We start from the raw sequence: 144179 nt of genomic DNA on the forward strand, positions 1-144179 counted from the left end.
GTAAATAAAGAATGGGTTTTACAAGAATTAAACTTTTTTTTTTTTGTTCATGAGTGTTGACGCGCAACGATTTTAATCTTCCGATCAACAAAATAAATCACACAAAGAATATTCACAGAAAAATGAAGACGAGAGATTTTACGTGGTTCGGCAAGGTTGCCTACGTTCACGGAGCGTGCACCTGGAGAAAAATCCACTATGAAGCGATGGTAGTACAAGATCTGATCAGTCTCTCCCAGATCCCCTGTACACCCCTTCACCTTCAACCCGTTGAAGAAAAGTTCTTCTTAAAGAGAACCCCCCTCTAGCTCTCATTTCACAAATGACAAGCAATACCTATATTTTCTCATAACTTACAAACATATATATGACACCACACAACCATTGGATTTAGAGACGATCCAACAGTTGTGATAAAATCCACAATAAATAAATAAAAATAAACATATTTTTTTACAATATCCACCTTTTAATCATAGCCAAGCACAACTTTCCATCCCCACGCTCTGGGATGCTCTGTCAATAATCAACAAGAGACTACATTAACTAAGTCCAGACAAGCGCTTGAACTTAGCTAATGTAACAAGCTTCGTGAGCATATCTGCAGCATTTCCATCTGTGTGGATCTTCAATAACTAGAACTTACCACTTTCAACCCAACCTCTAACTGCATGGTACCGCACGTGCGTATGCTTTATGGGAGAGTGGTAGACCTAATTCCTTGGCATGTGGATCGCACTCTGACTATCATAGAATACGTGTAATCTATCTTGCATAACACCAAGTTCTTGAATCGGTCCAATTAACCACAAAGCCTCCTTACTTGTCTTTGCCAAAGCTATATATTCAGCTTCTGTAGTAGACAAAGTTGTAGTAGGTTGCAACAAAGCCTTCCAACTAATGGAACCACCAGTCATGGTAAAAATGAAGTCAGAAGTAGACCTCCTCTTATCCAAATCACCTGCATAATCGGAGTCCACATAACCATAAACATTACAATCATCAGTACTTTCAAACAGGATACCATAATCAGAAGTGTCATGCAAATATCTGAAAATCTATTTCACCACATTCCAATGCATTCTACATGGATTAGCCATATATTTTCTTACCAAACTAACTGCATATGACAAGTCTGGTCTACTACATACCATAGCATACACCAGACTCCCTATTGCACTGACATAAGGCACACTAGCCATACCCAAATTATCCTTATCAGTAGAAGGACACAATTTAGCAGACAATTGAAAATGAGCAGCTAGAGGTGTACTTACCGGTTTAGCCTTATCCATGTTAAACCTTTCCAACACCTTCCCAATATACTTACCTTATGACAACCACAACTTCTTCTGTTGTTTGTTCCTCCTTATTTCCATGTCAAGGATTTTTTTAGTTGCACCAAGATCCTTCATCTCAAATTCATCCTCTAACTTGGCTTTCAACATATTCAACTCATCAATAATGTTAGAGACAATCAACATGTCATCCATATATAGCATAAAGATCACATATACACCATTGTTGAGCAATCTGAAGTAAACATAACTGTCATAACTGCTTTTAACATACCTAATCCTCAACACACAAGAATCAAACCTCTTATACCATTACCTAGGGGATTGCTTTAAACCATAAAGAGACCTATTCAACTTACATACCAGGTGCTCTTTACCTTGTTCCACAAACCCCTCCAGTTGCTCCATAAAAATATCTTCCTCCAACTCACCATGAAGGAAAGTTGTCTTTGCATCCACCTGTTCCAAATCTAAATCATGCATGGCAACCAATGCTAACAAAGATCTAATAGAAGCATGCTTAACAATAGGAGAAAAGATTTCATTATAATCTATACCTTCTTCCTGTTTATATCCTTTTGCTATTAACTTGATCTTATATTTTATCCCTTCCGATTCTGAAGTAGGTTCTTTCTTTCTGAAAACCCACTTACAACCAATCAGCTTCCTGTCCTTGGGCTTCTGAACTAACACCCAAGTGTCATTCTTATAAAGAGACTCCATCTCCTCAACCATGGCTCCTAGCCAACTATCTCGTTTAGAACTTTGAATTGCTTCCTAAAAATCGGAAGGATCTCCACTACTAGTAATGAAAGAAAATGCAACTAAGTCCTAAAACCCATACCTGATCGGAGGCTTAACATTCCTCCTTTCTCTATTGGTGGCTAGCCTTGTAGGCTCATTTCTATTACCTTTCTGAGGAATTTCCTGAGGAACTGTTGCCTGTCTCACTGTATCCCGTGTAACAAAATCAACAACAGTAGTATGAGTATTACCCATATTTGAATTCTGAATGCTGTCCAGCTCCACCTAAATAGGTAATCCCGCTAAATTAGACTCCACCTTTTTATCAGCATTCTCCTTCAACATGGTTTCCTCATCAAAGACCACATCCCTGCTAATGATCACCTTCCATGCTATAGGGTCCCACAACCGGTATCCCTTCACTCCTTCTCGGAAACCAAAAAATACGCACGGTTTGGACTTAGAGTCCAACTTTGATCTATCCTGTTCCTGCACATGCACATACGATGGACAACCAAATATTCTCAACATAGAGTAATCTACTGGCTTACCTGTCCATACCTCCTCAGTAACCTTTGCGTCAATAGCTGCAGAAGGAGACCTGTTTACCAAGTAGCATGTCATACTCACTACTTCTGCCCAGAATGACTTAGGTAGATTAGCCTGAATCCTTATACACCTTGCCCTCTCTAGTAATGTTTTGTTCATCCTTTTAGCCACCCCATTCTGCTGTGGCCCATGTGGAACTGTATAATGCCTAGTGATCCCCTCTTCCTTATTCCTTATAGAAGTCAATGAACTAGCTGTTTTTGTACTCCAGTGCATTGTCAAATCTCAGAAACTTCACTTGTTTCCCTGTTCACTTATCTACTTGAGCTTTCCATTCCCTGAACTTACTGAATACCTCACTTCTGTGCTTCAGAAAATACACCCAGACTTTCCTAGAAAGATCATCAATAAATGAGACAAAATAAATAGCACCACTATGAGACTGTACCTATGCTGGACCCCATACATCTGAATGAATGTACTCCAGCACCTCCTTGCTCGTATGCTTTCCTGTTATGAAACTCACCCTGCGTTGTTTACCAAACAAACAGTATTTACAGAACTTAAGCTTACAACAAGAATTACCTCCCAGTAAGTTTTGCCTATGCAACTCCTGCAAACCATGCTCACTCATGTGACCCAGCCTCATATGCCATAGAGTAGTATCATCTGTATCTGTATCTGAAAAAGTACTAGCTGTAGCTCCACCTGTCACTATGCTACCCACTAGAGTGTACAAACTGTTCCTCAGATGACCCTTCATTACTACCTGTGAACCTCTAGCCACTTTCAGCACACCATCCCTAGTTGAAAAAGAGAAACCATTACTGTCCAAAGAGTCCAAGGAAATCATATTCTTTTTCAGATCTGGAACATGCCTCACATCCCTAATGGTTCTAATCACACCATCAAATATCTTGATTCTGACTGTTCCAATACCAAGAATACCTTAGGAAGCATCATTACCCATCAACACCATCCCTCTAGAGATTAGTTCATAGGAGTCAAACCAGTCCCTGTATAGACACATATGATATGAGCACGCCGAATCCAAAGTCCAGGTAATGATTAAGTAACTGGAGCCTGTCGTAACAGCCAAAAGATCCCCATCAAAAACTGATGAATTGCTCTCCATTACAGTAGCCTGCTCAATATTCTTCATATTCTTTTCCTCTAAATCTCTTTTCCTCCTTAGACAGTCCTTCTTCATATGCTTTTCTTTCCCACAATAAAAACAACCACTTCTCCAGTACCCACTTTTACCCCTCGACTTGGATCTAGATTTCCCTCAATTCCAATTACTCCTATTAGAACTCCTGCCCCGCTGTTGACTAGACTCACCCTTAGCCACCAACCCTTCTCTATGTCCTGGATAATCTGGTTTGTGAAAATTCTCACTCTCTAGAATGACAGCAGTCACCTCATCAACTGTAAGAGTCTCCTTACCTAGCAGTAGTGTGGTTTTCAAAATATCAAGTGAACTGGGAAGCAAATACAACAGAATCAGTGTTTTATCTTCCTCCTCAATTTTTACCTCAATACTCAGCAACTGCATAATTATCTTATTGAAATAATTGAGGTGGCCTCTGACTTCTGCGCCCTCAGTCATCCTCAACTGATACAACTGTTTCTTCAAATACAGTCTATTAACTAGGGACTTGGACATATAAATATTCTCCAATTTTTTCCAAAGCTCAGTTGGTGATGTTTCATTCAACACACTGTATTTAATTTCTAGAGCTAAACTTAAGCGAATGGTACTTACCGCTTTCATTTTTAGCTTCACCCACTGATCATATGACATGGTCTCTGACTTCTTGTCTTTCCCATACAGTGCCTTAATCAGTCCATGTTGGACCAACACATCCTTCACAGTGCTCTGCCACAAACTGAAATTATTTTTCCCATTAAAGGCTCCACCTCGAACTTGGCCATCGAAGTACTCGCCATTGAAAAAAAAATATTTTCTTCTCCTCTGACGTCGGCACCTGATAGGATGTCGTTAGCAATAGTGTTTGCATCAGCTTCTGCGTTAGTGTGACGTCAGTGCTCCGCAAGGAGGATCCGCGCCTCGACCCATGCTCCAACTCAACCTGATCCTGAATCCGGGCCTGTCACCAAATTCTGGCACTGTTCATCATGTTCTTCATTTGCGAAAATTTTTTTTTTCACTCCTTCAATTGTAAAATTCTGGAATAATTTTACGGCACCTAATCTGAATGTTTGCGTACCTCAATCCGATCTGAACGAACCGCTCTGATATTGAGCACTCACACGAAAAAACTTCAGATCCAAAAAATTTCTTTTGATATGATCTGATGTGATCTATCAAATCTACACCCAATCAAAACCGTGCTTTGATACCACTTGTTGATGCGCAACGATTTTAATCTTCCGATCAACAAAATAAATCACACAAAGAACATTCACAGAAAAATGGAGACAAGAGATTTTATGTGGTTCGGTAAGGTTGCCTACGTCCATGGGGCGTGCACCTGAAGAAAAATCTACTATGAAACGATGGCAGTACAAGATCTGATCAATCTCTCCCCGATCCCAGATCCCCTGTACACCTTTTCACCTTCAACCCGTTGAAGAAAAGTTCTTCTTGGAGAGAACCCTCCTCTAGCTCTCCTTGCACAAATGACTAGTAATACCTATATTTTCCCATGACTTACAAACATATATATGACACCACACAACCATTGAATTTAGAGACAATCCAACGGCTGTGATAAAAGTCATAATAAATAAATAAATAAATAAAAACATATTTTTTAACAATGAGTAAACTCTTGTTGTTGTCTTTGAAAAATAAAGAAAAATTAAAGAGAGAGATTATGGATAGATAAGATTTACATAATTCATTTGCACAATAACTACATAAACGGAGAATTTTTTGTATTGATAAATTTCATAAATTTAAAAAATGCTCTAAATTCTAACAATTAGTAACTAGAATTTGAAAATTTCATGACAAAAGTGTCAAATTTGATTTTTGAGAGGGGTGAAAAGTGATATGAGATAGGGATGAACCATCTCTCGAATGTTGTGTAGCTTAGGCCCAACGCGGACCTGCAATAGAAAAAAAAAAACATTTTCGAAAAAAAATGTCATCATTATAATAATAATAATAATAATAATAATAATAATAATAATGGCCAAGGCTAGCTAACATTGTTAAGACTCATTTATAGTTTGTTTTACAAGATAAGGTAAGATAGGATTGACTAAGGTTGCCTATCTTGGGTGTTGGGATGCTTAGACAACTTTACATCAGGTGCATAAAATAAAGACCCAACAGTAAAAACACCTAAGGCTCATGTCACTATGTTATTGACGATAGGAATAAAATTCAAAAAGATTAAAAAAAAATTCACTTATGCTTGGTGTAGAAAATTGTAGATGACACAAAAAATGAGACATAACAACTCATATTTAGTCTACTATTGTGAAATAATCATACTTTATAATTATAACAGATAGTAGATAAGTGCATATGTCAAGTCATTGAAGCTATCTAAGTAAGTACTTCTCTGCTCCATCCCTAAATGAGGTAAATCGTAAGATTGTCTTTGAAATTAACACAAAGATTTGACTATCGTTTCATGAAAGAATGTGGGGCTAGTTTGCTTAACCTGTTTGTGGGCCCATGTCCTCCAGGCCATCGGTGGGGCAAGTGAGGCGATGTAAAACTGAACACTCGAAGTAATTACTAATTAATTAATGACACCATTCATCCTCGAGGGAGACATTAGCCGTTCTTTTTTTTCTTTTTTCTTTTTTTTTTTTTACATTGGGGTTTTCTTAAATTTGATGTGTGCAGTTATTAATGGTTAATTTAATGCTAAATTTCACATAAATAGAAAAACACTTAAGAGGAGAGGGAGAGAGAGGGTGAGGTAGGGAAGAAAGGGGTTAATACACGTGTCTTCATCACTCGTCAGCAGGTTGTGGGGTCCAATGAGGAGTTGTCTCCAAGAGGACTATGCCACGACCTACAATTCAATAAGGGCACGCTGAATGAAAGTACCAAAATGCCCCCATGACTTCATAAATTACCAAAAATACTAGATTGGTGGGTTTTTTTTTTTTTTTTTTTTTTATTTAAAAAAAAAAAGTAATTTTGAGTACTGGCTACATATATGGAGTTAACCCTAACCCTAACCTAGTAGTCACCCACACACACACACACACACACACACACACATATATATATATATATATATAGGCTGAACCCTCATAGAAACCTTAAAAGAAATTAAGATAGAGATTTATATGTATGCATGTAAGCATGCATGTATTGATAAATGTTTTACAGTGCATCTATTCTGGATGATTTTGTTTTCTTGCTCTTTTTGGCTCAAGCTTATCTATCTAAATGCAGTACGTTACTAAGTGATACCTGCACTATTGACCCACAAACACACTCTCCCAACACTTAAAATCTTTCTTTTATATATATATATATATATATATATATCACCCCTACATAGCTCTCCTAATGAACCCCACACTTCTCCAATTTTTTCTCTCTTTTGAAATTAACTTACCATGCTTTTGAACAATTACCTAATTTTTTAAAATATTCTTTTCATTTAAAAAAACTTTCAAATTGTACTTATTTATTCAGAAAATAATTATGACACGTTGAGAACTCCCTACTTTCTCTTTAAATACCACTCTCTTGTTCTCCATCTAATTCACACTTCTTCACTCTTTCCTTCTTTTTCTTGTACCACTATTCAAACTAATCTCTCTCTCTCTCTCTCTCTCATTATCTCTGTCATCTCTCTCTCTCTCTCTCCCCCCCCCCCCCAAAAATTAGTTCTAATTGTTTTCTTATTTTCATCCTCTTTCTCTCTCTCTCTCTCTCTCTCTCTCTCTCTCTCTCTCTCTCTCTCTCTCTCTCTCATCCCTATTTCCTTTTTTATTGAAAACCTTAATCGATCCCATAGAAGAAAGTTAGAAATCTGAACGAGCACATAACAATGCAAAGCGATGGCGAAGCTAGTTCATTTGAAAGCACAGGGACATCCCCAGCAAGCGAGCGCAAAAGGTCTGCTAACGGGCCGAGCAAGCAGAAGCCCAACGCCAATGCAAAAGGATCCAACTCACTCTTCGCTTGCCCCGTTTGCTTCAAACTCTTCAGCTCCGGCCAGGCCCTCGGCGGCCACCAGAATGCCCACCGCTACGAGCGGAAACATCTTATCCGGGGCCCGCCTTTCCCAGCCGCCGAAGCTGCCATTGCCCGCCCCCCATCCCAGGCCCAGTGGACTACAAACATGCAGACTCCCGACCACAGGCCTATCCCCTTCGGGTGCGGGCTCGGGCCTAGTATCCACTTGGGCCAGTTTAGCCACGGGCCTCTCCAATATGGGCTCGCGGCAGACCAGCTAGGCAGCCCAAGTGCAAACTGCCATCATCCCTGTTTTCCCACAACATCTATGGTCCATAGGATGGGCCCCACTTATTATATTTGTGACCAATCTGGAAAGTCCTCAGAGAGGACTGCGTCTGATGCGTGCACAGGGCGGGGTCCTCACAAAGGTTATGATCCAATTGAAGTTAGCTCCAAGAATGGGGTTCTGGACTTAGAGTTGAGGCTTGGATCTGGGCTTTCTGGCTAGATTTGGGCCGACCCAATGATTAGTTTCTGGCCTATGAGTGGAGGCCCATTGGGCCTGAACAGCTCTCATAAAAAAAAAAAAGTTCTTTCCTTGTATGAGCAAGTATGTGTGCTACTTGCTAATGGTAGCTATCCTTGTTTGAATTCAATGTAGTCATTTTAGGTCTTGCATAAATTGCATTTTCTAGGGTTGCAGTAATAATGAAAACAAATTCCAAAAAAAAAAAAAAAATGGTCTATGTCAAATATATGATATTTATAAGTATAATATTTATGATATTTCGTTTAATTAATTGCCAGCTGTTGAATGATTATCTTACGCCAAGAAAAAAAGAATCATGCATCTTCAATATTTTAATTCGGTGTTTGGATCCAGTTATACTAAACGTTTTTCTAGAATCAATTTTTAGGATCTTATTTAAAAAATAAGAGCACTACTTAATGAAAATACTTTAAAACTTGGGTTGGTCTTACAAATAATCATGTTTGGCATAACATTGGTATTTTAATATTTGTTTAACTTGTTAAGCCTTGGTTAATATGTTTGGCCATATTAATTACTTATTAAAAGCTTACTATAAATACATTTGATTATTTTATTCCTTAGGTTTCCCATGTATTAATTAAACTAATAATTATTTTTCTACTTTTATTTGTTTAATTTATGCTATGTGCAAATTTTACATCAATTGATTGATTTTGGGTCATTAAATTTGAGTCGGTTTTGGGGACATCAAATGTTAGGGAAGAGCTCACTTATTATGAAAATGAATGAATCACCGACAGCCAACTTAATTGCACAAATGATTTGTTGAAAGAAAATAATAATAATTTTTATATATTACTTGCAAAATTATAGAATGTGTTGCCCGTAGAGTACCAATCTTCTTATTTTCCCACTATAAATGTGCTTTTAGGTTGGAAATCTATTTTCAAAATGGGTTGAAACTTTTAGGTTGGACCTTTGTTAATTAACAAAATCTATTTTCAAAATGGGTACTTAAATTTTAAAATCGAGAGATATATTCATTGAAAATTAACTCATAATTTAGGATTTTAAAAATAAAATTAGTCTATTAATTTCTTTCACTTTTATAGAAAAGATGAAAAATTACATAGATATTTTAGAAATTCAAAATTAAAATTAATTATTCGAGCCAACGCATACATATTTTAAAAATATTATTATTAAATGATAATTTGTGAAGTGATAAGTGTTTTTCTGTTTATGAAGAGGAGAATTGATGATTAAAAATAACTTTTATTCTCTTAATTAGGTGTGTGTGTGTGTATAAGCAAGGTGTTCTCAAAGAGAAAGAAAAGGAAAAATATTTAAGATAAGGCACAATATTCCTTCAAGTTAATTAACAAAATCATTTATTAAAGTTGGTGCAGAAATTTTTAATAATTTTTCGATATTGGGAAGACACTAAGTTTTAGGGGTATGCACCAAAGCTAATATGAAATTTTACAAATTAAAAGTTTCTCAAATTTCATCATCTTAAACTCAAAAGCAATTATGAAATTTCTAAGTTAGTCATTGAAAAGAAATTAAAGCAAATATTTGACTGTTTGAGTTCGACCAATAAATCAAGTTCTTGTGTGAAAGAATTAAAATCTCAAAATTATCAAATTTTATGAAGATAATTAAGTATTTTTTTTATGGGTATATGAATGAGAATATAATTTTTTAAAGAAAACAATCATTCCTTTAATTTCATTGAACTCGTTCATTCAAATTAAGAATGACACATGTTACGTTTGAAAATAATAATCCACTTCAATAAGGCAGAACTCCTAAACGAAGGTCTAATTTTTTCTTTTTCTTTTTTGTCTAAATTAACAATAATGGCAATTTTTTTTTCAAATTAAAGGAACAATAATTATAATTTTCAATTATTGTTAAAAGATAACCATCAATATAATAATTAAAGGATAAAAGACATGAATTTTTTTTTTTTAAGTTTGGTACAAAGACATGTAGCTTTCTTCAGGGTTTCAAAAATTTCACAAGCCTTCCATGACATTTTGACTCGTGAGACACTTATGCCATTATACTTCCTCCTTATGCTCGTCTCTTTGCTAAATATACAAAGAGACTCATGTCTTTTTACCAAATTTGAGGATAATTCTATACGATTTTTCAAAATTTAGGGGAGTCCTTCGTCTTTTCATGAAGTCTCAAAGGGGGAGTTAAGTTTTTAAATCTTAAGAGAAGGGATTGCCTTTTACCTATAATTAGAACTCTTAAAGTTAAAAAGACACTGTTGCGGGGTAAAATTTGCAGGGTTGCTCCTTCGACTTCCGTTGTCCTGAAAGGGAAGAGAAGAAAGGCTTGAAGGGCCCGGGGTGGACTCCGGGGGATCACTCCAATGCCTAAGTAAGGGGAATGCTTTTAAAGAGACTAAATGCAACAGTAGAATGAGTTGAATGACTTACCATGGCCTCTTCTCCAAATTCCTTCTTATAGGGGCTCGAGTTGACCGTAGGTTGGTTCGTCTTTATTGTGTGGGGGCGTGAATCGCTCCTTAGTCATAAAGTGCTTGCGCCTATTACTCGGTTATTTAAGCCGCTGACGTAGAACTCTCTTCTGCTTTATTGGGTTGGAGCTGATCACTCGTTAGAATGTCTGACTCGGATAAGGCGCGAGACAGGTGTTGACCTGTTCTCATTAGCTAGATTATTTTGGGCGTATCAGACACGAACGTCCCTTGAGGATTTTAAAATTTTCATATACCTCCTTAGATTGTCTTCGTTCCAAAGAGAGGAGGTCGACGTACAACACAATAAGCCTTAAGTCTCACTAGCTGGGGTCAATTACATGAATCCTTTTCCGACAATTACAACAATCGAAGTGTTAGCCAGTTCATTAAGTAACTACTGTAAAAATGGAGAAACAACACTGTGTAATTAGAGTTTTTGGCTCTAACGTCATCGAGGGCATTTTTCTATGCTAGATTAAGAGTTATTAAAGTTCTACTCTATGACAAGTTATTTTAAGTCTATCTCTCTCAAGTACTAGAAATAATAACTAACGCACTTCTCGCACTGCTTGATCCATGCTCAAGGAAAATTCATGGACTTTTTAAGTCTTTTGGATCGAGGATCAGCATCTTTCCATCAAACTAGAAGGAAAGTTTGTGAAAATTTTTAAGCTTTAGAGGAGACCCTTGTCTTCTCGTCAAACCTTGAGTGAGGTAAGAATCTTCTGCCTGTAATTTTTTTTTAAAAAAAAAAATTTATAAAAAAATTTACCATATGCTACTCTGTTTGTCTGAGTAAAAAGAAGTAACGGAGTATTAGTTTATTGTTAATTAATAGATGTAATTATTATTTGGTTAGGAAAAAGGGTTACCATGGCAGGGCTGTGGCAGTTACTTGTATGCACACTTCGCTGGAAAGCTTAATTACTTTGGATTCTCTGCTGCTGTTTATTTTTCATGTGGCAGGTTCAAAAATTACTACACATGTGCGTTGCATGTGCACATCCGGGCAGGTGGGCAGGGCCGCAGAATGTGCCCGCGGTCAGCCACATATGGTGATTGGTGAGGTTTTATTGCCAGCTTTCTGTTAAAGAGATTAGAGATACTCTCACTGCCAGCTTACGTAGGAGCGTTTTACTAACAGCCTGTAATTTGTTTTCCTTTCCATAAGAAGGGATCCCAATTTTTTCATCGGGTTCGGGTAGAGACCAAAGATCTTGAGCGACCGATCCTGATTTTGTTCGCCTCTCGTATGAAGTTTCATTGGTGAACGTGATTCATGTGAAAATCATATTTATTTGGTAGATGAAATTAAAAATAAGAATTATGATTAATTCTAAAGAGTCAAGTTATGTTTCTGATAATTTTAAAAATGAAGTTATTTCAATGGATAGCTATTATGCCGGATCAAATGAGTCATAAGTTTTTTCTTATTTAGTTCATAAGAATGGAATATAAATGAGGAGAATGTAATTGCATATACCACTTGTTGTACGTTTGGTATGTACAAATGGAATGAAATCGAGGGAAATGGAATCGAACTAATGACTAAATTTCATCATACTATTCGTTCAAAATTTTATTTCATTTCATTTTCTATTCCACTTCATTGTAGATATTCATTTTCTATTCCATTTTCTATAAATTATTTGCATAGAAAAGGAAATAAAGTGGCATATGTTTTGACTCGACAAGGTGTCATGGAGAGGAATAGTTTGTTTACAAATAGTAGTCAACTTCCTAAAGTTATCAAAGGCTTGTTCCGCGGAAGAGAGAAGAAAAGAAGTAGAAGAAGAAAGGAAAGTCTTCTTCCTTTCCTTTCCTTACCACCAAACATAAAAAAAGTATAAATTGAATAAGATAAGTACGACTTATATGAAGTATGTTTAGTTGGTTTCTTTTTGCTATTGGTATAGGTTTGTTTTCTTCTTTTGTTTGGTTTGATGTATTGAATGTTTTATTGGTTATTATGTAAGTCTCAAGTGTCATTTTATTTGCACGGTATTCCTTCATCATAAGTGAGAGTTATTAATAAACTTGGGACAGGACCGCTATGCGGGTAGCTTCCGACTCTTTTGAAAAAAAAAAATTTATTAAAAAAAAAAAAAGGTTAGATAGGATCAATAAATTTTTACTATTGAGTTTTTTAAATTCATTGGAGCCCTGGCATAACACAAGATGGTACATAATCTATGTGAAAATGGGATGGGAAATTCCTTGCCTAGGTAGTTATTGAGCAAACAGTGCTTTCGAGCACTGGACTCTTTTAGGATCGCCTCTATCTCGTTGCTCATCTGTGATTTTTTTCTCTGTTACCTCTCTTGTGGGAAGTTAACTGGGAGCACTTGATACTCATATCCCAAAAAGTATGATTCTCAGTGACCAATTTATATGGCTCTGGATGGTAGGAAAAATAGTTTTTCAATTTGAGGGAGGGGGGAAGAGCAAAACCCAAGGTACCAAATATTAAGGGATAGTCACTCAATCCATTTCCTCTTTGAAGAATTTTCTTCAATTATCGATGCCAAATAATATTGTAGAATTGAAAATATATATATATACGTCCAGGTCCATGTTTTGTTCTTTTCAATAATCCATAGTAGTTATAAAAATCTGTGGCTTTACAGATTCAGAAATGATTATCAATTTTAAATATCTATGATATATCCTTTTTATAAGACTAGAAGCACCTTGTCTCCGTATTATTAGGAAGTGTATTACAAGATACAGCAGCAGCAGCAGCTACATAATATCTCCTTCTTATTTATGCTATTCTTCTCTGCTGTAATTATTCTTTCTGTTGTAATTATTCTCTCTGTTATTCTTTTCTATCATGCGCTGTATATTCTTTCGTTGATGAGTGTACAGATTCGACTAGTTTGTTAGGCATAAGTTTATGTGTGTGTGTGTGTGTGTGTGGCCTCTCTCCTTGTAATTCATTACATATTTTTCTCGTTCAGTGAAATTATACTGAAATTCCTCCGTGCAAGCTCGTTAGCTCCTCTGTTTCTTCTCTTCTTCATTTCTTTGATTTCTTAGATGGTATCAGAGCAACGAGCACAATCATCCAAGGTGGATTCATCGACTGAGACTCACTCCTATTGCCGCACCTGGCAACCCCAACACCAACAACAATACAAACACCTCATCTTCAAATTTCTTAAACCTTGGAGATCCTGCCAATCCATACCAATTGGACAACGGCAATAACCCTGTCGTCAACCTTGTTACTAACCTTCTTACTACGGAGAATTATGCCACTTGGTCTCGTGCAATGCATCGAGCATTGAGAGCTAAAAACAAACTTGGATTCATCAATGGTGCGATTCAGAGGCCCGCTTATCCCTTTGACCCTTTATTGGAAATATGGGAACGCTGCAATGATATGGTTGTATCATGGATTCAAAACTCCATCAACAACACCATCAAGTCTGGTGTTGTCTCTGTGGATGATGCTAAGGAGATTTGGCAAGAGCTGCAAGATCGTTTTTCTCAACTGAACGGACCAAAAATTTTTCAGTTGAAGAAGACTTTGGCCAGCTTGCTGCAAGAACAAGACTCTGTGAGCATCTATTACGGTAAGCTCAAAACTCTCTGGGATGAACTTTCAATTTATGACCCGATTCCAGATTGTTGTGGACAGATATTATATGAATGCTATCAGAGGGACTGTGTCATCCAATTATTAATGGGTTTGAATGATAGTTATGCAAACATCAGAGATCAGAAATGCTCCTAGACCCTTTGCCACCTGTGAACAAGGTTTTTTCTTTGGTTCAACAACAGGGACGCCAACATCCACTTGCTGCTAGAAAATCCTTCATTCCCACTATGTTCACTTCAAAACCCGTGGCTCCTCAGAAAAGGGACAGACTATACTGCACTTATTGTAGGATTCAGGGGCATTCCATTGAGAATTGCTTCAAGGAAGGCAATGCAACAGCTCCGGTTTGTGGTCACTGCAACATCTCAGGACACACTGCAGACAAATGCTACAAGCTTCATGGTCACCGTCCAGGCCATAAGCTTCATAACAAAGCCAAGGTCCCTTGCTCGTTTGCAAACCAGTCAGTTCTCTCTGCGTCTTCTGAATCTGAGGAAGGAAGTGATGCTAGGATTGGTTTAACCAAAGCTCAATATCAGCAGCTTATGACCTTATTTCAGCACAAGGATCCTTCATTCAACTTGAACTCCCCTAATCAGGTTTAGTCCAATCTTATTACTGCCTCCACCGAGCCTGGCACTTCTAAAATGTCTGGTATACAGTTGAGCCTTTCCACTTACACACACAAAACACCTAACTCAGGAGATATACCTTGGATTATTGACACAGGTGCGACAGACCATATGGTATGCATCACCAATTTCTTTTCTATCATTACTTCAACTGTTTCATGCTCAGTAAAATTACCATATGGTAATCAAGTCCCAGTCACACATGTTGGAGTTGTTAATATTTCTAAGTCAATAACTCTCCAAGATGTTCTTTGTGTACCTTCTTTTTCCTTCAATTTACTTTCAACCAAGAAGCTTGCATCCTCACTGACTTGCTGCATTTTTTTTTTTTTTTTCTTATTCTTGCTTCATTCAGGACCTTTTATCTTGGACAACGATTGGGATGGGTGAAGTGAGGAATGGCTTGTACCACTTGCTGAGAACTGAAGTGCCTTCTTCAACCTTAGTAGCTGTGTTTTCAAAGCTCTTAAAAAGGGACATTTCCATTTCTGCTTCTGCTTTCAATACCATCACTGTTTCAGATCTATGGCATAGTCGCCTAGGTCGTGTTTCTTTTCCTAAACTAAGCTTGATTGAAGATCCTATTGTAAAAGAAAATGTTTTCGTAATTAATGAAAAGCCTTGCTATGTTTGTCCTATGGCCAAGCAACGTCGTCTTCCTTTTCCATTTAGTCAACATCATTCCTCTAAACCTTTTGAGTTAGTACATTGTAATCTTTGGGGCCCATGTTCAGTCACTGCCCATGATGGTTCAAGGTACTTCTTGACCATTGTTGATGACCATTCTAGAAGCACTTGGCTATATTTGCTTAAAACAAAGTCTGAAACCCGAAAATGCATCGAGTCCTTTTACAACTTGGTGGAAACCCAATTTGGTGTTAAAATTCAGATTTTATAAAGTGACAGTGGGGCTAAGTTTCAAATGACAGATTTCTTTCATCATAAAGAAATCATTCATCAAAGATCTTAAATAGAAACCCCTCAACAAAATGGCATAGCAGAAAGAAAACACCAACAACTCTTAAATGTGGCTCGGGCATTACGGTTTCAAGCTTCCATCCTTTTAAAGTATTGGAAGGATTGTGTTTTGACTGGAACTTACATAATTAATAGACTCCCTACACCTTCATTAAGCAACAAAAGTCCCTTTGAAGTGCTCTTTCATACAAAACCTACTTATTCCCATATGAGGATTTTTGGTTGCCTTTGTTTTGCCACCACCTTAGCTCATGGGAGGAAGAAATTTGATCCTAGGGGAAGGAGATGTGTTTTTCTTGGCTACCCTTTTGGAGTTAAAGGTTACAAACTTTTGGACCTTGACACCAATACCATTTTTCTATCAAGAGACATTGTATTCCACGAAGCTGTTTTTCCCTTTCACCCAGTTTTACAATCCTCTCGGCCCATCTTAGATACTAAAACACCTGTTTTTCTAACTCCCATTCCTGATAACATCAATTTTCCCTTGCCAGCTCTGCATCATTCCAATCCACCAGCTGCATTGGCTCCACCTTCTATAGACTCTTCCTCCACCATTCCAACTGCTGACCCTCTTTCTCTTACTAATCCACTCCCATCCACTGAACCAGGCACCTTAGATCAACCTCCTCTTTTGCCTCTCCGTAGATCCGTTAGATGTCGACGAGCACCTCAGTATTTGCAAGATTTTCATTGTCAACAGGTGAACCTCACTGCACCAGCTCAATGTTTGTCCAAGATATCTCCTCCCTCTTCAGGTAAACCTTCTCCTTTGCTTAACTCTTTGTCCTATCATAAATTCACCCCTGCGTTTCAAGCCTTTTCATCTTCTATCACAACACACACTAAACCCAGCACTTACAAACAGGCAACAAAGGATCCTAGCTGGTGCAAGACCACAGATGCTAAATTGGAAGCCTTGGAACTTAACAATACTTGGGAAGTCACTGACCTACCTTCGGGGAAAGAAGCTATTGATTGCAAATATGTCTACAAGGTAAAATTCAACTCGGATGGGACTGTTGAAAGGTTGAAGTCTAGCCTAGTTGCCAAAGGGTATACACAACAAGAAGCATTGATTACAATGAAACTCTCTCTCCAGTTGCAAAGCTTGTGACAGTGAGGTGTCTATTGACAGTTGTGGCAGCAAAAGGATGGTACTTACATCGATTCGATGTTAACAATGCCTTCCTCCATGGTGAATTTGAGGAAGAGATCTATATGAAAAGGCCGCCTGAATACACTAAAGGGAAGCCACATCAGGTCTGCAAACTTCTCTAGAGCCTTTATGGACTTAAACAAGCCTCTAGGCAATGGTACTCTTAAGTTCTCTTCATCCCTTGTTAAATTTGGTTTCACCCAATCCCGAGCTGATTATAGTCTCTTCACTATGCTTAATGGCGAGTCATTTATGACCCTCTTAGTCTATGTGGATGACATAATCGTGGCAAGCAACTCCAAAGACTCTATTGACTCACTCAAGACCTTTTTAGATGACAAATTCAAAATTAAGGACCTCGGGTGTTTAAGATACTTTCTTGGCCTTGAGGTTGCTAGAACTAATCAAGGAATTCATATATGCCAAAGAAAATATCCTTTGGACGTCCTTGCTGACTCAGGCACTCTCGGTTCTAAACCTTTCAAACTTCCTATGGATCAAAATTTGTGGTTAAGCAAAGAGGCAGGAACACCCCTGACTGATATGAGTACATATAGGAGACTCATTGGGCGCCTACTATACCTGACCATTACTAGGCCTGATATCAGCTATCCTGTCCAAAGTTTGAGCCAATTCATGGACAAACCCACTACAACGCACTTAACAGCAGCTCACCAAGTGCTGAGGTACATAAGGCAGCTCCGGGTCAAGGCATTTTTCTATCAGCCTCATCTCCCTTGCAACTCAGCGCATATTGTGACTCTGATTGGGGTTCTTGCCCTGATACTCGTCGGTCCATTACCGGTTACTGTGTATTATTGGGCAGCTCTCTCATTTCTTGGAAATCCAAGAAACAATCAATGGTTTCTCGTTCTTTAGCTGAAGCTGAGTATCGGCTTATGGCTACAACTTGTTCTGAACTTACTTGGCTACGTTATTTACTTGCCGATCTCCTCATTCCTCACCCTCAAGCTGCAATCCTCCACTGTGACAACTTAGCAGCACTTCATATTGCAGCTAAACCTGTGTTTCATGAAAGAACTAAACACATTAAGTTGGACTGCCATTTAATCCGAGACAAAATCCAGGAGGGCAGTTACAAACTGCCCATGTTCCCTCTCAATTGCAGCTTGCTGACATGTTCATCAAGTCCCTGCCATCATACCTTCTTCATTCTCACCTTTCCAAGATGGGAATAGTAAATCTCTATTCTCCATCTTGCGGGAGGGATATTATAAGATACAGCAGCAACAACTACATAATTTCTCTTTCTTATTTCCATTATTCTTCTCTGCTGTAATTATTCTCTCTGTTGTAATTATTCTCTATGTTATTCTTCTCTGCATATTCTTTCGTTGCTGAGTATACAGATTTGACTAATTTGTTAGGCATAAGCTTATATATATGTATAGCATCTCTCCTTGTAATTCATTACATATTTTTCTCGTTCAGTGAAATTATACAGAAATTCCCTCGTTAGCTCCCATGTTTCTTCTCTTCTTCACCACTCAGCTGATTACAATATTTTCTTCTTTGGCTATTTGCTTAGCTGAATTATCAAAATTGGACAAACAAACCCCAACCCCAACACCCCCCCCCCCCCCCCCCCCGCCACGCGGGAACACCAACACCACCAAAAATAAATAAATAAATAAATAAAAATCACCTAATTGAGAGTTAGCTTGAATCAAATTTATAGTATGCCTTGTTAACAAATTTTTTTTTTTATTAAAATTTTTTATTATTCTAGGAATTTAACCTAACCTCTTGCCAGCCATATGGCTAGCCATGCACATGTTTACGATGCCAGACATATGCGTGAAGTTACATACTTTTTAGCATATATTTTGATATTTTAGCACTACAAAATATATTTGACTTGTAAAGCAAGAATGAATACAAATTTTGCTTTTAAAGGAAACATATTTTAAAGTCAAAACAAACAATACCTAAGAAATCTGCGCAGCCCTGTACCTGCGTTGTCCTTGCTTTTCAATTATATGCCAGGATGTGAAGCCAAAATTTGCCTCTGGAATAAATGCTTCTAATAATAATGATAATAATAAAAACAAAACACAGAATGGGTGTACAGTGATCAGGAACCAATTCAAAAAGAAAAGGGGAAAAAAAGGCCAAACTTTAAATGCACAATAGGCCTCATTTGAAGTACACCAACAGCTCCCACTTACAATTCGCATCTTCTATTTACTTACTGAAATCCCACTGGATCACTGTTCCAAATGTCAAAATTATCAGCTCTCGGGGTGTCTCTTGTTGAAGCATCATCAGTCTCAGCTCCATGAGATTTTTTCAGTTTCGCGACAAGAACCCACATGTTGGCAAGTTCATTTTCAAGATAAGCTTCTCTCTGTTTGGATTCCTCTACCTTCCGATGAAGCTCAGCCTCCCTTTGATTATTTTCCAATAGAGCAGCTTCATATGAAAGTTCTCTCTCACGACTCAAGGCTAGCTCTCTCTTTATATCTGAGGGGGGCGGACCTTGCTCGTGCCGTTTTATGAAACCATCTCTCCGACCATTCCTTCCTGAACTGCTGCTTCTGCGTTGGGTGGGGGAGTTCTTTAGTGCCACCACCTCGGCAGATAATCTCTCATTGTGATTCATCAGTTTTGCAACTTCCTCCGATAATGCCTTCAGCTCAACCGCAGCAGCAGAGGCTAACCCTTTGGCATATGAACTCTCCTCAGCCAGTTTATGATTCCGGGACTCTAGCTGTTCCTTTGACTCTGTCAGCTCAGCCACTTTCTGCTTCAGTTCTTCAATCTCGGTTGCCTAATCAATTAACAAACAAAAGTTTGGTTCAATGGAAAGCTTTAATGGGAAATATTGATAAAATGCTGCAAGTCATCATACCATAATGTTTTGCACTTACTGCAGCTTATGCTATATCAAGACTAACAAAATATGGATGAGAAAAAATATATAGACATTATCATTTTGGAACCACTGATCCAAATGAAAGCCAACACTGCCTCAGAAAGCCTAACTCAATTAGCTAGCTCATTTCTAGTTCATTCTGACAGGTTACACTATTTATAATTTCTTTCAACATTTTTATGTTCCATAATCGTAGTGTGAATTACATAAACAGGTCATCCCCCAAAGACCTTAAATATGTGGAGTCATTCAGTCAGGGTCTTTCATTGCACTAGGTGCACTTAAGCGTCAGGAGCTCTGAGTCATGCTGCAACGTGCAGAGTGCAGGCACATGCTGCAAGTACACTCCAATAAAATGTACGATTATTTATATTGACAAAGATCCAACATTGAAGCAAGGGAGAAGAGATTCACTAGACACTTTACTGCAGCTTCTAGACACACCCCAGTGGGCATTTGGAGAGAGAGTGCTGGAACTGGGGATTTTTCAGCTGACCTCGCATGCAATGTACCATATTGGATGTCGGGTATTCCAGGCAGTCACAAACTTAACCATTTGGAAATTTTTATCATACCACATTAACTACATGTTACACAGTTATAGTGCACCTTCAAGAAATTAATAGAGGCCAGACAGTGTATAACCTGTGCTTGCACAAGAAACCCTTCATTTGAATTGCTCAACACCGTATTTTCTTTGTAAAAGCTAAGTTCTCCTTCCCTTGGGCCAAAATTTCTCGACTCTAGTGCATCAGATAGCTGCTGCTTCAAGGATGCAACTGATTCCTGCAATTCTTCACATTCACATATCTGAAGGAATGGGATGGCATGTTAGCACAAGCTCTCCATGGCGCAACTCATGAAATAAATAAATATTTACAGAAATCGTTTCTAAAGGGCACCTTTTGATTGAGCTGCTCTTGGATTATTCGATTATCAGCAACTTTAACCTAAATGATATTAACAATATAAAAACTCATCAGATAAAAATAGATATAATGGAGGATAACACTTCATTCTTTTGATTCCTCATTTTTACAAAGTTTCAAACGTTCAATACATAAAACATCAAAATTAACAAAGCAGAACCTCTAGAAAAATTTTGAGATGATTTCACCCTTGGGTCAGGAACGAATCAATTTGCACAAGGCATTTCAATATCCATGGAAATGAATAATTCCAGTGTTTTACAAGGCAGTTGAAAAATGAGTGCATTTGGATTTTGAAATTTCTCCATTCCACAATTAGTTCATCTACAATTACCATGTTCTCAAGATTTCTAGATAATGATATCATCTACACTTGATCCAGGTCTCTTAATTTACTGTACCCAGTTTATTTACAATGACTTCTTAGTCCAGCAACAGATTTATTCCAAAGTATTGATCTGTACAGTTGAGTACTCTTGGAAGGGAAAATTTTATTTCCTTTTGACTTGACATCAAGTCACTTTATCTGATAGTAAAGATCAGCAAAAGCACATTCTTGGGTCAAAAAGTATAAACGATTGCATCACCTCAAGTTCAAAAGACTTCTCATTCAATTGCCCCACCAATTCAGCAATAGACTGCAGCATGAAACAAAAAGATCAACTGTTGACAAGTAATAAGAGGGAAGTGCCACAAAAAAAATATATATATATATATATATATAAAAATAAATAAAGAGCAGCTTATGCCACTGCTAAGGAGCAGAACTCACTTGTGATATTTCCAACTTATCCATTTTGTTGTGGGAAGTAATGATGGAATCAGCAATTTGCTTTTCAAGTAAAGCAATTTGTTCGTTCTTACCCTTAATTTCATCACTCAACTTTCTCATCTCCACCTTAAAAATGCAAAGGGCATAAGAATGAATTTCACTAGCATATCAACAGAAGTTAAACAGAGAAAAAGAACCAAAATATTACATGGATTTGTTCCTTCTTGGGGTTCTTTGTAGCCTCTTCAGATAGCCGCTTTAAAGCACTTGTATGGAGTGCCACCTCTCCGGACAAAATCTTTTTCTGCTCCCTCAAAAGATCAATCTGATCAATTGTTTTTATGCTAGTCTGGCATCAAATAAGATGTAGAGATTAAACTCATGGATTATGCATCTCATAGTGCAAGTGTGAGAGTTCAATGCTTTAATGCTGTATGATGAGGAAATAAAATAAAAATACGAAGGTTTCAAATGAAGGCTCACTGGAGATAAATGGCAGAATAAATTAAATGTTACATAAACGTAAATGTGATTAGGGGTCAATATTTATTATTTAAGGTGCAAAAAACAATAATTTTCAAGACTTGCAACTCCCTTAGGCCAAAGTAAGGCAACTCCTAACTAGATTTTCTTCTTAACCTCCTTGTATACATTCCTGTATTATTTTTGTTGGCTTTTCCTTTGCTTTTAATAAAATTCATATTATTTAAACAGAGAAACACACAGAGTGAGAACCACAGAGGAATTTTTGCCAGCATGCCTACACAAAATAACACTAATTAATGAATATCTTAAATCTCAAAAATTAATAAAGGCTGATCTATGATCAATAATTAGCAATGTAGTATTTTGTAAATCAGATGGAATATGAAGATTAGAAAATACAGAATTTGAGATATCCCAGGCACTCTGAATGATGACATAGTTTTGTAAAGAAAAAACCCGAGTTTCAATACTGTCGTTGCATAGAAAAGAATCAGTGGCCAGTATTCTGCTCATTTGGCAATTGGAATTCACTCTCAAAAAAGTGAAAAACGAAAAAGTCTCATCTGTGTGTGTGCCCAAGTGCACGCATTACATGTGTGCATGCATGGGAGAGCAAGTGTTTCTTTTTCAGGTTGGTGATCAGCGGCCCAGCCTTCTACTAACATGATGTTGAAATAAAATAAAATAAAATCTGAAGATCACTATTTAATGTCTGAGACAAAACACAAATAGTTGACACCCTTGCTCGGGAACAAAACATATTTACATGATAACATTTTGAAAAAAAAAAACGGTAAAAACATACCATAGGAGTCTCTTGTCCCAAGATATTATCATCAGGAACCTCTCTTTCCTGTTGAGATTCAGATAAACGATCTGCAGATGGTGAGCTTTCTGCAAGCAAGGAATTGGAAAATCTGGATTCTGTATGAAAATATATGCTTTCTGCTTGAGGTGTTGAAGGTGTACTAGCAGATTTTATTGCACTTGACTTGTCACCAATGCTTGGCAAAGCACCCACACCACTATCTCGTTTCTGTTAAAAATGGTAATTTGAAAGTTTCAATGGGGGAAAAGAAATATAAAAGAATAAAATTCAAAAACACTTAAGCGGGCATTCGGTTCAAAACATCTTTCAACATTTCTAGGAATGTGATACCCATGGCATCATATTCACACGTTGGTATGGACACCGAAATCTGATCTGGCGCAAATCTTAATATTCCTAGGAGTGCCAAAAAACAAAGGCATCACATTTCCCCCATCCCCCATTTAAGTTTCATGGGAATCCTACTTCTAGGACCAAATTGCCCTCATTATTTGACATCAATGCCCCCATAATATAGTATTATTCCACGGGAATATTTTTATGCCATGGACCAAACGCCCCCTAAAAGCATTAAAAGGTGAGAAGAAATGTTTCCCTACTAAATTGATCACAAGCCAATCAATCATATATAAGTGAAAATGTGAAAAGGTTAAGAAACAATCATGAATGATTACAATGCAGAGGATAAAATCATGGTCCAAGAATAGAACAAGACGAGATCATTGACACATGCTATAACAACAAACAACAACAATAAACTAAGTCTTAAATCCCACTAGATGGGGTCGGCTACATGAATCCTTTTCCGCCAATTTATGCGATCATGGACACCTTCCACAAATTTAGGGATATTAAATCCTTACTATCTCATTCCAAGTTATTTTAGGTCTACCTTTATCTCTTCTATTGTTCCCCACAATAAGTAATTCACTCTTCCTAACTGGTGCACAATGTGGCCTACATTACATGTGCCCAAACTGTCTGAGTTGTCCCTCCCTTACGCCTAACTTACCACGAATATGTTCAATTCTTAATTTATCTTTTAACATCATATCACTCATCCATCTAAGCATTCTCATCTCGGTAACTTTTACTTTTTGGATATGCTGTTTCTTAGTCGACAAACATTCTGATTCACATGGCATAGTTGGTCTTACAACTATCGTATAAAACTTTCTTTTAATTTTAAGGGTATTCTATAGTCACAAAACACACTCGAACCCCTTCTCTATTTTACCAAACCTGCTTTAATTCTATGTATTATCTCTTCTTTAATCTCTCCTTCAACTTGCATAATAGATCCAAAGTGTCCAAATCTACTAGTGCTATTGATATCTTCATCATCAAGTTTGACTTTGTCTCTAATATTCTTCCTACTATTACTAAAATTACATTTCATATATTTTGTCTTATTTCTACTTATCCTAAAACCTATAAATTCTAAAGTTTCTCTCCATAATTCTAACTTAGATTCTACTCCACCCCTAATTTCATCAATCAAGACAATATCATCTCCAAACAACATTTACCATGGAATCTCATTTTGGATACTCCTAGTCAATTGATCCATCACTAAAGCAAAAAAGATAAGGGCTCAAAGCAGATCCTTGACATACGAACTATTATGTTTGGAAAATCTCTAGTCTCTCCATCTATAGCCCTAACACTAGTCATTACTCCATCATACATATCCTTAATGACATTAATATACTTATTATATACACTTTTTTTTTTTTTTTTCTGAAACCCACTGTGGAATTTTCATAGGTACCTTATCATACTCTTTCTCTAAGTCAATAAAACCATATGCAAGTCTCTCTTCTTTTCCCTAAAATTTTCTATTTATCTTCTAAAAAAATATATAGCTTCTGTATTAGATCTCCCAGGCGTAAAACCAAATTGAATTTTTGAAACCTTCGTTTCTGCCCTTAATCTTTGCTTAACTACCCTTTCTTATAGTTCTTTGTATAACTCATAAGTTTAATTCCATGATAGTTATTACAATTTTGAATATATCCTTTATTTTTGTATATAGGTATTAAAGTACTTTTCCTCCATTTGTCTGATATTTTCTCATTTTTCATAATTGTATTAATTAAATCAATTAACCATATAATTCCGTTATCACCTAAGCATCTCCAAACTTCAATTGGGATGTTATACGGTCTTATAAATTTTTCATTTTTCATTTTTTTTAGTGCAAACTTAACTTTATTAACTCTAATCTTGCAAATAAATCTCAATTTTTTAGTATTTTCCTCATTTGTCAATTCTAAGTTAAGTCTTCTACTTGGTTTTCATTAAATAGCTTACTGAAGTAACTTCGCCATCTTTCTTTTATGTCTTCTTCCTTAACTAAGACAATATCATCCTCACTTTTTCTACATTTTACATTACTCAAGTCCTTACCCTTTTTTTCTCTAACTCTAGCAAGTTTAAATAAGTCTTTTCTCCCTTCTTTTGTATCTAATCTAGCATAGAAATTATTAAATAATCTATATTTAGCTTTACTAACGGCCTTTTTGCATCTTTTCACTTCTATTTATACTTTCAAAGTTTTCCATGTTTCTACATTTTTGCCATGTTTTATACCAAATTCTTTTTGTCTTTACAACTTTTTGGACATCTTGATCCCATCACCAACTTTCTTTCCTATTTGAGAATCTTCCTCTTGATTCATCTAAAATATCTTTTGCTTTCTTTTTAATAGAGTTACCTATCCTACTCCGAGTGTTTGTGTCTACACTATCCTCTATAGTCCAATCGCCATCTTTGATCATTTTATCTTTAAATTTTATTATATTTTTTTCCTTTAAGTTCCACCATCTAGTTCTTTTACATTGGTTTATTTTATAATTTCTCTTCCATTTTTTAATATGTATATCTAACACTAAAACTCCATGTTGTATGGTTAAGCTTTCATATGACATAACTTTACAATCCTTACACAATAAACGATCTACCCTTTTAGTAAAGAAAAATCTATTTGACTTTTATTTTGCTCACTTTAGAAGGTTATTAAGTGTTCTTCTCTCTTCTTAAAGCAAGTATTCATTAATAAAATTACATGACATGGCAAAGTCTAAGATAATCTCCCTAGGCTCATTTTTGCCTCCAAATTCATATCCTCCATGTATCCTCTCATAACTTTTATTATCCCTTCCAACATGTTCATTTAGATCTGCTCCTATGAATATTTTTCACATTCCCTAATATGTCTTATATAATACTATCCATATCTTCCCAAAATTGTCTCTTAAGGTTTTCTGCTAAGCCTACTCAAGGAACATAAGCACTAATCACATTTATTATCTCTTGGAGTAAAACCATTTTGATTTTTATGATTCTATCCCCTACTCTTTTGACATTTACAACACTATCTTTCAAGTTTTTTTCTACAATAATCCCTATCTCATTCTTGTGTTCTTTTCCAGCATATTAGAATTTAAATCATGATCTTTCAATTTCTCTAGCTTTCTCCTCCACTCACTTAGTTCCTTGAAGCCAGATTAGATTAATTTTTCTCCTAATCATTGTGTCCACAATTTCCATGCGTTTACTCAAAAGTGTCCCTATATTCTAAGTTGCTAATATAATCCTAGTCTCCTGAACTAACTTCTTTACCCACCCACAGCCAAAATGATATAGGAATCCAGGCATACACTATACCTGTACCCGGGCTCCAACACGGTGTGCCACTTTGGGGTGACGACCTAACCCACCCTTGCCCATTTTTGCTACACCCATGTGGTATAAGTGCAACACATTGCAAATAGGGGATGCTCCAACCAATATTGGTAAAGATTCATATTATAATGATCTGACAAGTTTTACGCTAGTTGTCAGCTAACTCAACCCTCCTCTTTACCTGGGTTTGGGACCATGTGTGTAAAAAGATTAGTACATTAAGTGCATCATAGGTGGAATTAACATCGACACATGCTATATTAAATTAAAATTGACCAAATCATTAACTCCTACTTTGATAGGGTCTCCCAAGGAGCAATTATCAAAGACAACCACAATATATTCAATGAGAGAAGGTTGCCACACAATATTGACTCGTTATTTTTAATATACCCTAAATTTTATGTTCACAATCTTTTAAATATAATTCCTAGAAAACTGTTATTATTCAGGACCTTGATTAAAAGTCCAACATCTCTACTATTTGAGTTAGTGAAAAAATGGTAAGCTGAAACTGAATTTTGGACAAACTCATACACATCTGAAAAATTAACACAAATGACAACAATACTTATTCAATGTACCCGTAGCTTTAACCAGTTCAGCAGTCCATGCTTCCGGGCTTTTTTCTCCTCCTTAAATGTGTCATCTGCAGGCTCCGCATTCCCTTCAAGAGAAACATACAAGTCAACGTTTTCATCATCCAAGATCAGGTCCCGCCTTTTGAATGGGAGGTATGCAAGCTGTACATTTAACATAAGCAACTGCAATCAGTTTATCAAACAATTTTTATTTTAAAACATAAAATAAAAAAGTGAACTGCAGATTAGTCATCAAACAGAAAAGTATCTTGTAAGATGTAATTAAGGAAAATATAGTTCCAACATAATAACATTAATAAAAAACTGAAAAATAATTGGACCTCTTCTTCTCCAAAGGAATGTCTTCTCCTTGGACCAGGGCGCTGGGGTAATCTTGATGATTGAGAAGTTTTTGTGGACACCAAAATTAATTTGGTCAGCCTCTGTATCCTGCTCAATAAAGCAGCTTTGGCCTCTTCTTCTTGTTCCAATCTCGATTGCAGCTTGACTTGACCATCTTCTAGCTTTACAAATCACATCACAAAAAGGAATGGATCAATTAAAAAGATAATCACCATGCAGAGAAATTAATTCATCCAGTGATGGACTCCTGTCCCTTGGTGTTCCGAGAGAGAACAACAGAGTTAACTGGGGATAAATGTAATTTTGGTATTTTTTATTGTTGCAAAGTATTGGATATGTTAAGCAATATTCTATAAACTTTTCGGCTTTTCTTCATTATATACTCAATTTAGAATTTAGATTAAAAAATATTATTTCAAAAACTTGCCTATCATTTCTATGAAAATAGCTGAAATGCTTCTTCTAAGTTCAACAAGGGAAGGGTGTTTAAGAAGACCAGATGGTCTGGACACCTGCACTGTAGATCAATTTGCTCACCAATGAGAGGCAGAGATTTGAATGGCATTTGAGGCAATAAGAGGTATAGGTAGACCTAGAAAATCTTTGATTGAAGTTGTATGAAAAGATTTATGACCCTCCAAGTCTTAGAGGATCATATGGTAGATTGAGCAAAGGCACAAATTTAAAAAAAAAAAAATCAATTCATCATAGTTTTATAAATCAGTATGAACGGCTGTATTGACCACTACCATGGTTTTATATTGCAGTAGCGGGTGGCGTAACGTAATGGTAACGGGTGTAATAGGAAGTGGGAGTAGCGGATGTTACATAACGGGAAGCGGGTGTAACGGCCGTGAATTTTTTTGAAACATGCACACCCTTGTGCATATTAGCGTTCTTGCATGTTTTAAGCTTTTAGCCCATCTTAGAAAGAGTTTTAGTGCATGCTGACAAATTTTCTGAAAACGCCTAAACTGGAATTTAAGCCCTGTTAGTGCATTTGTTTGAAACTATTTTTCCCCATACTAAAGCTTAGAAACTCAATTTGAAGTTTTATTATTATTATTATTATTATTATTATTATTATTATAAGAAAAGAAATTGTATTAAGAAGGGTGAAGAGTCACAAACTAAGAGGACAATAAATCCTCAAGAAAAAAATGAAATAATAAAAGAATTAAGTTTTTTTATTTCAACTAATGGTTGTTTTTAAAATTTTCATCTTTAGGTTAAGTTACTTTATATCAGTATGCATTTCTCTCATAACCTGCTTTGGATTTATAAATATTTGTTTTTATCTGTTAGTTTTTAAAACATATTTTTCTCACACATAAATTGGAGATAGAAAGACATTCCATAGCTCTGCATATGAACATCTATGTTTTATGCCTTGTTTCTCACTTTAATTTCCGTTTGTAAAGTAGCAAAAAGCAGTACATACAGGTTTTTTTTCTCTTTCGCAAGAAGTCACTAAAGAAACAAAGATAACATTAAATATTTTTTCAATGTGTTAATGTTAGATTGATTGAACATTTGAACTTTACTAAAAATAGTTTTAAATCATTAGTATGTAGGATTTTGAGATCAAACATGTGAACCCATATGCTGCTTAAATATTAAAAAAAAAAAAAAAAACAACACTGAATGCTCACATGTGGTATTTGTTACCTGCTAACGTTTGCGACAGGTGCAACCACTACCATATTGCAGATTGTTACTGCTTTTTAAAACCATGGCATTCATATAGACATTGTTGTTACGATGCATTACAAATCTTATAATCATTGGCCATATTAACTTTATTTGGCATCTTATGTTCTAAATAAGAAATTCTAACAAATCTTTTATTCTTTCTTCTTGAGCTGATTGCAGACTTAGGTTTTTGGATGGTTTAGGGTGTTTTCTTGCGATTCTTTTTTCAATCATTTAACTAGTGATGCTAATGGTTCTCATTTTCCCTTACACTCCCTGATCTGGAAAGCCAAAACTTCATTTAGATTCAGTCATTCTTGACATGGTTAATAGTTAATACAGATGATTGGCGACTTTTGAAAGCTTTTCTGTCTCTAGATGTTTGCTTCCTTTGTTTTCATCATAGTAGAATGAACGACCATTTATTTTTGTGTTGCCCTTTTTCTTGAGGCATTTGGCGCAGGCTTTTTATGTGTCTAAGGAGTTTTGAGTGTCCCTCTGTTAAGATTTGATTAAAATGAAAGACCTAACTTGAAGATAGGCCTCTCCCTCTATTTATAATACAAATTAAATATATTCTAATAACAATAATACCCTTACTAACACTCATTAATTAACATTAACATACTAACATACTAAATAATAATAATAATAATAATACTAAAAGAAATAAATAACTTCAAACACTCCACCTCAAGTAGGAGCATAAATGTCATATGCTCCTAACTTGTTACAAATAAATTTAACGCGAGCACATCCCAACGCTTTGGTAGACAAATTAACACACTGCATATTTGACTTCACATAAGCGATAGTAATGAGCTTTTGTACAAGTTTCTCCCAAACAAAGCAGCAATCGACTTCAATGTGCTTCATCCGCTCATGAAAGACCGAGTTGGAGGCAATATGAAGAGCAGCTTGATTGTCACACATCAACTTCATAGGATGAGAATGAGAAATACCTAATTCTTCCAACACGTTCTTCAACCAGACAAGTTCAAAAGCCACATGAGTCATATCTCTATATTTAGATTCAGCACTTGACCTTACCACCACAGTTTGTTTCTTACTCTTCCAAGAAACCAAATTACCACCAACCAAGATACAGCACACGGTTGTGAATCTCCAGTCAGAAGGCGACCCAACCCAATCTACATATGTATATCCATGGATATAAGTGTGACCCTGATCATGATATAAAACCTCCTCGAGTGTACCTTCAAGATATCTCAAGATACGAATTACTACATCCCAATGATTTGTCCTTGGAGAATCTAGGAAATCGATTCACAAAACATGCTGCAAAAGATATATTCAGCACAGCGACTGTGAGATAATTCAACTTTCCAACAAGTCTCCAGTATTGTCCAAGATTAGGTAGCAAATCACCCATATTCAGCACTAACTTGCTGTTTGGATCCATGGGTGTATCAACCGGTTTAGATCCCAACAATTCAGTTTCATCCAATAGATCAAAAACACACTTCCTTTGTGACAAAACAGTTCTCATACGAGATCTAGATACTTCTATACCCAAAAAGTATTTCAACGGTCCCAAATCTTTGGTCTAAAACTTATTTTGTTAAGAAAGTTTGAGATTGCGAATACCTTTATCATCATCACCTATAATAACAATATCATCCACATAAACAACAAGAAGGATCCTACTCGATAAAGTATGACAATAAAACACGGAATGATCCACAAAACACCTTCGAAGACAAAACTCAAGTACTACAGCACTAAAACAACCAAACCACAAAACCCAGGTGGTTGGTCCATATAAACCTCCTCAAGATCACCATGCAAGATGGCATTTTTCACATCTACATGATGTAGAAGCGAGTGACAAGTAGTAGCCAAGGAAATGAACAGACATATTGATGTAAGTTTGGAAACTAGAGAAAAAGTATCAGAATAATCCAAACCATACACCTAAGTATATCCCTTAGCAACAACACGGGCCTTTAGACGAGCCATAGAACAATTAGGGTTGACTTTCACAGTGTAAACCCAACGACATCCAACCACAAACTTGTCAGGAGGAAAAGATACCAAGTCCCAAGTATCATTGTCACGTAAAGCATTCATCTCTTCAACCATAGCATCCCTTCACCCCGAATGGACTAAGGCTTTCGAAACAAATTTAGGAAGGGTGATAGATGATAGAGCAGTAACAGAAAAATAATAGGAGGGTGATAAGGAGTCATAACAAACATAGTTGGAAATGGGATGTTGAGTACATGTGTGTTTACCTTTCCAAACAGCAATAGAAGGATCAACATCATGAGGAGTATGATTATCAAACGAAGAAATCAAAGGCATGGTAGTAGAAGACTCTCTTCCTTGGAGCTGCGGTCGTGGATACACATGCAAATCAGGATGATCAAGAAGATGAGAAGGACTTGAACTACATGGAGATTCGGATGGTTGGTTGGGCAAGGGCAATAAAGTAGAATCTGGAAGATTAAGCAAAGAAAGAGACTCACTGAGATCAGAGCACTCAGTGATTGGGTATAGTAAGGTGCAGACTCAAAGAAGGTAATATCGGCAGAAACAAAGAAGTGATGCAGCACAGGACTATAACAACGATATCCCTTTTAAGTGTATGAGTAGCCCTAGAAGACACATTTTATAGCACGAGGATCCAACATATCCACCCCAGGAGTTCGTTGGTGAACAAAGGACACACGCCCAAATATACGAGGAGGTAGAGAAAATAAAGGTGAATTAGTAAAGAGAATGGAGTAGGGAATTTTACCACTAAGAATAGAGGATGACATTCAATTGATCAGATAACAAGCAAGAAGTACAACATCACTTCAAAGCACTTTAGATACATGCATTTGATAAAGTAAGGTGCAAGTGTTTTCAAGATGTCTATTATTCCTCTCTGCAACTCCATTTTGTTGACGAGTGTGGGCATAGGATGATTGATGAACAATACCAAACTAAGTCATATAAGCAGTAAATTGTGCACTAAAATACTCTTTAGCATTATCACTTCGGAGTATTCATATTGACAAACCAAATTGAGTCTTTATTTCTAAACAAAAGGCTAAAATACATGAAACAACTCGGAACGATCTTTTATTAAATACAACCAAGTCATTCTTGAATAATTATCCACAAAGGTTACAAATTACCAAAAACCCAACTTGGACACAACCCTACTAGGACCCCAAACATCAAAATGAACTAGCATAAACACACTTGCAGCCCATTTATCGACTCAAGAAGCGAAAAGAACGCAATGGTGCTTTCCCAACTGACAAGACTCACAATCATGACTAGACACAGAACTGAAACTAGGAACAAGACATTTTAATTTTTCCAATGAAGGATGACCAAGGCAACAATGAATTTGGAAAGGTGTGGCAACAACAATGCAGACAATAGAAGGAGACAGCAGCTTAAAGTGATAAGAGTCCACCAGCTTCACGCTCTCCACCAATCATCCTCCTTATCTTCAAATCTTGAATAACCACAGAATCAAGGAAGAATGTCGCTGAACAATTCATGGATTTAGTAATTTTGCTAACAAACATAAGATTGAAAGGAAATTTGGGAATATATAAAATCAAAGGAAGAGGAATATAAGAAGTGGAATTTACAGTCTCAATTCCTTTGACTGCATTGGTGGATCCATCAGCAAGAGTAACAAAAGGTCAATTTGTAAGATATTGAAGAGTGGAGAAGAAGCTAGGTATACCTGTGATATGATCAGTGGTAACGGGGTCTATGACCCAAGCACTAGGACAAGAAGTACTGGATGCCAGGCATACTATGGGATTACCTATTTGGGCAAAAGATGCAAAGGGAAGAGAAGCTTGTTGTGACGCTTGATACTACTAAAACTTGGAAGTTGGGAATACTTCTCCTCTGACATGGATACATTATGTTGCCCCCCATTTGGCCCCAAAGATGAGGAGTCAGTGATGACTGCATTGGCTGCCCCCAAAGGTGTGAAGTTGGTGGTGGTTGCATTGGCAACACGTGAAGGTTTACGGTGAGAATCCCAACACTGCTCAATGGTATGATTAATCCATCCACAATGAGTGCACTTGCGAGGAGTACCTCTACCTCATCCATCTCTACCACTACGACCACTCAAACCACCTTAATAACTTTTGTGGTTGTCTTGTAGAGAACTAGAATCACCCTGTATAACAAAGGCTATCCTCTCAGAACTAAATGCAAGAGTAGGAGAATGCGTACTAAAAGAAGCACAAAGAACACAAGAACAAACATCGGCAAATGATGGCCGGCACTACTAAGTATCTAGGACCAAATTGCCTCAAACTTGGGTCTCAAGGCTGCTAGAACACAAAGAATTGTCATATGCTCCCATCTGCATATGCATCTCACAACTCCGGCAGTTATAGTTTGCACGATGTTAAGCTCTTCATGAATACGCTTCATCTCTCCAAAATAATCTGCAATACTCTTTATCTCCTTGTTATAACTGAAAGTACTCCTCGGATAAATGAAACATACGTGCAATGTTACTAGAGTGTAGAAGTTTGACATAATCCCAAATCTCCTTGCACGTATCTAAATGCATACACATCCGTGCAATCTATGACTCCATCAAATTCCATAAGAGGGAAACAATCAAGGCATCTTCTTGAATCCACACGTCTTTTCTCTCCTCATCAGAAGGATCAGATTGCAGCAAATCATCAGATTTTCTTAATCCTACTATATAAACCCGAACAACTTTAGACCATTGAACATAGTTCTTTCCATCCAACTTTTGAGTCGTTATTTGAGGCAATGATGTAGGAAACAAATTTTTGGGATGGATACTCACAAATCAACAACCAGTCCAATGTCAAACAAGAAGAACAATCAAAACTAATTGGGGCAATCACAAACTATGTGAAGCACTGACACAACCACGAACAAGGTGAATGACTCACAGACGGATATAACACTGCCATAGCCTCACAACTGAACATACGAACCCAGCCACTGCTCCAAAAAATTCAGAAAGAAGCCTTCACAAATCCTGAAGAGAGATTAACAGAATACCACAAGTGCATGATCGAAAAAGGTTGAATTTTTGAGCAAAAAATAGGCCTAACAGCTTGATAATGTTGTTTAGAGAAGGAATCAGAACATGGCAAAGGAAAAAAAAAACGGAAAAGGTGACCAGAAATTCACTCACGTGCCGGCGCATGAGGTCGGCACTACCAGCATTTGGCCGGAATGTGGGGGCTCCTCCGGCGATGGGGTTTTGTGGGTTAAGGCTTCAGGGGGTTCTGTTTCTGGGTGTATGGTTAGTTTTGTGAAATAATGTGGGGTGGAGGTGGATCTAGGAAGGACAACCACGGGAATGGTGTTTTCTGGTGATGGTTGAGGGAAATAGGGCTTAGGTTGGATCACGCTCTAATACCATGTTAAGATTTGATAAAAATGAATAACCTAACTTGAAGATAGGTCTCTCCCTCTATTTATAACACAAATTAAATGCATTCTAATGACAATAATACCCTTACTAACTCTCACTAACTAACGTACTAACACACTTAATAGTAATAAGAGATGTGCTACTTTGCCTATTGTGTGGTATAGTTGGCATGATTCTATGATTTCTAAGGAGAGGGGGGTGGATCTAGAGTTGGCAAGGAGTAGGGTTCTTTTCTGGCTACTTTACATTGCTTTGCTTTCAGTTTGTTTCTGGGGGCATAGCTAATTGATGCATAATGAAACTGGCGGGGCTTGCTTTTTTAGATTGTTTTTATTTTATTGATGTCTCAGGACTGCTTGACCTCTGGTATCATAATTTCCTTCTTTCCTAATACAATATCTTCCTTTGTCTAAGAATGATAAGAAATTCTAACAGTGAGGACTAGAAACTACCCCTATAAAATTATCTTGTACAAAAAGGATTAGTATCACATATTCATTCTTTCTTTCTTTTTTATCCTTGGTAGAATGGGCTGAAATTTTTAGTTTCAACTACAAGGGAGCCATGCCTTCGCAAGACATGATTTAGAAAGTCATGCTTCCAGAATTTGGCTAGAAGGAAAGTGTTTGTTGATTTCCAGTAGAGGGGTCATTGGGTAAATGCCAGAAAAGTATTAACACTTTTTCTTTGTGTGTCTTGGGGCAAGGAGCATTTCTGACAACCATAAAGGAAGCAAAACTTTTCAATTGCAAAATGAATTGAACTTTACCTTTAAACATACAAAAAGAATCCTTCTTTTACAATTTTCTATTTCTTATTACCCAACCGACAAAATATGGTTTTTCTTGAGGGCAAAGGTGTTGGGGGAGGGAAGGAGGTTTACCCATTCATTATACAACTACAAACATTTAATGCAAAAGACATAAAGTATGAATAATGGTGGCTCCATCTGAAATTAAATGACAGAAGTAGAGGTGCATAAGCTCACAATTAACATGTTAATAGTGTACCTTTTGTCTTAGGAGCACAATATTGTCTTTTTCTCCAGTCTCTTTCATTTGAGGAACTGTAACAATACCCCTTTTTAATTGATCCAACTCCTCCTTTAAACTGCGAATCTCGTTTTGGTATTTCTTGATAAGTGATTTCTCATCAATTATCTGCAGGTTCAGATGTTTGCTTCCAGCAATTATCAAAACAGGTATTTCACAAAGTTGACTTTTCAAAATACTTTATTTATTATATGTAGACCTTGTTTTGTGCTGCTTGGATTTCAATGTGCTTTGCACGGTGGGCAAACTTCAATGTGTTGTGTGTCTCTTCTGAATTGCTTGATGAAGGAGTAACAGTGCAGATGAGCTGCAAATGCAAACAATAAAGATGAATATACACAACCAAACCCTCAATTGCAAGTAATACTAGTTTTACAAAAAATGCACCACATATATGCTCAATTTATTTTTTTATTTTTTTATTTTTTTATTTTTTTATTTTTTTTTACAAATTTTATGCATATTTGAACAAAAAGTCCAGAAAAGCTTACAGAAACACGTCCATGACCACTTAATGAAGACTGCAGGAGCCTGGTCAATTTAGAGTCCCTGTATGGTACATGAGAAGCTCTTCCATCTGTCAACTTTGATATAACCTGTGTCAATCACCAGTTACGACATTCAGTTTGTCTTGTGCAGTAAACCCACTTGGAGTTGAAAATAGAACTTTACCCTAGACAAGACCAAAAGAAGCTTGAAGAAAAATCTTTGGTAGAAGAATGAAATAAGACCTTGTATATCAGCACAAAATCTGAAGTGGTGATACTAATTTCAAGGAACTGAGATTAGGCTGTTTTCTATCTTTTTTACCAGAAAATTATATTTTACTCATATAGGCAGAAAGTGCACCTGTATAAAGGGAGAGATAATTACAAAACAAAGAACCCATATCCTACGTAGTAATATCTCTGTTTTTTCCTCAATATATTTCTTTTTTATCATCTAAAAAAAAAAGAAAAAAGAAAAACCAAGCTATAACCTCAAATTTTCTGTCCTTTCTCAATCCTTGGGAGTTCGGAACCATTATAAAAGATTAGAGAACTACGCAAGAAACAGGTAACTAAGATAGGTACACCAATTATAATGTCGAACAGCTAAAAATGTGCTGCCCATAGGCAGCAAAAATTGGAATAGGCCCACAAGTTCTTTGCCATTTTCCTTTCAATATTCACTATATATGATCCATCATCCACATAACCTGTGCTTGTGAGCTGAATAATATATATTTTCATGAACACTGAATAAAATCAAATATGACAATTAGTAAGCACAAAACTCTGCATGCAGAGGGGGGAAAACAGTAAAGACGTGATGCCTTGCTCATTTGGTGCAGAATGCCAGATTGCAAAATTTTCATTTACACTATTTAATGAGTCAAAATAAAAAAGGAAGCACTCCAGGAGATCAATGCAGACAAACCATCTTTTTTTTCTGTTGTGCTGATTGATTTATATATCCAAACAAGTTAGTAAGTCAACAGGATGGCTACTTCCACGTCTAACATTCCCACCCCAGTGCTTTTACATCCTTAAATCAAGATAATATATTACCAAAACACATTATCAGCTCAACAAATTACCTTTTCCATACTCAAATTTGTCTCTGGTTTATGTCCCTCATGTTGCAGCACAAAAGCACAAAGTCATGGAGTGCCAAACAGTAGAAAAAAAATCTACAGGAAAATGTTCTCATGTAGTAGTTCATATGGTTCAAAGGTTCTTCATATGCTCTACAAACTAGAGACTAAATATGATATACTGCTTTCTCAACACACCCTACTCCTCATCCCCCCCCCCCCACCCAAAAAAAAAAAAAAAGAGGAAAATGAAAACCAACCCTTCTTCTATAATAGGTTTGCAATGAAATCAGCAACTAGCTTGACTATTAAGAGATGAAGTACTCAACACAAACCCTTACACATCAAATACCAGCATTGTTTGAACATTAGCAGTGTTTCCATTTCTTTTGCCTATTAAAAAGAACAGTATTCGAGTCCTCACAGTTCCAAGGGTTAGCAGGCTTTTATTAATATAAGATCCTTCTTTTCGTCGCAGACCAGTAGTTTCAGCCTTGGAGCTCTCAGAACCTGCCAGATCGATGAGGTTCTGCAGGTATAAGTAACATGGAGTTATAAAGAATCCATTACTTAGTTTCATTACAAGACACAGAAAAGATAAACTGTCATTAAATCAATAATAATAGAAAAAGGAAGCTGAGGACGTAAGGTGGTCAAGAGTTTGAAACTAAAGAAGATGTAAATCAACCAACACAAAAGTAGTTCATACCAGCTGTGACAAATTAACAGCTTCCCCATCATTGCTTTCACCACATGGACTACTTTCTATTGTCTGTTAACATGGGGTCAAAGCAAAAACAGAATTAGAAGGTAATGTAAACCAAGAAACAAAGATTTAGACAAGGAAACCATCATTAAAGGATTGTAATATATTACCTCAAGTAGGAAGAGAGAGAGAGAGAGAGAGAGAGAGAGAGAGAGGGAAGACAATTATTAATACTTGAAACTGAATCTAACGATGACCAGTTAGATTTCATCTTGCAAAGGTAGAAAAAGTATCATGTAAGAATAGTAACTTAATACCATAAACATTCAAAAACTATAATGCCGTCAGGTGTATGTTGACATGGTGGGGACGAGAAATTAAAAATGACAATCAAAATGTAGCTAAACCTTTATTCCAACTATTTGGGGTCTGTTCTTCCTTCCATTCAGCTCAATTCAGGGCTCTCTCTTCTAATGACTGAACCTTTATCTAAATTACCTGGATTTCGTTACCTAATCTTTTTCTCCATCCAACTCAATTCATGCATGTCTTCTTTTAGATTTTATTAAATCTTTTCCCACAGCATCAACCCATGTTTTTCTTAGTCTTCTTGTCTACTGAAGACTTACAGAGGAAATTCCACTTGTGAGAGTTGTTTGACACCTTGAAAGAGCTCCGAGATCTAATGGCTTGAGCTTAGCTTTTGGGTCAAGTTGGTGCTTATCCAAAAGCTCACAAAAGTACTTCCCAAAGGTCAACAGAACAGACAAACTGTAACTCCGAGTGAGTTACAACACAAGTTGAGGTACAAGAGCTAATTATGCTGATGTGCTAAGAGATGGGTGAACAGACAACAATAACCAACTAGACTAGGTAGATGGGTCCAATGGGATCCAAGCATGGAAGGTAGAATTTTTTCTAAAGGAACATGAAATGCAATCTATGGCATGTAAGATGTGGGGCTAAGGCCCACTTGAGCAATTTGTGGAAAATTGGGATTGATCCTACAAGAGACACACAAGTTAGGATAGGTTGTTGGAAATTCCATTAGTGAGAGTTGTCTCATATCAAAAAAGAGATCGAAGGACAAGTGGCTTATATACACAGATGAACCCAAGTCTAAATATTTTAAGCTTTTGGGTCAAGTTAGTACTCACTCATACCACCCACACACCCCTCCCTCCAAGCATGTGAAGCAGGCCAATTGTCTGCAAGAGCTTAAGCTTTTAGGTAAGTGGTTGCTTAACATGGTATCATGGCCATGGTTGGCACAGGGCTTTTGGTTCTAGTCTTATCGCCTAAATTTATTGTACAATTGTTAAAAATAATCTTATTCCCTATAATGGTTTTTTCAACGTTTGCTTACACCCACAATTGGCTTGTTAAGGCTTGGTATACATTGTTGATCCAAAACCATGGTCCTAAATTTCAGAATTTAGAATAAATTTCGTATTTCAGGAGGCTTGAAATGAAAACAGGATTCCATTTTGCTTTTTCCAGAAGTTTCAAATACACTGGTTCAATTTTTTTGGAAATTCAAATTTAAAACTGAATAAAAACAAGTAAATTTTGATTTATTTTTAAAAATAGTGTTTTTAATTTATTCACAATAATCTATTTTAATATTCTCCACATATTTATTCATACAACAACAACAACAACAAAACCAAGCCTTAGTCCCACTAAGTAGGGTCAGTTATATGAATCTTTTTCCGCCAATTTATGCGATCATGGACCATTTCTTTTAATAGATTCAAGGATATTAAATCCTTACTCACTATCTCCTCTCAAGTTATTTTAGGTCTACCCTTACCCCTTCTACTGCCCCCCACAGTAACTAAGTCACTCTTCCTCACAGGTGCACTATAAGGCCTACGTTGCAAGTGTCCATACCATCTGAGTCATCCCTCCCTTATCTTATCTTCTATAGGAGCTACACCTAACTTACCACGAATATGTTCATTCCTTAATTTATTTCAATGTTATACCACTCATCCATCTAAGCACCCTCATCTCGGCAACTTTTACTTTTTGGATATTATGTTTCTCCGTCGCCCAACATTCCGATCCATATAGCATAGCTGGTCTTATAGCTGTCCTATAAAACTTCCCTTTCAATTTTAAGGGTATTCTACGATCACATTAGCACACTTGAAGCACTTCTCCATTTTACCCAACCTACTTTAATTCTATGCATTACATCATCTTCAATTTCTGCTTCAGCTTGCATAATATATCCAAGATATCGAAATCTACAAGTGCTATTTATTTCTTCATCATCAAGTTTAACTTTGTCTCCAATATTCCTCCTATCATTACTAAAATTACATTTCATATATTCTGTTTTATTTATACTTATCCTAAAGCCTCTAGATTCCAAAGCTTCTCCCCATAATTCTAACTCAGCCTCTACTTCATCCCTAATTTTGTCAATTAATACAATATCATCTGCAAACAACATACACCATGGAACCTCCTTTTGAATACTCTTAGTCAATTGGTCCAACATATTTATTCATAATTTCTATAATTTACTATTAAGTTTTTGGCATTTCTTTAAATCAAAATTGAAGCTCAGTCAATATCTCCACAAACTGAGACCCTCGAAATTTCCATTGAAATTGACTTTTTAGTCCTTGCCCACAACCAAACTACTTAAGTTTATTTTGGTGAAGTTGTTGCTTAAAATTTTCATTAAAATGCTTTTAATTAGTTAAGTCATTCACATTGGCAGTGCATCAATAGGAAAACACTATACCTATCACTCCTCGGACATTAATTAATTAAAGTAACCTATATGTTTAAATAATACTATTTGTTAGTGTAAATTGTTATTTTAGTCATTTAGCATTATTAGTGTGTTAGTGTTATCATGTAATGTCAATAACTGAGAGTTAGAAAGGGTATTATGGTCATTGGCATGTACTTGACATATTATAAATGGAGGGAGAGACCTATCATTGAGATTAGGTCTTCCATTTTACCCAATTATTCAACATGGTATCAAAGCAATATCTGACTTAAATCCTAAGCGCATACCAAAATCAAACCCTAACCCTACACCTCAAACCTGCAGCTGTAGAGGGATTATTTGCACCACCAAAAATGTTGGACACTACTGCCCCCTCAAAATCTAAAAGAAATCCTTCATAGTTTACAAAAATAACCAAATAGACACGCATAGAACCTGCCGATCTACTAATTTTTGAAATTTTATAGCCAGAAAGTGCCCTAGGTGCAGCCATGCACTGGCTGGAAGCCAGAAGTTCCAACTCCACGTGCCGGCACATGAGAGTATTTTAGCAAATTATCAGCTCTGATTTTTTCAGAATGCTTTGATTTCCTTCATAGACCATAATATCCAGTTGTTAGTCATGTTTTTTGTTCAAAGATTCAACCTTTTTCATTATTCACTTGTGGCAATTCATTAGTTGATCTTCGGTATTATTAAGGTCATCGGTTGGTGCCTTGTGGCAGTGGCAGTGGCAGTGAAAGTAGGCTAATTTTTGTGGGGCTGTGGCAGTGCTATGTCCGATGATGACTTGATCATGGTTGAATCAGTGATTTGACTCATTTGTGGTTTCAATTGGTCCAAAAGTTCACTCTTGGAATTCCAAGAGCATTTGTTCACTGTGTATTTCTGATTTGCTGCTACATCGAGGTTGTGTGTGCGTTGGTGGATTGTGTCCCCAAATCCCAAAAGTGTGCTTTCCTCATCAGGCACTTGTTTGAATGAAAAACGTACTATAAATGTCTCAAAGGAAGAGAATTCAAAGTGCTTACAGTATCAGGCATCCCAACAAGCATCTCATCACATTGCATCTTTTGCTTAGAAGGGTAATCCTCCAGTTTGCATGTCATCTGGTATCTCTCTCAATAGTCTCTAGGTTATCAACTCTGCTACTATAGGCCATAAGACAGGTGTCACCAATGTCTTTTCTACCCTCTAGTATTCCAAAAATCTGCCAAAAGTTATCCTTGCTGATGAGTCCACTACTACAATTAAGGGCATAGGAACAATAAACCCTACTCCTCCATCTCTCTTTCTTCTAGTTGGCACATTCCTAAATCCCCCTTCAATCTCATGTCTGTTAGTAAAATTAAAAAGTCACTTAATTTCTCCATAACCTTCTTTTATAATTATGTTGTTATTCACGATCTAAATACGAGGAAGACAATTGGCACAGACATGTGAGGCTAGTGGACTTTACTACTTTGAGTCGCCATCTCCTCCTAATGCCTGTAGTGTTGCCGCTGCACTCCATCAAATATATTGTCGCCTTGGTCATCCATCATTGAACAAGTTAAAACAACTAGTTACTACTATGAGTTCCGTGGCTAACCTTGAATATGGGTCTTGTCAATCAGGAAAGCATCATTGTGTTCCCTTTGCTTCCCAAGTCAATAAAAGAGTTGTTAGCCCTTTCATGTTAGTCCATTCTAATGTTGGGAGCCCTAGTTGTGTCACATCAAAGTTGGAGTTTTAGTACTTTGTTACATTTATCGATGACTGCTCCAAAATGACTTGGTTGTATTTAATGAAAGACCTTTTTGAGTTGTTTAATATCTTTTGGTTGCCTTTTGTTCTAAAATAAAGACTCAGTTTGATATGCCAGTCCGGGTACTTCATAGTAATAATGCTAAGGAGTACATCAGTACTTAATTTACTACTTATATGACTAACTCTAGCATGATCTAAGTATTCTTATGCCAACACTCCACAACAAAAACGAATTGCAAAGCAAAAAAAACAGACATTCTTTAAGTCACTCAAACCCTATTGTATCAAATGAATATCCCTAAAGTTTTTTAGAGTGATCTCATTGCTTTCTCTCTTATCAATAAATGCCATTTTTGTCCTTCGTGGTAAAATCCCATATTAAATTATCTTCCCTAAGGATCCTTTGATCTCCCTTCCTCCTCATATATTTAGCCATGTCCTTCGTCCATCAATTAAATCTAGGAATAGATAAGTTGGATCCTCAAGCTATCCATTGTATTTTTATGGGTTATTCCTATACTCCAAAAACGATATCGATGTTATAGCCATGCTTTACATCGATTCTTTGTCTCAGTTGATGTCACCTTCTTTGAGTTTACACCATACGATTTAGATTCCTTGAATTTTGTTGACCATCATTAGTCCCTTCCTCTGCTTAGCATTCTTGATCCTAGCCTATTTTCTCCACCAATCCGCCTACATCTTCATCCAATTTGAGTCCTTGTCTCTTGGATCATCCCAATTTGCAAGTGTACACAGAGACTCAAGGGAGGTGAGCCTCCACCATCTTCCATTTCTACGCCTTTAGTTCCCTTGCCAGATGATCCTATTTCCCAAGTGGTTGATTCTCCAATTTTTGCTCGTAAAGGTAAACGGACTTGTACAGAACATTCAATCCATGGTTCTAAATCGCAATAGCCTAGTGTAACGCAATGGTAATCAATGTAGCAAGAAAAGGGAGTCCCGGACGACAACAACAACAACAAAACCATGCCTTAAGTCCTAGTAGGTGGAGTCGGCTACATAAATCCTTTTCCACCAATTTATGTGATCATGGACAATTTCTTTCAACAAATTCAGGGCTATTAAATCCTTACTCACTATCTCATTCTAAGTTATTTTAGGTCCACCCCTACCCCTTCTACTGCCCCTCACAATAACTAACTCGCTCTTCCTCACTGGCACATTATATGGCCTATGTAGCAAGTGCCCAAACCATCTGAATCGTCTCTTCCTTATCTTATCTTCTACAAGAGTTACACCTAACTTATTGCAAATATATTCATTTCTTAATTCATCTTTCAATGTTATACCACTCATCCATCTAAGCATTCTCAACTCGGAAACTTTTACTTTTTGGATGTGTTGTTTCTTAGTCGCCCAGCATTCTGATCCATATAACATAAATGGTCTTATAAAGCGAGAGTAGTGGGCAGCGGGTGTAATGGCCGAGAATTTTTTCCAAGCATGCACAACCTTATGCATATTAGTATATTTGCATGTTTCAAACTTTTAACCCTTCTTAGAAAGAGTTTGATTATTTTGGATCTTTTAGTTCAACTAAATTGTTTGTTAAGGGCAAGAAATTTTCATTTGTTTTACAACACCATTGACACAAATTATGTGTTTGTTTTTACTTTTTACTTTTTACTTTTTACTTTTTCATTAATCTTATGTGTGATAAGTTATTTAATAAAACAAAATATATTATACACCCCATCAATCTATTAGACACATAAAACGTACGAATAATACAAATATACAATAACTAGAAAAGAAAAGGTTGAAATTGAAAAATATAGAACATAAATATCATACTAAAATTATCAAAATAAAATACTTTCTTAACAAATTAGTATTATCATTGTTAATGCATTCCCTATTAGAATTAAATATATATATATACATATATATATATATATATAGCAAATTTCGTATCATTATCATCCTCACTATAATCTTCTTCCCCTACATAGTATATTGAGAATGATTTATGAAAGGGGGAAAAACAAAAGTGAGAAGAAAAATTAAAAGAAAAAAATATATAGATATATATATATATATATATATTTGGTGTAACAGTCCTATAGCGGTTACACGTAACGGTCGTGGTTTGTAACGGCCGCTACAATCGTGATTTTTGTTTCCACCAATTTTGCGGTGTGTAATGGTATTGAGAACCCAAAATACCATCACGAAACAGCGTTACGTAATCGTTGCAGCTGCTATTTAAAACCATGACTATTCCAATCTCTCATTTTGTTTGTTATGATTTTTTGTCGCCCTCATACAACTATTTTGTTAGTACTCTACATTTTTCTCCAATATTTCTAAGGCCTTGTCCCATTATAGGCGAAGAAAAGCAATGATTGAAGAGATGTGTGCGTTACAAGTTAATGATATTTGGGAGTTTGTACCTCTTCCTCCAAATAAGTCCATGATTTGATTGTCGCTAGATGTACACAATTGAGGGTCAATCCAAATGGTTTTGTGACTTGATTGAAGGTCTGCCTTGTTACTAAGGGATATACTCAGGTGTATGGTTTGTATTATTTAGACACATTCTCCCCTGTCATCAAACTTGCCTTAGTACATTTGTTCATCGCCTTAGCCACCACCTATTACTGGCCTCTACATTAGTTAGATGTGAAGAATGTTTTACCACATGGTGATCTTTAAGAGAAGGTCCATATGGATCAAACACCTAGATTAATTGCTCAAGGGGAGTTAGGCTTAGTGTGTCACATCAAGAGGTCATAAAACTGCTTAAAACAGTCTCCCAGAGCATGGTTTGGTCGATTTAGTTTTGTAGTACTTGAGTTTGGCCTTCAATAATGTGTAGTGGATTATTCTGTATTTTATAGTCATACTCCATCCAACAAGATTCTGCTTATTATGAATGTGGATGATATTGTAATTACTAGTGATGATGATCAAGGTATCTAGGGCCTAAAGCATTTCTTACAAACTAAGGGTCAAACCAAAGATTTGGGACCATTGAAGTACTTCTTAGGAATTGAAGTATCAATATCTCATACAAGAACCTCTTGTCACAAAGGAAGTATGTTCTGATCTTTTAGATGAGAGTGGATACACCTATGGATCCTAATAGCAATCTATTGTCAGATATGAGTGATTTGTTACCCAACCCAAGATGATACCAAAGATTTGTCGGAAAGTTGAATTGTCTTAAAGTCACTCGACTGAATATATCTTTTACAAAAAGTGTTGAGAATCGGTTTCTTGACTCTCCGAGAACAAGTCATTACGTATGCAATAGTTCACATCTTGAGATATCTCAAAGGTGCACCTAGGAGAGATCTCTTACATTATGATCGGGATCACACACATATTCAGGGATATACTCGTGCAAATTGAGTTGGAATTGGATCACCTTTCAATAGAGGATCCACAACCAGGTATTGTATCATTGTTGGAGGTAATTTGGTTTCTTGGAGGAGCAAGAAACAAATTACGGTGTCTAGGTCAAGTGTTGAGTCAAAGTATAGGGTAATGGCTCACACTACATGTGAATATATTTCATTGAAGAATATGTTGGAAGAACTAGGTTTCCCACATCTCAACCTAAGGAGTTGATGTGTGATAATCGAGTTGTCATTCGCATTGCCTCCAAACCAGTCTTCTTTGGGTAGACAAAACACACTGAAGTTGATTGCCACTTTATTCAAGATGCTTGTGCAGAAGCTCATTACCTCCACTCCCGTGAAGTCAGATTTGCAGCTTGCTAATTCATTTACTAAAGCCTTGAGAGTACTTGTGTTAAATTTATTTGTAACTAGGAGCATATGATATATATGCTCCAGCTTGAGGGGGCGTGTTAATGGTTATTTTAGTCATTTAGCATTATTAGTGTGTTAGTATTATGTTAGAGCCTATTTGGTATCATTGTTGTTTTCTATTTTCTATTTTCTATTTTTGTTTCTCCACAGTGAAAAAACATATTATAAAAACTCATTCGTTTTTTTTGTCAGTTTTCTATTTCTGTTGTTAGTTTTCAGCTGTTTGCCAAAAAAATGAAAACCAGATTTTATGGTTTTCAGTTGTTTTGACAACCTGTTGCTAGAAATTCTAATATCTAGAACTAGTTTTTTTTTGGATGAAATGATTCATTTTATACACTTTTAAATTAAAATAAAAATTAAATGATTATATGAATTTAAATATAATTAAAAGGAAAATATACATGAATTCTAAAATATAATAACAAAGCCAACTACAAAATGCTTTTACTATTTTTCAATTGTCATATCCAATAAAATTTTTATTGTAAAGTAAATTTGAAAGTAGAACAATTAAGTAAAATAATTATAATAAATTTTATTTTTACTCTAGTAATTTTTTAATGTGTATTGTTTGTAATTTTATTATTTTAATCTATTTTTATAATATTCTGATTTAAAGATGAAAATGAGTTTTTTTTTTAATTAAGTTCTCAATTTTTATTAGTTTTATAAATGTTAACCAAATAGGTTGTTGGTTTCAAATTTTTAGTTTCTATTTCTGGTTATTGATTTTCATTTCTGGTTTTCATTTCTCTAATTTTTGACAATGATACCAAGTGGCCCCTTAATAAGTGAAAGTTAGTAAGGGGTATTATGGTGTACTTGACATATATTATAAATGGAGGGATTAGGGCTTCCATTTTACCCAATTATTCAAAAGTGTATATATCGACACTTCTACACTATATAATCAATATTCTAGCAATTTTTTTTACAAGATATATGATTGAAAATAGGGGAATGCTTGATAAGGCCATAATTATTAATTAAAACTTTCAACACGTACTTATACACAGATGCATGCTCTTAACTTTTAAGCATATTCACATAAACAGGTGAAACTATAATTTGATAGAAATGGTGAACTCAATGGAAAATATTAAACAATCAAAAACAAGAAGTTTAAAAATGAGATGTTTAACTGGGTGAGATAATACTGTTATGTTAAAACTAAATTGGGTTATATTAAATAAATATTTCCTTAAGAACCCTCAGGATTTCTTTATTCTTATGAAAAGAGAAAATGAAAGAATTAACATGGGTCTGTGGAATCAGCCCTAGAATGGAATTGAAATTCAGTCTTTGATAATCATGTGGCATATGATTTGTGGAATCAGGGCTGGAATGGGATCGAAATTCAGAATTTGATTTCCATTCCAATGTTTGGTAATATGAAATACAATTCCAAACACAATCATAATTCCTACAATTGGTAGAAAAGTAATCCAGACCAAAAGAGTTCGAATTGCGACTAATTCCAATGTAATTTTTCCAGAATTTTTTAGTTTTCCAAAATACACTTAAAATAATTTGTTAGATCTCAATGCAACCCTTCCAGTCATGCCTTTAGCCATGATCTTCCCTTTGCTGTGGCCCGCGATCTTCGAATCGCCATGGCCATGGCTTTCCAAATAATAAAAATTATTCAATACGGGTGGATGCAGGTCATCCTTAACAGCAATTGCTGCTGAACACCGACCCTCATTCATGCTGTGCTTGTTCAATCTTCCCATTAGCTCCTTCCAGAAGGCAGACGGCCATGGCCAGAAAGCATTATAGGCCTCTTTTTCTCCCCAAGTTCGTTAGATAATGTTAAAGTGCAAGGATGGTAGAAGCATACTGAACCATCAACTGACCTGGGAGTGAGTATATGTCCATGTTTATAATATTCTGTCAAGGTAATATTCCAGAGAGGTCAATGTATTAATTTTACAAGTCAATGTTCATCATAATGTTTCTTTGGTAAGGAAAAAAATGATGGCTCAATAGTAACTTGCTCTACTTTATAAATACATTTTATATTAGATAATTATTATATTATTTGATACTCTTCAAACTTTAAAGGGTTTTTTCTGGAATAGGAAGATTAATCATTCCATTCCAACAATTATAGCACGTGAATCCAAATGTAATAATTATATTCTGACCTAAATTCCATTTCTAGTTTGACTTAACTCATGCTTTGATTTCATTCTCTTCTAATTCTCTTCCACAAAACAAACATAGTGCAAGACTTCTGTCTTCCAATGAACAAAAGAAGAAGAGGACTTGGAAGTGGTAGCAGGTAGGATCTAGCCATCTAGGAGCATGGCCTCAACCCCCAATGCCCCAAAGCACAAAAAATTAATTAAATATTTTTAAAAAAAAGCATCTGTTACTTCTCTATTGGAGAGCCAATATAAAATATTAATGAACACAAGTTTGCCTTCTTAAAACACTATCTAGAGGCTATCAAGTCTATTTCCTTGGGAGCTCGGGCTGTCACAGATTAAATGAAACAGGTGGTTGAGGCACTTTACCACCATAAATAAGCTGACCAACAATAATAGGAGCCCACTTAGGCATGAAAACAGAGACAAACTGGTAACCAGTCCAAACAGCAAGGCTTGTTTGGGCCTTGCAGCACATGATAATATCATCTTAGAGGCAGTCATACAGAACACCATGTGCATGCAGATGCAGTAGACAGTACTGCATCCATCATGCACATCATTCCAATATTAGTTTATGTTTGTTTCTGTGCGCACATGCACAACATATAAGAATGGCGTCTAGTATAAAACAAAGAAAAACTCCAAAAAAAAATCATCAGAAACAGAAATGCAACAATGAAAAGTTAAATATATATTTCATGTAAGAAAAATAAGAGTGCAGAAGTCCTGAATGTGCCCATATTAGGAGTTTAAGAATTATGTTGCACATTATTAAAGAGGTAAAAACTGAATGATTTCATAGCAATGGCAGAACTACCAAAAGCAACAAGTGAAACGTAACATCTATAATGGTATAAAATTACCAGGGTAAATATTGTATGGCTTCTGCTGCTAAGTAGGTTGAAATTTGTGGATCCAACATGTCTGTGCTCTGTTAAGGATTAAAACTAGTTAAAAGTGTGAAGAGAATTAGTCGAATAAGTACAAAAAGTGCAGAACAGTCCAATGACCAAACAAACATCCACAACACAAAGAATCTAGATATGTTCAGTCTGTTAACAACACTACTATATATGAATGCTATGTTATATGTTTTTTTCATTTTGAAACGTATAACCAAAACTGCTAAAATTAGCTGTAGTGAAAATTGTATTGCAGAACATGATTTCAGAAGTTGACCAAAAAAGCTGTTCCGTATATAAAGTATTTACTGAGAAATATTGTGAGTGAAGAAATTTATTCAGAAACAAGAAGTGCAAAAGAAGGAATGCAAAATCCTACAATCATAAAACAACATGTACAAACCAAGCCTTAAGTCCCATAGGTAATGTTGGCTACATATGTCATTCTCTGCCAGTTTAAAAAAGTGGGCAAGGGTAAGCTAGGCCGTTGCCCTCGAAGTGACGCGCCGTGTTGGCGCCTGGGTACGGTGTCAAATATGTGAGGGTTCCTGCATCATTCTGGGCGTGGGTAGGTAAAGATGGTAGTTCAGGAAACTAGGATTAGATTAGCAACTTGGAATATAGGGACACTTGCGGGTAAAAACATGGAAATTGTGGACACAATGACCAAAAGTAAAATTAATATAATTTGCCTTCAAGAAACTAAGTGGGTAGGGGAGAAAACTAGAGAAATTGATAAATCAGGATTTAAACTTAAGTACACTGGAAAAGTAAAACATAAGAATGGAGTAAGAATTATTATAGACAAAAACTTAAAAGATAGCGTTGTTGATGTAAATAGAGTAGGTGATACAATTATAAAAATCAAGATGGTATTAGGACAAGAGGTAATAAAAATCATTAGTGCTTATGTTCCTCAAGTCGGCTTAGCAGAAAATATTAAAAGACAATTTTGGGAAGATATGGAAAGGATTATACAAGGCATACCAGTGACTGAGAAAATATTTATAGGAGGAGATCTAAATGGACATGTTGGAAGGCATAATAAAAATTATGAGAGGATACATAGAGGATATGGATATGGAGACAAAAATGAGCATGAGGAGATGATCTTAGACTTCGCTATGTCATATGATTTTAGTATAATGAATACTTGTTTTAAGAAAAGAGAAGAACACTCAATAACCTTTAAAAGTGGACAAAATATAAGTCAAATAGATTTTTTTTTTTTTTTTTTAACTAGGAGGGTAGATCATTTATCATGCAAGGATTGTAAAGTTATTCCAGGTGAAAGACTAACCACACAACATAGAGTCTTAGTGTCAGATATATGCATTAAAAAATGGAAGAAAAATGATAAAATAAATCAGTGCAAGAGAACTAGGTGGGGGAACCTAACAGGAGTAAATATAATAAGATTTAAAGATAAAATGATCAGAGTTGGAGATTGGACTATAGCGGATGGGATAGACACAAATACTCTTTGGAATAGATTAGCTAGCTCTATTAAAAAGATAACAAAAGAGATTTTCGGGGAACCAAGGGGAAGATTTTCCAATAGCAAAGAAAGTTGGTGGTGCGATAAAGATGTACACAAAGCCTTAAAGACAAAAAGAATTTGGTATAAAATATGGCAAAAATGTAGAAACATGGATAACTTTGAAAAGTATAAGGAGGCGAGAAAAGATACAAAAAAGGTCGTTAGAGAAGCAAAATACAGATCATTTAAAAGTTTGTATGATAGATTAGATACAAAAGAAGGGGAAAAAGATATTTTTAAACTTGCTAAAGCTAGGAGGCGAGAAAAAATACAAAAAAGGTCGTTAGAGAAGCAAAATATAGATCATTTAATAGTTTGTATGATAGATTAGATACAAAAGAAGGGGAAAAAGATATTTTTAAACTTGCTAAAGCTAGAGAAAGGAAGAGTAAGGACTTGGGAAATGTAAAATGTATAAAAAGTGAGGATGATATTGTCTTGGTTAAGGGCAAAGACATTAAAGAAAGATGGTGAAGTTGCTTTAATAAGTTGTTTAATGAAAAACAAATAAAAGGCTTAAACTTAGAATTGTCAAATGAGGAAAAGACTAAAACTATGAGATTTATTCGCAAAATTAGAATTAAGGAAGTTAAGTTTGCACTGAAAAAGATGAAAAATGGGAAGCTATGGGACTAGGTAACATCCCAATTGAAGTTTGGAAATGCTTAGGTGATAATGGAATTATATGGTTAACTAATTTATTTAATACAATTATAAAAACTAAGAAAATGTCAGATGAATGAAGGAAAAGCACTTTAATACCTATATACAAAAAATAAAGGAAATATTCAAAATTGTAATAACTATCGTGGAATTAAACTTATGAGTCATACGATGAAACTATGGGAAAGGGTAGTTGAACAAAGATTAAGGCTAGAAACGAAGGTCTCAGAAAATCAATTTGATTTTATGCCTGGGAGATCTACCACAAAAGCTATATATCTTTTAATAAGATTAATGGAAAATTTTAGGGAAAAGAAGAAGGACTTGCATATGATATTTATTGACCTTGAGAAAGTATATGATATGATACCTAGGGAAGTTCTATGAGGGGTTTTAGAAAAAAAGCATTAAGGATATATACGATGGAGTAATGACTAGTGTCACTATAGATGGAGAAACTAGAAAATTTTCAATCACCATAGGTGTACATCAAGGATCTACTTTGAGTCCTTATCTTTTTGCTTTAGTGATGGACCAACTGACTAAGAGTGTTCAAAAGGAGGTTCCATGGTGTATGTTGTTTGCAGATGATATTGTATTAATTGATGAAACTAGGGACGGAATAGAGGCTAAGTTAGAATTATGGAGAGAAGCTTTGGAATCTAGAGGCTTTAGGATAAGCAGAAATAAGACAAAATATATGAAATGTAATTTTAGTAATGATAGGAGGAATATTGGAGAAAATGTTAAACTTGATGATGAAGAAATAAATAGCACTTGTAGATTTCGATACCTTGGATCTATTATGCAAGTTGAAGGAGAAATTGAAGATGATGTAATGCATAGAGTTAAAGCAGGTTGGGTAAAATGGAGAAATGCTTGAAGTGTGCTCTGTGATCGAAGGATACCCTTAAAATTAAAAGGGAAGTTTTATAGGACAGCTATAAGACCAGCTATGCTATATGGATCGGAAATGTTGGGTGATGAAGAAACATAATATCCAAAAAGTAAAAGTTGTCAAGATGAGAATGATTAGATGAATGAGTGGTATAACATTGAAAGATAAATTAAGGAATGAACATATTCGCAATAGGTTAGGTGTAGCTCCTATAGACAATATAAATAAGGGAGGGACGACTCAGATGGTATGAATACTTGCAACGAAGGTCACACATAGTACACCAATGAGGAAAAGTAAGTTAGTTACTGTGGGGGGTAGTAGAAGGGGTAGAGGTAGACCTAAAATAACTTGGGAAGAGATAGTGATTAGGGATTTAATATCCCTGAATATGTCAAAAGAAATAGTCCATGATTGCATAAATTGGCGGAAAAGGATTCATATAGCTGACTCCACCTTGTGGGAATTAAGGCTTGGTTTTGTTGTTTGTTGTTGTGTAGATGCCCAAACCATTTAAATCCCCCCCCCCCCCCCAAAAAAAAAAATCTTATCTTGTACAAGCGCTACGCCGACTTATCACAAATATGTTTCCTTGATTTCTCTTTTAATATCATACCACTCATCCACCTTAGCATTCTCAATTTCAACAACTTTCACAATAATGCCCAAAAAGGCTACAAACATCATTAGTTCTTAACTTGCATAGTTGAGACAAATGTGTAGCAAGAAAAAAGCAATAGATTCAAAAATTGCTGCGTGAGAACTTAGAGGTGGCAACATGGGTGTTACTGGGCGAGGGAGTTGACATGTGATGAACAGTGAGAAAAGAAACACGTGAAAATATATGGCCCTAGATAGGGCCAAGAAGTAAAAAAAAAAAATACTTGTCTGCACCTGTGTTACCACAATTTGTGTATAAATTAATAATCCACGCTTGAAAGATCTTAGATGTGAGACCCTCATTCCTGAAATTTCGTGACTAAAAAGTTTATTCTTGAATGAATAACTCTTTTGTGTCCCCTCCTTGTCTCCAATTCTGCCCCCCTCCCCCCAAAAAAATAAAAAATAAAATAAATAATCACAGATCCAACCTAATAGTATATAGAAAGTTGAGGTAGGAAGGCAACAACCGAATCACTAGGGCTGCAACTCAGGTGACTTAGATGAGTTTGGAGAATCCAGAGCTCAACCCAAGATACAGAAAGTTGAGGTAGAAAGGCAACAACAGAATCACTAGGGCTGCAACTCGGATGGGCTAGATGAGTTTGGAGAATCCAGAGCTCAACCCAAGATAGAGAATCTTGATTCTTGAGCTTAAGCTCACCCTAACCTGAATTTTAACCCAGGGTCTCCAATCCAAGGTCATTCTCTTGAGCTTGAGTTACATCAGGTTGGGTTGCGATCAAGCTGAGACTTAAAAAATATGAATACATTTTCAGCACAATCCGTACCTTTTTCCCAGGTGAAATAACTCATTTTGTAATCGATGTTAGTTTTCGAAAATATATCATCATAATCCATCACCATCATTTCTCTCACACACACATACATGGCACATTCATAAATATTTAAATCAACCATATGACCTAGCTAACCTCAATGGAATTCTAAAGAAAGATAAACAAAGAGGGATAGTAGTAAAGAAAGCCCAAATGAGAGTAATACAACCCCCTAGAGAGACAGAGGATATGAATTACACAATTGTTTAGCTGCAAAATTATCCATTGCAGCGACATTACGTACCAAGCAATACATAAATTTTTATTTGAGTGCAATAGAATTAATGCCCAAATCAAAATCCCCGGATGGAAAACAAACCTTATCCCACTTCACAAGTTTATCAAGCCTCTCTCAATTCCTTGCCAAATGGAACCTTATACACTAGACAACAGCATGAGATTGCAGAACTCTAAACTTCACTAACCAATATGAGTAAAAGGTCATGAGCAGAAGATAATGCAAAGAAGTTAACAGTAATTGATTACCAATGGCCACAATGTCACAAAATTGTAGTCACCAAGAACTTGAGGAAGAAATTTTATCTAGAAACAAATGCATGGTATGTACCCTATCAATTTGCAGATGGATTCACATTCACGGAGATTAAGAAATCACTGCAAGGTATCAAAATATTTGGAGCGCGTTTTTACCTTCTCCAGCGGCTATAAGGGAAAGAGCATGAGCAGGTGATAATACAACTTCTTCCTTTATTCCTTCAACAAAAGTGCCCTACAATCATCAATCATACAAAATAAATACAACTTTCCTAACATCAATAAAAATGAACTTTTAAATATTATGTCCAACTTTATCATCCATTGAACAACTAGAATTCTATTATAAAGATTTCATCACATTCAACTATGTTCTGAGTCATGAGTGAGGGTGCAAGAGGGAAGGATATGACACTTAGCTTGGTATATGTTATCAGTATGTAGGCTTCGTCTTGGTTTTCCATTTTTGATGGTGATGTGCTTTGGGGAAGATTACACTAATTATAAAAATATTGCTTACTTTCTCCAATTCTATCACTAATATCTTTTTTCAAAAAAAAATAATATATTTCATTAACAGAAAAAAGAGATACAGAGTGGAGGACAACATATCCTACCAAGAAACAGGGGGGAAAAAAAAAGAGATACCACAGGAAAGAAAGTATATAAACAGGAGCAACATCAAATCAACTGTGCCTGGCAATCTCACAGAAAATCTGCAGAATAAGTCCCCTTGAGACATCTGCAGAGAAAGGTCCAAAGAGAAGCAAAGGAACAGATTCCACTTCAAAACAACGGAAAAACCAGCGGGCAACTATTAAAAATGCGTGCATTCCTCTCATACCAAAAACCTCAAACAGACAAACCAATCAGTTTCACAAATTTCAAGCTACTGAACAGTGCAACAAAAGGTGGTAGTTGGTCTCAGCACTATCATAACAAATAATACAAACATCACAAGGTAAAGCCTTAGCCTCCTACTTTACAACAGATGGTGTAAACTATATTAAGGATGGATAACCAAATTAAAGCATTGACCATAGAAGGGGCTATACCTTTTAAAAAAGATCAACCAAATCAAATGATCAAGAAAAGGTTTACAAGAAAAAAGGGAACAAAAGAAAATAGCAGAAAAGGAAATAAAACAAATCAAAAACTAACAATCGCTAAATGAGAAAACCCCTCTTCAAGCCCTTCCCTTCCTAATAGACAGAGCTCTATAATCTTGCTAATTCACGCTGTCCTTTGTTTTCTATTCTATTAACATCATCCGTGGAACTCCGTTCCCTCCAGGATCAACCAGCCACAATTTCATTTCATCCAGATGTTTTTGAGAATCAAAACCCTGCAAACTAAACTCCTCCACAGGGGAAGGTAAGTCTATCCTTACACTGGTTATTCACTCTGTAACCAAGCCCCCATCCTCAAAAGTAAGATACATCCTGCAAACCTTCAAGCAGAGAAGGAGGCACATAAGAAATATACCAAAGTGCATCATAGGAGTTACCAATTGTTTGCAAATCCCATCCAACAAAAGACCACTGTCGCATGCAAAATCCCTATCATACTCACTGTCCTCCAAGATATCCTCCCCACCCCCCACCCCCCCAAATTCTTTTCCTTGTCAAAATGATTTCCTCCTTTATCCTTCTCTAAGACACAGCAGTTCTGAAACTCCTCAACATAAAAATTTCCAGCATCATCAATTTTTAAAAATTTGCTTGCCCCCATGTTTTTAGTTCATACAATTATTTACGAGCAAAATTTCTCTTACCTTTCCCCTCCTTCCACGCTGATCGAAGCTCATTCACCTTCATATCCACGGCCTCATTACATTCCTTGCCATCCTGGATTTCCCCAAAATACTCTGCACTTCTGAGCAAAAACAATACCTGAACTCCCCTCAACCTGACCTCTATCTAGTTCCTGCTCTCCAGGGAACTCCCCCACTTTTCATCTTCAACAGAGAGTTCTCCTATCAATCCGTAACCCCAAGGCGATCCACTACCGATATCCACTTCTTTGTCCGTAGAAAATGTCTCCTCACCATTTGAGACATTAAGAGAGCAGCACTGCTCCTCAGTGCTTAACGCTTATCCCTTGAGCCTTGGATCTTGCAATGAGAAAGTTTTTGAGCCTCTCTATTACTTGAATTCCCACAAATAGAACCCATCTAACCCTTATTAGAATGCTGATCAGATCCATGGGATATTGCAGTTGCCTCCTGGGCCATGTCAGCAACATTCAGATTATGGGCCCCTTCATTTAAGTAGCCCAACTCAAAAGAAAATGACCCCTGCCAGTGTCAGCCCGAATATGGGCCTGGTCAATTGGTTGGCCCACCTTATCACCTCATCCTCCCCAAGAGAAACACTACCCATTTCTTCCACCCTCGCAACCCCTACCATACCCCCTGTGCTGCCTTGTCTGTGGGAGTCATCGAGGCTTCTGGAAATGAATGCCCAGGTTCCTTCAATTGCACCTCACCACCACAAGGTGCACATATCAGACTTTCCCTGCCAATACAACCTGGCTCCATGACAGATCACCTTGCTTACTCCCTTCACTTGCACCATTCTTCTCTGCTGGCACCACCTGACTCCACGATCTATGAACTCGCCCACTTCCTTCATCGTTGCCATCAGCACCAGGTCAGGGATCCTTAACCAACTTGCAAAATTCATCTACAGAACATTGCCCACCCATCACCTTTCAAACCACCGGGAATGAACACCAAGAAACTCTTCCCTTTCCACCCCAACCCTACTCTAGAAACTTCCCCAACTTCGTTAAATGAATTGACATCCCATAATTTACACTAACCATATGTTTGCCTCAAAAACCCCTTCAACCAGAGCAAAAATTGACAAACCATCAGAAAACCAAGAACTGTAGGAAATCTTACCCACCAATTCCCAAATATTCTTTAATATACTCTGCATGACTACTTTTTTATTTTCATAAAAAGGGTGTCCCTGGGCCATAAGGCTCCCTGCTTGCGAGGGTAGGGGGAGGGTCGTCACAGTGTACGCAACCTTACCCCTGCTTTTATGCAAAGAGGCTGTTTCCTTGGACTCAAACCAGTGACCAACCGGTCACAATGGAGCAACTTTACCATTGATCCAAGGCCCACCCTCACAAATTTTTAATTTTCGTGATAAAAAAAAAAAAAAAGGCAGCCTAGTACATGAAGCTCCTGCATATGCAGGGTCTGGGGAAGGAAATAAAATAAAATAAAATAGGTCAATTTTGTAGGATGACAGTAAATGCAATGCTCTTTTTCAGCACTTTTTTTGTTTGAGCTTAACATCTTTTGCCTAGTTTCCACATCCTAGCCAAGGTTACGAGCCAATTCATGCCTCTTTCCTGCTATTCATTGTGTCAAACCTGCAAAGAAGTCATTCTACCAAAAACCTCAGGAATTTTTTTGGGTTACCTGACACTAAACATTTTAGAAACTGCCTCTACTCTTCAAATTTTGTACTTGAATCACAATATGATTCAAAAAAATTTCCACCACTCAACCCTTGCTTGAAGCTTATGTAGATCTAGTTTTGATTTTCCATTTTTTGTTATAGAAAAACAAAGTGGGAGAGAAAGAAAACAATTCAAGAATAGGAGGTTGGACCCATCTTCAAGCTCTAAGCATATGCTGCAGCACCTTTATTTATTTTTTTTTTAATAGGAAAATTTATGTGACTCCAAACGATCACTTTTTTCTTTCATGAAAAACAAAAGTTATTGAGAGAAGAACTACAAGACCCAGTCCCTCCTCTTCCTCCTTAGACTTGCAAACAACTTCCCAACTCACTAAATGGTCCCTCTTCTCACACCCAATAAAAGAATCTCTATCATCACCTGCTGCAAATTAGAAGGTACCTTTATAGGAATATTAAACAATGACTGAGAGAGAGAGAGAGAGAGAGAGAGAGAGAGAGAAATGGAGAAGGAGAAACCTGAATCAAATTAATATGCCCACCCAGAAGAAAAGGCACCCTTCCACATATCAAAGACATTTAGAAACCTTAGCAACTACCAGATCCCAAAAGCCAAAAGACCAAGAATGGTCCAGAAGAACCCCTAAATATTTCATAGGCCAGAGCAAAATACCACAGCCCATTAGAGAAGAAAAACTGGAAAAAAAAATCACATTTGAACTCAAACTAACAGCCCCTAATTAACAGTCTTACCCATATTAATTATTAATCCAAAACTCTCTCAAATGCCGCCAAAAAGGTCAGAATATAAAGAAAGATGGCCTATCATTAGACAACAAGAAAATGGTTCCATCAGCAAATTGCAGAGGGCAGATGACATCACCATTCCCTGTCCATAGTAAGACCCTGAACTAAACCCCAATCAACAACCCTCTCAATCATCCTACACAAAACATCTGTGCCCTGCTACCAGAATGAGAGAGAGAAAAAAAGACAGAGAATTGATCTATTAGCTACACTATCCTATAAGCTAAAAATAATGTCTCAGGCTCCCCATTAATAATTAATAATCATAGAAAAAGACTCACAACAAAAGAACCCCTAATCTAACCTCTCTATCTCAAACCGAAACCCCTTTAATACAATACCCTACCCAAGGAACTCCAATTCAATGTATCATATGCTTTCTCAAAATCCAACTTAAAAAAGGGCCTTTTTCCATTCCTCCTAGCCCTCAACAACCTCATGGGCCACCAAAACAGCATCCAAAATCTGTCAACCACAAGCAATAGTAGATTGTGAATTAGAAATAGTATAATCCAAAACCTCACACTACCTTTCAATGAGAACCTTAGAAATAATCTTATATAAATTAATGCTCAGACTAAAAGGTCTAAAATAATTTAATATTGCTGAATAATCTTTTATTTGTCAACCCCTATTCTTAAAATTCTTTAAATTTTGTACAAAAGACAGCTTCTGGATAATCTGGATGACAGCTTAGAATTTATTTCAGGCATGCCAGAAAAGATGGAGCCTAGTGATGTTTTTAGCATTGTTATGTTTTTCTGAAGATGATGTTTTCAAAGGGGTTTATCTTTGATTGATTTGCAGAAGGATTGCAAGAAATAAAGCTCTCTATACTACTTTGTCCAATGGACATAAATATAGAAGATAAGGCAACTAAAAAGAGGATTATTAAATGATAGTAAATCACCTGAGCATCCTCTCTGATTCTTAAATTCTGTCCTGCTGGATTCAACAAGTCATTAACAACCTGAAATGAAAAAAACCTTAAAAGGATAGTAATGTCACAGCAGAGATAAAAGCAGCATTTAAGGCAGTTCACACTAAATACTGCAACCAGAAAACAAAAATTTGGGGTAGCAGTGCAAACAATATGATGACCAAGAAGCATATGCATCAAAGCTGATATGAGTGGAACAACTGAGTAATAAAATGAAATGAATGCCAAGATACAAAAGGAAGAGCACTGAAATAACAACATAAATGCGTGAAGGATGACTGAAGAAAACAGAACATGGTGAAAGAGTGAGAATTTTCCTACCCCAAGCATAATTTCATTTGTTTGAATTTTCTTCAGAAAAGAAATTCATACGGTTACAGTTTTTTAAGCAGAAGTAAACAAAATGTACATTAAAAAAAAAAAAGCAGTCAAAATATTTTAAGGCCTAGTTAGAAGTTACCAAAAAGAGAAAAAAAATCCTGCAATTCCATTTGAATTGCAATTAAAACCCAAACTTTCAATGGTTGCAATTTAAGGCCTCGATCATGAATACTGCAACAAAGTGACACAAAAAATGACTCAAAGTAAAAACCAAGCATGACGAAGATGCTTAAAAATTATCTCTATGTGTTTAGATAATCACTTGATCTGTATGCTGACTTGCTTACCGATGGAGGAACATCAACAGAGAATTTTTAGACACTGCTATGCTGCTTTGATGTTGTGTATTTGTGTTATGCTGGGGTTTACTCATAATAATGAGCTTTAATTAACAGTAGGGTATAAATGCTTTGGTAACTGTCTCTTTCATACAGTTATCAAATTTGAATTAGGAACTGTTTTTCTTCCCTCTCCCTCTAGGTACCACCCTCCTCCTCTTCTTCCTCCTCCTAGTTCTTCCTTACTCCTTCATCTTTCTTCTTCTTCTTCCCTTCTCTTATCTTCTCTTCTCTTTTTATTTCTCTCTCCTTCCCTGTATTCCCCTACAATATTACATCAGTTTGGTATCAAAGCCAGGTTGATTCCATTCCACAATCCTACATCTGAATAAAGACCTTTTGGTAAGGCTGCATGGACTCGACAAAATTTGATTTAATGATACTTATCTAATTGGTACCCATGTGAATTTGCATTGGCCCATTTTAAGAGGTACATAAGCCTATCATTCTTATAAGGAACAAATTGTGGACAATCAACTTAAATTTAGAGACCTCATGTATTGATCCGTTCTTAGCGAGGACCCTAGAGTGCTGATTTTTAAACACCCACCGCTCTATTTGAAGCTTATCAATTACCACATGGCATTGCAAGCTGAGAGATATTTTCTGCAGCCGCCCAACCATAACAGCACTTCAATTTTAAAGAGTTTCATCAGCCTAGATAAGTTTCAATTTTCTCAAGAGAGAAAACTCAAACTATGAGTGTGAGTATGCACATGTGTAGGATAGAAAAAGGAGTTTTATTGAAGAGGAAAGAATGTAACCAAAAAAGAGCATACGAAATCCTCCTTATAAGAGAAAAAGGCCTAAAAGAAAAAAATACATATCAAAACAGTACAGCCATGGAATCACACAGAAAATCTGACAAAAGACAGCTTAAAACAACCAGCTGAAAAAGCCCAGAGTGAGGCCATATACTGAATCATATCCCAAATAAAACAAGACATCTTCTCCCATGAAAGTATGAGCATTCCTCTCCAACCAAATACCACACAGGCCAGCAAAAAACCTGCAACTCCAATGGCAAACCATCCCTGCTCCCAAAGCCTTTAAATGAGATGGACAATCAAATATTAGGAGTGCACTGGTGCTCAGTGCTCATGCAAATTGTTACACAATTGAGTCTTACAACTGCATAAATGATCTGCATATTAATGTCAGGGCACAATTTTCTAAGTCTTTAGTGCACTTGAGTCATGAGTATCCTTATCAAGATAGGGCCTTGGACTTCTCTTTAGAGACCCTAGACATTGTTGATGCTTTTAGGCAATAGATGGATCTTAACTTGTCACCAAGCTTGGTAGGAAAGACGTGCAATGAGCTTCAAGATGAGTTGCCAACTAGTAGGAGATACAAACGCAGCTTCTAGAGGGATAGGAAATTTTTGTTTCAGTTGTAATATCCCCACCTCCCGTCAGACTGGATATTCCCAGCCTTTTAGTCATTGGGCATCAACTGGCTAGTGTCATACTTGTCAAACTGAGATTCAAATCATGAACCAAAATTCCAATTGTGGGGAACAAGAATCAAGAATTGATTTGAATCGTAAGATTCAGTACAAATTTCCAAAAATCAAATCTAAATGACATGCACATATTGATATATGAACAAGAAGCAAAACAGTAAAATATAGTTAAATATTGAAAATTAAAATATCATATTTTATGTGTACACTTTCCTTAAGCTAGTGAAAAGGGGATAAGTCAAGAAATATTAATAAAAAAATTGAGCTTTATGCTATTTAAGGGAAGGAATCAAGAAAAAAATAATAAAAAATTGAATTTTTAGTGTTTATCAACCATTAAAAAAAATATTTCTTGCATATTTTCTTTGGATTTAAAAAAAAAAAGTAAATTTAGAAAATGATAATAATTGAACAAACTACTAAAAACACCAACTTCTACCTCTTGACACAATGAAAGACGAGTACCACCTTAGTCAATAGTGTTCTAACCCTTCTTCTTAACAGCAGAACAATATAAGCCTCCTAGAGTGAAGAATGGCTTAGAGAAGGAAACACAAGACCTGGAGTTCTATTTTCTCCTCTTTTTTTTCACAAAACTGATGTAGACAAGGAATGGAAGATATAAAAATAAAAGCAATAAAAAAAATATGCTTTTGGGTTTTTAAACCAGTTTGGTCTCTCATGATATGATAGAGTCTACAATCATGTGAATCGATGCATTTGGATCAATTTGCTAGGTTCACAAGATGAATCAATGATTAATTATTTTTAGATTCTTTAGTAAGATTATAATCAATTTGGTGTGAAATTAATACAAATTGTATGAATCAAATCATAAGGTTCTAACAATTATGGTTGGGGTTATGGTCTGGTGAACCAAACCCTAGATGTAGTAGTATGTCACATGACGAACCAAGTTACCAAAAGATGTTTGTTGCTATGGTACTGCTATGGTACTTCAAACCTCAATTTTCCATCTCTATTAGTTGCTCATAGAAAAAAATCAGATTTGTGGTACACCCTCTCTGGCAAGTGCAGTCAGTGCAAGCAAGCAACACATGATTTTCTCTAGCAGCCGAGAGATGGGAAAAGCAATGTTTAGAAGATTAATGAGCTTACCAGAGGGGTTTCTATGGAGGATGGATGTCAAGAGGTACAAGTGGAGGATAATGGTATCGCTACTCACATCCAAAATCAAGATGGTGTAAGTTCTAGTAACAAGAAGGAGAGGATGAAAAATCAAAGTCAACAATACCACACTTCTAAATTTGTTGGGGGCAGAGTAGGAAAAAAGGGATGAATATTTAGAAGAAATTCAAGGTAGAGGGGAGGCCAGTTGAGTTCTTGAAAAGACGCAATGATGGCAGTTTTTACATTGATGTAAAAATATATGGTATTAGGACAAAAGATAATAAATATCATTAGTGCTCATGCTCCTCAAGTCGGCTTAGTAGAAAATCTTAAGAGACAATTTTGGAAAGATATGGATAGTATTATACAAGGCACACCAGGGACGGAAAAAATATTTATAGGAGGAGATCTGAATGGACATGTAGGAAGGGATAATAAAAATTATGAGAGGATACATGGAGGATATGGATATGGAGACAAAAATGAATCTGGGGAGATGATCTTAGATTTCGCTATGTCATATGATTTTAGTATAATAACCTTTAAAAGTGGACAAAATAGAAGTCAAATAAATTTTTTTTAACTAGGAGGGTAGATCATTTATCATGCAAGGATTGTAAAGTTATTCTAGGTGAAAGTCTAACCACACAACATAGAGTGTGAGTGTTAGATATATGTATTAAAAAATAGAAGAAAAAGGATAAAATAAACCAGTGTAAGAGAACTAGGTGGTGGAACCTAAAAAGAGTAAATATAATAAAATTTAAAGATAAAATTATCAAAGATGAGGATTGGGCTATAGAGGATGGGATAGATACAAATACTCTTTGGAATAGATTAGCTAGCTCTATTAAAAAGATAACAAAAGAGATTTTCGGGGAACCAAGGGGAAGATTCTCGAATAGCAAAGAAAGTTGGTGGTGCGATAAAGATATACACAAAGCCTCAAAGACAAAAAGAATTTCGTATAAAATATGGCAAAAATGTAGAAACATGGATAACTTTGAAAAGTATAAGGAGGCGAGAAAAGATACAAAAAAGGTCGTTAGAGAAGCAAAATACAGATCATTTAATAGTTTGTATGATAGATTAGATACAAAAGAAGGGGAAAAAGATACATTTAAACTTGCTAAAGCTAGAGAAAGGAAGAGTAAGGACTTAGGAAATGTAAAATGCATAAAAAGTGAGGATGATATTGTCTTGGTTAAGGACGAAGAAATTAAATAAAGATGGCGAAGTTAGTTTAGTAAGTTGTTTTATGAAAACCAAATAGAATGCTTAAACTTAGAATTGTCAAATGAGAAAAAGACTAAAAATATGAGATTTATTCGCAAAATTAGAATTAACGAAATTAAGTTTGCACTAAAAAGGATGAAAAATAGGAAAGCTATAGGACCAGATAACATCCCAATTGAAGTTTGGAAATGCTTAGGTGATAACGGAATTATATGGTTAACTAATTTATTTAATTCAATTATAAAAATTAAGAAAATGCCAAATGAATGGAGGAAAAGCACTTTATTACCTACATGTGAAAATAACGAGATATTCAAAATTATAATAACTATCGTGGAATTAAACTTATGAGTTATACAATGAAACTATGGAAAAGGGTTGTTGAACAAAGATTAAGGTAAGAAATGAAGGTCTCAGATACCAATTTGGTTTTATGCCTGGGAGATCTACCATAGAAGCTATATATCTTTTAAGAAGATTAATGGAAAAGTCTAGGGAAAAAAACATGGACTTACATATGATATTTATTGACCTAGAGAAAGCATATGATAGGATACCTAGAGAAGTTCTACTGTGGGTTTTAGAAAAAAAGGTGTATGTAGTAGGTATATTGATGTCATTAAGGAAATGTACAATGGAGTAATGACTAGTATAAGGACTATATATGGAGAAACTAGAGAATTTCCAATCACCATAGGTGTACATCAAGAATCTTCTTTGAGCCTTTATCATTTTACTTTAGTGATGGACCAACTGACTAAGAGTATTCAAAAGGAAGTTCCATGGTGTATGTTGTTTGCAGATGATATTGTATTAATTGATGAAACTAAGGACGGAGTAGAGGCTGAATTACAATTATGGAGAGAAGCTTTGGAATCTAGAGGCTTTAGGATAAGTAGAAATAAGGCAGAATATATGAAATGTAATTTTAGTAATGGTAGGAGGGATATTGGAGACAAAGTTAAACTTGATGATTAAGAAATAAATAGCACTTGTAGATTTCGATACCTTGGATCTATTATGCAAGCTAAAGGAGAAATTGAAGATGATGTAATGTATAGAGTTAAAGCAGGTTGGGTAAAATGGAGAAGTGCTTCAAGTGCGCTCTGTGATCATATACCCTTAAAATTAAAAGGGAAGTTTTATAGGACAGATATAAGACCAGCTATGCTATATGGATCAGAATGTTGGGCAACAAAGAAACAAAATATCCAAAAAGTAAAAGTTTCCGAGATGAAAATGCTTCATTGGATGAGTAATATAAGATTGAAAGATAAATTAAGGAACATATTCATGGTAAGTTAGGTGTAGCTCCTATAGAAGATAAGATAAGGGAGGGATGACTCAGATGGTATGGACACTAGCAACGTAAGCCACATAGTACGCCAATGAAAAAGAATGAGTTAGTTACTGTGAGGGGCAGTAAAAGGGGTGGGGGTAGACCTAAAATAACTTGGGAGTAGATAGTGAATAAGGATTTAATATCCTTGAATCTGTCAAAAGAAATGGTCCATGATCGCTTAAATTGGCGAAAAAGGATTCATATAGCCAACCCCACCTAGTGGAACTTAAGGTTTGGTTTTTTTGTTGTTGTTGTCGTTATTGTTTTGTCCCAAGCCAATACAAATCCAAATCAAAGCCTCTCCAAACATAGGGTGAGGAATTTTCAACAAGGTAGAAGACAGCTTTAGAAAAGAAGGATAGTGACAAAATTCAATTCCTACTACGAAGAAGAAGTGGGGTGATATATTAGACAAGAAGGGTGATTTGGATTAGTGATATTGGTTACGATGGAGGTCAACTTACAGATGAGGCTTTAGAACAACTTGGTCCTAGATCAATTAGATCAGACTATTCAGATTTTAAGGGTATTCCTTCCTGGCAATCTCCTTCTCCAACGGATGATTAGAGGGATGTTAAAGCTTGATATACATTGTCGGCCCACAACCTAACAGCTTAAGCTTTTAAGTGACAATCTAACATGGTATCAGAGCTGGTTACCAGGAGGTCCTAGGTTCTGGTACTGTTGCCCATGTTTATTTTGTGCTGTTAAAAAAATTATTGTATTCCTTGTAATGTGTGTAATTTATCATATGCTATCTCTCCACGTGCTATTGGGCTGCACATGCAAGGGAGTGTTAAGGTTGATATACATTGTTGGCCCACAACCTAACAGCTTAAGCTTTTAGGTGATGTGGTAATCTAACAAGGGAGATCCTAGTTTGGGGAAAGAGATGAAAAGGAAGACAAAATTAAACAGAATGAAACCAGTTTTCTGCCTTCTTCTCTCATTTTCAGCATTTGTTAGATAAAAGGGTCATACGGTTAGCCAATCTAGAGGGAAAGGAAGTCCGCTTGTATGGTGGTAAAATTAAGGCTAGGACGAGACAATGGGAATTGGCTAATTGGCAGTGCTCTATTAACCATGATGGAAGGGGATTGAAAAGGGGTTTTCTTAGGTAGTGTTTTGCTTTAGGCTTTTTGGGAGGTGGGCAGTTGTGGCTTAAGGGGTCTATTTTTAGTTATCTTCATTGAGGATTTCTTGTCCTATTTTGCTTAATTAAAAGATGGAGTTCGGGTTCCTGGTTCATGGATGTTGAAACAGATAAGGAAAAAGAAAAAATTTGAGCAAAAAACCAGTTTTTTGCTTTCTTTGTCTCGTTTTCAGCATTGAGACAAAAAGATTGTATGGCTAGCTAATCCAGAGGGAAATGAAGTATGCTTGTATGGCGGTAAAATTGAGGCAAGGAAGGGACAATGGGAATTGGATAATTTGCAGTGCTCTATTAACTATGATGGGAAGGGATTGAAAAGGGGTTTTCTTAGGTAGTGTTTTGTTTTAGGCTTTTTTGAGAGGTGGGGGTAGTAGATTTTGGGCTGTTTTTAGTTTTCTTCATTGAGGATTTCTTGTCCTCTTTTGCTTGTTTTATCTTTCTCTCAATATATCTCCTTTTATTATCTAAAAAAAGAAAAATCAGTTGCTCTATATTTCGTTTAGTCATAGAATCTGCAGTTGAAAACCCCCTTTAGATGATTTCTCCTTCATCCCTCTCCCTAGCCTCTTCTCCCTCCACATGTTTTTTAACCAAATCAAGTGAAACATTTTTCATCATTCTAGAGCATGGACCTAAAGCATGCTTGTTTGAGTTGTCATAGATTTGGTATATTCAATTGATTTCTTGTTTGGGGGACTAGTTATTTTACTGGAGGACATTGGAGCCCTCTACGCTGTCTGCAGTTGGAGGATCATTTTGCTACTCTCCCACGGTGTTTTGAGGATGCAGTGCAGTTAGGGCCACCTCCTTATATTACTGCATGTTGTACTTTTTGCTTCAGTTTTGGAATTGCTTTTACTGCATCCTTTTGGAACTCAAGGTCGAGTTTTCTGTACCATGGGGAGTTCGGCAAAGGACCACCAATGGAGAATTTTTAAGCACCTCTAATTGTTTTGGTGTTGCCTATTTTTGTGATATGCTGAAGCTCATTAAATTATGGAGTTGTGTATTTTGTGTTTTCAGTGCTACCTTCATTAGCCTAATGGGAAAGTGATACAAACAAATCAAGTTCTTACACTTTACGCCTTACATCCTGCTTTAAAGAAAGAGGTTATATAGATTTGGGCTTCATAATTATCTGTTTTACCCTCTTCTTTTTCTTCTTCCCTTCTCTTCCATCTTTTTCTCTTCATCTGTATTCCCCTATCTTTTTACATCACATACTAAGCCATGAATATTAGTAAAGTTTAAGTAGGAACTTCCAGAAAAGCCAGACGGCAGTAGGCACTGAAAACAAAATAAATTACTTATTAAGCATCAGAGAGAAAAAGAAAGAAGAAAATCCAAATTATGAGAGCCATGGAACCATAATCTATCCATACGCATAATATAGCACCCTCTCAATATAGTGGAAGAAGGCAATAAAATGCAAAGAAGCTCACCTCGTTATAAATTTCCAAATATGAAACACGGAGAAGAAATTCTCGGGTTGGAGTCTGAGGAGCGAGAAATGTTAGGATTAGCAATTTCTGCAACGAGTGATATATTCAAAGAAGGTTATTTGTATGGGTTAATATCTCAGTTGAAGTACCTCTTGGATGATACTGAAAGCATCCTTCACAGCCAGTGGTATGATTCCAGGGGATCTCTGATTGCCCTGCCATTTGTGTTTCCAATATAAGCATACAGAAACACTTCTAAATCCAAATTAACTGCTGTTCTTTCATTATAACATACTTTTCATGCTTAGCACATAATATAGGTTACTGTATGGCATATGGAGACTGCAAAAAATCTCAGTGAAGGAATAGCATCATCACCTCACCTTAAGATCACATTTTTTAAAATTGTGAAATACATATGCAACAAAATAAATAAAAAAATAGAACAGACAAGCAAGCATGTGCCATTTAGGTCTTGATTAAATAACTCTTCCATGCAGTAGCATATGCAGAAATTGGACATAAAAATAGCATACTTATATGCTAGGCCATACAATAAGAGCAAGAAAAGTTCTACCACAACACCAATATATAACACAGCTCATAATAAAAAAAAGGTAAATGAATGAATGATCTCACATGCATCGTGTGAGTCTTCCCACTGCTCGTCACGCCATATGCAAAAATAGTGCCTGTGGTTCAAAGAAAAGAAAAATAAATAGAAGCAGCCACAGACAACAACCAAATCAACAATTTCCATGTAAAGGGGTTTAAAACCAGGAACTTACTGTATCATTAAGGTGTTTCCTTGCCTAACAACTTAGTTTAATTAGGTTGGACAAGGCATAACTTTAAAATGTTCCTTCTGGACTTAAATTAAAATTATTCCTAAAAACAAAATTAGTCCTCGCAATTCAATAGATAGTGTTTGGAAATGCAAATCTAAGCTTTTAAAGCATAATGCTTTATGCTCTAACCTTTGAAAGTAGTTGAAAAATAGAATTTGAGAAAAAGGGTCAGTTGAGGAGCAGTAGAACTACTTAGGGATAAGTAGTTTGCCACTTTCACCATCTCATGGGAGGTTGCCTGCATGAGCATCCACTTTTAGCCATTGCCTGGGGTAAGAAATTGCTTTGGTACAAATTTGTATTCTCAATTCCACCTAGTCAGCTTCCAAAAAATTTCCTTCCTGCAAATTTTTTTTTTTTCTTTTTTTTTTTTTGGATAGAAAAAGAAAGTTCTATCAATAGGGGAAGAATTTACAAGAGGGAGAATAAGAATCTCCCAAGAAAGATATGGGACAAACCAGAAATAAACAACTAAGAACAACAAAGAAAATGTCAACAATCCAGCATGTTCCTCCAATCTCTTTGTAACTCCTGAAAACTAGCCCCTCTGAAAAATCCAAAACCGACCACACCACAAAGAGGCTAGATACTGAAGCTTATCCCAGACCAACACCCAATTTAATCTTTCCCCAGCAAAATTCCATGCATTAAGCTCCAACCATATTCCCCATAAAACTGCAAAAATTGCCACACTTCCATAATGCTGCACTATCCTTCCTACTAGCAAAGCTGCAAAAGAAGTGACTAACAACTCTTCCACCGAAGGAGGGCATACCCAGCTCTCTCCCATAATACTAAAAAGTTTATTCCAAATCCTCAAAGCAAATTTACAGTACAAAAGAAGATGAGAAGCTGTCTCAGAGTTCTTATAACAGAGCACAAATACATTTGGGGAGAGAGCCTTCAAACATCTGCTGATTTGCAGCAAGTTATTAGTATGTATTTTGTTAAGTGCAACCAGCCAAATGAAAGCCTTAATTTTTGGAGGACCTTTGGCCTTTCATATAATAGAATAGAGCAGAAATGAAAATTTGGAACGAATCAAAAATTCAAAAAAAAATAAATAAATAAATTGCAAGATACACTCCCCCAACTGATCTAAAGACCAAGAATGAACATCCCTCCCTGAAGAAAGGTTACCCCCATTCAATAAGGATTAAAAAAAAATGACAACTCCATCACCTCCCTATCATAAAAGGTCTCCTGAAATTGATATTCCAGGAAACCAAAGGACTGCTCAAATCACCGACAAAGAAAGATAGGACTCCATTTTCTCAACACTGAAATGAAACAGATGAGGGAAAGAAGTCGATTAAAAAAAAAAACATTCCCTAGCCATGGGTCTTTCCAAAAACAGAATCATGAACCCCCTCCCCACCTCAAGTTAGCAAGCAGGGTGAATAAAGGATAAATTTGAGAAATGGACCTCCAGACTCCCTAAAGTACATCTTAAATTAGCATTGGTATCCCACCCATTCTCATCCAACCCAAACTTCTTATTACTCTATGCCAAAGGGAAGAATCTTCTAGAGGGAAGCATCATAACCATTTATCTAAAAGAGCAGCGTTTTAAGGCATCAACTTTCCCAGACCCAGCTCCCCCTCCTTTTTAGACCTACAAACCTCTTCCCAGCCCACTAAGTGGTACCTATGACACCCCACAACAGACCACAAAAAGTCTCTCATAATTCTCTCAAGCTTGCTAGCATTCCGCTCCAGACATAGGGCTGCAAACGAACCAAGCCACTCATGAGCAGCTCAGGAGCTCGGCTCGAAAAGGGCTCATTTAGGCTCATTAATTATCTTAATGAGCGATTATCAAGCCCAATTTTCAGGCTCGATTCATAAACGAGCTGAGCGTGAACAAACAGGCTCGACTCATTTCGGCTCGTGAGCAGCTCGCTTACAGGCCAGATTAAGCTCGTTAAGAGGCTCAGTAGTGGGCTCGTAAATAGGCTTGATTACAACTCACTATTAAATTTTGTTATATTTATGACTATAGTTGGCTAAGCCCAACCAAGGCCAAGGGCCAAGACTAGCTGAAGCCCAACCTGCAAGTGCATACAAGGCTATACAAGTCCAATAGATCCAACTGTCCAAAACCAAAAGCCAATACTAAAAGCCAAGCCCAGCCCAGCCTAATTGTGATTTGTGAACAACCATGAAGCTAAAAGAATAAACCCTAAATCTTATTTGCCCTTCACAGCTTCACTTCACACTTTAGCAGTCGCCTCTCAAGTCTCAGCTCCGCCCCTCTGTGACTCCGCTGATTGCTTGCACTTCGCACTTCGCCTCTCTCCATCTCTCATCATCCGTAGCCCGTAGGAGTCTAGCAGCAGCCACAGACGCAGGCACGCAGCCCCTCAGCCACATTATTGAGGTAACTTCTCCTCCAATATCTGCATTAGAATTAGTTTGGCCTCAATCTCCTCTCCCAATCTCCTCTCCCAATCTCCTCGTCCATGCTCTTAAACATAAATTTTACAACTGATCATTCTGCTGTATACAGAATCTGTTTAATTTTTTTTTGAGCTGGAAGGCATGATACTCCCCAAGTTTGAACATATGCTCATCAAGTTCCACATGATTTCATGATGCCTTCTCTATGATTTTTTTTAAGTTAGCTAGCTTTAATATTTTGTCGATCATGAGCTCAATGGTTTTCCCCCTCTTAATTAATTTTAAGGGGAATAAAAAGAGTGAAGAGAATCTAATCGCAGGTTTATACTAGATTTTGTTGTGGTCGTGTCCTACTATTTACCATAAATAAATCTAGAAACATGTATAACATGTGCCATGCCTTTTGTTTTTTTATTTTTTTAATGGAAGCTTAAGGACTTCCATTTCCATTTTCAATGATTTTGACATTGGCTGCTCCCTTATATTAGAGCAAGAAGACTTTAGTGGCTGTTAATTGCCAGTTTAGAAGGCTTTTTTCAAAGAGGAAGGACCTCAAGCATGGGAAAACCCTTTTGCTGTTTTCATTTGCGTCCAGCATGGAGTGCTTACCTAGAAAATTAAGATATTTTTCATTTCTTTCATGATATTTTATGTCTTGTTACTTATTAGCTCCAGGGAAAAATCTATTATGGGGTTAGTGATAATGAATTAATGATATTTGTTATTTGATTACATAAAATAGGCGGATTGAAATGTTATTTTTATTGGTAACATATGAAATTTGAGCCCGAACTCGAGCCGGAGCCTAAGCCCAAGCCCTCCGAACTCGCAAAATGAGCCAAGCTCGAGCCTGAGCGAGCCCAAGCCAAAAATTTTAGTCCCGAGCTGAGCTCAAGCACAACTTCCTGAGCTCGAACCAAGCCAAGCCCAAGGCCGACGCCAAGCCAAGCTTGAACATGCTGAAGCTCGGCTTGGCTCGCCTATCCAGACAGACAAGAAATATAATGGAATGCTAGAAAAGCAAGCCTGAATCAGAATGTAACTTCATCACCCATTCCACTGCAACTTCAATTTTACCCTTCACAATGGGCCTTGAAAAGAACTGCACCAGCCATTCTATTCCCCATGCTCCAACTTAAAAGACCAGAATAAGAAGGCATCCTAAGAAGGAATCAAGGGGCTAACTTAACAATCTACTCTAAATTGAAGCCTTGCTATATGACCATTTTATGTACAAAAGGGTTCAAAAAAGACCTCTAATAAGTAAAAATAAAATTAGTAGTCTTTAAATATCATTTAAAGCCTTTTTGAGATCTATTTTAGTATTCCCCTCCAATGTTTAGCAATTCCCATTAGCAAGGGCAGAGCCTCCTGCTCGTGATGTTACCAATCTTACCTCGTATCAAATACGAAAGATGATCTAAGCATTTAACTAATAAGATTTGGGGTAAAGGGATTGATACCCCATCTAAATCCTCCAGACGTGGGCCTTCATCCTTACAGCATAAAACCAACCAGTGTCCTAGGGTAGACTGGTAGAACCTTAAGATTTTCCATCATGCTTGGTAAAAGATTCTAAACATAGTAAGCAATATAGCCCTCCTGATTATGTATGGGAATACATCCTTGAACCACACCGTTTAATCCAATTTTCTCATGCTGGCATTAGTAATGTTCAATATAAAATCTGGAAAAAGAAAAGGTAAGCACATTGTTCAGCACATGTCCTTAATTGCACAAAATCCATCTAAAATGCAAAACAAAAATTGTGTAAATTAGGAATTGCACAGGAAAAGGAAAAAAAAAAAAAGCAGTCTAGAATACTAATGCGTGAAAAATACAACAGTTCTCAATCTGTTTGCTACAAAACAAATATCATGTCTATCAGCCAATTCAATATCATCAGAATAAAACATTTCCAGTGGAATGACACCTATGCATTTCCACCAGTAAAGAGTAAAACATTTATGCAGCCTGAAAATTATGTAAATTGTAAAATTTGACCTAAAGAAGTCAAAGGATGTTCATTGTTACCATTGATGCCTTCCATCGCACCATTGACAACATGTTGAGCAGCAACATCATAGACATGACGTGTGGTGGTTGTAGGGCCAAAAACCCGATCTAAAAACATGCAAATAAAAAATCAATCACAATACAAAATGCAGATTCAGAAGATTGATTAAAGCAAGTTCTGCATTTGCTAAACTATTGGCCTGAATAAAATAAAGATAACCTTCATAAAAATAAAAATAAAAAACAAATAAAACAAAACAAAACAAGTGAAACATCAATAACAACAACTAAACCTCCATCCCAAATATTTGGAGTTACCTATTATGATTGGAAATTCCCTAGACTCTCCTTCTTTAGTCCTAATGCTAATCATTAATCTATCATACATATCCTTAATGACATCTGTATATTTACTGCATGCTCTTTCTAAAACCCACCAAAGAATTTCCCTAGTACTCTATCATAAGCTTCCACTAGGTCAATAAAAACCATATGCAAGCCCCTCTTCTTTTCCCTAAACTTTTCTAGTAACCTTCTCAAAAGATTAAAAACCAAAATGATTCTCTAAGACCGTTGTTTCTAATCTTATTCTTTGTTCAATTTTCCTTTCCACAGTTTCATCGTATCACTCATAACTTTGATTCCGCGATGGATATTAAAGTTTTGAATATCACCTTTATTTTTGTATTATAGGCATTAATGTGCTTTTCCTCCATTCCTCTAGCATTTTCTTGGTTTTTATAATAGTGTTGAATAAATTAATTAACCATATACTTCCATTATTCCCTAAACATTTCCAAACTTCAATTGGGTTGTAATTTGGTCCTATAGATATCCCACTTTTCACCTTTTTTTAAAGCCATCTTCGCTTTAGTAACTCTAATTTTTGCCCTCATATTTTTTGTCTTTTCCCTATTTGTCACTTCTAAGTTCAAACTTTCAATTTGGATTTCATTAAACAACTCATTAAAGTATCTCCGCCACCTTTCTTTAATGTCTTCTTCTTTAACCTAGACATTACCATTCTCATCTTTTATACATTTTACATTACCTATACCTTTGCACCTTCTTTCTCTAGCTCTTACAAGTTTATTATGTCTCTTTCCCCTTCTCTTGTATCTAGTCTAGCATATAAATTATCATAAGCTCTATATTTAACTTCACTAATGACCTTTCTTACAACTTTTCCTGCCTCTTTGTACTTTTCAAGGTTTTCTATGTTGTGCAATTTTGCCATGTTTAATATCAAATTTTTGTGTTTATGGCTTTTTGGACATCTTGATCGCACCACCAACTTTCTTTACTGCCTAATAATCTTACTCTAGATTTGCCTAAAATTTCTTTCTGCTATCTTTTTAATAGAGTTAGTCATCCTATTCCCTAAGTGCTAGCATCTACCTCATCTCTTATTGTCCAATCACCCTCTTTGATCATTTTTTTTAAAAATTTTACTATATTTTCTCCCTTCAACCCCCACCACCTAATCCTCTTGCATTGATTTATGTTGCTCCTTCTCTTCCATTTTTTAATACAAAATAAAAACAACAACATAATTATGAATATTATAAATATAAATAAATGAACATAAATATAAATATATAATAATACAACTATAATTTAGTTTTTTACTTCAACATAAAATGTTAATTAATGGTACACGTGACACAAATACTACTAAGATGATCTAGAAAATAACAAAGGAAAATTTGGACAAGTTTAAAATCATAATAGGTGCAATAATTAAGGCCATGTTTTTTCTTCTGTCAAACAAATGACAGGAGTTATACATGAAACACTTTATATGTATGCCATTTGCTAGCAATATTGTTTTGTATGATAAAACCAAAGTTAAGCTAAAGCCACAACCAAGAAGTTGAAACTTTGGAGGGATCCTTAGCTCAAAATATTTGGGGCAAGCAAGGGTACAAGTACAATCAAACCTCTAATAATAGTCATGAAAAAGAAACAAATTATCAATTGATAAAAAGTTCAACTATTGCATTCTCGCTACTTCATTACCATTCACTAAAGGAAAACCCTATGCGCATCTACCCAAACATATTTTTCAATCTTTCCAAATACTATTCTACGTAAATAAAAAAGTAATAACTCCTAAATCAAAAAAAAAAAAAAAGTGCCAAAATATACTTGTCCATGTTAGACATGGACCCCTAAGGGCACACTCCATCATCAACAGATCAAAATGCTGCAAACTAGCAGTGACTCTCCCCCCCCCCCCCTCCTCCCTTTTTTTTCTCCCCATAAATCTCACCATGTTAATATACCACCCACCGAGGGGAACAAAACCTAAAAATGAAATAAAGCTCATCCTAGAACACACTCCTGAGAGTAGGCCTGGGTGGACTCTACTGAAACCCACCATTGAAATATCCACTTTAGAAATAGACTGAGAGTCTGACATTATAAGAACACCACCTGAAGCACCACGAGATGGTAAGAAGTTCCACTCCCTATACCAACCACCCTAAATACTCCTAATGATTCCTTGATCAATCATTTCCAGTTTATTTTCCTAAATCAAGACAATGTCCAAAGAGTACTAAGACAACACTTCCTTTATAAAACTCCTCTTCCTAACTCCCCCTTAACCTCTCACAGACCAGCTAATAATCTTCATAATTTAACACGCTTACCACCCTTCCTGAGCCCTTTACCACCCTCATAATTAATAGATGAGACCAATTTTTTAAATTATTTCTTAACTTTTTCTTTCTCTCGTGGGTTCTATGACTCACCCAACCTCACCTCCTCTTACCTAAGGAATGCACAAGTTTCAAGCCTAAAACTTCTAGGAATTTTTGAGTCTTGTAAGTCTCTCTCACCTTCCTTGCAGCTAAGCCCACAGTCCTCTCCCCTACAAGGAACCTCCCTTAGGCCTAACATATTAGACACAAGAGCAGTCTAAGTGGGAAGGCAAAACTAGGATCCCCTAAAGAAGCATCTATCTTTTCAAAAATATCCCCCCCCCCCCCCCGACATCCAAAGAAAAAAATTCAAATTACCAATAATAAGAGAATCAAGCTCAAGATTGGACGGAAAAGAATCCTATTCATTTAAGGCAATCAAATGGTCTGAAAAGTGATTATCAAAATCTTTACCTTCCTATGTACACTTAGGACTCCGATGTTGACATTCTAACTCCATTTGCTATGAGGCATTACCGCTGATCTCAGTCTGTCCCAATCCATTCAAATCAACATTTCCAAACTCTCCATCAAAAAAGTTGAAATAAATCACTCTCCTCAGCAAGATCGAACTCAAGCTCTTAGCTGACCCTAAAAGTTCCTTCACAAATTTGCGAATGCTGCTCAAATCATCCTCCTCGTCATACAATTCAAAATTAGTCTTATGAATCTCCTTTGACACTAATTTTTCACGAGAAGGTTGAAGATTCGAATTATGATTGGGTTCCTGCAAATCAGTCTAAGAGTTTCTAATCGAGTGAGTTGTCCTCCCTACTATGAGAGGTACCAACAATCTATGAACAATTCCCATTTAACACATCTTCCTTTTGTTTGTTTCATCCTTTTGCCCAGCGTTTCAGACCAGCCCATCAAGCCCCTGCATGTCTTTCTCTCCATCCTCACATTTAGTAAACTTCAAGTTGTCAGCTGAAGCACACATGTCGGCCTCATTAGGAGGAGAGGCCCACATTTTCTCAAGCTACATTAAAGTTGACTTATTAGGCCCACCTAGCTTGGGCCTTTGGGTATTAGGCCTACTCATTTTCAACCCTTTAAACACATTCTTGATTCGCTTCCTTAGTATCCTTCTTCATCAGAGCAGCCTTGACAAAGTTGGCAAAAGAGGGGCTTGCCGGAGTTCCATCCAACTTCTTGTCTTGTTCCCCTTCCCTTCTTATGTTCCACAACTCACAATCTATGCATCACAGTCTCCCCTCAAAGCTATTTCTTTCGGTTTTGCTCCAATTTTATCAACCTTGTGCTTAGGAAATCTAGATCTATTAAGGTAGAGGACTTTAGACCTATTAGTATAGTTTCTAGTGTCTATAATGTCATCTCCAAAGTTCTAGCTAATAGGCTAAGTGTGATACAAGACAAGTCTATTTCTACAACTCAGAGTGCCTTTGTGAGGGGAAGACAGATTGTGAATGCTATTTTGTTGGCTAATGAGGTAGTGGAGGAAATTTGTAGGAGGAAGAAGAAGGGTTTCACTTTTAAATTGGATTTTGAGAAGGCCTATGATAGAATTAGCTGGTGTTTTATGGATAAATTTTTTGTGAGAAAGGGTTTTGGAAAGTGTCGGCGGCGCAAGTCATTATGGGGTTGTTTGTCTAATGTGTGGTTCTCAGTAATAGTGAATTGGGAACCTAAGTCCCAGTTCAGAGTTTTGAGAGGCTAGACAGGGTGATCCACATTCTCCTTTTATGTTCGTCTTAATAGCCGATGTGTTGAGTAGAATGGTGGATCAGGTCGTGGATAGGGGGATAGTGAGAGAGTTGGAAGTGAGGAGAGAAGGAGAGATGGTCTCTCATCTTTAGTTTGTAGATGATACCATTTTCATTTTAGAAGATCACAACCCATCTTTCAGCTGTGTTATAGATATCCTCAAAGTCTGAGAGAATTTCAGGGCTTAAAATAAATATGGGGGAAGGTGGTTTAGCAAATACTAATGTGCTTGTTGATTTGAGTCAGGGAGCAGTCTTGTGGTAATTTGGAGTGGCCTCTAACTTATCTAGGGTTCCCTTTGGTTGGAAATCCTAGGTGTGTGGATTTTTGGAATTCGATAGTGGAGAGATAGGCTAAGAGGCTTGATGGTTGGAAGGGGGCTCTTTTTCCTTAAGGGGTAGAATAACCCTCATCCAAGCCTGCTTATCTAGTATCCCATTATATTATTGTCTGTCTTTGGGATCCCAGTAGGGATTGATAAGAAGATTAGGAAAATCATAAGGGATGTCTTGTGGTCCGAAGTCGGGGATTTTAGGAATCATTTAGTAAGGTGGGGTAGGTTTGCAATTCTAAATTGGAGGGAGGGTTAGGTCTTCAAAATTTGGTGTCTAAAAACATCGCTCTTTTAACTAAGTGGTTATGGCATTTTCCCAGAAGATCACTCCCTCTGACATAGAGCGATGTGAAACAAGCATGGGGTGGGCGAGAATGGGTGAGGTACCATCATTAGTTTCTGAGAAAGCCCATGGAGATCCATTTCTCAAATTTATCCCTTGTTTAGGCCTCATATTAAATTTGTGTTGGGGATGGGTTCTCGGATTTGATTTTGGAAAGATCCGTGGTTAGGGAATGATATTCTAGCCACATCATTTCCTCATCTATTTAGTTAGAGCTCAGGGCAAGATAGTATGATCTCTTTATTTGCAGTTGATTCAAGTGCCCTCTAGTTTCATAGAACTTTCATTTTAGAAGGTCTATTAACGATAGAGAATTGTTGGTGGAACTTTCCTCTTTATTTTGCTATTGAACAACTATCATTTTTCTTCAGCAATGGATACTTGGTCTTATGTTTTGGATCATTCAAGGGTGTATTCTTGTAACTCTTTTTTTGAGTTTTTGACTCATTCCAATTCTTGTTTTTCCTTATATTCATTGATTTGGAAGGCAAAAAAAAAAAAAAAAAAGCGCCCCCAAAAATTAAGGCTTTCATATGGCTGATTGTGCTTAACAAAATCAACACTAATAACTTGTTGCCGATTAGAAGACCTTTGAAGGCCTTACCACCAAATGTTCACGTGCTATGCTATTTGAATCCTGAAACAGCACCTTATCTATTTTTACATTGTGACAATGCTTGGAGAATCTGGAATAATTTATTTGGTGTGATGGGAGAATCTTGGGTCTGCCCGGGATGCTCGGTGGAGGAATTTTTATCAATTTCTTCTGAGGGGTTTGATAGAAGGAAGGAGAGGGTTGCACTTTGGAAATGCGGTATTTTTGCAGTGTTTTTTTGGGGATTATGGTTGGAGCATAATGCATGGATTTTTTCAGGGAGAAAATTGAATTGGCAGCAGGTTTGGAAGAAGGTTCACTACCTGGCTTTTTTATTGTGTGTTGGTTATGGTTGCTTTAAGGGAGTTTTTCAGAGGTTCAGCAAGTGGAGGAATATTCCACCCTGATTATTATGTTTTGCCACTTTTTTTTTTATTAGTTTATTGCTTCTGGATTTTCCAGAATTTTAACAGGAGAAGACATTTTCTCCTTTGTGTACTTTCCTACACCCAAATTAGAAATTTACCCTCAACTTGACAGTGAATAAGACTTCTAACATTTTCCTTCAAATTTACATATGCATGAAAACCCACAAATTCAAACTTTCATCGCAGCAGTTCTTCACCATATGCCACAAATGTTTTATTTATTAGTATTACTTTTTTTTGTATGTTTATGAATTTGCATTTCAATTCTAACAATTTATACCAAAAATAGTTATCCAAATTTTATTTTTATTTGAAAAAATAAAATAAAAAATACCCTACTCCACTCAAAATCTGAATCCATCACCCTCCCCTTAAAAATTCTAAAATTATGCTCCAACTAAATACCCCATAAAACAAAAAGAGTAGCACATCTTCAGAGTATTTTTGCTTCCTTATGAGTACCAAATCCCTTATTCTTTAAGTAAAAAAAGGTTCATAGAAGCAGGGTACACCCAATGCTCCCCAAATACACCAAAAAGCCTACCCATAATGCCCAAGGAAAAGAACAATGCAAAATAAATTAGCATTCATTTCAATACTCTGAAAACAAAGGGAGCATATATCCAGAGACAAAGCTTTTTGAATGCCTTCTAACCTAAAGCCAACCATTAGTATAAGTACTGACAAAAATAGAAGATCAAATAAAAGCCTAATTTTTTAGAGACAGCTTTAGATTTCCATATAAAGATCAGAGAAGTATAAAGGGAAAATGAGAACCACTGGCATCACGAGTTAAGTCATCAAAAAAAAAGATTTGCAAGAAGACGCCCTCAACCCATCCCAAACCCAAACTCAAAAATTAGAACAAGAAGATGGAATAAAAGAATCTATGCCCCAATAGTTGGTCCAATGCCCCAGTTTCCCTCTCACCCAAAAGCCTCCTGAAGAAATAAATGACAAAGTACAATTACTCTCCCCAAGCGCCAGAAACTGAAATTGGAGCATTATGCCAATTTGAAAGACTAGAGATGCAGAAACACAAACAAACAAAAGAACCTAACCTATCAGAAAGGAAGACAAACAGTATCATTAATGAACTGTAAGTCAGGAACAATTACATCGTTAAATATTAATTATCATGGGATCAACAGTACATGTATGGAATGTAATCATTGGAACTGATGAGTATCTAAGATTGACAGACAATTTCTTTATTTCTTTATATATTCTGCCTGACAAAGACGCAAAAGTTGTCAATGAGAGAAATTAATTTTGGGCAATGCATAATCCATCCTAAGCTTTCATAAGATTTCTGTATGTGTCGATACTCAATCCCGGAAGATTTCTTGAAACATCAACACTAGAACTCCAGAACATCAGAATTACATCAAAAATGTCATCCTCACTCCTAAATTATCACGTAATGCAGACATATGACATAATGTAAAGTGGCACATTTCCAATTTACCATATGCATACGCTATTGACGGGTTGTGCTCGTTTCGCAAAATTGTTTCTCCGTCCGCATACCACGCAATTTCCTCCCCTTGACGAATCTCCCTCGGACTACTCCAAGCACAACACAGAGACTCAGAAACACTCCAAATTTCTTCAGAGATAGAAAGAGAAACAAAACACTAAAGCAGCAAAAACATTTCAGAGAAGTCAAAGCACTACCTGAGAGGTCGGAAACGGACGGTGACGGTTACATTCTCTTTGGATCTCTCAGAGTCCAAATTCAAACTCTCCGAGTAAAAGTACTGCGCCTTGCTTCGAGCCGACGAAGACGCAGGCGAGCTCTGGCCGTCAACAGACGTTTCCAGAAACTGTTTGGAAGACGAAGTCGTCGTCGACGAAAGTGAATGTGCAGCTTTCGAGCTGCTCAAATTCGATTTCTTCGATCTTGATCCATGCTTCGACGCCATTACAGCTCCTGTCCACCGTCACTTCGCCAAATTGAGAGCAAAATCAAGCTGAAATATACAGTCAAATTCAATTCGCACCCTCAACAAACTGAAAACCAAACCACACGGCAAAAATCGAACTTGAAAGTGTCGACAAGTGCTATGGAGGGCGAAATTTGGAAGTCCATTGTCATAGGAATTGAAATTTATAGGTAGATCGTCATGGAATTGAAGTCAAGAGGTCAGACACAGTGTAGCAGAAGGCGAAGAAGAACATCATCATCGGTCAGAGAGAGAAACGTTGTGCCTTTTTTAGGGTTTTTCTAAGCCTTTATTGCTTGCCTTGGAAGCGATGCCCACCGTGAAAGGCAAACCGCATTTCCAATCTCCTTTGTAGAGAGAGAGAGAGAGAGAGCGCACTGAGGAGAGAGGAAGTGTGGAGAGAGAGAGAGAGAGAATTGTATAGTGAGAAAGAAACTGAAAACAGTAAGTGCGCGCAGTCGATACAGGTCACAGACTCGCAGGAGTCGCGTCCGAAACTACGACGACGCTTTCGCGGTCTAAACGATATGAGTAATAATGTGGCCAATCAGAGCTCGCTACGTGTCGGCAGCGGAGAGTTTATCTCCATTTTGTCCCATGGCGGACGCCGAAGAGAAATGCTACTCTGTGTGCGCCCTTAATGTTGTTACTGTGTTCCCATTTTGCGAACCTGTTTGACGTGTAAAGATACTACACAAAATACTAGTTAGTGTGTGCTTGACTTTTTGAAATTTATTATTATACTTAGAGAATGATAAGAAGTTAAGAATATTTATTTAAATATTAAATATATGCCTTTTTTAATATTCTTATTTTTAGAGATAATGGGATGGTTAAAATATGGTAGAAATTATTTTAAAAATTTTTGGAATACTAAAAATTACTTCTATATTCTTAAGTTTTACAATATTATAAATTGATTGTATTTTCAAGAGATGATTGAAAATAGATTCCCTTACTTAATATTAGAGATAATAAAACAATTATTATACAAAAATGTAATCATTTTTAAAACTTTAATTGTGTAAACAAATTTATTACCCATTTAATATGAAATATTCTAAGAATAAAAAATATTTTTTTTCTTTTTTATGAATTTATAAAATTTTTGTTTAGGCTTTTGGTTCATGATAACGATATTATTTACGCAACTACAGAAATAAGAAACTATTTTCGACATTCGATTCTGTTGTTTTAATATTGATATATAATTTTTAGAAGATTATATTTATCGGTAAACATTATTACAATTTGTCACATAAATTTAGTCATACTGCCCGCATATTTAAAGGATGTAAATTTTTTTTCACTAAGAAGCTTCAAGTAGAAAATTAATTATTATTTTTAGTCAACATTGTTTTGTTCATATATGAGACACTATCTCATTCACTTGTCCAATTTAATAAATAAGTTTAAAAATAACAATAAACACCCTCACTGGCATGAACAATCATAGTCAAATTAAAAATATTTAAATAATATTATTTTCCGAACAAGAGCATGAGAGTTATTTACTTTCAAACACGTATCAAACATGTCATATGAAGACAATGGCTAAGCGGTAGAAATTTATTTTCCTCGTGCAAATTAAAGGATAAGAGATCATAAATTCAAACGTCAAAGGACAAATGAAATAAACTAAATTTTACTCATAACAATTCAACATTTGACTTAATTTAATTAAACTGATAGATAAGGCTAGGGTTAGCTATGGTTCAATCCTTTTTAAGAAAATGTAGAATATCGTCGACTCCCACAGAAAGATTATTTTATGTGATTATATTCATCAAAATTCACTGTAATTTGAGAATTCAATAAACATTATTCTTTATATGGTTGTACTCGTAAAAACAACAAACAACCAATAGTCCCTTCTAATTTTTTTTTAAGTCCATTGAAATATGTATAGGGTTTAGATTACATGACAGAGGGGTGAAGTTCTTGATTACGACACAGTTCTTAGAGTTTATTATATAAATCAACTTTCTCTTTTATAAAGTTTCGTCATTCTAAACATTTGTTGGCATCTTATTCCTAAACACCTATCTTATATTTAGAGAAATTTTAGATTTGCATCTGTGTTGGATTTTAATGAAATGTAATAAAAAATTTTATTGAAATTTGTCTAAATCCACCTACATTCAAATTCAATATCCAAAATTCATGCTCCTAAATGCAACATTATCATCAATTTTTTCTTTCATATAGTTATTTTAAATATGTTTATAATAGCCTGAATTAGTTTTTTTCTTCCACTATGCCTTATGTTAGCTTCAAAATGAAATCTCTGAGAAACAAAATGTTCATATGATAATTATACAATATTTCTTGTGAAAAAGCTACCAAGAATTAACTCTCTAAGAGCATGATGGGTCTATTAGATTACATGACATAAAATATTCCATCCTCAAAATGAGTTTGCATCGGTCACACTTTCTATCTTCTAAATTTTGTATTTCCCAAAAGAAACAAGTGTAAAATGACAATCGAATTGAATTGAGCTGATTTTAAATGGTCAATTCATTAATAAATGAGCTTTAAAGTAAAACTCAAGCATGATACTTAATTGAATAAACTAATCTCACTCTTATTTATGTTCATCTTATTTATTAAAGCAATCACGAGCCATTTCTAGCCCTGTTCAAATTTATATCTTTTATTAATGATCATTAAATTAACTAAAAATTGCTCATTAACATAAACAAACAAACAATTTTGTTCATTTGCAACCGTATTCACAAACTTGCTCAAACAAGTTTTAATTGTTTTAGCAATAAATTATCTAATACTTTAACTAGTTGAACAAGCTAACTTGTGATGTCAATCAAAGTATCACTTAACAAGCTGAAGTTTGACTTTTTAATTAGTTTTTGAGTTGTAAAACAAGCTTGAGCTCCGTTCATTTATCTTAACAAATAAGTTGCAATGAGTTATTATAGAATCAAACAAAACTTATAAACATCTCGACTCATTTACGACATTAAACGTGGATGAAGGAATTTGTTGATTGTCTAAGTCTTATGAGAGTTGCCAAATCCCTTTTCTCGACAAAAAAATTATCTCGTCCCAAATTTCGACCTCAACTTTCTAAAAACTTATATTTTGAAGCATTTATGTATTTTAAATCAAGTTGGTACTAACTCATATCTATCAAGTCCATTTATAAAAACTCATTGGTGCAACACTTTAATTTGTTAAAGCTTGATAAAAATTGTTAATCCACAACTTAACAACTTAAACTTTTAGGTAAAGTGGTATCCTAATATGATACCAAAACTGAATTCCAAAAGGTCCAGAGTCATAATCTTGTTATGCATGTACGATGCGTAGTGTTTAAAAAACTATTGTGTTCCCCTATTATGGGTTTTATTTATCATATGTTCATATCTCTACATGCTATTGGAATGCACATGCAAGGGAGACTTCTAGTTAAATAAATATTATTAGCTCACAACCTAACAGTTGAAACTTTTACATAAAGCAGTATTCTAACAACTTCAAACATAAATATCTAATGTAAAATTATTTCCCAAAAAATTTCCTCGTCATTTTTATAATACAAAAAGTCTTTGCGTTATGCAAAATAAAAGGAAAATGCTTAATAACACAAGTTAGTGTTGACATAAGCTCACATGACCGTACCTGACTAGATTTTGTCGTGTGGGTCGGGTGTGGCAATGTGCACCCACATTACAAAATCTAGTTGGATGCTGTCACATGAGACTCACACTGTAAAATCGAATCAAACATTTTTTATATGGGCTGCTGTCATTATTATGGGTCTGCTCTGTTGAGCACGATTAAAAATAAAATTAAAACTAAGAGCACCTACCATGATATATAAGTGAATCAATATTCTTAAAATGTGTGTGGGGGGGAGGCTTTTCGTACATGCATATGTTGCCTAGTTAAAAAACACAGAGGTGGGGTGGCGTAGGGAACATTACCTGCGACCTTTGATGCATACGTATCGGGCTGTGCACGTGGGAGTCACGTGACAATCGTACCGCAGGTTGACCACCCCTCGTGCTTGAGCTGGCTAAAAGGACGACCAACCAAATTTTACCATCATTCATCATTGATGATATGGTTATTTATAGCATTTAGTCAAAATAAGATTTTGGATTCTCCGATCTCCCTAAATTCATGAGTTTAAAGCTTTTATAGTTAGTGATTTTGATTGGAAATTTCGAATTGAGAATTATAAGTTTTAAATTGAGATTCAATTTTAATTTTTATGTAAGAGTGAACATGTTATTTCAATGGATTAATCAAGAGTTTATTAAAAAATAAATTTGATTTTTAAAAATTTGTTCAAATCAAATCTTAAATGGAACATTTAGTTTTAAGTGAGATAGGCTCAATATCTAAATAAAATAATCAGTGTTTGAAAATTTTAAAACACATTATACGACTCACTTACCAAAAGAAACTTTGCCCTTCGAGAGAATATGGCGAGTTAAAGTTAATTTAATTAATAATTAGAGGTCAATTTGGGGTCATTGCTATTTTCTATTTATGCATCTCCATGGTAAAAAAAATAGATTATAAAAATGCTTTTATTTTTATTGTTTGTTTTCAGTTATTTGCAAAAAAATTGAAAGTCAAATTTTATGATTTATAATTGTTTTGGCGACCTGCTGTCATCAATTTTAATATTCAAAAATTTTTATTAAAATTATTTATTTTATACACTTTTAAATCAAAATAAAATTTAAATAATCTTATGAATTTAAATATAATAAAAAGAAAAGTATGCATAAATTTTTAAAAATAATAATAAAGCCTATTACAAAATACTTTTACTATTTTTCAATTTTCATGTCCAATAAAATTTGTATTATAAAGTAAAAATTGTAAGATAAAATTTGAAAGTTGAACAATTAAGTAAAATAATTAAAATAAATTTTATTTTTATTATAGCAAATTTTTATTGTGTTTCATTTGTGATTTATTATTTTAATCATATTTATGATATTTTGTTTTAAAAAATTATTATTTTTTTAATTAAGTTTTAAATTTGTATTAGTTTTATAAATGTAAATCAAATAGATTATTAGTTTCTAGTGTTTATGTTTTTTGGTTATGGTTTCTAATTTTCCCTCCTCTAATTTTTGACAATAATATCAAACAACCTCTAAGCCTATCCATCTTTGTTGAAGTATTTTGTTATAACAATATAAGATCGGGTTGGACACTTCTCAATTGTATACAATGACCTTTTTTGTAAATGACCCGAACCCGAAATTGGGATCCGAAGTGTTATTTAAAAATAAATCTCTGATACCAAATAGTTACACAGCAGGAGATAGCAATATTCATACACCAGAGTACTAAAAACTTTTTATTACAATAATATCTCCAATAATAAATTTAATACATCATTGAAAATTCTAAGATAAATCACAAATAACAAATTTAACAATTAATCTAAATCTCTCTATCTAATCTCACTCACGCTTCCACTGCACTACTCTGATTCATGTTTCACTCCATAAGGCATCTGAAAAATAATTGATCATGATGGGGTGAGACACTTCTCAGTAAGACGGAATAAATTATCATCAGTGGGTGACCAATAAGTTTAGTGTATACAAAATATAATCATACGTTAATCAACAACTACAACTATTAATACATTTATAGACTATACTCACACATATATCATTATTAATAAGCGAGAATTCCCGAGAATTTGGGAGATTACAAGTTTATAACATGTAGCGCTCATTTGCTTTGATACCTTATATAACCTTACCCATTTAACTTGGGCATGGCTAAAACTAATACCTATCAATGTACTCGCTTTACTCAGCAAGCCCTTGGGCGAAAAGTTTACCTCGCCCCAATTACATGTAATATCACAATATAAATACATTTAATACTTTACTATAAATAATGTTCACATACAAACTATAACTCACACCCATACAGTTGGAAATACACATTTTTTTCGCAATATAATCAGTTCAGTAAATAATATCATTTACATAAATTTACATATATGCATAGAAGAAATCCCCTTTTGGACATACAACATCATCATGCATAAACCCTCCTGATCGGGTTATGTGGTTCGAAGACTAGACCGAACCCTGGTTGGCCCACCAGGATAAATCAAACCTCATGTCTGCAAGTCCGATTTGCCTACCCAGCCTGGTCTAAACTTTTGGGGGGGTACACAACCCTTCCGTGACCAAATTGACTTTTTATTACCAATACTTCTATCCAGAATAGTGTGGTTGCATTACCTCGAAAACTAGTTACAGAACCGTGCTCTCATCACATCTGGCCATCAGGGTTCTTGAACCATATAATGCAATTTAAATAATAAAAACTATTATACAACTCATTTCGTAATTCAGTATAAAACATGTTGTATCAAAACCCGGCATACAACCGTCACATCAAAACCCGGCATACAACCGTTATATCAAACCTCGGCATATAGTCGTCATATCAAACCCGACATACAGTCGTCATATCAAACCCGACATACAGTCGTCATATCAAACCCGACATTCAGCTATCGTTTCACAATTTTCACCACATTTCCAGTATTTTCATCAAATAGTTCAAATTCCATTTTCACGATATAATATTACAAAATACTCAAATTCATTTATGCAGTAAAATATGAATAATCTCATGCCACACAATTGTTAAACTAATAATCCATAGTATACCCAACTGCCTGGGAAAATATATTTGCAATGAAAGTAAGGTCTGATCTTCTCCACCATTTATTTAATTAAAAATATGTATTCAAAGGAAAAACGGAGATAACCAACCCTACTCACTTTAATTTTTTACAAAATACGTATAATAAATAAACCCAATAATTTTAAACGGTCAAATCATTTAGAAAATCTATAAATCAAATATTTTAATTCAATTGGTTCAACTTTAAAATAACAATTATTATAAAATCCCTAGGCTCACAAACACAAATTTATTAACTCATAATAATAATAATAATAATAATAATAATAAATCTAATTTCCATATGCCATAATATTCAGAAAAACGTGTATATAATTCTTGTAATCTCATATTACAATTTAATCGGTTAAATTATAAAAATTATTGATATAATTTATCCCCTCTACCTTATCCCAAAAGAAGTGCCTATGATCCCCAAATCACGAATCTGCTCCGATTAAAATAACGATGATCGAAGCTAGGATCCTATGGCGGTGTCTGATCATCAATTTGACTACAAATTTGAGAGAAATTGAGGAGAGAGAGAGAGAGAAAGAGAAAGAGAGAGAGTTTACCTTATCCCATGAGTGGTGCCTATGACGTCCTAATCACGAATCCACTCGGTTAAAATGTTGGTGGTCGAGAATGGAACCCAGTGGTATTTTATATTCTTTAATATGTCGAGAATTCGCAGAAAAAATGAGGAGAGAGAGAGAGAGAGAGAGAGAGAGAGAGAGAGAGAGAGAGAGAGAGAGAGAGAGAGAAGACATGAGGAGAGGGAGAAGTGAGAGAGAGAGTGCCTGAGAACTCTCAGGATTGCAATTTTCTTCCCGAAGGATTGATTTTTCAGGATACTTTACTTATGTTATAATATATTATATTATATTAATATATTATATTATATTATATTATTTAATTAATAATAATAATTAATTTTAAATTTTAATTTTAATTTTAATTTTAAATTTTAAAATTTTTTTGAATCACTACATTTTTTAGCACTTCTCCTACATAAAAAAAATATTTTATTACATTACAATCATCTTGTAATTTCAATTTGTGATTGTTTATATATATATATATACTAATTATTGCAGTCTAGTATATGTTTTGTTTATTCTTATAAAATTAGTTAATTTTTTATATTTATTTTATATTTTTGCACTGCAAGAAAATTATTTTTATGTGTAAATTTGTTATTCTAATATTGTATTTTTTATTGTTTAACAAATATTTATAGAAGAGTGTTTTAATAAATAAAAACTATTTGATGTTTTACGTATTCTGTAGACATTATAACTAACTAGCCATGGACACGCACTATCTGTGTGCCTCAGGCTCTCAAATTTTTAGATTTTTAAAAAAAAAATTTTTTTTTTAAAAATGAATAGTATAAAGGTATTTTGGAATAATCGTAATTAGTTATAGGGGTATTTTGTGGTAATTATGAGTAGTTATGTAGAAAATTTTGACATAATTATAAAGGTATTTTGAAATAGTTATGAATAGTTAAAGCAAATTTTGAAATAATTATTAGTAGTTATAGGGGTAAATTTGATATTTTTAAAAGAAGACAAGGGAATCTCCTTTATAGTATTAGAGATATATAACACATAACTAGTAAAATTTAATTTTGCTCATAATTAATCAATAACTAAATATGATTCTCCTCACAACATCTTCTTTTGACATCTAAAAATATCAATGATCACCCTTTACAAAATAAAATTAAATAATAAAAAATTAAAAAAATACAAATAAAAAATAATTAATTTCCTGAACAAAATAAGTAAAGACATTTTACATAAGTGCCACATCAGAATTTGAAATTTAAGTTTCAAATATAGTATAAAACCACCATTTTTTTCCAAATTTATAAAATAACCAAATTTAAGTTTCGAACACCATAATACCAATCCCCCCCTACATACACACACTCACACGAGTCACACGCATATTTGGTTCATCATATTAAGGAAATTGTGTCATTTTCCAGCAAACTGTTGACGGTTTCAATAAACCTCGACGAAGGTTGTTTCGACGCTTGGAGACAAAATGTTTGTTGTGAGAAAACCATTGACGGTTATGTTTGTTGCTGAATTGTCGAGAATCGTAATAATTGAAGATATGAGATTTTTCAATTGTATTCTTGAATATTTGTTTATATTTGATAATTTAAAATCTCTTTGATTTAGTATTTAGATGCTTTTGAATTTGTAATAACTATACCTTACACAAATCCCATCTATAAGACATCTCTACATTAATGAAAGTATCCTACATTTTCTATATATTAGATGTTCCAATTAGGGTTAGGTTATACAGTAAAAGGTAATCCATATATACGTACCCCGATCTCCTATTTTGGAATTCGTCCATCTTTCAAAAAATCTGAACTCATACTTCCATATCGATTTTTATATTCTCTTAAAGCACATGCGCAAAATAAGTTACACAGGGGTAACAAAGGAATAATAATATAATAATAACCTAAAGTGACTCTCTCTCATCAAAGGAGTAAGAAGTTTCTTGTTCTCGACTTGTCACCACATAGTGTGGGTGGGTAGGGGACCCAACCCAACTACTAAGGTGGCTTTTTGAACTGCAAAAAGAATAGTGTGCAGATAAGCGATATCCCAGCTGTGATGGGCCAAGCCACACAGGGTGTACCATAAAGTCATTAACACATTAATCTATATTAGTTTCATTAATTTATTGAGTAAATTAAAAATTAATGTATATTACGATTTACATGCTCCTTCAAATGGGTAATGCATGACAATTAAGAGTGTATAGTGTGAAAAAAAAATTATCTCATTGAGAGATTTTGGATTTGAATGAGATTTAATATAAAATTGTATTAAAATTTATCCAAATCCATTAAAATTGAAATCTAAAGTCCAAAATTAATGTTTCTAAACACTGCCTTGTAATATTTAAATAATGTTCTTACCGTTAGGTATTGTTAATATTATAATATTTTTACTTTAAATTATCGGGTCTTTAGTTTTACACTTTTAAACTAAAACGAAAATAAATGTAGTACAATATAAATAAATACCATAAATTTTTCGGATGATACATTTGTTGTGTCGGGCACCTCACTTGTGCCAAACACCAATACTACAACTAATGCTATTAAATATATAAAAAACTAAAGTAATGTAAAAACTAATAATAAATGACGGTAAAAAAAGAAGAAGAATTTAACGAGGTTCGGTACATAATTACCTACGTACTTGGGCGCTGACGATGAATCTAGTACTTGTTGACAAAGTACAATTTTGAGATATGTTTTACAAATGGAGAGTTGAACTATTTCTATAGGTTCAACCTCAAGTCCACAAAACACTTCTCACCAATGTGAGACAAACAAAGAAAAAATTCAAAACAACTTTTCTGTCGATGTAGGACAAAAAAACACAACATTGACTAACTTCATTGATTGAAATTAATAAAGTATTCACATTTTTATAGTACTTTTTACGGGTTCTTTTAAAAAATGAGAAAAAGAAAATGATAAAATGATTATTGTGGCATGATTAGTTTTAGGGGACATCATTATGCTACCAATTATATTAGTTTAATAATTTCAAATATTATGAGCACATTTAAACTTTAAAGATATATACAAATTTCAAATCTCAAGCTAAATGGTTGTAGATATGTATCAAGCATTATTTTTAACCTAAAAATTATATAACCTTTTTAAGTTTAAAAAAAAAATATCAAGAATCATTTTATATAGTTAATGTACTTTAAAAAATATTGTAACTTTTTTTTTTCTTCAAAAATTGCATATATTCAAATTTGGGGAATTTATAAGGGTAAGTGAAGGGAAAGTAATTTTGTTATTGATATTTATGTTAGAGTTAAAAATATTAAAATAACTAATTAATGATTATATATTTAACCGAACGTGTGGGTATATGCATGCACAATTCGTGCTTGATTGCGTGATGTCTACTATCATGCCCTATATTACGGGAGAGATGTGCTTTCTGAAAATTAGCTTATACCCTTTTATAAATTATTCATTTTTCATATATAATAAAGTCAAATGTGTTGTAGTCATATCTCATTATCGCATTTGACATCCTCGAATGGAAAAAATTTTAACACTACTAACTTTTCAAAAAGAGACTTAAGGCTTGAACTATACTTGGAAAAAAAAAATATTAACTCTATATTTGAAGAGATCTTAAATTTAGATTTACATTTGTTAGATTACCACTTTACCTAAAAGATTAAATTGTTAGGTTGTGGGCCAATAATGTATATCAAGCTTTAACACTCCCCCGCACGTGCAGCCCGATAACATGTGGAGAGATAAACAGATGACAAATAATGTCACAAAATAAAGACAGGCAACAAAATTAGAATCCAAGATAACCAGAGCTCTGATACCATGTTAGATTATCACTTTACCTAAAAACTTAAACTGTTGGATTGTGGGCCAACAATGTATATCAAGTTTTAACAACATTGAATTTAGATAAATTGTACTATAAGATTGTATTGAATTTTGTCTAAATTCATTCAAATCAAATCCAAATCAACAGTTTGAAATCTGTATTTCCAAACGGAGCATAAAAAAAATATTCCAAGACATTCTCTATTTTCAGTAGGTATTTGTTTTATGATATTTCCAATACATGTGTTGGTCTATCTACTCACAGTGTATGAATGTAAAAAGTATGCCTACCAACCACTCCTTTGTAACTAGAAGGATTCCTTTTGTCTTGGGGCAGCTACTATTTCCCTTTTGTTTTTGTGTTTGGTTTTGTTTAGTGGGTCGGAATCCAATGCAGGTGTGTTTCCCTTGCTCTCAGAATTTTGAACAAAGATGTATTGTTATTTTGAATTTATTTATTTATTCAGCAATTGATTTTCATGGCATCTTCTTCTTCTTTTATTTTTTTCCTAGGGAGCCAAACAGAGCATAAAGGACTGTTTGGCTGTGAAAAATTCACACCAAACCAAAAAGGAGATGGAAAAATATGAACATACACGTATTCATGGGATCACAGCCACTAACTAAATCTGGATTATTAAAATAAGTAAAATATGATTAGGTCAACCAATCACCTAAGCAACAATATTACATGCCTCAGATAAAAGGCTATTTTTTAAAACTAAAATGACGATTTGAACAAAAAATAAAATAAAATAATAACTAATAGTAGGCAAGCAATTGAATGACTACATAGCTAATAATGAAATGTGTAACTTATTGAAGGTAAATAATAATATATGAAACTCTGTGAATTTATGATAGTCCCTAAGTTTTTTAATCGTGCAATGTTTTCTTAGTATGGAATTTTCGTTTTCAACGTAAAATTTTTAATGTTGTTTTTTATGAAACTTCCATTTCTTTAGAAAATGATAATTTTGAATTGGTCTTTCATTTTTGATCAATTAGTCATTGTAGTATTAGCTATAACTCTATATTTGCAAACATGAGTTTCGAGCCTTAAATTTATATTTGTGTAAACTCAAACAAAATGTAATATAATATCATATTGAATTTCTTTGGAGTTTAGATAAATCCAACCTAAGACTTGAAATTTGTGCTCCTAATATTACCTAAGGTTATTGTTAAGCTCGGGGCAAGTCTTGTCTTTTGCCCAGAATTTTATGTTTTATTTCCTTAAACATACAATGGATAGGTATAAACTTTGTCTTAGTGAAATTTTAAGGAATAATTAACCTTTTTCTATTCTATATCATAAACTAATATATATATGCATTGTGATTTGCTTTATAATGATGATATTTTTTTTTTTTTCCTAAGATATAAAATTCTTATATCATGACCATTCTATTATTAAGAATAGACCTTTTATGAACCAAACAATAAGCTTATGGTTAGTGATTTTATTATTCATAATAGGCAATAGAATTTTAGAATTGAAGTTTAATTTGATTATTATTGGGCTTCTTATTAATACAATCAATTTCGTTCCTATAGGTCTCTTAAGGAACATGCCAATGATTAAAGTTGCGAAATTTCATGTTAGAGATTTTAAATTCAAATCTTAGATTCCTGGGAGTATAAGAAAGAATAAGAAACTAGTTATTGTGCAACCAAAGCCCAAAGCCCACCAATGTAAGCCTCTAGTGGACCCCAAAAAAAAAAAAAAAACTGCTCCAAGAGAAAGATTCTATAACTTAATGGGGTGGTTATTTCACTATTAAATCAGTTAATGATTGTAGAGCATGAGATTGAATTCTCCTGTACTTTCTTCCTTTGTTTAATGTCTCACACACTCTCATCGTCTCTACTAGAATCGTATTTGGTGAACATTTTGATTGTTGTCGTGAGACTCAATGAGTCAATAGCAAGGCACGGTATAGACCACGGTCACACCCAACAATCTCTGCTCAAGAAAAGCTAACTAGTTTGAACTCTAATGGAAAGATTTTGAACTTGATCAAACTTTGATTCTTAGAATCAAGGTCATGATTGCTTTTACAATCTCAATTACAAAAAGAGCGATGATGGCGACCATCAAGAATAATAAGTGGATTTGAGGATTTGGTAGTGGAGGGTGATCTAAAGCAATTTTGTACAAGGGTGTTCCAAGTGGTGTTGCTATTTAGCGACTTATTCTTAACAATATTAAAGGGCTAATGGCTCATACTAAACTTTTCAGAGGAAGATGAGATTAGTGGTATCAAAACTACAGTAATATTGAATAAAATCCTAACAAATTCCAAGCACAAAATAAAGAAAAAAAATAGTAATTTTAGTCACGATCTTTGAATTTTCTTGAAGGATCCTCCCCTTTAATGTTTTTTCTATGCGATTTGGGTATTTTATCGTTTCATTTATAAATATTACTATTTTTGTTTTTTTTAGGAGTATTTTTGTCTTTTCAATGGCTAGCTACTTGTTATCTTCTAGTCTTTTAAAGACAATAAATCAAACACAGGATGGAATAATTTTTATACTTTAGTCGATTCAATTCACTTCTGTCCTGTCCATCTTAGTTGCCAAATTAAAAAACTCCTAAATTTTCATAATTAGACTAGTTCAAGCCTCTTTTCAAAAATCTCATCAAAACTAAAATTAAACTTTAAAATCAAATTATCCCAGTTTAAACTTCAATAAATGAGCACAATTCAATCATATAGCAAAGATTTAGTGGTACAATCTACCAAAAAAAAAAAAAAAACTTCTTTTGGGATTCCTTGTGTTCCATAATTACTTATCAATTGTCAATTTTGAGCCATTGAGATTTGATTGGTTTGATCGGATTCATGTATCTTGTTTTACATGTGAACTTTGAAAAAGGTACACAATAAATTTTGATCCTTACTATTTTCCAAATCTCTCCCAAAAACTTCTGATTGACTTTTTTAATTAAAAATTTTGTATATGTGATGATGATGTTTGTGCTCCAATAGTTAATGAATTTAATTAACAGCTTACCTACATTGATTGATCACCCTTTGAACCTCTCATAACTAAGATTAATTTTGATGGTTCTGTTCACTCTTCTGATTCTATCTTAATTCAATGTGTATTAAGGGTATGGAAATTGTTCTTAATCAAATGCATGTAAGAAACTTCAAACTTGTGCCAGATTATTTGATAAACAAATGCGAAAGACTTCAAACTTGTGCCAAATTATTTGGTAAATAAATGCAAAATTTCAAGCCTATAACAAAGATATTAGATAGTTATTATATTAATCTCAAATCGTGCATATTAATTATATTTTTATAGAGATTAATATGGCGACTAATTGCTTAAGAAATATGAGTAACTAAGTTATTAAGTAAATGCGAAGTTTGGTGTGTGCCAAATTATTTTTGTAACTAATTGATATTATTGTTGTTTTCTGTTTTTTGTTTATGCTTTTCCACAATGAAGAGATCGACTATGAAAATGCGATTATTTATATTGTCAGTTTTCTATCTCTATTACTAGTTTTCAGTTGTTTGTTAAAAAACTGAAAATCAGACTTTATGATTTTTAGTTATTTTGACACCTGTTGCCAAAACTTTCAATATCCAAAAATAATTTTTTTAAAAATTAAATTATTCATTTTATACACTTTTAAATTAAAATAAAAATTAAATAATCATATGAATTTAAAAATAATTAAAAGAAAAACATATATAAATTTCAAAAAATAATAATAAAGTCAATTATGAAAATACTTTTACTATTTTTCAATTATCATGTTTATTATAATTTTTGTTGTAAAGTAAAATTTAAAAATAGAACAATTAAATAAAATAATTATAATAGATTTTTATTACAATAATTTTTTTAATGTGTATTGTTTGTAATTTTATTATTTTAATCATATTTTTATAATATTATTTGTTTTGAAGATGAAAATGAGCATTTTTTAACTAAAATTTTAATTTGTATTAGTTTTATAAATATTAAGTAAATAGGTTACATGTGTAGAGTTTTTAGTTTCTATTTCTAATTTTTGATTTTCCTTTATCTAATTTTTTACAGTGATACCAAATGACTCCTAAGTTATTTAGTACTTCTTTTAGATTACTATTTTCATTCAATCTTCCATTTTTTGTCATTCCAATGTTATTACTTGTGCCAGATTATTTGATAAATAAATGCAAAGTTTCAAGCCTACATCAAAGATATTAGATAGTTATTATGTTAATCTCAAATTGTGCATATTAATCATATTTTTATGGAAATTAATATGTTGACTACTTGATTAAGAAATATGAGTAACCAAGTTATTGAGAACAACTTTTAGAGTACTATTTTCATTCAATCTTTTCATTTTTTTGTCATTCACATGTTATTACTCGTGCCAGATTCATAGATAAAAAATGCATAGTTTCAAGCCCATATCAAAGATATTAGATAGTTATTATGTTAATCTCAACTCAGACATATTAATAATATTTTCATAGAGATTAACCGAGCTACCAATATTTTATAAAATCCAAGTATCTAAGTTATTATTGAGTACAACTTTTAGAATACTAATTTCATTCAATTTTTCATTTTCTCTCGTTCCCATGTTATTCTATTTCATAAATCGAAACGCAACACAAACAATGATTTATTTATTGTTTATCTTCTTGCAATATATATATATATAAGCTCTATATAGTTTTACATAATATTTTATTTAAATATTCATAAATTCTAATTTAAAGTCTGAATTTTCATCTCTAAATATTTAAGCAATGCTATGCTCCCACCAACTCCACCTCCACTAGCACAACTACCATGATTGCATAAGCTAACCCCATACTCAACTAATTGCATCAAGTTGTGTAATACACTACTATGTGTGCCCTCTAGCACTAGTAATATTTTTGTATTTTCTTTCTTCCCCACCCACCAAAAAACATTCATTAGTAACCTTTTTAACATGATCCAATTATTGCTACTACCCCACCTCTCTCTTTTTTTTTTTTTTTTTCGATTTTTTAAATGGAAATTCTCCAACTCCATAGTGAAGCCTACTCCACCTAGATAGTATTAGGTCAAGATGTTGGTGCCTACTTTGTCTTATAACCTCTTTTATAGATTTTAAAGATAAAACTAACCAAGGCCTTTGAACTAGTATGAATGCAGAACTATTCAAGACCATATAAAAGGAAACGCATTGGTAATCAAACTGCAGAGACTAATTGCACATCTCATATTCTTGACTAAGAATTATCTCTAATACTACAATCCCATATCAGAAAATTTTAAATTTGAAGGCCGAAGGTTGGGTTTGCATGCCTGAATTTTGATAAAATGCAACACAAAATAATATTATTTTTCATCTAAATCAACATAACTTCAAATCCTAGCTACGATATGTGCCCTTACACATAACATAAAGGGAAATTTTCTTTTAGCGTTACCTCTTAATATTAGTTTTAAAAACTTAAAAATACTCTTAAGTGTATTTTCTAAATTACTAAAAGGATATAGTAGTAAAATAATATAATCATTTAAAAAAAATTAAAAATACGAAAAAAAGAGCCGCGAGCTCGCGATTAGTTCATACAAAAACCATGTTCTATTTCGAAAAATGAAAACCAAGTAAATGATTCACTGAATGAAACGCAAAAATATGTACAGAAACGGATAACCTCAGGAACCACCCCCCACTCCAAAGAAATAAATGCTAAATGTAGCAAAAGAGAAAAAGAAAATGCCGCTGCTAAAAAGGAAAAAGGGACACCTCTAATCCATCAATGGCTGATAAATATAATTAGAGAAGCAAATAAGTTCGCTTTGTTTAATTGATATCTTAACATGTAATTCATCATCCTCAACATACTGCTCAATCCTTGTCACTACTGAATTGGTTCAACAGATAAACCACATTGCTTAAAAATTAGCATTAACGGGTCAGTAGTTGGCTGCGATTATGCAAAGCAATTATTTTCTCTCTCACTCTCTGTGTTCTAGTATGGCGCAGAGGATTATAATAATATCATCTATTTTTTCAAATAATTTTAATGTTTGAGCAATAAAAAATTACAAAAATAAAAAAGCAGCAGTAACAGTGAACATAATTGTCTATTTGCTTTGGTCGTGGCACCGTTGAGTGCTCACAATACAATTGCATGATCTATTATAAAAGTAAGAAGATATTGATATTTACTAAGATTTGACAAGAAAAATGAGAATCTCCCTGGGATTTTAAAAATCTATTTCAAAAATCTTTCATACCTCTAAATAATTTGTTAAAATGACACAAATCTTCATTTATATTTAACAAAAAAAAAAAAAAAAAATTTAGAGATACAAGTGATTTGAAGATCAAATGTTGAAACTTTTAAAATGAGAACAATGGAATTTTTGAAACTTTGATTTTTTTTTGGATCCCTTTACTAAACTTTAAAGAAGGTTAGTGTGTTTTGTCCCGATAATAATGACGCAAAAGAGCTGCTAAAAATACAAACTCATAAAATGAGACAGGCTCAATCAGGAATAGAGCTGACACTGGATCTAGTTTTGCATAAAAAAAATTAAATTTATAAAAGTCTGTCAAAATGGATCGCACCAGGATTGGCATCTTATATGTGTATATGGTGAAAGAAATATAAGAAACTGATATGTTCAATTTTAGATAATATTTACACGTAAACAATCAACACCAAATCAATAAATAATAAAAAAAAGTAGTTGAATAGGTCGAGGTCGATTCCAAAAGTAGATATGAATAATGACAAGTGAGGCAAGAAGCTAACAGAGATGCAAGCTGGGAAGTCTGAACTTCAGGGCTTTTGGTCAGTCTTCATTGGGTGGAGCCAACAGGCAACCACCACAATTATGTCATACACAAGTAGCTCTCTCTCTCTCTCTCTCTCATCGCATTCAAAGACCCGCCATCAGTTCAAAATTTTTTTTGGAGGGGTGGTACAGTTTTCAGATGGTATGGGCTGGCATTATTTCTTTTTTCATCATTAAAATTTTAGCGGTTACAACCACTACCACGAAATCATACATGACAACATATGATTTCAAATGCACTACAAACTCAAAATGAAATAATTTATTTTCATGGGATGATGCCAATGCCAAGAAATCCTAAAAAATAAAGGAACCTATGTACTCGTATGGAAACTAATGGACACAGTTTCAATTTTACATGTCACTAGCCTTTCATTTAAAAAAAAAAAAAAAATACTAATCTTATTTGAACAAAGTTTCATTTCTAATAGTGTTTTGATATAGAGAATTTTCTTTACTGCTGTTTTCCTTGAAAAAAAAAACTAATCATATTTGAACAGAGTTTCATTTCTAATAGTGTTTGAGATAGAGAATTTTTTTTTTACTGCTGTTTTCCTCCTGCAAGTTTTTCACCAGCAAGGCCAAGAAGAACATTGCTATAAATGGAAGGTGTACTCTGACAGAAATGAGCAAGTATGGCAGTCCCACACGGTGTGACAAGACGGGGCTACCTTCATAGGTTGGAATTTTCATGCAAAAGGTCGGTGAAACTGCAACTGCAAATGGTTTTTACTTGGCTCATTATCAATGATTACCATCCTCTGGAAGCATAGTCCATGTGTGACCAAACAAATGGGGGAAAAAAATATTACCAAGAAACAACAAATCTTGAACCTTGGGTGGTTTTATTGTAATAATAATAATCATAATAATTTGAATTAAGACAGAAGAAAAATAGTTACTATTACCATTAATTTAATAAAAATGGAGATGTTTAATTCTAAAGGGTTCCCTTTTTCACATGCCCAAAGTTTAAATAAGCGATAGGTAAATTGGTAAATTGGAGCTGGAAGGAGTGAACGTCATGGTTACACATCAATATAGCGAAGACAATAGTACAACTGATTTTCTTATTAAAGAAGGAGAAATGAGAAACAATGTAATCTACAAAGAACAACACCTTCTACCACGGTATTTGAAAGGTATTTTTCGAATGAATAGGTGAGGTCTTACTACCGTTCGTCGTTAGTTCAACCCTCGAGTTTTTATTTGGTAAATTTTGATTTGTTTATGATTGTTTTTGTGTCTCTATCTTCTTTGTTAGCTTTGTTTAATTTTGTTATCCTAATTTGGTTGATTGTTATTGTTGTTTCTGGAAGGGTTTTATTTTATTTTTCTGTAATCTTCCTTTTACTTATCTTGTAACCACGGTATTCTTCTGTTAAAAGTGAGTTTATTAATAAATAAATGAAAGTGCCACCCTCTTTTAGTAAAAAAAAAATAAAAAAAAATAAAAAACAAAATAAAAAAAACTTTATAGATAATTGTGTCTTATTCCTTATTATTATTACTATTATTATTATTATTTGGCAAACATTCCTGTTATGAACACTTTTTGTTATGCCTCATTTGATACATGGCCATTGCACCCAAAGAGGTTTACGGGTGCGCGGTGCCACACCGAAGAGGCTTTTGGCATAATTAATGGTAATTATTGTGCAGGAAAACCAGGGAAAAAAAAAAGCAAGGAAAAGAAAAGAAAAGCTTGTACCTTTTATAACATTCCATGGTTCAGATGGTATCTGATATATACTGTGTTGTTTAGGCACTGCAAAAACCTGATCATAATCACACGAGCACCACATAATTAAAATCTTGGAGACCCATGTGCTAATACGTATCAAACATGTCAACCCGTGGCGGACGAGTTCATCTCATTGAGAGTGTGGTAGTATCTGCTGTGATCTGAAGTGTTTTTGAAGCCAGGAATAAAATCTGAAAAGAATCTCAGAACTGCAGCTAGATGTTGTGAGTCATTGGAAGCAAACGCTGCATCAAGGAACAATGAGGGCCGGATGGTGCTGACCTGAAAATCCAAGACTCAAGCATTAAGAAGAGATACCGGCAAAAAAAATATAAATAAAATAAAATAAGAGAATGACCCAAATGTTTTGTGAAATGTATGGTAACGAGTTAAAATGAAATCTATTCTATGGGAGATCGAAGCCATTAGGCAATCTTGAATTTGTTTGGAAGAATAAAAGTATCTGTTTTAGCTAGCTATCATCTTTTCCAAGGTGGCTCCAAACAAAGAATTCCCACAAAAAGACATGTTCATAATACTGAACAAATTTGAAATTATAAAAATAAAGGATAAAAGACACCGACCTCCCCTGAGGTTTGACAAAAAAGACATTGACCTCTCCAGAGGTTTCAAGAATTCTATAGACATCCCTTAAGGTTTACTAAAAAAAATACAAATCTCCCCTTGTATTTTGCCAAAAAAGAAGTCTTTTGAGGCGTGTAAGTATCCCAAAAATCAAATATCTAAAGAAGTTTGTGATACTTTTAAAACCTCAAGGGAGTCTGAGATTTATGAAATCTCAAGGAAAGTTAGCGTCTTTTATCCTAAATAAAATTTCAAGCTAAATAGAAAATTAGATTTAAAAAGAAAGTGAACTTCAACATGGAAAAATAAAGAAGAATAGTTAAAATTAAAATAAAATAATGATGGTAACCATGTTTCTAGTTCTGTAGCACTTTCGAAGCTGGAAAAATATTAAAAATGTGAAGCACTGTCTAAAACCAAGCATGTAACCAAGTCAAGCTGGTTTGTGAGTGCTTCGGCCAGCCTCACTCTATAGTTCAACTCTATTTGAGTTCGAGACACTTGTGCAGTTTGAAAAGTCAGGTTTGAGTTTCTCATTACTACTTGTGAGACTAACTGATCTTGATTAAGCTATTCCATTTCCATTATTTCTTTTATTGCATAGGGGATGCAGTAGACATTTTACACAGATTTTTCACACATATATTCAATAACATTTACAAGCAAATCAAGCTCAATCAGGTCAAGCTCAATTTTTAAAAAATTGCAGGCAAGTCAAGTCTGAGTTTGATCAATTTTAAGATCAGATGAATTTTAGTTAGTTTCAACCTTGAAATTTTTGAGCTCAGTCAAGTTCAAGTAACTGCTATGTTGATTCAGCTTGATTTGAATATATCCCTAGCCATAACTTTTTCTCCTGGAATAAAGCTGGCAAATTAAGTTACCTTATTCTTCCATGCATAACGTAGAGCTTCAAGATAATATCCATCTTGCACAAGTAATGAAACATAGTCATGATGTAAAGAGAGCTGCCTCAGCATGTCCAAACCCAACTTTCTTGTTTGAAAATCATGACGACCGGATTCTAGCAGTTGCAACGCAACTTCTTTTGAGGGTTCAAGAATCTGTAACATAGTGGCTTCACTCTTAGAACTTGACATCATGCAAAAATAGAACAGAATTATAAAGAGCTCCTCAAGCAAGAACAAATAGAAGACAAGGATGTGGAAACCTTGTTTATGATGAACAACCCAAGTTCTGCAAATCGATCATTGCGCGCTAGCAATTGTATAGTCAGCACGTAGAGATTTGAATGTACTTTAATTTTTTCCACATTACAACTGCAAGGGTAAAAACAAAGAGGAAATTATTGATAAAAAAAAATATCAACAGAACACAACATGCAGTTTGCAAAGCAAGAACAATATTAATGTGCCATAATATTTAACAGCAGAAAATGGTTATGGGATTCTGCAAGCAAGGCAACACCATTTCACCGCTAATAACCTTTCAGGTTGAACTTGTTGCATAAAAAAGTTCACTTGGTCCTCATGGGTTTGAAGACGATTCTAAACTAGGACAAGCTACATTTGAGGTCTCATTGGGCCAAATTAGACCCATAAATGTTTCCTACTACAAATTTTTCACTTGATATAGGCACATTTGACTTCATTTCCGATATTTTTGTGCATTGTAGCTTACCAATCATAATGAACTTAATAATTCATTATATTTGTTACGTAATTCAAAGGGATTGAGCCTACACTAGGCACACCATATTTCTACACCACAGCAGCTGGCCTGGATCAGACCAATAAGGGCTATCAGACGGTTTTGAAGTAAAAGTCATTGCAGTGTAAAATAACTTGAAAGCTAACTTGCCGCGACTTCATTGACAAAGGATCTTTGACCTAGAATCTACATAGAAGGAAGCTCGAACAAAAACAACTTTGCACATGAAGTGATTTTAGGATCAAATAAATTTCCAATTCTAAGAATGTGATTTACCAACTAAATTATTAAAAAATCTAGCCTAAAAGTAGATGGAATCACTTTTAGCTGAAATTCATCCCAAGGCGCTATGGCTGCTTGCTTGGTGTACATGTGGCAACCTTTCAATGACCCATTGTCAATGTCAAGTTACTTGGATTTATATTTACATAAATGTTCTTAGTGGAGATGGTAATAATTGAGATAAAGTGCACAACCATGCAAGCATATTCACAGGAGCCTGATCAAAATGATTTGACTGGCTTTCATATAAGAATACACCCCTACAAAAAATTGGAATATGTATCATACCTGCGAAGAAACTCAACAATGATAGCAATTAAGTAAGAAGGGTCTCCAGTCATCTCTTCCTCAACTGGAGCAAATACAAAGCTGTACATTTCATCGGGTGAAATTGCGGCTGAAATAACTTGAGACTCCTGCTGCTCAGAGATTTTATCATTCAATGGATTGTGACTTTGCCCAGGGGCTTGAGATTGTAAAGATGATGGCTGGAATTTGACACCAGAAGTTTCAGAAGCCTTGGAACCATCTCTGCCAGTTTTTCCACCAAAATAAAGATCACCTGAGTTGGATTTCAGAGGCTCAGAGCTGGTATTCTCCTCAGAGTCTGAAGCTGAAAAGGTTAAAGATCTACTAAGAGATTCACCATCCTCTCTACCACCAGATTCATGCTTGATAATTTTACCTATTGCACCTACTGTACCAGTGGATTCATCAGCCACAGTTCTCTGGGTATTCATATTTGGCATGCCAGAAGATGAAGTTCTCTCAGCCTTTACCCCCTTATGATAGTTGCCCATTTTCACTGAATGTGAATAAGAGGTAACTATTACATCCAGTGCCCTCGCAACCATGGCAACAGGTCTACGCTCCAGAATGACAGTGCGTGCCATTGCCAAGCACAATTGTTTAGCCTGAAAGAGTAAAAAAGTAAACACGACCACCAGGTTATTGTGACACATCTCTACACAGGAGATTATTAGGTAGGCACTAGGTAGCAAGAAATGAAATTACTAAATTTAATGATACAAGATTTTTCAAATGAATCCAGTTTAATGCACAAAAAAAATGTTTATGATTCCAATACATTACAAAACAACCTTCTTTTCCCTCATTTTCTGTAATTAATTTATTTTTATCAGGTAATATTTTGTTTTAGATAACGTAGGTCCATTTAGCTTTTCAAAAAACAAAAAATAAGTAGAGTTATTTGTTCACATTGGCCATAAAATTGCACCCTCTTAGGAGTATGACAAAGCTTTAGAAAGAATGTTACCTTATTGGCTTCCAACTTCCGCCGCTGTAAAAATTCTAGCACTGATGGCACTTCTGAGCTACTTGCAGAGATAGCCTGAGAGAAAAACAAATATGCGTTCATGGTATGACAGTGTACATCATAATAAATTAAATATTAACAAAAAAACTAAAAGCTTGCCTCTAAGTCCAAATGGATTTTCCATAAAAATCCATTAACAACATCACAAACAAGATCAGGAACAAGGAAAGTCCAGCCATCTCCATAGACAATTGCTTGATTATCACTTATAACACTTGCTTCTGAACTTCCAGCATCTTTACCACTTGACTTGGAGGATGAAACATTAGCCTTAGGGAAACCCCTCAATAGTAGGGGAAGTGGAGCAGATATAGGTGCTCTGGAGTCTGCAAATATGTCATACAGTATAACAACCTTTGCATCCACTTGATGAACAAGCAGCACATTATCAACCACACTCACAGCAATCTTGCTTGAATATATTGGTAAAGAACCCTGAATTGGAAAATAACATTATTTATAAACTTATTTATCATATAAGTGATTAACATAAAATCATTACAATTGTCAAAGCTCCACTAAAATGAATAGAAACACTGACACACATGCAAGTGCATAACACCGTTGGATGGGGCCCTCATAAATTTCATCCAACCAAAGTTGGCAAAAAAACTACAAAAATGCAAAAATACAACAGATTAGAATGCCATATAAACAAAAGTGGGCCACAATTTTAATCATACACACACACACACACACACAAACTGCAACCAAGATAAACATAAAACAGCTGCTTAAGGACTTCAGTGGCTCGATATACTTTTAAGGTTCGACCAATAAAACTACAGCATTGCAAAATAGAAATTTCTGGAGACAGCGGCAAAGTCATTCAAGGAAACTAATAATGTTGGAATAGTGGAATAAAAACTGTCTTCAGTGATATAAACAGAAAGTTCAAAGAAACAGCATAATCAATTCTTGTGTTTTTCAGTGAGGGGGCATATTTGCCGATAGAAAATTTTCATTTAAAAAATTCAAATTGGTACCTCTCTCTCTCTATCTCTCACTATCTCTCTCTCTCTCTCTCTCTCTCTCTCTCTCTCTCTCTCTCTCCATATATATATATATATGTATGTATGTATATATATACACACACATACACACACACACCATAGTTACCAGAAAATAACACCTGAGTGAACCACGAATTGGTGCGAACGTTCCAAAACGTGGTACATTTTTGTTCTGAGTGCTAAATCTAACGTTCCAAAATTTTAATTTAATATTTTTCACTTATACAATTTTTCATTAGGTAAAAGTGGGGGATCATGCATTTTACATCTATTTCTGTCATTATTAAACTATTCCACAACACAAAAGCTCTTCTAGATCTAGAAACAGCTCAACAGAAACTATTTTCACCAATATATCTGTTAGCCTTGGTGGCTACATGAGCTTAATTGTCATGTTTTGATGATAACAATCTATTAGTGGTTCAAGGTAAACTTATCTTTGTATAATAAGCTATGGTAAGTCAAACTCAAATGCAAAGATTACGTAAATTCTTAATAGGTTAGACATTATCAAAAAGGGGGAGATTGTTAGCCTTGGTGGCTACATAATCATGTTTAATGTGTTTTGATGATATTAACCTATTTGTTGTTCCTAGTATTTCCTATCTTTGCAAATTATGTTAAGTATAGGTGCAAGTGACAAATATATGAAGTACTTGATCAAAGGCAAAGATCGGACTGAGTAGATGTCAAGAAGGAAAGATTAGATGGACACTCACTCGGAAAGGTCTTAAGCACATCCAAGGAAGCTAGTATAGAATTATATGTAATAGGGAGTGTTTGAGGTAGCATATTTTGTAACTCTTGCGGTTTTGATTCATGCACGATTTCTGAGTAAGAGTTGAGCAATTTGCATATGCATATTAGGACACATGAGTATATAGGATTTCACTAAGTCACAAACTCAACATTCATAGTTTTTAAAGTTAAAACAAAGAGTTTGTCAAAAGCATCCTACACTCAAATATGTTTTCTAAAGGGACAAGTTTTCAAACATCTTGGTTTTATGAACATTTACATAGTCCCGGTTTTGACAAAACATGTTCTTTGTCCTTAAGCTTCAAAAAAGTCAAGTATATTTTTATAAAGGACATACTAGCTTTTAAGATATCAAATGAGCTTTTAAATACGTTTTCATTAACAAGATATCTTATATTCAAGGGGATACTCATTTGGACAAGTATAAAACATCATTAGACTTAATATCTTTAATATACTAATGTCCAAGAATGTTCTAAGTCATAAAAAGGCCTTTTGGTATAAAAAAAACAGGGGAATCATTGACTAATGGGATGTAGTCGTTGACTAATAAATTCAATAGCCTAATTGAGTTTTTGCTCAGGTCAATCGTCGACGAATAGTTTTGACTTGTTGACGAATTTTTCCAGTAGCCAAAAAAAGTTTTCAGCCCAGGTGACTCGTCGACGAAAAGGCATGATTCGTCGACGACTCGGGGTGACTCGTTGACAATTGGGGTAGACTCGTCGATGATTAACATTGAGAACTGAACACCAACGGCTAGTTCTCGAGCCAATCTTTTGGGATTTACTCCCAACGGTTAGATAACGGCTAGAATAGCTTTTTGGCTATAAATACAAGTCCAAGACTTAATTAAACAAGTTTTTGAGGGTTTACAAGTTTTTAGTGGAAAACATCATTCGAATTCAACACTAAGTACTTTGCATTTTAGTTCATATTCACAAGTGCTCAAATTCCCTCTTGCTCACTAATCTTGTTTGATTCATTCCTTGAGAGAATAGCATGAAATTTGTTTTGTATTTGCAGTCAGCTCATTTGAGGAGCATCATTTTGTGAATCATCCTCTTGTTGTAAAGGTTCTTTGTGAACCAATTAGTGAGGGTTCTTGGTTGCGGCTCTTGGTGAGCGCGGTGGGGATTTGTTCCCGAGTGTAAGGCTTCTCCGCCGGTGAAGGATTTTATAGTGGATTGTGGAATCCTTGAGTTGGTCTCAAGGCGTGGACGTAGGCTTGGTGCTGAACCACGTTAAAATACCGGTGTTAAGCTTCTCTACTCTACTCTTTATTTTATGTCTTGTGCATGATTTACATTTCATATACTGTGGTATAATTGCTTGTATCTTGCCAAGATTGTTGTTTTGTAGAGAAAGTCGAAAATACGCGAAAAAGTCCATTCACCTCCCTCTAGACTCTATACTCCCGGGCTGACAAGTGGTATCAGAGCATACCACCACTTTCAATATCTAATTAAATGCACCCCTAACTTCCCACATTTTAGAGCATGTGCTGTACCGCAATTCGGTAGCTGTTCTACAAACCAAAATGTTCAATGTTCTAGGTTTTATATAAATATATATATAGAATAGAAAAAAAAAAAACTTAATTAACTAGAAGAGAATAATATACAAGAAATCCTCAAAATGAGAAATAAAGAATACAATCAAAACAATAAAACCCTTCCAGTCTTGCTGGACAGCCTCCAAAATATGCACTTAAAACAGCCAGCAGTAAATACTCAAAGAGATGCCAAATACTCAATCCCATCCCAAAAAAAATTTGAAGACAGCTTCTTCCCAATATTATTCATCAAATTCACTCCAATCAGATCCCCCACATGACTGCAAAGATCACACTTCCACAAACTTGCAGTAGCCTTCCTTCTTCTTGCCAAACCCAATAAAAAAAACAATCAAACTCTGTCTTTGGGCACACCCATTCCTCTCCAAATAAGAGGAGGGTAAACTTACAATATATATCTCCACGGAATTTCAATAGAACATCTAAGGATCTATACTAGTATCCCAACCATTCACCTGTAAGCCAAATATACTTTTAATCACTTTGTGAAGGGCCTTTTTCTCTAAGGGAAAACCACCATAACTATTTGCACAAAAGGGCGGTGGCTTTATGCAGCATATTACCAATCCCACAAAGCCCCTTCCACCTAGATCTACACACAACTTCCGAACTAACCAAACGAGCCCTGTTCTCTCCAACATCTGACTAAAGAAAATCTCTCATAACTTGAGACCCCAAGGTAAACTATAGGCCAATAAAACACCACAACCTGCTAATAAATAAACTCCATCAGCCTATCATGACTAAGGTTAATAGCTGGAACACTACTTCCCTAAATTTATCCTAAGGACCAAATATCCTCTCAATGATCCGACAAAATAGAAAGAATGTTCAGCAAAGATACTTTATGATCATCTAAGAAAAAATAATAGCATCATCGGCAAACTGTATATGGGACACCACCAATTCCTCCCTCCCCACATGAGCACCTCTCACAAATCCCCTATCACCACTCTATCAATTAGTCTACTCAATGCATCCACCATCACAACAAACAAGAGATGAGATAGCAGATCACATTGCCTTGCCCCCTTGGGGACCTAAACCAGGATTTTGCCTCTCCATAAATAATAACTGAAAATTTTTCATAGCTACTGTTTCTCACCAAACCCATTTCTCATGAGAACTTTGTCTAAAAATCCCAAACTAACCCCATCACAGACTTTTAAAAACCAACTCTATTCATTTTTCTCCTACAAACATCCTCTACCACTTCATTTACTACAAAAATTGCATCCACGATTTGCATACCCCCACAAAAGCACTTTAAGCAAATGAGATAGTATCATTAAGCATGGAATGCAGCCTTATTGGCAAGAATCTTAGCAATATCTTGCAAACGTTAGTTACTAAACTAATAGGTTGAAAGTCTGACACCTTCATAGAGTGGCTTTCCTTAGGCACCAAAGGTGATAAGAAGTAGAATTGACACTTATCCCCCCACAAACCCATCAACAAAAATTCATAAAAGATCTTTAATAAATCCAATTTTAACACATTTCAACATTCCTGGGGAAAAACAAAAAAAACCATACTAAACCCATCCGGACCTGCAGCCTTATCCCTATCAAAACCAAACACCACCACCCTAACCTCTTTCTCAGATGGCCTCTCCAAAGTCCAGCCAAGATTTTTCAATGCTAGAAATGCGACTCCAATCCATCCCCTCAATCATTGGCCTATGAACATCCTCCTCTTTATAGAGATTACTACAAAAAGCTAGTCACCTCATCTAGTATCATTTGAGTGTCCCTCACCACCTCACCTTCCCTCACTTTCAACTCTTTAATATAATTATGTCTCATAGTTCCATTGGCCATTCTATGGAAAAATTTAGTATTAGAACTCCCTCCCTAATCAATTTGAATTACTTTTTTCCTAACCTCCTTTAGAATTATCCCCTCTTGTTCATTTTTCAAATCCATTCGTTCCTCTATTTCCAACTCAAATAAACCTGCAACTTCTCATTTCCATCCAAAATATACAAGCCACCCAAAACTTTGGTCTTTCTCACCCTAATTGTCCAAACACCCCCCAAATTCCACTTCTTTAGAACTTCTTTGAAATTCCTAAGCTTTTTCACAAATCTTAATCCCTCCTATCCACCTAATGTGTCCAAACACCCCCTAAATTCCACTTCTTTAGAACTTTTAAATTCCTAAGCTTTTTCACAAATCCTAAACCCTCCTATACCCTAACTGAATGCTCACCCCAAGTCTCCTCCCAAACCAATGAGTGATGATCCATCCACTTATTTTCAAAATAAAAAAGGAGTAGAACCCACATAATCTTCCTAGATTCTAACAAAAAGAGGGAAATGATCAGACACAGGCCTAGACAACACTAATAGTCTATTTATTACAATGCAAGGACCAGGATTATTTGTCATAGACCCTTTTCCCCTCCAAAGTATTCCCTTTATTTTTGCTGCTGGGGGAGGGGAGAGGGAGGGAGGGTTAAATATATCCCTTTCTAAAATAGAGCATCCAGCAAGGACAGAACACATGTAACAAAGAAACATGTTAAAACAGCACCCTGGGGGATCTACATTGATGGGCAACTATCAGGACAGCAGAAAGCACATTGACTACCCAGCCCATACACATGCCCTTTTTCTATTGTGTCTTGACATGAATTCTCCAAAGATCATCTGTTTGGTGTGGTTTGAAAGTTATGGTTTGGAAGTTTTCTACGGACAATGATGCCTTTTGTAAAAGAGTGGTTGGCAGCAACTATGGGCAGGCTAAAGGAGGTAGGTTCACTAATGGAGTGCCTATTTCTATTTTCTCACTGTGTTGGCCTTTGGAAAGGCATCATGTGGAGATATTGTGAAAGGAGAAGAAGAGATTTCCAAGTTCATTGGGTTTGTGGTGGGAAATGGGAATAGTCAGGTGCTGGTTAGATGTTTGGGGTGGAGATGCAATTTCGAAGGATTCTTTCCCAGCATTGTTCAGATTGGTGAGGAATAAAAAAATGTAGCATGGCCAATATGCTCTCTGTTGAGCACTGTTAAGGCTTGATATACACTGTTCACCTAACAGCTTAAGCTTTTAGGTAAAGTGATACTCTAACAGGGTATCAGAGCCATGGTTTCAGGAGGTTCTGGGTTCTAGTCTTCTTGCCCGTGTTTATTATTTGCTTGTTAAGAATAATCTTATATATTATTTTCTTGTTAAGAATAATCTTATTCCCTATAATGTTTGTTATTTATCATTTGTTTCTCTCCATTTGCTGTCAGGCTGCACGTGCAGGGAGTGTTAAGGCCTGATATACATTGTTGGCTCCCAACCTAACAGCTTAAGCTTCTAGGTAAAGTGGTAATCTAACAAGCATAATGGATTTGTATGTAATTTGCTGTTTCCAAGAGAAGCTCAGAATTGGGGACCCGAAGAGGTGGAAATGTTACTCCATATTCTCTATAGGATCATAATTGATGTCTATTATGAAGATTTTTTTAAGGTGATTGGGTGGCAGAAACTAGTACAATCAAATCAGAAGCAGGACTAACAACCTCTTCCACTGGATGGCTCCGTGGAGGTCTAAAGCCCCTAAGAGAGTTTCAGTTTTTTTGCTTGGGAAGCCATTCTTACTGGGTATAATCTTAAAAGAGGGATGTATGGATGATTTTTGAGTATAGGAAAGGTTAGGAATGTCTGAAGCCCTGTTTAGCAGTGGCTCAAAGTTTCTTGGGTGACGCCCCAGCAATTATTAGCCCACCTAACTTGGAAACTAAGGGATGTGTGACCCGAATGGTAGAAGGGGGTGGATGGACCCCTTTGTATGTTCTACCCATGGATAGTGTGTGTGTGTGTGTGTGTACATATGTGATCTCTTTTCGTATGTCTATGAGCTTCTCCTTCTCTATCTTTCTGTGCTGGGCTGCCACCTCCTTGGTGTCATTTAATTGATTTTGGTTTTACTAATTTTTTTTAAAAAATTGGTACACATGGGTCATGTGGCAGTCAAGAGCATGTCACCAATAAAATTTAGCAGTTTGAACAAGATATCTTTAGTAATTTTAAAAATAACCTCACCCTATCTATGTAATTCATCCAGCACAGCATAGGTCACTTTCCATCATTTCACCATGGGAAAAAATTTCTGAAAATAAGTTTGCAAGAGGACCAGAGAAGAAATGGAAGAAATATATTAAGAAAGAAATTACCTGTTGTACAACAGCATCACGGTAAAACCTATACAAGTGGACTTGCATTGCAACTCTATCAACTTGCACGCAGTATATCCTACCATAGCTGCAAATATTGACAAACAATTGAAGAAATAAATTTTAGTGAACATTTTGAACTTTATTAGCAAAAGAAGCTTAAAAAAATATAAACCTACACAGTAACAATATGAACATCTTCAGCGGCGAGGACAGGTTTATTGTTTGCCTCAGATTTAGCCATTATCATCTCAAATTTTGGCAAACGAATAATACCAGCAGATGAAAGCTGAAAAAGAGAAATAACAGATGTGTCATGCTATAAGAAAGGATCAGAAAATTTCTTAAAAACACGCAGATGCCATCCAAGCACGAAGAGGAACAAATTCTGTTGTAGCAAAGCAGAAACTCACAGATGCATGCTTTAGGAGTCCAGTAGTAAACACAATGGCAAATACAATTCTTCCTCCACTGCGGGCTACAGAAATCATGAAATCACAATGCATTGAGGGCATGAGATACCCTGCCCTGAATAGATTACCTCATTTTCCATCTTTTATTTCAATCTATTTTCATTTTTCTTATCAAAAGTGTTACTGGTTATCAATAAAATATATGAATTTGAAATATCATTGGTTCTCCACTTGACACTTGTCCCCTTTATTTTTCTTCCAGGCGGGGTAGAGGCAGTAGGTTGCATGAGTGGGTGTGGGTTTCTTCTTGAGGGAGTTTTTTTTTTTTGGTTTGGGATTGCGGGGGTGGGGTTTGAACTTTTCAGTGTGCCAGCCATGCCACATGTGACACGTGCAGGTGAGCTTCCAAATGTATTTGGGGTGTGTGGGTCGTCTGGGTGGGTTTTTTTGTGGCATTTGTCAGCCCAATGCCGCATGTCAAAAGTCAATTGGTCCGTCCCTTTTTCTTTTCACTGAGTTACCCTGTAAAGGTATTTCAAATTAGAAAGGAAAGGGATTTTATGTGGGGAGCATGTCTCTCCCAGATGATACATGCATGCACCCTCCTCTATCCCTCTCTCAACTGCTCTCTCTCAGCTACTTTACCCTACTCCCCCAACAGCCCTCTCGCATTTTCATTTTTTGAGACCTCCACCCTTCATTATTTCACAAAACCAACCATATAGCCAAAAACAGAACCCTCTGAAGCCTAGCCCCACATAACCCCATCGCCGGCACGTGGGTGAGCTTCTGGCCACCTTTTTCCTTTTTTTTTTCTCTGCCATGTTCTGCTTCCCTCTCTAGACAATATTATCAAGCTGTTGGACATGACTTTTGTCCAAAGATCCAAACTTTTCAACCACGCAGTCGTGGTAATCCATTGGTTTTTGTTCAGTGCTTGTAAAGGCTTCTTTGTGATATTTATTGGGTCAGCGGCAATGTTCGCAAGTTAAGATTGTAAGGCTGTGGCAGTGCTATCTCAGTTGGTAAGTCGTTCACCTTAACCACAGTTGTGTTGGTGCTTCACATAGTTCGTGATTGTCCCAATTAGTTTTCATTGTTCTTATTGTTTGTCATTGGCGTGGATGTAAATTTGTGAGTGTTGGGATGGAGTATATAAATCCCAAAAATATGTTTCCTTCATGGTTTCCATAGATAACGGCTCAAAATTTGGATGGAAAGAATTATGTTCAATGGTCTAAAGCTGTTCAGGTTTATTTAGCAGGATTAGGAAAATATGACCACTTGAAATGGCATGGCATGGCATGAAAAAGAAGCAGAAACAATAACTTCCTTAATAATTTGCCCAACTCTAAACGGTACATAAGCTTGCAATGCACTCCACTGAAATAGTATTATGCCATGACAGCAGTGAGTTCTTTCTGAAACAGATGCCTTGATAGATTCATTTCAAAACAGTAAATTCAGTCTACCAAACATAACCTTGATAAGAAGAAACTCAAATAAGTCTCAGCCACGAAAGAAAAAAGTTACCATACCTGAAATCCACTAAAGCTCTTACACTGCATTCCTGAAGCAAGAAGAACCAAGCGACTTTCATGCGTATAGACATACCAACTAACATTCAATTTCTTTGTATCCACCAAGTGGAGTGATTTTGACACAGAATCAAATGAGAACAAGTCCAGCCCACTGAGATCAAAACCCCACTTCAGAATAAAAAAGGAGAAAAAGAAAACGGGGAGCTCACAAAAGCCTCTCAAGTAAAATTGAGTTAGGAGTTAGATAAAATCAAACCAAGAAATAATTCATGAAAACATCTATCATGTTGCAAATCAAAGCGCTATATATAACTGTTGCAAGCCTGCCAAATATTGTTGGAAATACGAAGTTCAAGTGAGAAACTTATAGCTCCTACTCCCCTTCAACCCCTGCCCAGAACCACCCAACCAACAACAATGACAATGAGGCCATTAACCCAACTACTTGGGGTTGGCTATATGGATCCCTTTTTTTTTGGCTCAATTAGGGCTAGCGTTCTACAAAAGAAAATTGAATAAATGTTCTTTTTACAAGCTCAACGGATATTTTCTTCTTATCAACATCCATGTCACCATTTTTTTTAATTAGCAATCTGCTTGACGCTATTACATATTCTGAAGCCATCTTTTTGATAAAGGTGTATTTCAATAAAGAGCACCAAGGTGGGTGCCAACCCAGACCCAAAACAGACATCTGCCAAAGCTAACCATTTGGACAGAATTGGTTTTGGCGGAAGATGGAGATTTTGTATTTCCTCATTCAGATTCTCTATCCTCATTAATGGAATTTCCAAAAACTTCTTGTCAATCTCAAGAGGATTTAGGCTGGGTGACTCAATTTCTCCACACTGATTCTGAGTCATAGAGACTTTTTTTGAGAATGACAAGGAAAGCTGTAGAAGGAGGCCTTTTGAAGGGTTAGCAGGTAGAGACAAAATGATAAATCTCTCTCTCTCTCTCATCATACATGGGGGATTGCTTAGGAGGGTGTAGGGGTTGAGATGTTGTGGCTGCAAAAGCAAATGTCCCAAATTGTGAATGCCCAAATGATTTTTCAAATCAGATGAATTAGTCAGCAAGCCCTTCCTCATGCCCACTCAAGTCTCACCCAACCAACTCACCTTTCATATCATCCATCTTTATTTTTCATATCCCCAATAATACCCATTATCTTCAATTATTTCTTTACTTTTATATTTTAAATAAAATTTCCATACTATTTTCCTAATAGAACCCACGCATGTCATCTACTTTTCAAGGAAGAACATAACTTTCTAGCTTAAAATAAATTTGGTCCAACAAATTCATCTGTTTAACTAGTGGGACTTCAGGCTTGATTGTTGTTTCAATTTTAGAAGTAAAAATGGTACCCAACACTGATTCAAAACTCCTAATTTGACCGATCGAATCGGCTAGATCACTCCACTTTTCCAAACTCAAGGAATGGAATACAATAAAATAAGAATGCAGAACCTTCCTAAACAAGATTTTTCTGAATTAAATTAACTTTGACTAATCAAAGCACAGCTCATGCAACTCTTTCATTTATTTAATTATTTTTTACAGTATATCTAGCATTAGTACTCTATGTTGTGTAGTCAAACTTCCCCCTTTACAACCCCTACATGATAAATGACATGAAACTCTAAGTTCATATCATTGGACTTTTTTTTTATCACCATAGCCATGTGCTCTATGTATACACTCCTAACCTTTATTATTTTTTCCAATATAACAATTAAAATCCCTTCCTATGAATATTTTTCCCACCCCCATCCCGTGATATTCCTTGTGAAATATACATGTATCTTCCCAAAATTGCCTGTTAAGGTTTTCCTCCAAACCTATTTGAGATGCATAAGCACTAATGACATTTATTATATCTTGTCCTAAGACCAAGTTGACCAACTAAACTTTATCATGCTATCTCCAACACTTTTAACATCGACAAAACTATTTTAAGTCTTTTTTTTACAATGATACCTAAACCATTCTTATATTTTTTATTTCTTGTATACCAAAGTCTAAATCTTGATTTTACAATTCCTCTTGCTTTTCCTCCACCCACCTAGTTTTTTAAGGCAAATTATGTTCATATTTCTTCTAATCATAAAGTTAAATACCTCCATATTTTTATGAATAAGTGTCCCTATGTTCCAAGTTGCTAATCTAACCTCAAAGTCCTAAACTAGCTTCCATGATTTTAAATCTCGGTAGCAAGTAGCGTAACATAATGGTAATGGGTGTAACAAGAAGCAGGAGTAGCAGATGTTACATAACGAAAAGCGAGTGTAACAGCCGTGAATTTTTTTCAAGCATGCACAGCATTGTGCATATTAGTGTATTTGCATGTTTTAAGCTTTTAAGTTTTAACCCTTCTTAGAAAGAGTTTTACCCTATTTTTGGATTGGCCTTCAATTTGGAATTGAATTGGATTTGAATAAGTTGTAGTATAAAATTGTATTGAAAGTTGTTCAATTCCACCCAAATCTGAAATCTGTACTCCCAAACACTACCTTAGACTATTTTGAATCCTTTGGTTCAACTAAGTTGTTTGGTAAGGGCAAGAAATTTACATTTGTTTTAAACCACCATTGATTGAAAATTATGAGCGTATTTATACTTTCTCATTATTCTTATGCATTATAAATTCTTATGTGTGATAAATTAATTAATAAAACAAAAACATTATACACTCCATTAATCTATTAGACACACAAGACATTCGAATAATACAATTATACAAAAACTAGAAAAGACAAGAAGGCTGAAGCTGAAAAATATAGAACATAAACACTAATTACTAATATTATCAAAATTAAATATTTTCCTAACAAGTTAGTATTTTCAAATTGTCAACTAATGCATCTCTTGTGAGTATTTTAAAAAATAGTAAATGTTGTATCATTATCATCCACATTGTAATTTCCCCCCTCTCACCACATAGTATATTGAGAATGATTTATGAAACGGGGAGAAAACAAAAGTGAGAAGAAAAAGTACAAATAAAATAATTGTTTTTGCTGTAACAGTCCTGTAGAGGTTACGTACGTAATAGTTGTGGTCTATAATGGCCATGGTCTATAATGGCCACTACGGCCAGGATTTTTCTTCCCACTGATATTGCGGTGTGTAACGGTACTGGGAACCCAAAAAAAAGGTCGTGGCCGTTATTTAAAACCATGCTAGCTTCTTAACTCACTCAAATCCCAAATGCTGTGGGAGCCCTCACATAGCTGATGCTAGACTGAAGCATCCATACAATGCGTTACTTAAGAGCGAATCAATTGTTCCAGATAATATAACCATGCTAATTATAAGTTCTAATTAGCTAGATAACCCAAGTAGGGTGACAACTGAGATGTAGGATCAAGTAGCAGAAAAGACCATCTGGTTATTGGGCCTTTTCCTTGGCAGATTATACTAAATAGATGACCATATTTATAACAAGCATACCGAAATGTAACAGATTCAAAATAATACACTATTTCAATAATATCCACATGATTCTCTACCACATACCTGGTCTTTACAAATACAATATCACAAATTGGACAATCTGTCCAAAAAAAACCCAGTATACTCTCTGAGTCAGGCTTGCACCTCTGACTAAACATTTCCTTCTTTTCTCTAATCCAGAACTGGACCTCATGCTTAGATCGCTGAAGTGCTAAAATTTTTGCATCAAAAGAACATCGAATAGATAATATGGGCCCCTCGCTAATTGAATCAGCAGCAGGAGAAACAAGAGGGCCAAAGGGAACAGTTTTCCATGAGAAGACCTAGAAAAATAAATGAATCCATACCATTTAGACTAAAATACTATATTCAACTGGAGTAACAGGTTCAAAGATTAAAAATATCTAGTGTGACTGTCATCTGCTATATATAAACTATAGAACAGAAATAGGTTGCCTCATGCAAATACAGTTCTAGTGTAAAATTATTTTTGGTTGTTGTCTTAAAATCTACCATATTACCTGATCGGATGTTGATGACAGTAGTAGCTTATTTCCATCATCATAATACAGACCACTTGACCCAGCAATACTACATCTTAGAGGTGGATGCTGAATATAGGCATGTGAAAGAGCACCAGATCCAGTCAAACCAACACTAGACTGGGAACTCGATGCTTTCCCAAACATTTTTCTTAGTTCTTTGCCTTTCAGCTTCTAGAGTGTAATTTCTCAGCATAAAGCATGTGGTACAGTAGATAATCCTAATCCAAGCTCATTAGCTTCCAGAACACTAGGCAAGACAGGGGGAGGCAGGCAACGAAAGGTTATATCAGTGGAACAGCAACAAATATGACAAGCTCAAGCAGTATTATCATCCAATGAAAAAATAGAATATTCTACTGAAGTTCAGGGAACCTCTCCCTACATTCTTTCAGCCATTGCATCTGAGATTTGTAGATGACACTTTGGTATTATAAGCTCAGACTAAACCTTTCCTCTGAGCTATTGAACAAAAGAGCAATATAAGATTAGTGGAAATCCTGATGAGGAAGATAAAAGAAACATTTTCCTGGTTACAAACAAAAGAGTTCCTAAGTAATACCGTATTCTGCATACAATTCTTTAGTGCAAGAAATTCTTTCAGGCACATGTCACGTTCAACTTGAGGAACTTTGGCAGCAATGCAACTCCCATAATCTTCTGCCTGCAGGAATAGTATTATATTTAAAATAGGGACATTAAGCATATTTTTATTTCACTTGATTTGCAGAAGCTCTGCATAAAAGCATATCTAAAGAAAAGTAAAACCAAAGAAAACACTGCCTGCAAGTGGAGCTGGAGGAGTGGCAAAACAGAAAGAAAAAGCAAAGAGAAATATTCTAGTCCTATACAGCAATTCAGGTGTGATGAGAAGTTGAGAACCGCAGTTCTCCATGTTTATGGTAATTTCTTTCTACGTAGAACCATACCCTCATATTCCTCTTGCTACAAATTACATTTGATATGAATAATAACTAATATAAACAAACAAACTATAAGTAAACTGTCTATAAGTACATAGAAATTTTCTTGCAAATTAATACAGAACATTGAGAAAATTTTCAATCATCAGTCCACATATCAAATCTTAACAGCCTGAGTTCAAATTTAGAAACAAACTACTGGCCTTTGTTGCAAGCAGATAAAAGAGGCTACTCAATATAATGATACACAACAGCAGGAACTTGTAACTTGTAACATAAAGTTCAAGCCAAAAATTCAAAAATGCATGCAACCACATGAGAATTGTTCCAAAAAAACAAACAGACCGAAAAAAAAGGGGGGGGGGGGGGTAAAGCTCCTTGACAAACCTGAGCTGCACAATTTGCCAAAATGCGCTTTAGTGTGGATGTGGTGCTCCTTTCTTTCATTTCAACATTCCTGAGAAAGGTGCATAAATTAGTGGACACACAACTATCAAATCAATCCTGGAAAGTCAATGGAAAAAGGATAGGGTTAATGATTATTACGAAGAAAAACAATCATAAGCACATCACACTGAATAAGGGGGCAAACTGAGCACATGTTGTTGGCCACCTCAGTATGAAAATTGGTAAGTGGAAAAGGCAGCAAGATAATATAACCATTCTTTTACATGAAAGATAATAGAACCTTCAATGTTTGCAAACTGTAAAGAAGAAGTTTGAGCTCATAAAACTAGCATTCTAGCTACACAATAAAAATTTTGGCTATACGATGGCTAGGCAACACATGACAGCATCATACTCAACAGGAAACAAACTAAGCACATATTGATGGTCATCTCGACTATGGCAAGGAGAAAAGAGGAAAGATAACAGAATCCCAAACTCACTAGAAACAAAGGAAATGTTTAAGAAAGCTTACATTCTAAGTTTCTAACCATACAATTAAGAACCAATATTGGCCAAACTTTTTAGGGAACGAAGTTGCAACATTTAGTAGCATTGAAATAAGGCTCACAAACAATTGCATTTATGGTCATCTAAGACTGCACCGAAAATACAATTTCCACGTACATTACACCTTTCTATATCAAAAACTTCAACAACATCAAAAGTGAAACTGCCATAAATTAAGAGGGCGTTTAGACGAGCGAAGAATGAAATAGCTTCACTTAGCACTTCAGCTGAATTTGAATTATCTCAATTTTTTAAACGGATGAAATTCTACAACAGAATGGCAATGAAAGTACAATTATTCATTTCAATACAACGGAATCATGCACTAAAACTCGAATTGATCTTTTGTCCCAAAACCATATAAACAATATTTCAATCGAATTGGTCAAACAATGCAATCACACTAATCAAGCCTTAAAGAAGCAGAAACTCTCGTTTTATTAAGCAAAACGAACTACGATTAGACCATTAGCAATACATTCATCCACTTGTCGTCATGCCATCGCGAAAGCAGTAGGAAATGAGTTCAAGTCCCGAGTTGCGACAAATATCTAGATAGAGAATCAAAAGGGAGCGAGAAAACGCGGGAAATTGCGAGAAAGTGAGAGAAAATACCTAGGGATTGGACCATTGCAGATTCGAAATTACGAAGAGAAACAAGAAATAGCAGAGCCTTCAATGCTTGGAATCATGGGGTGTCCCTGAACGAGAAGTTCCGATTTGTAAAACCCACCTAACAGTCTCGCCCTTCTCTCTGCCATGAGGTTGGGCCGGTGGGCCGGCAAGGGACTGGGCTTTGTTGCGACCTCAAAACCGGCCCAGTATTCCAACCTCAATGCTTAATTTAATTTGTAAATAAGAAGTCTTTCATTGTACTAATTAAAAATAAAAAAATTAAAATATATTTTTTCTTAATAATGTAAGAATTAATTTATGATTTTAATATTTTAAATATATAAAAATATTTATAGGGGTATTTTAGGAATTTTAAAAAGCAGATTAAAAAAAAGAAAAAAAAATCTTTTTTTTTAATAGTAGAGATAACGATAATAATAACTTAAATTTATGTTTTATGCCCTTGAGTCTTATATTGGCCATTTAGCTTATTACCATAATTTATCTTTTTGGTGGGGCATTGAGTAATATTGATTTCAACCCGACCCATTAAGAAATGGGCTATGACCATAGTAGGCTCTCTCGTTCGATTTTTGACGTTTCCACTAGCGTGATCTCCGTAGTACACATTTTATGTGAAATCGCGATAGACTCTCCCGTCTGAAATCTGACATCCTCATCAAAGTGGCTTACACCTTTGTGTTGGATTCACTCACATGATAGTAACCCTAGGGTGGATCTAGTCACCTGATAATATTCTCAGGACGGATCCACTCACATGATAGTACTCTCAGGGTGACTCTGATACCAAATGTAACGATTATTGGCTCAATTTCAGTGAGATATTGTTTGCTTTGACCTACTTACCTTATGGGTTAATCCTATAAAAGGCGTCTCACTTAGTTAGAGCCCAAACCCTCCTTATGAACCTTAGATCTCCCTAATACACATCGGATGTAAGACCATGATCTGTTGGTTCGAGTTAAGTTCAAATTTTCAATCAAATCGATTGGATTAGTTTGAGAAAAATAAAAAATCAAACTTTAGTTAAATTGCATTAGATGTGGTTTAAATCAGTTTGGATCAATTTGATACTTGGATGGATTGGATCAGATTATCAATTTTTAATCTTACTTTTTTGAGAAGTAAATAACGTAGAAAAATATTAGTGAAATTGAATATATATATAGAACATATGTAAGTAAATTAAGTCTCAGTGGCTTGAAACATAAAGATCGAATTGGAAAAAATTTCTCCAAACAAACTTAACCTCAATGCAACACCAATAATATGTAATGTTAAGTCTTCTCCCTCTTTATCTTTGTTATTTCTTTTACTTTTTTTTTGGTCATTATATTGAGGCTAGATGGTGGTTTGCACCCTAAATTTTTGACTCATATGTTTGGTTTGTATATAAACTACAACCCACAACCCAATCGAAACACTTCTAATGCTATACTTTGTAGACGTTTTGGACTGGATTGGGTCAAGTTGATTGGTTTTATGAATAGTCATACTTCTACTTTGGGATGTGTATATTTTTTTCGTAAAAGATATGTTTGGGAACCTTGGAGAGTTGTAAATTTTCTTTTAAAGTTCTCCAAATAAAGAATATGGAAAATATGTATTTTTGTGTTGAAAAATTGTAAACAAATCTATTTTTGTGTTTAGTTATCAAGAAAAGTGAGAAATACAATAAACTAGATAACAGATCAAGGAAACAAAATTTGATTTGATTTATACATGATTAACATATACATTTACATATAGTTTTTGATCATTTACAATGCATGTCTGTTTTTAATACTATTTTATATAGATAAAAAAATACAACAAAAAATGAATATTCTTCTTATTTCATTTTCTTTTCTTTCTTCAACCAAAATGATTGGCTCACATAGAGCCTAAATGCCATCCCTAAGTGAGATGCAAATTTTAAAATTTTTTTGTAAGACTACATTTAGATACATAACTCCTTTATAACTATTAATGCAGGTATATAAATAATTGTTAACAAGATGAGTGGAGTTCAAGCGGGTAAGAAACATACAAAAAATAGGTTGAACCTTTCATGGGCCGGGTTATATCTTCTCATGAACTATGTTTTCTCTTTATATATTTCAATTTTATGACGGTGGGTAGCTTCTAAAGCTTGATTAGAAGGTTGTTTATTTAGTTATTTTTTGATTTGATGATCAATTAGAGATTCATATTGAACCTTGACTACATATTGAAAGGTAGTCCATTTCTCATTCCATATTCCTTTCCATTTTTCCAAGTATTTAGGTATAATACCTTTAATATATTTATTCTCAAACTTTAATCATTGAAATTTCTCTTAGGAAGACTACTTATTGTATAATGAAAATGGCAAATAACACTCGACTTTTCTCACTTTATACAAGTTCAACTTTAAAACCTTACCCCCAAATACAACTTCATATTTCAATAATTGTGTGCATGTATATGAGAGAGAGATGGGGTTGTGTACTTGCATGAGTGTGTGTGTGTGTGTGTGTGAGAGAGAGAGAGAGGGGGGGGGGGGGAAGATGGGGTTGTGTACTTGCATGAGGTGTTTAAGTTATCAACAATATGCAGTGATTACATGATGTCTTTGTCTTTTGGAAGTTTGCAATGGTTTCCATCAAGGGTCCTACTCTAGCCACTTCACATTATATATATGTGAAAGCAAATTAAGAAGTCAAGTAATCAGTTTTTATATGTGGAGGAAGCATGCAGTAGTAGTACAGCTAAAGAAAAAGATCACACACACATGACATGCAGTCCTGGGATTGTAGTACTTGTTTGATCAATGGACCACCTGGCCCAAAACCAAAAGCATTGGTTGTAGCTTGTAAGCACTCTGGACCTAAACTCTCTCTCTCTCTCTCTCTCTCTCTCTCTCTCTCTCACACACACACACACACACACAAATATATAAATACACATATACACATTGATATCTATTAATAGTGCTAGGTGAACAAACCCTAAACAAAATATCAGCAACAGTTATAGATGACCACGGAAAATGAATTGTGACAGTTGAATTTGAAGTCTCACTGGTACTGTATCCTTTAATTAAATTTAAGCCTAATTTGAGTAGCAGTACAGTTAGATCAATCAAACCTTTTATCTATATAAAGAAATTTAGGTCAATTTTTTTTATATTTTTTAAAAATATTTAATTCAACTACTGAAAACAACTTTCATTTTCCATTTATAACTTCTCAAAGAATTACAAAAGTGCCATCTTATTTTTCAATTTTCCAACAATTGTATAGAAAACTTAAAAAGCAATAAAAACCCGCTTTTTATCCATTCTACATAAGCCTGGAAAAAATGGAAAATAATTAAGGTGACATTTTGTAATTATTTGAAAAATCAAAACCCTATATTTGGAGACGCCTGGGATTTGGATTTCCACCTTAAAATCCGAGATCCGAAACTTACGCTTCCAAAAAAAAAAAAAGAAGCTATTTCCACCTTATTTTCTAATGTGTATGTCTATGTGTGTATCTATACTATTAAGTAAAAAAAAATAACAATTTTGAACATGCATTTTATCCATTTTTTCCTTCTAAAAATATAATTTACCCCACCCAGATATGTTTGCAAATGAGATAATTCCTGCTCCACGGGTGGGTCTTACAGTCAAGCTCCCTACTGGATTCTCCGGAACCACAAGAATCCTTAGTTAGAATAGTCAGGACAAAGGGTCACGATCCTGTAAGGGTGAGCTAACTCCAAAAACTCATATTCAGTTACATCACGAAAATATTCTACCATAGTTAGGACGACGAATTCACTCATAGAAAGTGATATTAGCCTTCCATTGCATGTCATTCTTCTACAAGTCTAAAATCAAAACAAAATTATTAACTAATGAATAATTAATAAATCTACATTTCCTAAAAAACTGCCCACGACCGAGGGACGGACTAGCTAGCAAGCACAATCGTTCCTTCCTCCCGAAGCCCAAATCTATTTTTAAATAACAGTGGAAAGCATTCTAAGCTTTACTTTAAACTTGTCCCCCTTCTTATAAAATAAAATTATAGTTACCTCATAGATTTTTTTGTCATGTGTAATATTTTGAGAGAGAGAGAGAGGCAATGCATGTGGGAACTATGAAACAAGTACCAATGAAGAAAGAAGAAAGCAAGCTCCAAACTTGGAGAATGGGTTTTTTTTTTGGATGGATGCTTAGGAGTAGTACTGTGGCCAGAAAACAAAAAAAAAGGAAAGGAAAAGGCAAATTTTCCTGTCGAGGCTAGGTGGTCTCATGCTATGTGTAGTGCTTTTAGTAAAGGATGAGGTTGTATTACAAAAGATTCTCTTGTCGAAGCCATTTTCTTGATGTCAAACTTACAAATAAGTAATTTTAAGAGGTTTTTTCTTTGTTAATTTTGAATCATGAATTTTGAATTTTAAATTTTATATTATATTATATGTAAATACACATAAATCAAAATTCAAGATTTGAAATTTGAGCTCCCAAACACTACCTAAAAGTGACCTATATATATATAACACAGGTGCTGCCAATAATCAGTTTTGATACCATGTTAGATTACCATTTTATTTAAAAATTTAAACTGTTAGATTGTGGGCCAACAATGTATATTAAGCTTTAACACTATTAAATATTATGATTTTATTTACTTCTAGCAAAATTTAATTTAAGACAAGTGCATACAATTATTTTATTTACTTTAATTATCAAAGAATTCTAAAAATTAGATTAGTCCTTTTAGTCGCTAGCTCAGACTAATTTAACTTTCAAAATTGAATTTGATTAAAAATTGATCAAAATTCAATTAAAATGGCAAAAATTGATAGAAAGCTAGTATAGTTTGACCACATTACATGTAATTTTTTCTTAAAATATCTTTCATTATAAAGTTATTATTTCATTAAATATATATATATTTTAGTTTGAAAATTTATTTATCTTACTTTGTGTAAATATTTAATATAATTGTATAAATATGAACAATGTTGAATTCGTATTTTGAACTAATAGACATTAGGATTTGAGTCTTAAGGTTTACGATTTATTTGAAATAATATTTTAAAATTTAATTGAAAATTGTAAAGAAACAAATCCATTATCCCGATAAATTAATTGGCTATCTTGCCACCAATTCAAAATACAAATAAACATCGATTTGTCTATTTATAGCCTAAACTGATGAAGCTAGTGCCTTTTGGGATTTACAAGGCAAAATTAATAGAACAAAAGGAAATCATTGAGTGTGGTATCATCTCTTGTCAACATCCCCAAAGAAAGATGTGGACCAATTGGCAGTGACTGAAGTAAATGGGGGAACATTTTTCATGTGAACGTCCTTAACTTACAACTACCAATTTCAGATGCCGTATAGGCCCTAGCACTTTCATGTCAAACTCATACATACACATACTGACAGCCACATATCTCTCTCTCTCTCTCTCTCTCTCTCTCTCTCTCTCTCTCTCACACACACACACACACACACACACACAATTATATAATATATTAAGCAATAACCTAATTTGTAATTTTTTTTGACTCCTAACTAATTTTTTTTCTCATTAAAAGTTTATTGGACTTAAAATACATTACTAGAGGTAACTTATCTCTCATCCTACTTTCTTTTTTCGACTTCTATTGGTTCTCAATGTTCAAAATTTTGAATTTTTTTTTTATTTTTTTTATAATTTGGAGACTTCAGTCACCATCGCACCACTTTGGATACTATGGTGCGATACCAAGTCCGATGGGGTGAAAGTGGTGCCTATTGACGCATTCCTGATAATCCATCGACATAATGTCTTAAGGGAGAATCGAACTTGTGACCTTGTGGTCATGAAAATCACAAGTCGCTCTTCCCACTTGAACTGACCGGATTGAACCATATTCTATATATTTTATTCTAGTGTATGTGTGGTTACTAAAACCGTTGAAGTTTTATCTTAAATGATAACAAAAATGGATAAGAAAATAAGTGGTTCTATATAAATCAAGGATGGCCTCTTCCTTCCATGTTTTAATCATGTATGATACAATTATGATCAAAATGACATGTCAATGTCAAATAAGATGGAAAGAAATTCTAATTCTAATTTCTTAACTTATTATTTTAGATACATAAAAATTTGGAAAGTGCTATTATCATCAATAGTATCTGTTAGGGATTTAGGAACAATAATTACACACAAAAGCAAAACAAGCACACAAAATAAGAATACCAAATTTACGTGGTTTGGTCTAATCTGACCTATGTCCACGGAGCACATTGAATATATTATAATCTGAGAGAAAAATAAGAGGAGACACACACTCAATTCAACTCTTCTCACATTTTTTTTCTCTTTTACCTTTAGCACTTTCACACTCCTCGCTCACTCGCTTGCACTATTCACGCAACACAAATGCTCTAAATTATAGATACATAGGATAGATAGAGAAGGAAATAAGTTATTGTATTTTAATGAGATAAATGAGCACGTGGTATTTTTATTCCAGCGCATGAGAGCTGGTTCCTCCACGATCTGCAACTCATCCTCATCAAGCCATTAAATTTCATATTTATTTCTCCGTTTCCATATTTGCTTAACAGTATCATGCAAAGTTCATCAAACCAAGTTTGTAATTTTTACATATATATTGAAGGACAAGTTGTTATATATATATGAATTTAGGTATTTGACTATTGTGACTAACCAATGGTATTGTAAATTAATACTTTGTTGCAAAGCGTCTCTTTTCATTTTTCGTTTTATTCTTATTGTTTAATTTGATGACACATGTTCCAATAACAATTACTTTCATTCATTTTCACACACACTATAAAATTAATTATAAATAACAGTTATTTCTAATTTCATTTTCCCTCTCTTTTCACACCTTTCTTCACTTTCTTCACTTTATTAGTTGAATTTCTCTAACTATGTGGTATTAGAATGAGGTTAGGGTGCATAAATAATCGAGGACAATCTTCTCCTTAACCTCCTTCTCCTCTTCTCTCTCTCTCTCTCTCTCCTCCTCCTCTTCTCTCTCTATCTCTCTCTCTCAATTAAACTTAAATGGTTTGTGAAATTGGATACATACAATCTTTTTCATGATCAAAATGTTTGTAAAATTCATACTAAATGATTATCACTAACCCAACAAATCAAATAATTTATAAATATAATTAATTTTTTTGTGGAAAACATAATAAGGTTACATGTGTATGATAATGGATGGTTAAGATCAATCTAGTAACAACCATCCCATTCTCGCATTTATACATAGAAGATAGAAAGTAGGGAAAGTGCGAGGAGTTGGTTTTAACTTACCTAAACCCCTAGTTATTAATTGCCTCAAAACACACATATATAAAAAAAAAAGAAAAATAAAAAAGAGGAAACATCTCCTTTGATGAGGTAGAGTGTTCTAACTTTTAAAACTTTTCATTTTACCTTGTACTTTGCTAACTTAAGTATTATAAAATTTTTGGAGCTTGGACTTTAGCCACATGTACTTTTTAATCTTCATTAATGTGACAATCTACTTAATTTCCACATTTTTTTTTTTATATATTCAATATCATAAATCTCAGATTAGCAGATCACAAACTACCTGGACCTGTGGGTACCAGGGATACATCAGAACAACCAACGGAAGCCTAGGCAGCAAGAAACATACTATCATATACATCTCAATACCATATATCACAATATACCAGAGTCACTACAATCACTGTATTTCAATATATACATCCCAAACATCATATTTAGGGATATTTCCCACAAAATCTAACTGTCCCTACAAAACTTACCCTTCAAAAAGGGCAGATAAATAGCATTATATCAGTGGGGCTTTTCCCGCAATCCTATCTAGGGTTCCTGAAAAGTTTATAAAATTCAGGGGTGAGACACCTCTCAGTAAGGGAAATAAACTAATACTAGTATGTGGCAACATGAGTAAACTGTGTTATACATATCCCATACAGAACATATCCAGTAGCTGTTTTGTCAAATCTGGGAAAACATATACATATCAAATCATGGTAGAACATATTGCATTTTCATAAACGTATCTCATCTCATATAGTAATAATAACATAAAAACATTCCTGATAGGTTAGCTGGCTGTTGTTATGTATTACCCCCACATGATTGGGTTGTGTGGCCTGAAGGCGGGACTTGACAATGGTTGGTCGACCACTGCCAAGTCAAACATACAGTCTATAAGTCCAATGGGTCTGCCTGACCTGGTCCATACATTAGGGGCGATCACACACACTTCTTAATAATCACATCGACCATCCAATCTCATGCCACTCCTTACAGCGGTGTTAACACAAATATCATGATCACGAAGACCATGGACACATAGCAATGGTACCGTGCAAGTGCTAGCCTAGACCAAGCCAACTAGGTTTTGATATCATATAACATATACTAAAACTGTGATACATAGATATCTCATATCATTTATTTTCACATTAATCATATCATTTCACATATATACGTATATCATGAAAATCATCGACTGGTACGCTGATATTACATATTTTATCATAGAACGGCCCGTACGCCGGCAAACCACATCATAGCACAGCTCGTACGCTGGCAAATCACATAATAGCACGGCCCGTACACCGGCAAACATATCATAGTACAGCCCGTACACTGGAAAATCACATCATAGCACGGCCCGTACGCCAGCAAACATATCATATATAAAAATCTCGGCCCGTACGCCGGTAAACATATCATATATAAAAATCTCGGCCCGTATGCCGATTTTCCCATTATAAAAATCTATTTCATAAACACAATTCCAGAAATTGTATTTCATAGCATTCTATACTCATGCAACACTAAACAAATTTTCCATATTCAATATATCATCATTTTAACAATAATTTCCCAAATAAAAATCATATATAGATATACACATATTTACTTTTTCTGAAACCAGATGTTATAGCAGTATACACAATTTCAACAAATACTAGCTTAGTTTATCCTCTTACCTGGCCACTGAGAAAGCCTCCAAAATATTCTAGTCTAACTCTCGTAGGATTTCCTGACCAATACCCTGAACATGAAAACTCTCAGTATTAAACCTTAGTATTTTCATGCATACATCATTTCCTATAACTATCGCAAGACCAAATATGGCTTAAAAAGGCTTACCTCAACTCAGGGATGATTTCCAACTCGCTTTCACCAACGATCCGCTCAGGCGAATTTGGAGACAACTACCTTAGGAGTGTCGTGGTGACTTGGTTTGTCGATCCGACATAAAACTAGCCCGGAATCGAAGAGAGAGAGAGAGAGAGAGAGAGAGAGAGAGAGAGAGAGAGAGAGAGAGAGAGTCGTAGGAGAGAGAGAGAGGGGCGCTGGAAATGACAAAATATCCCAGTTTTCCACTATTTATGCTGCAAGATTCATCGACGAGACACGTCACTTCATCGACGAATCCTTCAGTAAATTCGTTGACGACTCCCTGTATTCGTCGACGAAATTCAGGTTGCCCCAAAACCTCTCTCGATATTTTCTCGTCAACGAATCCCTATATTCGTCAATGAATTTCCTTATGTACTCGTCGACGAAGCCCTGTATTCGTCGACGAGTTTCCTTATGTACTCATTAATGAAGCCCTGTATTCTTCGACGGGTTCTGACAATTCCTTGAAATTATTATTATTATTATTATTATTATTATTATTATTATTATTATTATTATTATTATTATTATTATTATCTTCAAAATGCGATGTCGTGCCTACTGCCTCCTTCTGTTTTTGTTTTCATTTCTGTCTCTCTTAGTATTTAAAGATCGTTATTTTCCTGGTCGTTACAATTAATATATTGATATTGCTTATGGGAACCAATCCATTTCCAAAATATAACTGTGTTGACTTTTTGAGTCTAATTCCTAGTTTTGATAATGACAAATCGTAATTTACTAATGTGTGTGCTTAAGTACTTGGATAGGTTAATCTTTTAGATCACACACATGAAAGTGAAGTGGAAACCAAAAAGACCTTAAACGAGCACATACTTCTGGTATATTCCATGGAAATATGAAAAGTAAAGAATAAGACGTGTTCATCTTTATTTGTAAGTGCATTTATTATTCTTGGGTCTGTAATAATATTATGGTTTGTAATAACTACATCTGCATGCATGATAGGGTCTTAATACTTAGATAGGACCATAGATTGACCATAGGAAATCAAAGGCCATTGTTTGACCTTAGGGCAGATTTCGGTCGACCGACGTTAGATTTTTGGGCTTAATTTAAAAGCCTAGACTTTATACTAACCTTAAGTACTCAAGCACCACATGAAAAATCTCGTTAAACTCACAAGTCATATCTATGCAAGTAGGGGTGAAATTTAAGCAAAAATCAGGACCTATCATCATCTTTGAATGGGCTTCGGACCATCAAACTCAGCGCATTAAAAATGCCTCGGTCGACCGAATAGGTAAAAATGTAACAACTTGCTATTTAACTGGGTTTTTTTTTTTATACAATCACACTCTACATGCTCTGATACCATACTGGGGAAAACCCAATCATTAACCTAAGCAGCAAGAAGCTGAAATCAAATAAACATATCCATATATAATTATATACAATACAATACCAGAGTGCTAACATGTTTCCCAAAATATACACATATCATTGTTGCCCCAATATCCTCAACCGGTGAGGGGTATACAAAAATATTCCCAAAATATACTCACACTTTCTCTGACAGGGCAGTACTGTGGCCCCTCTATCTGCGAGCCTGGTCTGCTCGCCTACCTGGATCACTTGAAAAATGATTCAACACTGGGATGAACCAACACTCAGTAAGACGAAATATGCTATTAGTAGTGTGTGGCAATTGAGCTACAATACTGAGAAAATCTATTACTATATAGTCATGTATCACTGAATCTGTAAAGCACAATACTAGAAATATAGTCTTCATCTTTTACCTATTACTTAACATTTCTATACTTTAGGTTTCCATTCAAAATACTGCTAATATATGTATATATTTTCTATTTCTTTAAAGCTGTATAAACATAATAATAACTGTAAGATTCCTTTCTGGATAACTGTGTGTCATGATTTAACCCCTCATGACAGGGTTGTGCGGCCCGTAGGCGGGATTTACCCTGGTTGGCCAACCAGGAATAAATCACTATACTCCATAGTCTGATCAGCCCTCCTCAACCTATATTTGATGGGGAGCCTGTCCATTCGTGGGCTCTATGCGATCGACCTTTATACCACGTATTATCTGAATAGGTGGTTGCACTCTATAAACTATATGTAGGTATGGTACAGTGCTCTACAATTGTATGGTTCAACAGGGTCTAATACTATATAATACATCTCTATATACCATTATCTGTTTTACCATGATTCTGTAATAACTATATAAACCATGACACTGTAGAAAACTGTATCTATATCAACAATGTCTCTGTAATTAACTATAACTTTGTATGTTATGGTACTGTAAAACAGTATAATCATGGTATTTCTGTAGTTGCTGTAAAGTACATTCACTGTCTATATATTCTATAAAACACATCTCTGAAAATACTGTAAAACATGTTTTTATACTATATCTATATTCTTAAGCCACACAGTTTTTTTAAAACATATTAATCACATTTGATAAATTATATAAATTTCTGCTGTAAACAATACTTTGGTGGAACATATATAATTTCATACTGAAAACATATTCATATAACCTAGCATAGTATATTTCTCTTACCCGTTTCCTGCTAAAAATCTCCTACTATAACGGGTTCAACAACCGCAGGGTTCTCTATTCAATACCCTGAAAACCATAAATTGCAGAACAAAACATCAATATTTCTTGGCTTACATCATTTTCTATAACTTTTAGAAGGCCAAAAATGGACTAAAAGGCCTTACTTTGAATTTGGGATGAAATCCAACTTTGTTTCACCAACAATCCGCTCTAGCAGACTTGCAGAGAACTTTGCCAAGAGTGTCGTGGTGGCTTCGGATCGTCGATCCGACGACTGGAGGGGCCGAAATCGAAGAGGGAATGGAGAGAGTACGTAGGAGAGAGAAAGGAGAGAGAGAGAGAGAGAGAAGCCTGAAAATGTGATAAAAATATGATTTTTCACTACTTATAGGGCCAGATTCGACAACGAGACACGTCCCCTCGTCGACGAGTCCTTCAGAAAATTCATCTACGAACCTTACCATTCATCAACGAAAGTTAGAGTAGCCCAAAATCCTCGCTCAGTATTTTCTCGTCGACGAAACGGGACCTCATCGATGAGATCCTGAAGACATTCGTCGACGAATCCCTGTATTCGTTGACGAATCCTAGAAATTCTTGAAATTGTATTCCGCGTTCATCGATGAAGTCTACAACCTCCTTCTGTTACAGATGGTATCAGAGCCAACACCCAGCCGAAAGTGTGATGAGATTCACATCGTCTGGGTTTGGAAATGTGGGTTCACAATGAGGACATTGCGTTCTACAAGTGGGGGAGAATGTGATACCCCATAGATGAAAGACTTAAAAAGATTAGATGTTACTACCCATATCAACAAGGTGCACCTTTACTTTTGGGAGATTTCCCATAAGAACTCCACGATTAAGCATGCTTGACTTGGAGCAATATTGGGATGGGTGACCTCCAAGGAAGTTTTATTAGGAAGTGTGTGAGTGAGGACAAAACACACTGAAAAGGACACATGTTCATCTGTGGGGCCAGTCATTAGTCCGATAAGGCTCGCTCCCTATTGTCTGGTCCAGGTGGAGGAGAAGAGATGTAATGCTCCCTGGAAGACCCATGTTGGGGCGTTATAAAAAGGGTCAATAGTTGACCAATCCCCAAGCGATCAAATTGACCACCGAGTGACCGAACCTCGAGCGTTTGGAAAATCGCCTTGCCCAGCCACCTGAACCTTCACTCAGGCACCCGAAGTCATAAAGTGAACTTTTTTTACTGTGCCTATTTAGATAACCGACCCTAAGGGCTTAGGCAACCGAAACTCTCGGTGTTAATTTAGGTGTAATCCCAAGAGGGGGGGTGAATTGGGTATTTTAAAAATTCTTTGCAATCTAAATCACCACTTAGTCCCTATGTCTAAATGTAACCAATTACTTATCAAGTTCGAGTGAAATTATCTAACAAATATACATGCAATGTAAGTAAGGAAATGTAGTGCAGAAAGTAAAAAGATAAGGGAAAAGAGAATGCAAATACAGTTTTTACGAGGTTCAGCCAAGCCAGTCTACGTCCTCGCCTTGAGCAACTCACTCAAGGATTCCACTATATTCCCTACTCCTTAAATTGGGACGGAGCTTCCCTTACAATCCGCTGCTTACAAGAGGTACAACTTCCTCGTACTCCGCTGCTTACAAGAGATATAACTCTCTCCTCAAACCAGGTTCACAACCCGAACTGTGAATACAATGAAATCTTTAAAACACTCAAAGTTGATTCCAATAAATCTAGTGAGTACAAGTCAAATTCCTAATACATAATCATATGATGAAACTTGAAGCTTAGAATGTATGAAACGATATAATCATATGATAGCATGGAACTGGACTGCTACCTTGTTAAACCGGTTGGGACGTTACAGATGGTATCAGAGCAAGGTTTCTAGGTTCTATAGACTATATAGAGTGCAACATAAGCAATACCAGAGTATAGGAAAAGGATTAAGATTTGTTTGATTTTCTGAATACAAGATTTTCATTGTGGTTTCTATTTTTTTCTTGGGGTGACGATTTCAGGAAAACCATAGTAAACTATTGTCAGGTCGTGTGTCTAGGTGACAGAACTGGATATTGAGTTAAGGACAGGGAAGGTAATTAATTTTGGAGTTGGTACAAGATAGGTTCGTATAGGAGATAAAGTGCTTAAGTGTGTTTCTTGTTTTCAGGATGGACCTAGGAAGCAACGACACGAATGTTGGGGAGGATAGGCCAGGACCTTCTAGCATAGGTGGAGGAGGAACTGATGCTGTGCTGTGCAGCGTCACTCAGCAGGTGATGGCTGAGATGGCCAGGAGTTCTGGGGAGCGTGGTTGTTCGATTGAGCAGTTTACGCGTATGAAGCCCCTATCCTTTGTTGGAGGAGATGACCCTATTGTGGTTGAGAATTGGGTCCAAGACATTGAAGAGACGTTGGAAGTGCTTCCATGTACGGATGAACAGAAAGTAGCATTTACAACATTTAAGTCAACAGGGGAGGCAAAGCGCTGGTGGAGAGCAGCACATCTGATAGAGAAGCAGAAGCTGGTTCCAGTTCTAGTGACGTGCAACCGATTCAAGGATCTGTTCTTTGAGTGGTACTTCCCTGCTATCATTTAGAGTGCGAAAGTAGCAGAGTTTCTACATTTGATATAGGGGTAGATGATTGTATCTCAGTACACGGCTTGGTTTGTCCAGTTGTCGCGTTTTGCTCCACATTTAGCACCTAATGAAGAGAAAAAGGTGATGAAGTTTGAAGAGGGACTGAGGCAGAATTTTTTTGAGTAGGTAATTAGTTTTGAGGCTCAGACATTCACAGAGGTTATAGACAGAGCCGCGATTATTGAGAGTGGCATTCAGAGGGGTATAGCGACTCAAAGTCAGCGGAAGAGGCCTGCACCTCAGGGTTTTCAGGTTGGTACCAGTAGGGGGTCCATGGAGAGGAGGTCGCGATAAGGGAGACTAGAGGCAGATGGCAGGACCTCGGGGAAATTAGGGTGCATCGATCATCCCGGTATGTCAGATGTGCTGGAGACGTCATCCGGGGGAGTGCCGAGTAGGGAGCGAAATATGCTACCGATGTGGGAGGCCCGACCACATGGCACGTGCGTGTCCAGGTCCTCCAGACCAGGTCCCAGCTCCCAGGACCTATCGGGGAGGATATCAGGTAGCTCGGGGAGGAAATCAGGCACCTCATGGTGGTCAGCAGAGGAATGTGGCCCCAACGCGAGTATACGCTCTGACACCGGGGGATGTGGTGACAGGTACATTTATTGTTTTATCACATCCAGTTATTGTTCTTTTTGACTCGGGTGCTACTCATTCTTTCATTTCTGCATCTTATGTTAAATTATTTGAGAGTGAGACCCAGTCATTAGATATAGCACTGTCGGTAGCTACGACATCAGAATCAGTAATCAGATGTCAGAAGGTACTTAGAGGTTATACGATAGAAATTCAGGGAAAAGTGCTACTAGCAGATCTGATTGTGTTTGATATGTGTGGTTTTGATATAATACTGGGTATGGACTGGTTGGCTATCAATCACGCTAGCATTGGTTGTTTCTAGAAAGAAGTAATTTTCAGACCTCCTGGAGAGCAAGAATTCAGATTTGTTGGTTCACGGGTATATGCTGTAACACAGTTGGTATCCGCTGTGCAGGCAAGCAGATTACTCTTGGATGGAGGTCAGGGGTTTATAACGTTTGTGAAAGAAGTATCTGAAGATGAATTGAAGATTGATAGCACTTTAGTGGTACAAGAATTTCCAGATGTCTTTCCAGAGGAATTACCTGGGTTGCCTTCCGTGCGTGAGGTAAATTTTCCTATAGATTTACTTCCAGGGACTGCGTCGATCTCTAAGGTCCCGTATCGTATGGATCTAGCCGAGTTGGGAGAATTGAAAAATAAATTGCAAGATTTGCTGAACAAGGGGTTTATACAACCTAGTGTATCACCATGGGGAGCTCCAGTGTTGTTCGTAAAGAAGAAAGACGGGTCCATAAGCATGTGTATTGATTACAAGGAGATAAACAAGGTTACTATTAAGAATAAATATCCTCTACCTCGTTTAGACGATTTGTTAGATCAGCTCTAGGGTACACGGGTATATTCCAAGATTGACCTCAGATCCGGATATTATCAAGTAAGAGTAAAATCGGAGGATGTCACGAAGATAGCCTTCAGGACCAGGTACAGGCACTATGAATTTCTCGTTATGCCATTTGGTATGACGAATGCCCTAGCTGTATTCATGGACTCAATGAACAGAGTTTTTCACCAGTATCTAGATCAGTTCATAGTAGTTTTCATTGATGAAATACTAGTGTACTCGAGGAGTTTTGAGGGGCACGAGGTGCATTTGAGGCAGGTGTTGCAGACACTTAGAGAGGAGAACCTTTATGCTAAGTATAGCAAGTGTGAGTTCTAGCTTGAGAAGGTAGCATTGTTAGGCCACGTGATCTCAGGGGATGGTATTTCAGTGGATCCCAGCAAGATTGATGCGGTGGTAAGTTGGGCCAGGCCGAGGAATGTGCAGGAAGTTAGGAGTTTCTTAAGACTGGCAGGTTATTACCGTCATTTTGTTGAGGGGTTTTCGACTTTGTCAGGACCTCTCAAACGTTTGACCAGGAAGAATGCCAGATTTGTGTGGGATGAAGAATGCAAATAGAGTTTGTAGGATATAAAGCAGCGGCTCGTCACTGCACTAGTTCTGACGATTCCATCAGGAGGTGATGGTTATGTTATCTATAGTGACGCATCTTTGAAAAGGCTCGCTTGTTTGCTGATGCAGCACGGTAAAGTGGTGGCGTATGCGTCCAGACAGTTGAAAGAATATGAAAAGAACTACCCTACTCACGATCTGGAATTGGCTGCGGTTGTGCATGCACTGAAGATCTGGAGACATTACTTATATGGTGAGAAATGTGAAATATTTTCTAAACACAAGAGCCTAAAGTAGTTCTTTACACAGAAAGAGTTGAATATGTGGCAGAGGAGGTGGTTGGAACTCATTAAGGATTACGACTGCACCATCAGTTACCACCCAGGTAAAGCAAATATGGTAGCCGATGCACTGAGCCATAAATCAAGAGACACAGCATAACTAGTAGCGATAGTTCAGCATCTAATTTTGATGGACTTAGAGAGACTCGGTGTGGAATTAGTGGAAGATGATCCCCGGGCGCTTATTTCCAGTTTAATTGTACAGCCCACATTATATGAAAGGATTAAAATTGCTCAGAGAGATGATCCAGAGTTAGTGGAGGTGCTTGCCAAGATACAGGATGGTCAGGGAGAGGAATTCAGTATTTCTGATGATGGGGCTTTGAGATTTTGCATCAAATTGTGTGCGCCTGCAGGTGATAGCATCAGGAGGACGATTATAGATGAGGCACACAGATCTCTATACACTGTTCGTCCTGGCAGTACGAAAATGTATAGGGATCTGCAAGAGTATTTCTGGTCGAGTGGCATGAAAAGGGAGTTAACAAAGTTTGTGCAACAGTGTTTGACGTGCCAACAGGTTAAAGCTGAGCACCAGAGACCGGCTGGTCAATTACAACCACTTTTCATTCCCGAGTGGAAGTGGGACCACGTATCCATGGATTTTGTTACTGGGCTGCCGTCGACGCCGCATGGTCAGAATGCCATCTAGGTAATTGTCGATAGGTTGACAAAGACAGCACACTTTCTACCCATTAAGATCAGATACCCTATGAACCGGTTAGCAGAGATATATATATATATATATATATATATATATATATATACAGGAGATTGTTCGACCCCATAAAGTGCCAGTATCCATAGTCTTAGACCGTGATCCACGTATTACTTCATGGTTTTGGAAGAGTCTACAGGAGGCTTTGGGGACTCAATTATCATTCAGCACCGCTTTCTATCCTTAGACTGACGGTAAGAAAGAGAGGACCATTCAAGTACTCGAGGATATGTTGCGGGTGTGTGTTTTGGATTTTGGGGGTAGCTGGACTCAGTATATGCCATTGGTGGAATTCGCTTACAACAATAGCTATCAGACAAGCATAGGTATGGCTCCTTATGAGACACTTTATGGTAGGAAGTGTCGTTCCCTTTTATATTGGAGTGAGCTGGGTGAGAGGCGAGTTGTGGGGCCAAAAATAGTACAGCAGGCGTACGATAAAGTCTGACTTATTTGAGACAGGATCAGTGCAGCGCAGAGTAGGCAGAAAAGTTACGTGGATACTCGCCGTCGAGAACTGAAATTTGAAGTGGGTGATCATGTATTTCTAAGAATAAATCCACTGAAAGGGATCTTGAGATTTGGGAAGAAAGGTAAGTTGAGCTCTAGGTTTATTGGCCCTTTTGAGATACTTGAGAAGATTGGGTCAGTGGCCTATCGACTAGCTCTACCACCATCATTATTTCAAGTTCATGACGTATTTCATGTTTCTATGTTAAGAAAATACGTCTCAGATCCTTCCCATATTATCAGTTATGTAGAATTGGAAGTCAGTGAGGCTTTAGCATATGAAAAAGCTCTAGTATAGATCCTAGATAGGAAAGAACAAGAATTGCTCAATAAGAAGATATAGTTGGTAAAAGTCTCGTGGAGAAATCACGCTATAGAAGAAGCTTCGTGGGAGCTTGAAAACGAGATTAGACAGAAATATCCCCACTTGTTTAGTGGGTCATAGCAATGATGTATAATTAAAGTAATAGTAATTTTATTTTGTTGAGTCCAGTGTAATTGTAATGTAGTGTATAGGATAGGTAGTATTTTGGTTTTGGGGGAAATTTTCTTTTATGGTTATAATCTCCCAGAACTACCCATGTAACCACGGTATTCCTCCGCCATAAGTGAGGGTAGGTAATAAAATAAGTAGACCCTTTTTATTTACTAGATGATAGAGTGAATAGATAGAGATATACAGATAGTAAATTTCGAGGACGAAATTTTATAAGGGCGGGGGGGGGGGGAGAATGTAACGACCCGGAAAATAATAGTATTTAAATAATGAAGAGAGAGAGAGAGAAATGGAATCACTAACAGAAGGAGGCAGTAGACTTTGTCGACGAATGAGTGTTATGGTATTAGAAAACATGACATTCTGTAAATACTGCAATATACAGAACTGTATAAAATCTATTTATATCTATTGATAATATTTGTGAATATCTGTCTATACCTATATATACTGTATAACATGATATGCTAGAAAAACTGTATAAATTCTATATTAGGTAAATATCTACTCAGGTCACACATACATTAAAAACTCTTATTTTATGAAAACTGAATAATAAACTGGTATACATGTATATACATAAAATCTCTGATAACATGATTAAAACACCTAGCATAGCATATTTCCCTTACTTGATTTCTACAAAAGCCCCCCATTGAGCCTGATCCTATACCTGTAGGGTTCCCTACTCAACACCCTGAAAATAACATTTCTCAGAATAAAATATCATTATTTTTCCATGTACAACATTTTATATAACTATGGGAAAGGCAAAAACTGAATAAAATGTCTTACCCTGAAATTGGGATGGAATTCGAATCACTCCCACCAATGATCTACTCCGGTAGATTTGCAAAGAACTTTCCCAGGAGCGTCATGGTGGCCTTAGATCGTTGATCTGGCAAGAAACGAGGTCGAGATCGAAGAGAGAAGGGGAGAGGGACGTTTTAGAGAGAGAGAGAGAGAGGATTTTCTTTCGCTAATTTTCTACTAAAAAATCTGGGTTTTAGCTATTTATAGCCTTGGGTTCATCGACGAGACACGTCATCTCGTCGACGGGTCCCTGAATAAGTTCATCGACGAACCTGCACCCCTTGTCGACGAATGTCAGACTGCCAAAAACACTCTTTCGGTATCGTCTCGTTGACGAGACGTGTCCTCATCGACGAGGTCCTCATGTACTCTTGTCGACGAATCCCTTGCATTCGTCAACGAGACCCTGATTAATTTCTTGGGTTATTATAGCACACCTTTCCGTTCGGGAGCCAACATGTGTCACCCTATCCCCCTCGTCATTATTACGTGAGGCAGCTTCCTTTTAGCCGTTCAATCAGCATCTCCATCAACGGCCAGGATCACCTCGTGCCCAGGGTTTGCCTCGGAGTCCGCTTCCCCATCCGATCTTCGACACGTGGCGTGCCCAACCGTCACCTTTTTCCATCGTACGAGATTACTTTGGAACCATAAATCTCTAGCAATTCTCAGGCACTTAGGATCGTGCCACCTTGCTGATCCCATCCATTTGCTCACACCTGCTCGTGGAGCGATGCGTGGCATATGGTGTAGTAACCTGAAGAATAATGGTATTTAAATAATAATAAAGAGAGAGGAAAATAAAAATAGTAAAAGAGGCGGTAGTGGACTTCGCTTTCATCGAGACGTGGCACTTTGAGCTCGTGCGCTTCGTCGACAAGAAGATATGAGAGGATATTTGGGTGACTTTGAATTTCATCAACAAGGGGGAGAGTTCATCAACAAGTTGCCTTCTAGACCTCGTTGATGAGGTGAAGTGGCTCATCGATGAAGGCCATAGTATAAGTAGCCCTAAACGCATTTTTTCAACTCATTTTGGTCGTAGAAATTCTCTCTCTCTCTCTCTCTCTCTCTCTCTCTCTCCGATTTTCCCTCCTTCTCTCTAGGATTTCAGGCCGATCTTTTGCCGGTTCGACCATCCAAAGCCACCATGATACTCCTGGAGAAGTTCTTTGCATATTTGCTGGAGTGGATTGTTGGTGGGACGAGTTTGGAATTCATCCCAAATTCAGGGTAAGGTCTTTTATTCAATATTTGGCTTTACTATAGTTGTAAGAAATGTTATATATGATGAAATACTAAAGTTTAGTTATGGGAGACGCTATTTTCAAGGTGTTGATCGGGGAACCTAGTGGGTGTTGAGTGGATTGTTTAAGGGGCTTTTCTCAAGAATTAGGTAAAGGGATAAACTAAGCTAGTTGTTTAATGAAAATTATGAGTAAAATTGTATGGCATTTGATTTCATGAAAATATATGTATATATATATATATATATATATATATCTGTGTGTGTGTGTGTGTGTGTGTGTGAGTATTATGTTGGAAAATACTGCTGAAAATAATTATATGTTATGGATATATATAATACCCATTTGGTGTGGCATGAGTAGAAATTATGATGAATTACTGTTTTCTGGGAACATGATAATATTATGGATTTTTATAATGAAAAATCGGTGTACGGGTTGAGAATTTTATATGATTGTTTGACGTACAGGCCAAGCTATGGATATGTTTTGCTAGCGTATGGGTTGAGCTATGGGTATGTTTTGTCGGCATACGGGCCAAGCTATGAATATAATTTGCCGGCATACAGGCCAAGTTATGGATATGTTTTGCCGGCGTACGGACCGAGTTATGGATATGATTTACTAGCGTACGGGCCGAGCTATGGTAAAATATGAAATGCCGGCGTACGAGTCGATGATTTTCATGATGTATACATATGCAAAATGATGTAATGATATTGACTTGGGAATTAATATTATAAAATATTCGTGTATCACAATTTGATTATATGCTATATGTTATCAAAATCTGGTTGGCTTGGTCTAGGCTAACACTTACACGGTACCGCTGTTATGTTTTCATAATCATCATGATATTGTGTTAATGCTGCTACACGGAGTAGCGTGAGGACGGATAGTTGATATGGTTTTAAGAAGTGTGGACTCCCCTGGTGTACGGACCAGGTCCGGCAGACCTATCAGATTTACAGACTGTACTTTTGACTTGACAGTGGTTGACCAATCATTGTTAGGTCCCGCCTTCGGGTCACACAACCTAGTCATGTGGGGGTAATACATGACAACAACCATGTAATAACCTGGGAAAAAAATTTATTAAATAAAAAAATATTATTAATTAATTAAAATTATTAATCAATTAAATAGTTAAATATTATTAAATTAATGTATTAAATAAACAAATAAAAGTAATAAAAAAATTAAATTAAATTAAAATTATTTATTATTAATCAATTAATTAATTAAGTATTTTTAGATTTAATTTATTGAAGAATGATATATATATATATATATATATATATATATAAAATATTATATCTTCTTAAAGTAAGTAAAGGAAAAAAAGAAAAGAAAGAAAGGGATAAAGAAGCTTACTTGAAGCTTTTGCAAATTAAATTGCAAAGAGAGCTTCTGCGCTCTCTTTCGTCGTATCCTCCGGCTCCGTCTCCTCTCTCTCTCCCCCATTTCTCAACGGATATTCGACCCATCAGAAAATAGAAGGTATCGTTGGATTCTTAGCTCCGCTATCGATATTTCTACTAGAGCGGATTTGTCGTGGAAGCGTAGGCACTATTCCTGGGGTAAGGAAACTTTCCCTTAATTTCTTAATTTCTCGTTAAATCTGCTGTTAAATCAACGATCAGGTACCACCACAGGGTCCTAGTCGTGATCGTTATCATTTTGACATGAATAAATTTTCAATTGAGGTTTTTTAGGCCCCACTCCAAAGCGAGAGTGAGATTTGGGAAATTTGAAAAATTGGTTATATTTGAAGGTATAACTGTTTATTTGGTATTTAAGGGTTAGGAAATATTAAAATAGTATTTTATTTAGGATTAATTTAATGGAATTAAGATTTTTGATTTAGGGTTCGGGTGAGCGCCACTGGTATTTTTCAGGATCCTTATTGGCGTAGTTCAAGAAACCAGGTAAGGAGAAAAATATATATTAAACTATAAGTTTTTTGAATTTAATGGAAATGAATTGTGTTATATATATATATGTGTATATGTTTCAGTATGTGTTTAAAATGCCAACCTTGTAAAATTATGTTTTCTGAGTCTAGGACTACTTATATAGTTATGTATATGTGAAAGTAAACGAATGAAAGTGAAAAGTAATTTTTGAGGAATTATGTAAGAAATGGAATGTATTTTCAGCATATAAATGTTAAATGTAAATTGACTTATTTTACAGGAATATGTATGAATTATATTGCTAAATTGTGTGACATGAGTAAATGTAAATTCTATGCAAATATATGTTAAATATATGAGATGCAGGTTAAGTAAGTAATATATTAAGAATAAAATATAATATGGACAATGTTGTCTGTGTATGTTAAATGCAACCATGTAAATGTAAGATAGTTGAAAGACAACCATGTTAGCAGATTTTAGCACATTTATGTGTAGCCTAATTGATGATAGCTAAAAGGAGCTGTAGACTAACTGATGATGGCTAAAGACCAGTTGTAGTACGAAGGAAAGAAAGGAAAATGTAATGAAATGACCATGAATTGACAAATGTGAACGATGAAATGTTGAAGATCACCTAAAGTGAAATGCAATGAAATGTATACGTTATGAATATGAATAGATGTGTATAATTG

General features: G+C 35.4%; 2 protein-coding genes across 5 annotated transcripts; both read right to left on the reverse strand.

Moving 5' to 3' along the window:
• Window positions 1–19098: 19098 nt before the first annotated feature.
• On the reverse strand, window positions 19099–82025 carry LOC131168153 (kinesin-like protein KIN-7K, chloroplastic). The gene is made up of 23 exons (XM_058127404.1): window positions 81256–82025; window positions 81047–81144; window positions 73467–73556; window positions 68824–68876; window positions 68334–68399; window positions 68185–68238; window positions 59667–59726; window positions 54669–54747; window positions 49379–49446; window positions 38062–38124; window positions 37777–37881; window positions 36268–36372; window positions 35976–36083; window positions 35735–35884; window positions 27598–27780; window positions 27260–27418; window positions 22965–23195; window positions 21882–22022; window positions 21674–21799; window positions 21489–21539; window positions 20875–20922; window positions 20618–20782; window positions 19099–19867 (listed from the first exon to the last, which is right to left on the reverse strand). The coding sequence occupies exons 1-23, from the start codon at window positions 81501–81503 to the stop codon at window positions 19286–19288; spliced, it is 3033 nt and encodes a 1010-aa protein (XP_057983387.1). The 5' UTR covers window positions 81504–82025; the 3' UTR covers window positions 19099–19285.
• Window positions 82026–101155: 19130 nt separating this feature from the next.
• Window positions 101156–121250, reverse strand: LOC131168135 (uncharacterized). 4 transcript variants are annotated; one of them, XM_058127372.1, is made up of 16 exons: window positions 121044–121250; window positions 119859–119928; window positions 119111–119212; window positions 118934–119010; window positions 118528–118798; window positions 118070–118329; window positions 114545–114698; window positions 112773–112882; window positions 112594–112681; window positions 105180–105515; window positions 105021–105095; window positions 104430–104658; window positions 104033–104357; window positions 102963–103071; window positions 102676–102855; window positions 101156–101488 (listed from the first exon to the last, which is right to left on the reverse strand). In XM_058127372.1, the coding sequence occupies exons 5-16, from the start codon at window positions 118693–118695 to the stop codon at window positions 101312–101314; spliced, it is 2211 nt and encodes a 736-aa protein (XP_057983355.1). In that variant the 5' UTR covers window positions 118696–118798; window positions 118934–119010; window positions 119111–119212; window positions 119859–119928; window positions 121044–121250; the 3' UTR covers window positions 101156–101311. The 4 variants fall into 4 exon arrangements, with proteins under 4 accessions (XP_057983355.1, XP_057983356.1, XP_057983354.1 ...); XM_058127373.1 differs by having other exon boundaries at window positions 104448–104658; window positions 121044–121228; XM_058127371.1 differs by having other exon boundaries at window positions 104033–104658.
• Between the last annotated feature and the right edge of the window lie 22929 nt (window positions 121251–144179).

Source organism: Malania oleifera, chromosome 11 (genome assembly GCF_029873635.1).
Source record: "Malania oleifera isolate guangnan ecotype guangnan chromosome 11, ASM2987363v1, whole genome shotgun sequence".
Taxonomy (NCBI): Eukaryota; Viridiplantae; Streptophyta; class Magnoliopsida; order Santalales; family Ximeniaceae; genus Malania; species Malania oleifera.

Excerpts from the sequence above, each read along its gene's own strand:
- LOC131168153 (XM_058127404.1), bottom strand. The coding sequence starts at position 81,503 with ATGGCGTCGAAGCATGGATCAAGATCGAAGAAATCGAATTTGAGCAGC. Across the intron at positions 49,447-54,668 it reads CCTTATAGCCGCTGGAGAAG|AGCACAGACATGTTGGATCC; the intron begins GTAAAAACGCGC and ends AATCCTTAACAG. Across the intron at positions 19,868-20,617 it reads GGTTTCTTGTGCAAGCACAG|GCAACCGAGATTGAAGAACT; the intron begins GTTATACACTGT and ends TTAATTGATTAG.
- LOC131168135 (XM_058127371.1), bottom strand. The coding sequence starts at position 118,695 with ATGTTTGGGAAAGCATCGAGTTCCCAGTCTAGTGTTGGTTTGACTGGA. Across the intron at positions 118,330-118,527 it reads TGTCATCAACATCCGATCAG|GTCTTCTCATGGAAAACTGT; the intron begins GTAATATGGTAG and ends TTATTTTTCTAG. Across the intron at positions 105,096-105,179 it reads AAATCCATTTGGACTTAGAG|GCTATCTCTGCAAGTAGCTC; the intron begins GCAAGCTTTTAG and ends TTTTTCTCTCAG.